Source organism: Fundulus heteroclitus, chromosome 22 (assembly GCF_011125445.2).
Source record: "Fundulus heteroclitus isolate FHET01 chromosome 22, MU-UCD_Fhet_4.1, whole genome shotgun sequence".
In the NCBI taxonomy this organism is placed as follows: domain Eukaryota; kingdom Metazoa; phylum Chordata; class Actinopteri; order Cyprinodontiformes; family Fundulidae; genus Fundulus; species Fundulus heteroclitus.
Window position 1 is genome coordinate 23,319,768 of NC_046382.1, and position 144,179 is coordinate 23,463,946.

The window sequence follows — 144,179 nt, forward strand, 5'->3', positions numbered from 1 at the left end:
GTAGATGTTGTCAAAGGTCAAATTGTCAAAGTCGATTTTGTCTACATTTTACAATTCCAACAGCTCTAGCTGCACAAAGTGCTTTACCAGTAAAACAGCTCAATGTTAAAAGAAAACATAAAATAAGAAACGTCAAACACACAAACAGAAGAAAAAACTGAAAAACTATCTAGAAAGTAACAGCTATAAAAGAAAAAAATTAAGTCATTATGTACTAAAAGCCAGTTCATAAAAACGAGTCTTCAACAATCATTTAAGATGCTCCAGAGTCTAGAACCTGCCACAGCAAAGACTCTGACCTCTGATATGCATTGATGAATGATTAAAGTTCACCGTTGTAGTTTTGAAATAAGCATGCAAAGCAGAACTTGGACTCGGTATCGTTCATTGGAGACGCATCAGAAAACAAAACCAACTCAGCCGACGCGCGCTTTATCTGCGGGTCGAAGTCGATACACAACAGGGAACCAGTTTTTCTCACTCTCAGACATTAAATCAAACTAAGCTTTTACAGACTTTTTAATAGTCTGTCTCTGAAGCCACAAGAATGGTAGCAAGGCGCCTCCGAAAGCAACAATTGAAGCACTTGATTACCAAAATTAGAGACCCTTTAACTGATAATTTGACTTATGATATTAACCAAATCCATAGAATCTTTGAAAACTATTATCAAACACTGCACACATCCCCCAAACCAGTCAATAAGAGTGTTATTACACAATATTTGTGTGGGTTAGACCTGCCTTCCCTCGGATTAATACAAAATGACGCCTTAACTGCCCCTATTACTCAAAAAGAATTGGACTCAGCTATTGGAAATCTGAAAACTAACAAATGCCCAGGTAGCAATGGGTTTTCAAAGGAGTGCAACAACATTTTTAAGGAGGAGCTTGCTCCTGTTCTGCTGGAGTCTTTTAATTGGACTCTGAGTAGAGCAGAGATACCGCCATCATGGAGAGACGCTGTAATATTCTTCTCTAAGGAAGGAATAAATATAGAATATTGTGAGTCATATCGCCCAATCTCTATACTGAATGTTGATAACAAATCTTTACCTCTATAATCTCTAGGAGAATGGAGCTTTATCTTATAGATTTGATTAATGAGGTTCAAAGCGGATGCATTAATGGCCGCCAAACTCACGACAGTTTAAGACGAGCTTTGTATGTCACCGACCGAGCCAAGAAAAACAATAATTGAGTATGGCTTTAGTCAGTCTCAAGGCAGAGAAAGCCTTTGACCAGGTCAGCTGGCTCTTTTTAAACAAGGTACTCGAGCATTGTTCTGCCCCAAATGTACATTCTTTAAAACACAGAGTGAGATTTATAAAACATTTGTGTTTTTTTTAAAAAAAAAACATTACTAAAGAGAACATTTGCTGCTCACTGAGCATCAGGACAGCCTTAGACGGACAGAGTATCTATTTATATGTAGAAGGAGGGGTTTCCACAGGGTAGCGTTGATTCAAGCACTACCACTGCAACCAAAGCCTCAAGTCACCTCTGATACTCTTCCAGCCTGAAACACAATAATGCAATAATAGTCTTTTTAGAATCGATCTGGACTATTTCAGAATTTCTTTGTAAAATAAACGGCAACACAGTTTTTTCACAAATTTATATGTTTACCCCACCTCTTACCAAGACGTGCAGGTGTAGATTAGACAGCTTTTTATCTGAAGATGAAGAAAGAAGAAGAAATCTTTATTTGTCATTGCAATGGTACATTCCAATGGAATTTGCCTTCTGCATTTTCAGCATCCTTTAGGAAGCAGTTGCTTCCTAAAGGATGCTGCTTTAACCACTAGCCCCCCCCCCCCCCCCCCCCCCCCATCCCTTTTCTGGAGAAATTAAGCCTTTTTTCAACGAGCTGTATAGGAATCAACAAATTTAGCTATATCTGTCTGTGAAAGCAAAGCAGAGATACAACTCATTGCTGAAAAGCGCCATTAAATTCAACTTTAAGTCAGTTTATAATCAAGGAAGTAGAGTGTACTCTCTTGCAGTCTAATGTAGCTTTCATACTTTGCTTTTCAAGGTCTGTTTCTCTTGTTTGACAGTTCTCTTTTCTGCTTGGTTGGGCATAAATGATGCGACCTGGAGATGAAGTTCAAGCTCAGCATGGAGTGAAACATAGTCTATGGGTTGAGAAAAACAAAAAGCTTTAAAATGTTATCAGAAAAAGAAAAAAAAAGATTTTATCTTGCATTTATGCTTTGAAGATGATATGGGAAGGATTAAAAATAAAGCATGTCGAGAATAATGTCAACTGCCAGAGTTAGAACAGCGATCTAAAATGAAGCACCTTTGTTTTCTACATGACATCTGCAACTCAGGGAAACACTTTGAGAACAGAGTGAAAATTGTTCTACTCCCAGAGTGTTTTAGATCAGTGAACAAATGTTTTCTTTAAGCTAACACGCCTTCAAAAATCCTCTGTTTTCTGCCTCTACATGTGATGTGCACACACTCTAAGTGCTAATCACAGCAGAGCAGATTTCCAAGGCAGAAGATTAAAGCTAACCCCAGTAGCTGACTCTTCTTCTGAGCCCAAACCTCTACATTCAGGATTCCCCCCCCCCCCCCCCCCCCTTTTTTTTTTTTTTAATCCAACGGCTCACTTTTCTCACTGAGCAGAAAATGGGATGCCAAAAGCAATCCTCCCTGGATTATTTAAACAGCCACTTCAAAGGGGAGCAATTTTAATCCTGCATTATTGATATGGAGGAAAAAGCAGCAAGTAAATGTCATTATAACTGGAAAGTGGCTGCCGCAGACGTATTCGGACATGCGGAAGGTGAGCAGAGCAAATGTGCTTTTAGTGGTTAAATTTATTGTGGGGGGTTTTAGAAACTGGACGGCTAACTGAGTTGAAGTAATCTCTCACTCTGTAATATGCAGCACTGCAGCTGTGCACGCACAGACACATAAGGATTCCATACATTTACATGCATAGTAAAGGTTTATTGCATTAAAGACCAAATGGGCTCTTTTTTTGTTGCAAATGTGTTGCAACACACACAGAGCATCCAGTGCGTCCTCATACTTTCATCCAGTGCAGCTTCATATAGAGTCCACAGAGTACGGTTGGGGCAGCTGCAGCCCTGAGGCTTTGTTTTTTGTTTTTTTTCCCCCACAGATCTCACACACATTGCAGGCAAGCTGAAAATAGACATCATAACCTTTTCCTACCGAGTGTTCATAAATGTCATCTGTGTCAAAAGGTCTACATTTACGGATGCGTAATTACATAAAACAATGTTTAATGAACCTGGCTGATGCATCTAATTAGAGCAAGTTTTTTTTTAATCCATAATTGTAGTGTAATAATTGTGTGTGCTCCCGAAGAAAAAAGGCCACGCATCTATGTTTGTGCTATTAAGAAGGCACAGGTGAATAATGCAGCACGTGACCTGCGCAGAGCTGAGTGCAGATGGTTATTCTGGTCAGGCGGAGGCTGCAGGCAGCTCCTTGTCATCCTCTGTTGTATATCTGGTTGCGGAAAACGCTCCTTCCCTCCAGGTCAGTGACAAGAGTGCTACACGTTTGGAGAAGTGATGAATGAGAACATTGGAGAGAAAGAGTGAAATTATGTAACGTTCATGCAAGCAATTGTTATTTCACACTCTCGAAGCCTTTGCGTTCACTGCCATCAGCAAAGTGTGTGTGTGTGAGGGGGGGGGGGCATTTTTTTGAACCTGGCAGCGGTTCCCTGATCTTTGAAATGTCCTTGTTCATCAGATTTGCACATTTTGAAGTGTTTGCTCCGGTCAGAGATATTCCCCTGGAGGAGCGTAGTTACATACTGAAGGTAAAGCAGTGATGTATTTATGATAGCTGAGTTATGCTTTGTGCTGCGCTGACAAAGTTAGCCAGCCCTTACGTCTTCAGCATCAAACCAGGCTCATTAAATTGGTTGGCAAACTTTTACAACGGCAAATAACGATGCAATACAACTTTATTTATAAACCACTTTATTATTTTTAATTTTATTTATTTATAAAGCACTTTAAAAAACAACATGCCTCGATCAACGTGCTGTACACCGATAAAAACTAATAGAATGCAGAAATACCCTTGCCAGCTCTAGCAAGCGGAATTACAACAAAACTAGGACCAATTAATAAAACATCATAATAGTAATAAAACAAATAAAATATTAAAATAAAAAATTAAGTTACATTAAGATGCATAGATTTTCCAGGTTTCCAGGTGTCATTGTGTGCAATGAGGTGAGAGGTCTGAGTTTAAAACATTAGCTTTGCAAACGTTTGGGTTGGCGGCAGGGAACCAAACAGCACGACTGCCTCCAGAAACTCTGCAGAGGAGCACATTCACACAGAGACCTCCATGTGTCTTCCCAGCTAACACTACAACTTGTCAGAGCTGTTCTCACAGGATCCTTGAACTCTGGACAACACAGCATGAGTTATGCTTATTGTTTGTCACAATAAAAGGACGCCTCTTCTTCACATGTGCTTGTGTGGAGGGAACAGGGCTATTGAAAGGGGAGCAAAGCAAGAACCATTTTACTTGACAACTGGCTGGTGCAAACTGTATATATCCATATCTTGTACGTGTTCATTTCTGTCAGTCATCCATTAGGACTCCTCAGGGCAGAGTTTATAGATATTTAGACAAAACAAATTCGCAGGAGAATCCAACTAAATCATTTTGGAGGTCTCTTGTGTGAATCAGAGCTGAGCAAGTCTTTCTTGTGTGGGGCTACCCTGGAGAGTACAAACCCGTGATGAAAAATGTATGAACAGCTTTATTACATAATGCAGATATTTTAAGAAGCACGAAGAAGGATGAAGGCCAGATGAACCAAATCTGCGGAAAATACTCCCTAAAACGACGTGGATTCAGCATCTATTGGCCAAATGGGTGAAAAAAAAAATACTATAATACAGAATGTGTTTGAGTTGTTGTAATGCCGTCTTGGACTAACGTTTCGTCATCTAGTGCAACGTAAATTGTTGGATGAAGTAGTGCAGAGCACGTCAGCACCAGAATCTAGACTAGAGCAATGGTGACGTGTTCTCTGGAGCGACGAATAAAGCCCCAAAGGACCAGACGTTGTTTGGCCGTTTGCTATGAGAACGGCACTAACTGCACAACTGCTTTGTGTCACGTGTGAAGTTCAGTGCGGAGGGAATTACGATGGGCTGTTTTTTTTTTAAGAGATGGGCTCAGCTGCTTAGTTCCAGTGAACGTAACTCTTATTGCTACAGCTAACCAAGATGTTTGGACATTTCATAATCCCATGTTTGGGCATGGTCTCCTCCGGTTCCAACATGATTACGAACCTCTGCACAAATCAAGTACCATACAAACGTGAATGAATTAGTTTTGTGTGGAAGAAGTTGACCGGTTTGCACAAAGTCCTGATCTCCACCTGGCAGAACACCTTTGGGATGAATCAGCGCGCAGGCTTGGAGCCGTGCCTTCCTGCCCAACATTAGCGTCTGACCTTAAAAATGCTCTTCTGGAACAATGGACAGTGGAGCCATCCTAGAGGAGTTGGAGTTTGTATAGCTGAAAATGGTTAGCCAGTATCATATTAAACTATATAAATGGCTTTTTGACTGCAAGTCTTCCTCAAAGACCATTTCTGGCCAGACTTCTCCCGAAAGTAGATGGGTGTAGCTGGGTTTCGCTGATTTCTACCCATTGTGAGCTGATGGCACTGCTGGGCATCTTCTGATTTTCGAAGGGAAATAAGCTTGATGTTTTTTTCATCTGCTGTACTAACTTTCCTTGCTCGGAGCAGGAGTAACTCTCCTACTCATGGTACAAGTAGTATAGAAAATAGGCCAAGTGCTTCATGTCCTGTCCCTAACATGCAGCAAAAATCCAGTCATCACAGAATGAATGATTTTGATCCCGCTTGTCTGTCAGAAGGGAAATACTCTTCCCCCTGGCTGTATAAGACTGGGCTTAGTAAGTGAATACATGATAGTTAGATAGAGAGTGAAAGATATGGTATAGCCGTATTCGTTCATTCCTTTGTATTTAGTTTCTTGGTTTATTCTTCTTTTCTGGTTATTGCACATTTGAAATGATTTTGTTAATTGTCTTTTTAGATTTTTTTCCCCCCTTGGATCGTTTCTTTGTATCTCAGCAGCTTCGTTCATGATAATCAGTCCTCCTTCCTCAGTTTCCCTGCTTTCCTTCTGCCTCAGCTGCTCCACATCCTCCTCTGACTAACACACCTGAATTTTATGTCATTCTCTTCTCTTCCCTCAGTATTTAAACTCAGTGGTTCTCATTGTTCATTGTGGGATTGTTCCATTGTCATGCCTGTTACTTCCCCATTGTACTGCCTGTTTCTTCTTAGATGTTCTGTGTGATGTTCCCCTTGTGCCTTGCTTTAAATTTTTGTTTTATTGAAACGCTTCAACTCACCATGCTGCTCCTGAGTTCCAGTCTGCACTTTGTTCCTGTTACAATCTCACCAAACATGGCATATGCTGCAATCAACAAAATATGAAATTCACACAACATAAAACTAGGGTACAAATGCTCAATTCGAACTAAGGCACAACTGATTCAGGGACAAAAAAAAAAATCTGCTTCCAATAAAATATTTAGTTAGATTTTGGAGGGATTTTCTCTTTTCTCCCTGCACATTCATGATCTAGGTGAGGGCGCAATGCTCTAAAAATACTTGGACTGAAGACAACTTGCCAGAAAAACTGAGGTAAACTTAAAGAAACGCCACTTGCAGGTCTAAGGCAGTGAGGATAAACGGGGAATCAGTCCTTACATAAGGAGCACAGATGTGAGGAAGGAGAGCAAAGCTCAGAGGAGAAGATGGACGAGGTACACCACACTAATATGGATAGACAGGATCCGACAAGGGACTGGCTGTTTTTAGAGTCTATAAACTCTGTCGCTCTCCTCTTCCTGACCCCCTTCTACTCTTTTAAACACGTCTATTGCTCTCTGAGCTGGGATATATGGTTACTCTTCTCATTAGAGATGGTGAAAGTTATTTAAATTTGTGGCTTTCTTGTCATTGATTTAGCTTTTAAGCACAGTCCATACATTTCCAGTTGTGTTGAATATGTGTCTATTCCAGGTGCCTAATATAGACACTGTTGACCATGGTATTTTATTAAAGCGTCTGGAGAGCCTGGTCGGACTCTCTGGTATGGCACTGAATCGGTTCAAATCCGACCTAAGGAACAGGGATTTCTTTGTGTCAGTAGGTAACTTCTCATCAGAGCGGATATAAGTCACATATGGGGTACCCCAAGGTTCAATCCTGGGACCCCTTTTATTCAATATCTATATGCTCCCACCAGCTGAGGTTTTAACAAGAAACAAGATTAGTTACCATAATTATGCAGATGATACACAGCTCTACATTACGATGTCACCAGATGACTCTGAACCCATCCATGCACTGAACGTATGCTTAGAACAAATCAATGCATGGATGTGCCAAAACTTTCTCCAGCTGAACAGAAACAAAACTAAAGATATTCTCTTTGGACCTAAAGAGGAAAGAACTAGAGTCAGACTGCAGCTTCAGTTATTACAACTACAAACTAGTGATCAGGCCTGAAATCTGGATGCTGTGATGGACTCAGACCTGAACCTTCAAGGACAAATAAAGACAGTCACAAAGTCAGCCTTCGATCACCTAAAAAAGATTTCCAGGATTAAAGGACTGATATCACAACAATATCTGGAGAAACTCATCCATTCATTTATCGTTAGTCGCACTGATTTCTGCAGCGGTATCTTCACAGGTCTACCCAAAAAAATCAGACAGCTGCAGCTGATCCAGAACGTTGCTGCTCACGTTCTCACAAAAACCAGGAAGATAGAGCACATCACCCCAGTTCTAAAGTCCCTACACTGGCACCCTGTAGCTCAGAGAACAGACTTTAAAATACTTCTGTTCGTTTATAAATCACTGAAAAGCTTAGCACAAAAAGACATTGAAGACCTGTTGTTGCTATATCAACCTTCCAGACAACTCAGATCTTCTGGTGCTGGTCTACTCTGCATACCCAGAACAAGAACCAAACATGGAGAAACAGCATTTATTTCCTATGCTCCACAAATCTGGAACAAACTTCCAGAAACCTGCAAAACAGCCAAAACACTGAGTTCCTTTAAGTCAAGACTTAAAAACCCACCTGTTTAGAGTTGCTTTCTGCCCATAATAACAGGAATATTGACCAATGTATTTGATGTCTATTGATGTTTTCACTTGATACAGTTTAATGTTTGTTACTGGTCTCACAAACGGTGACCATTTTGATGTGTCTATGATGTTTTTATGTTTTCATGATGTAAAGCACTTTGAACCGCCTTGCTGCTAAAATGTGCCACACAAATAAACTTAACTTGACTATACTGCGTTTTAGATTATGGGATCTTTGTTTTGTCCACGATTCAACCACATGATCCAATCTGTCTGCCCCCAATAAAATGAAATCAGTTAGGATTTTCAAGAAAAACCAAGGGATCAACAATATTCAAACCAACACTAAACTGGAGGGGCTACCAGCAGAGAAAGAAATGTCTGCTCCAAAGTCAACATTGTTGAGCTTAACTGAAATTTGAAGCTAACCAGATAGACAAGCCAAATGCCTGCTGAAGAAGTCTGATGATCAGATGGATTAAACATTGAGCTATTGAGCAAAGATGACAAGACCAAAGTTTGCAATTGACAATTACAGAAGACAGCAATCAATAAAACTAAAAATAATACAACATTTGCACCAATTAAAAGTGTATGTAGACTTCTCACTGTACATAAGAGTAGGAGTGGGTGGGTCTAAAGATAAAAATAAACCAAAAATGTGTGCATGCATTTTTGTGCTGTTGATATAAAAAGAAAGGTAATACAAATAGAAACCTTGCTTTTTGTGAGATTATATTAAAATGTCATAATTCTTAATTATCTAAACAGTTTTCTTGCTTTAAACATTCCTTTCATGGTCACTAAACATTGTATCTGTTTATTTTTACCTTGCCTATTTTTATTGTGGTTTAGATCCCACACTACAGACTTAATTTGGAGGTATAAAAAGAACATCAAAGGGAGTAAATCAGGCTGAAAATAAAAGTTTTTGAGATGTCCTAAACTGCTCTCTTTTGAGCTCTGGCTACAGTCTGACCCCCTCACTCAGACATTAAAAATTCAACCATTCTCGGTCACATTGCAAAAACAGAACTCCAGCAGGAAGGTATTGTCACTTTCCTTTTATTTATTTATAACATTTTCTAAAGTCGCTGCTTTGCATGGCAAACATAAACCTCCCAAAGCGCTAAGTGATTTAAAGGTTCGTCATAAAAATGAATGAATGACTCCTGTTCCCACTAGCCGGCTCACTAACTGCATCATTTGTGATTCAACCAGGTATTGATAATGATTGATGGAAGGGGAGTGTTGTGGGAGTTAGGGTGGGTGAGGTGGGACTAAAGATGGACTCAGTTGCTGCAATGCAGATCTCACAGGATGATGCAGCTTCTCTCTGCCTCGAGTGAAGAGAACAAGTCATTAACTGTTCCCCGTAGAGAGAACACCTGGAACCGTTCCTTCTGTTAATCAGTCAGTGGACCAGGCGTTCCTGCACTGATTCCTTCATCGTTTCAAGATGTAAATGTCCATGTTTGTGCTTCTGTGCTGCCTTGCTTGGAGAAAATCCAGGATAGGAGCCGGATTCTAAAACTCAGCCAAACATCTGTGTTTAACAGGACACACACAAACACACAAATGTTGGTTTACATACACACACACACACATATATATATATATATATATATATATATATATATATATATATATATATATATATATATATATATATATATATATATAGTTGTGAGGACATTAACTTCCATTCGTTGTCTATTGCTTTCTCTGAGGTGACAGTGAATGACCGACTGTAGTGTAACGCTCTTTGAGGTCGTTGGATTACTTAAAGCGCTATACAAGTACAAGCCATTTGCCATTTTACTATATGCCCTGAACCAAAACCTAAGGTCACGGGTACATACCTAAACCTGAACTAAAAGACCAAAAGAACCTTGCAAAATATCCTCACAATGCCAATTGTCCACACAACATTGGTCCACTGTAAATTTTTGGCCCTCATAACAATAGCTATACATGGCCACACACACCGCTACAGTTATATTCAACCGTGAACTGGAGAGTTTTCCCTGGGTACTCCTGCTACCTCCTACTGGTGATTCTAAGATGACTACAGATGCAAACTGATGCATGTTTGATTCTGTGTTGGCCCTGTGATGGACTGGTACCAAACTTCTCTTTCAGCCAATGACAGCTGAGACTGCCTCTGACCTCTGCACCACTGAAGAGGATGAAACTATCCTGGAAAATAAATAAATGAATGACTATCCTGCTTGGTCCGTTTCTGAAAAAACATTTTTACATTTTAAAGTCTTTCGAAACCTCCCTTAGAAATCTTTACTAAGGTCTTTATTTGCCATCACAGCCATCAAATGTTTTCAATTTTTGCTTGTCCTCTTTCTCCTCATCGCTCCATGCATTTTGGGTCATTTGTTGTCAGCACTGACTTTCAGACTCTAGATAGATGCTTCATGGCTGATGTACAGTTACCTTTTAGTATGTTGGAAAACCTCTTGAACCTTTTCCCATTTTGTCACAATACAAAGTATTTTATTGGGATTTTAGGGGGAAGACCAATTAAAAGTTGTGCATCATTAAGAAGTGGATGAACGACAACAAAAACAAACAAACATGTGCCATGCATTCATTTATGCAGTCTTTTGTAGTTTCTATAAAGGTTTCGTCAAGGTTTTCTTTGGCTCTCTCCATCTTCCAGTCAACTCTGAGGATTTTATCCTATCTCTACAGAATAAAAACATCCTCACAGAATGATGCCACCACTACCATGCATTACCAAAGGGAGGGTGTGTTCAGGGTCACGAGCAGCATTGGTTAAGTCCCACACATTGTATTTCGCACATAGGCCAAAAAGTTCAGCTTAGTCTTAATTCTCCTGAGCTCCTTTCCCCACATGCTTGCTGTGTTGCCTGCATGGTTTATACCAAGCTGAAGACATAACTTCTCAGAGCTTTCTTTGAAAAGTGCCTTACTTCCTGTCACTCCTCCATGAAACACAGATTTGTGGCGTGCACAACTAATAGTTGTCCCACATTTTCTCCCACATGAGCTCTGGATCCCTGCAGCTCCTCCAAGGTCACCATGGCCTTTTTTGGCTACTTCTCTGATTAATGCTGCCCCTGCTCGACCTGTTGGTTAATGTTTACACCCATATTTTGGTAAGTTTGCCAAAGTTGAGTCATATATTTGCCATTCTCAGATGACTGAACAGCGCTCCATGAGATTTACGAAGCAGTCACACTCCCTCAGGGGTTTTTATAATTTTAGTTCTAGGTCCTGTGCATATGTCAGTCTTTCACTTTTTAGTATTATTTGTAGTCTGTATATTGTGTTCCTTCCTTCTTGTGTGGTGTCATTATTTATTCTGTCATGGATTTAGTTTCTCTTGTTTCAGTTAGATCCTTGTATTCCTGCCTCTGCCTTCAGTTCTGTTAAAGTACTTTATTTTGTCATGGTCTGTTCATTCACCAGGGTTTTTGTTTGGTTCTGGGTTCTTCGTGTCTGTGTCAGATTATTGCTCTCTCTCTCTTTCTCTCTCTCTCTCTCTCTCTCTCTCTCTCTCTCTCTCTCTCTCTCTCTCCCTCAGCTTAACTACCATTACATCTTTCAACTTTGCTGATTGTGTTCACCTGCTTTCCTCTCTGTCTCCTCTCCTATTTTTTCTGCCAGTCCCTTCTCACTCATTGTCAGATCCTCTGGCATGCTACCCCTGTGTCTTGTCGGCTCCTGATTTGTTTCTGGTCATCATCTTCCCCAGCCCACCCTGTAACTTCTGTTGTTCTGGATTCAATAAACCGTCATTTACAGAACTAGCTCTTCTCTGCATTTTTGGTGCTGCTAAATCTACAGGTAACCTGACTCTGGGATAGTGTTTTATAGCCTAACTCTGCTTTAAACTTCCCCACAACTTCACCCCTGACTTTACTGCTGTGTCTCTTGGTCTTCATGATACTGTTTGATCACTAATGTTCACTGCAAAACCTCTACAGCCCTCAAACAACAGCAGCGGTTACACCGAGATTAAATTACTCATGGAGGGGACTTTATTCACCATTTCGATGACTTCTGCAGGCGGTTGCCGTTAATGGAATTTGTTAATTTTTTTTTGTTGTGTTCTTGTGTATTAAACCGTATTTTTATTTTTTTCTGATGAAAACATATCTTCTGCTTCCACTCTGACTTGACAAACGTGTATCCAGATTCTATTTTCAGAATGAAATATCATACCTTTTATTTAAATATCCTTTGAGGGTTTTAATTAACATTATAATTCTGCACACACAGTCCATTAGAAACAGATTAGTGAGACTGATAATGATCCTATCAATTTCTTAACGTTGATCTTTGACTCTTCACAATATAAAGCCGCAGCAAAACCACTTTAATGTTTTCGAGGAAATTACTTTAGTCCTGATTATTTTACCGTGGGGTGGTTTAACGCCTGTCTTGCTGGATTAATTTGTGTCTCCAGCTGCGTATTTCAATCCGCAAAGTGTGCTTGAAATGAATGATTGACGACGTCCCAATGTTAGGGATGGTGGACGCTGCATCAGTGTCGTACAAAAGCAGCGGTAACTGTCAGCAGCAGAGATTATGCCTGTGAAATAATCTGACAGTGGGATGATGCATTGACGGCACTGCCAGCGTGTGTTTTCAATAAATGGCCTGAACAAATGATGGAAAGAGAGGGAGGGGAGGAGGGGGGGTGCATACACAGAAACACACACAACCATACAGAGACACGCTGTATTTCACCACCCCTGAACAAGAATGACACAAAAATACAGACAAGTGTTTTTGCCGCTGAAGCCTGAAATTGCTTTTCCTGCCGTTGATTGCACTTCAAACTGAATGAAACAAGAGCTGGGGACCCACGTCTTATTCTGTGTACGGTGTACTCGAATTTCATTTCAATCATGTCATATATTCTCGTATCAGTTAAAAAACATTTTGTTTGTTTTTAGAACATCACTTATGCATAATTCTGTGTAGTTCATTTTGTTTCAGTAAAACCTTATAGAAAGCTCCCTGCTTCTAGTAGCTGCCTGTGAATGCATCGCTGCATACAAAGCCTTGCAGAAGTGTCGGAAATCCCTTGAGCTTCTTCACATTTTGCAATGTTACAGCCAAACTCTTTAAGGTATTTTACTGTCATTCTTTGTGATAGAGCTAAACAACTCTGGAGGGCAAATGATGAAAGATTTTTTTATTCTTTTACTTTTTTATTTTTTAAATAAATAAAAGTCCACATAGTGTGGCATGCCTTGATGCTCTGATCTTCTTGGTCAATACTTCGTATGACCATATTTTACTGCAATTACAGCCAAAAATACGGAATTGGATTACTCCATCAATCATTTTGCCCATTCTTCTTTGCAAAAAACAAACAAACAACAAAAACACTTCAGCAACCTCCGCCGCAGGCTCAGATCTGCTGCAGCCTTGAACAGATTTTCGTCCAGAATTGCCCTGCCTTTGCCTCCAGCCATCTTAAGAACTCTGTCTAGCCTCCAGGGCCTTGCTGCAGAAAAGCATCAACACAACCAGCCCCACAAACCCTGAACACACCACTCCCTGTTTTTTTTCTTTTTAGTGTTTTGCATGCAAAACAAACAGTTCAATATTGATCTCACCTGACCGGAGCATCTTGCTGCTCAAGATTGCTTTTGGAAAAATCCAACGAGGGCTTTTAAAGGCTTTCCTCTTGCCATTCTTCCAAAAAGGCCAGCTATATGGAGGGGACATCTACAATCCTGTCAACAGATTCTCCCTCCTGAGATGCTTTGAAGATTTTTATTTGTAATAGATAAATAAATCTAAGTGTAAAGGAATTTCCACCTCACAGGTATGCACTTCTTTGTGCTGGTCTGTCCAGTGAAATCCTGCTAAAATACATTAAAGTTGTGGTTGTAAGGTGAAACGTGGAGACATTTAAATGCTTGAATGCTTTTGCACGTTCGCTCTAAAGGTCTGTGGTCTGGCAAGATTTCCGTGTTTTTATTTCATTTTATTTTTGTACAGGCGAAGATCACAGTCACCAGTGGAAGTGGGCCTTTGGCGCTGCCAGGAGTTCAACCTCACACTCACACTTGTTCATTCCCCTGGTCATCAGGTTGGACGGTGGCTGACAAAAAGGACTGGCCATGCTTCCTGAGGTCAAGCTCCCGCGCTCTCCATCAGCCTTCAGCCTCATACGATTTCTCTTACAGCATACAGAGTCACATAAATGAAGGCTGAGTTGCTGTATTTGTCCTCTTCACACACTAATCTGTGCCTCTGTATTCTGGTAAAACATGAGGAAGCATTTTTCAACCAGAGTCCTCACTGCATCACACTTAATGCCTCCCAGATGTCATCCCAGGAGCAGGCAGTGTTAAACTTGTAAAAAAAAAAAAAAAAAAAAAAAAAAAAGCATGATTGAGTTACACACCCTTCAATTATTTTTTATGAACTGACATGATAACAATTAATATGCATCTCTTTAAGTTTATAGGCTATATGACAAGGATCTAAAACCGGATTCTTCTAGAAGGCTGTTTCTGACCTCAAGTGGTGAAAAACCCACAGCGCAGTTCATTTCACACGGAAGGGAAATGCCACTAGGGGGCGCTGCTTGACAGAAAATAGCATGCTTTAGGCCGTAGTCTCACAGTCCAAAGAGCAGGGCAGTTTATCGCCCTGGAGGGGAAACACAGATTACTGAAAAACTCCTGATGAACACATAACCCTCCCATGCAGTTCCAGTTCTGAACAAATAATGATTGTTCAGTTTCAAACTACAAACTACTACATCTGCTTATAGCAATTACTATTGCACTCAGTGAGCCCTGAGTTTACAGACTAGACTTTTTTTTTAATCATCATATGAGTCACTGCTTTGTGTTAATGCTCTTTGCAATTACAATAAAATGACGCAGCACAACTTTGATTCCTGAAATTGAATGAGGGGTAGAAAAAAAGAAAGAAAAAAAAAAAGGAGCCAGCGTCACATTCTGGAGCTGCTCTCAGTCATTTCACGCATCTCCAGTGAAACTGAACCTGCTGCAATGTCTTTATTGTGAAAGACTGAGGTCAGGAGCTGCTATGTGAGTGTCACGGCGTGGGTGACTTAAATCAGGTGACTAACAGGCCAGGTGACGTGCCACTTTAGGCCACAGTCACAGAGGCGTGTCAGTGTCCTACTTAGAGGCTGCAACTCTGAAAACTTCCTCCACTTGGCTTTTATTGGGCTTGTAAAACTAACCTGACGGCTTCAAATTGCAATTAGAAAAGCCAGTTGTTGTTGTTGTTTTTTCTTCTTTATCTCCAGCAGAAGCTATCAAATGCATATGCGGGTCTTCTTCTCCCTGCCTGAGCTTGGCAGGCATCTGTCTGAAGACACGGTGACAGACAGGTGGAGGGCGAGGCGGCTGGGCGGAGTGGAGGAAGCTGATAGGGAGCTGATTGACGTGCGATTGTTGACTGCGTGACATCAGAGTCGTGTGGCTGTTTTCCGGCGTCAAACCGGTCCTGGAGGAGGCCCACGGGAGGAAACAGTATCTGTTTGTTTTGAGGAAAGAAAAGTGCAGCGTGACACTCTTCTCTTTGTCACTCCGACAGACAAGCTGTTCTAAAGTGGCGACAGCCACAGCATCCCTTATTATCTGGCTGATTATGTTATCTGTACAAGAGGCCGGTTAGTGTTACGTCTGATTATGAGTGCCACCAGTGTTGTCTTTTTTAACAAACTCTAGAGAATAGCTTCTTTTTTTCTCTCTCTTTTCTCTTGTTGTTGGGGTTTTGAGACCACAGTGAGAGATGAACAGTGAAGGCTCTGTGTCTCATTGCCCCGAGCAGCATCAACTGTACTGGGCTTTACTGAGGATACAGATCTTCCTCAGTCTCCCTAGTCTGTCAAACTATAACCAACGCCGTCTCTGTATGAAATCATGGGGGTAGCGGAGTCAGGGCCCATTTGCATGAATGCGGTTGACAAAAAGGTGGAAAAGGAACCTCAAAGGGGTAGTTGAGGATTTTTAAGTGAGGTTCAGTTAAAAGGGTCCAAGCAGTTACTATACAACCTGCAGTAGGTTACTCTCTAGGTGTCTTTGTTTAGTATAAATCCAGATTAGTTGCCTGAAGCTGCTACTTCCGTGACACCATGGTATAATTGCCATGTGTTTTGTTGAAGCAGGAAGAGATGATTTGACAAGGTGTACTGGTAGGATGCCTTAACAATGTGTTTCGCCAGTGCAAGGTGCACAGATGAATCACCAACTAAGGCAGAGAGATTTCTTTTTTCTTTTTTTTTTCTTTTTTTTGGGGAGGCGTTGAAATGTTCTGCTGTATGCCGTACATAGCAAGTCAGCCGCTGTTCAATTTTCATTTTAAATGGTTTCCACACCGGCGACCGGGTTTTGATTGGTCTGACAGCGGCTGGTCCAAAGGTTTATATACAGGCGTAGCTCATAAAACAGCATTCATGTGACAGCCATTACATTTTTTTTTTTAAACTCCAGAATTTTAAGTCCGCTTTGAACTATAAGTAGCCTCCGGGACCCAAAAATCTGGGTTCATGTCAGAGACCCAAGCAGATGTATCTACTGCAGGTAATTAATTAGATATTTCTTTCTGTGCTTAAGTAATGACTGATTGTTTAAAAGCTTTGAATTGTGTTCCTGAGCTTTCTCTCCGGGACAAACTCTAAAGTGCAATCATCATGTCTAACGGAGAACGTCAAGACAACAAAACACTGCAGAAGAAGAAAAGAAGCAGAGATAACAGCCTGCAGGAACCAAAGAGGAGACCGAGTCCAGCGGGAACGATCAACCATCACAATGTGATTCCTACACTTTCTGCTCTGAAGGTTACCTTCAGCGATGATTGATGTCTGCCAGATAAAATCTATTTTTACTTATATCTGTCACCGGAAGCCCTTCCACCTCTTGCTTTCTGAAGAACTGATGTTTGTCAAGCTTCCACCGTTTGGTCGCTCGGGGAGGAACAAGGCATGTAATAAAATGATTTTCTTTGAAATGCAAATTGTTTCCAGGAGCAGAATCAATGTTTTTTTTAAACTGAGATTAAGTTACCTGACAGCTTATTACTGTGAGAAAGAATGTTTTCCAGAGATCACAGATGAATGAAAACAGCTCAACTTCACCTTCACTGTCTCACTTCTTTATATCTACATGATATGGCTTTTTTATTTCTTTTATTCAAATGCAGATTGTGCATGTTTTATTGTCTTTAATCTAGTCAGCTGGACTAACTTGAAGGATTTGACTTTGACTTTGGTTTTGGCCACCTACTTTTCTGCATTCTCACCAGGCCCCAAATCTTAAAATACATATATTTTTTTCAATCCGTCTTCTAAAACCATGATTTCTTAGTTGAAAATGTTGAAGTTGGAACCTTAAGACATCGTCAGCAAGCAAAACCAATGCGCAGACAGTATAACCTTAAAAAATAGACACTTTGCAAAGTTTGAAATAAAAGGCTGTTGATTTGCAAATGATTTAACACTAATTTCCCCAAAAAACTCCAAAGATAAAACGCTTTATTACTGCAAACACTTTTAGACTTCTACAAATTATACTTACATTGAATCTCGTCCAAGAATCGGACAGTTTTCTCTGAATGTGCAACACAAAAAGGAAACGAGGAGCTTCTCAATGCTTAGGGAGTATTTTGTGTTGTGTTTATTGTGTTATGATGCAGCGACTGTATCAGGATCTGAGTTGGCAGTACATTTTGCTGATAGATTAGCATTTTTAATCGGATGGATGCTGTCAAAAAACTTGACGGCTCATCTTACGTGTTACTCGACTGAGTGGGGGGAATCTCTGAAGGAGTCCAGGGTCCTCTGTCCGCCGGTTTTGCGTAATATGCTGTATTTCTGCACTGGATACAAGATGCAGATGGCACTAAATATGTAAACACGGACATCGCATCCACCAGATGGGACTCATTTTTTTGTGTCAGGTCATAGTTGGCCGGGTGCTGGAGTGAATGTGGATGTAAAAAAAAAAAAAAATGCTTTAGGCCTACTTGTTCACAATTTCAATAAACAGAAAAATCTGGGTTATGACATGACGAGGCATTCATCAAAAGTTCACGAGCCCCATCTGACTGGACGAATTATGTTGAAATGGTGTTTCTAAATCAAGTACGAATGGGGCGGATAGCATGAGATGGAGGAATGACGCATCCCATCATACTCATTATTTCGAGAATAAAAAGCATCGATTCAAGTGAAAAATGCATTAGACTGCAAAATTATTCCATGTACTCTCTACAAATACAGCAGTTGCTTGTAACTATGTCAGAAGAAAAAGTAAAGTTATGTGGATAATATATCCTGTTAACCTCTCCTAATAAAGGAATAAATGGCCTGATGCTGGGACAGTGGACCCCAAACACCCCCGACCCTCCACTGGGGGCCCGACCCAACTTCTGCAATAACCACGGTTCCTATTTATGGAGTTCTTTTGTTTGTCTCCCTTTCTCTCCTGCTCTTCAAAAAAAAAAATGACATCCTGCAGTACTTTCAGCAGACCTTTTTTCTCCCCCATAAATAGCGGTGGTCTTTGATGATGTGAAACTATTTGCTCTGTGGGTGATTTAAATAAATATGGGCGGGCTGCGCTCTCCCCTAAATGAATGCATGATTTCTCATTTAAATGCGGACAAACTCTGCCAGCGCAGTGAAGCTATTTTAGGAGCAGTTGCGCCCTTTCGTCTAGTTTCAGAATTAGGAGACAAACTGAGATTTTGCATGCACTCGGCATCCCGCAAATATCTTTGTAGATTTGCTGCATTGTGTATTACTTTCAACAAACAGTTTCAAATGTACTATAGAGTTCAGTTTCCAGTGTAATTTAACTTATTAAGCTGACTTCAGCTAAAACGTGATTTTGTTTTCATGCCAGCATTTATGCCAATGTACCAACATTCAACTATAATTGCTTTCCGAACATTTGGACAACAGAAGCTGCACTAAATCTCTCCTGTTATAGTTTCTCGCATGCAATAAGGCACTTGGATACCAAACCACACAGCTCATAATTAAGAGCAAATGCTTTTGATTTTTAATTGTAATTTTAGAGCAAGACGCGTAGGCAAAGTGAAATAGGCTTCTCCCCTGTAGGTTCGGGGGGAAAAACTAAGACAGCGTTATGTAAATAACCGACCAGCCATGAGAGTTTGTTAATCACATGTCAAGCTGGAGCCCCTGCAGGGAGCTGGCAGTCGTGGAGATGGCCCTGTGTGCATGACGTGTCCTTCCTATTTCTGTTTTTTTTTTTTTTTTCATTCTGCTGGGTATACAAACCGCCTGAGGTGGTACGTTAAGGTTGGGTGTTAAAGTCTCGCTCAGTACTACGAGGAAAGGTTATATGCATGATGGAAATGTCTGGGGGGGCCTTTACCCATCCACTGTGACATTTCAGACAGGAAAGTTCAAAAGGATCTGGATTGATAGTAAAAACAGAAGCACCTTCATGGAAGCTGTGTCCGGCTGATGTAACATTTTCCATTTTAATGCCGTCACAGGATCACCTACTGCATGTGTTGGCTCTGAAGCGGTTCGCCGGGACATGGAGCGCCCCGGCCAAATTTTCCGCACCAGTGTGTGCCACGCTGGGAACCTGGGCCTGCGTCCAGCTACAACGCTGACACCTTTCTGTTGTATCGTTAGGGGGGGCATCTGATCATAATTACGGGCTGAAACAGTCACTGCTGCCTCCTATTAAACAAAAAAACAAAGCGGGATTCTACTTTAAAGCTTTCATGGGGAGGGGGAAAAAAAAGGCTTGTTTCATCTGATTATTTCCACTAGACCAACACTGGCAGCGCACGCAGGCAAAAAAATGAGAAGAGGACGAGCTTTAAGTATAAATGTTTATTTCAATTTGTTGTTGCGTGAAATGTGAAGGAAAGTACTGCCCAATTATTCTTTGTGTTAGTTCAGGAAAAAATCATTCTCAGTGTGCACAGACATGGCGTAACATGCAAACAGGGATTAAAAAGACATTAGAGATAGAAAAACAACAACCCCCTTTGTAAGACATTAGGAATATAGTGAGAAATTCATAAAACGCTGTGTATTGTTCTTCTATTAATAGATAAGTATTTACGCATGCCTCAGGTTACTTTGCTTCTATTTAACACATTTTATGCAACACAGAGAATCAGATGTGTGCAATGATGCTTTTACAACAACTCTTAACAAAACATGTGCAAAACTACAAAATAAGTGTGCTTTAACTCTTAAAAAAAACAAAATTTTTTTCCTCTGGTTTTACAATAGTACAGGCTCACAAAGCACATTTAAGCCTCAACCATAGCACTTTTATTTTAGTTCAATACGAGCCACCCTTGTTCTTCTTTCACCAACAGTGCGTGAAGACAGTTCATGCTGCACGGAAGGAAAAGAAAAGTAATCGCTTTTTTGCATTTAGTCTAAAAAGTATGCGTCTAACAGAGGCAAGGAGGCACGCAGAGATCAGCAGCCTGGACAAACAGAAGGTAAAGCTCAGACTCATACGTAGTAGCCCTTACAGAGCCGTGATTCCTGACTCCATCGTCCTTTTTATAAAGGTGTTGAACATTGTTGCACTGAACATCTTTGCGTCTAGTGTCGCCATCTGACACAGTTTGGGACATAACCTTCTCCATACTCATCCCATCTACAAGTGAGACAACCTGGAAAGGCTTTCCAGGTGTTCGTCGGGTCTCTCCAAACTATGCAGTGGTTGCATTTGGCATCGGACCTGTGCAGTCTGCCAGAAGCGCCCAGAACCAGCACTGACAAACGAAACAAAGCCACACCGGTGTGTTCACCTTGAGTTTAGTGCTCTGAAATAAGGTCACTGAGCCTCTCGGTAGCTGATCAGTGCTCGAGTACTCGTCTCTTCAGGGGATGTGCTTAGCAAACATGGTTTTAATACATGGTGTATTTATAACATCAGTTTGTTTTATATATTCAATAGACACGAATGCCAAAATACAAAGAAGAGAATAAAAACTATCCAATGCAAAAAAGGGTAAAACTAAAGGTAACATAAGGATCCTGCGCCTGTCCTTAAATTAGCATTTCAAATGAGCCCTAAAAAGTGTTTACAACCAAAACTGAAGGAAAGAAAATCGTTTTTCTACCACTTACACCCGGTTGTGCGCACTTGTGCCCAGAAAAAGGCAAGACTTTAAATAAATGATATCTTCTATTGCAGCCGCACAATCTGAAAGACATTTTTAGGGAAATCCAAGTTGTAATTTTTGGTAAATCAATTCAGCAGGGAAGAAGAAAAGAAAAGCACAAATTGAATTAAATGCAACTAAAGCCTTTTAACATTTCTTTTAAAAAGAAGATTCTAGGAACCTTCAATGAGTAATCCTTTAGTTCCTGTTTCCTGGGATCCAGTTTCTGCAAGGTACTCTTCAAAACAGGAAAGACAAAAGAACATGCCATTCAAGTAAGGCAGAAGTTTATTTACCTTGTGATGTCAGGGAATTACAGATTTTATGATTATTCTCCAAGCCCTACTGTTAGACAACTTATGCAGAGTGTCATCTTGGGACCACAGAGCCTCCATAACAAAGACGGGCTGATATTTAAATGCATCCCGTTGATCGGGAGTGGAAAGTAAAAAGAAAGTGTGCGGGGTTTTAAAAAAATGCTGCTGTGGCTGTAACTGCAGTCGTGTGTTTGGATCATATGAGGTTAAAGGTGGGTCTTGTGGGCAACATCACTTCAGTTAGGTTCGACTGGAAGCACCGCATGAATGTGTGGAAAAAAGCACCTCACGCAAACTGTTAGGTACAGTGGAGGACCTGTGATGCTGGGGGAACCTTGTCTGAGTCTATGAGATTGTTATTAGTACCAGGGGTGTTTTAAATAAACAAATCTGGTGGACTCTATCGGTAGCTCACCAGACACAAAAATCCACCTTCTTCTGTGGCTTTCTCAGAGCCTTGATCTAAATCCTAAGAACCCCTTTAGGGTTAGCAGAGATCATACAAAGATTCTATTGAATTAATTTCAATAAGATGGGTCAACAATGCACGCTCCAGCCTGGTGAAGCGTCGTGGGAGAATTATTGACAGCATGGGGCGCGAATAAATGTGGAGAGCTCAGTACATTACCAACTATTTTTATCCATGGCTTATTTAGGTCCATCCAACGTCCGAAACGCAAGGATCGACTGATAAGATCTTTGTTTGCTGCATGCACATTTCCAGGGGAGTCGTGTGTGTACGTTTCTCTTTTTCGAATAATAAAAACTCCAGACTGTAAGCCCGAGGGGACGAGAAAGTAATTGGAAACTTAAGAGCGGAGCAAAGCGTAAAACATCTTGGGAGATCCTCCTGCTCTCTGGTGAGGTCGACTTGTCATAAGACGAACGCCTAATTAATGCTGCGCTCTGACAGAAGAAGACGCGGCACAAGCTGAGCGAGAGGGGTAATAAGACTGAATGAGATAATGACCGTATTTGTGTCAAACTCCACCACGTATTAATCTTTCCTTCGAGCCGCGGAGATGACAGCGCATTATCTGAGTCATAACTTAAACAAAATGTAATCTACTCCTAGAAATGAAACAGCAGTGTGTATTACCTTTTATTAGTTAGGCTGCTAGGCGGTAATTGGGTCCTTATCGACTAGGTGTTGTCATTTATCAGGCATCAGAATCCCGTAACCATTCCATGAGCTATAAACAGCTGCCCCATCATAGGGCTGTTAGCATACGAGTGGGTATAAACCCGGCGGAGAGCAAGAAACATTTTGCTCTCTGTTTGCTGGGATCTTTAATTCCTCAGCCCATATATTTAAGTGGCTGACTGGCAGAGCGCCCTGTGTAGGTAAGACAACTCAACTAGGAACCCCGGGAGCTTCTGGTGCCTCGCAGTGTGTCTCTCTGTGCTGGGTGTCCCTCAGCGGTGTGTTCAGGCTCGGTTCAGACAGGCGTTGGTTTTGCTTTAGGTTCACTGTGTCAAACGGTGCGAAAAATGGGCGTTAAAGTGCATTGACGTTTTTAAATATTATCAAATATCTAAAACGAGTTCGTTCAGAGCTTAATTTCATATCATCTCCTAGATCCAACAGCTCATTCGGTGTTATTTTTTTTTTTTTTGCATTTTAGTTGGTTTTCTTTAATAATAGTAAAACATTTTGTTATATAAGGGGGCGTAAATGATGGTAGGTTTAAAACCACATCTTTTATCGTAAGTCAAGAACTTCACATGTGACCCTAATTCATTTGACTGTGTTAGCAAATGAATCATTCAGACCCTGGGCAGATTTTGTCTCAACATATATCTTAAGTCTATCAAGAAATGTGTTTCTCGTAGGAAATGGGAAGAATCTCTTAAAAGTTTCAATTTCAATCAGTTTTGGGGGAAAAAAAGAGGCTTTCATTTCCATTTCATAAAAAAAAAAACGCCATGTTTAAAATTCTTTATACCCTCCTCAATATTGAATGGAAAAGTCTTTATTGGCATGACAGCAATCCCCCTACAATCCTCCCTCCACAGAAGCCACAGTCAGGACTCCGGTCCGGTTGTTACGTCTGGTCAGAATAAAACATGTCGGTAAAATAAAAAGATAACTGTGGACTTAAATCTGCCAGGGGTTTGAATAACTGCCCACCTATGATGACGTATTGTTGTAATTCCTTTACTCCTATTACTGATGTAAGAACTTAGACCCGGGCCGGTTATCGGTATCAAGATGAAACGATGTTTTGAAAAAAGCTTAAAACTGCAAAATTTTTCCCGTCATCCCCTGCTAGACAACGTACAGAGAAGAGAGCAACGCATCGCTGACACTTCAAGAGAGGCAGGGAATAGGACTCCAACAAACAAAATCGGCCTCACAAGTTTTACTTCTAAGATATTATAGGGAATCTATTTAACGCTTTGCAAAACTGTGCCCTTTGTGTTTATATTCAACAATGCATGCATGAGCTTTCAGGTTACCTTCCTGCTCTTCTTGTTTGGCAACCATTACAAAACTGGGGATGTACGCGACCGACTAAAACAACAGAACACGTCCCTGGCAGACGCCGCGTGTGCGTTTGCGCTAAAATCCAGGTGAAAGGCACCTCTGTCACGAAGGTAACACTGTTTCAAAACTACATTTGGCAGCCGACGTGCTGGCTGACACGCTGATTGAACCCAGAGCAGGTCCTGTTGTGCGCTTTTCTTTTAAATCTTTGTTTCATAACACCACGATACCATGAAACTGTTGTTGTTTTTTTACTCAAGGTTATCAAACCGTGATAATCTCACACCAGCCCACGCCTGTTGACGATTACTAATTTGATCTTTCACAGATAAATAATTTAAGTAAACAATAATATATCACCAACATTTTCTTTATCAAAACACAGAAGCTAAATAAAAACAGGTTATTTTTTTTGCATTAATAGCTAATTCACAATTTCTTACTAATAGTTTTTTTTTTTTTTTTTTTACTGTAAGTGATGTTAAAAAAAAACTGTTTAAATTCCTCCTGTGTTTCTCATTGTGCTTGTTGCCTCACGTTGCTGCCGTCCTCCGTGTCCAGCTAGTCTCTGGCCACAACAGGCAGACGCCACACCGGCTGCTGGTAAAATTCCCTCGCCGTGCGGGAAGGGGAAGTTTGGATACGACATAGAAGGCTGACTGGAGAAGCAGCTGAAAGACACTGAGAGCCTCTACAAAGGCAGTCTGACGGTAAAATCACCCTTTCAGTTTCCATCCATAACCAGAGTTAGTGAATGTCGAGTTTCCAAAACGTAAAGCCCATCTGTGACAAACCCTGCTAGCTGTCCTAGCGTCAAACTTCCCCCTTCAGTTGCATCTATTTTCCCGCGAGGCTCCGCGTCTCCTCCTAGATCCATAACATCTCAGCTCCGACCCTCGGAGCAGACTGCACTCTCGACAACATGTCTCTTCAGGCAGTGTTGAACTGAGGTAGATTGCACTTTTTCTTTTTTTTCCTGTTTCAGGCTCTGATCTTCACTGGGAAGTTTCATTTTCATTTATAGTCTGCTGGGGAAAGTTGGTCATTCAGAGCAACAGACATGATAATTAAATAAAAAAAAAATGGCTCGTTAGTTCGAAAGACTCAACCGTCACAAATAATCCAAAGTAAATCGTGGAAAAGAGAGTCTTTCATTGATGGGTCAGTGCGACAGGCACGGGGGTAAGAGCACGAAGTCAGCAGGAGAGCTGCACCTGTCTACACCGAGCTCTCGTCCGGCCTGGGCAGGAGCTGAGTGCGCTTCCTCTTCTCCAAGATCCTGTTGAGCTCCTCGGAGAAGGTGTGGGAGAGCGGCGACGTGTTCTCCGAGTCGCTCTGCCTCAGCAGCACGTAGCTGTTGCCGTTCATCCTCCTCAGAACGCTGGGCAGCGTGGCGGACAGCCCGTTGGGGAAGTCGCACTCCGGAGACGTCTGCTGCGGGGTGGCAGGCAGGGGAGGAGCCGGGGGAGGAGGCTCGTTGTTGGATGGAGTCTGCCCCTCGCCGGGGACGATCTGCAGGAAGCCTCCGTCCTGCACGTCTCCGTTGTGCAGCTTGGGGGCTCCGTTACAGACGCCGTTGCAGTGGCTTGAGACGGTCTTCAGCTCCATGTGGGAGGAGTTTCTGTGCTGTCTCCTGCCCCTGCCGCTCCTCCTGCTGCTCGGGTGCGCTGCGGCCGCGGCACGCAGGGAGTATTTCCCTCGCTGGCCCGCCCGCAAGCAGAAGCCCACATAGGCGAGGACAACGGTGAGGACCACACACAGCGCCCCGAGGACGGTGATGAGGGACAGGTAGATGGCTTCCATGCTCCTGGGGGACAGCAGGAGGAGCGGCCGGGCCTCGTCGGATGGGGGGCGCTCGGATGATGGAGCCGGTTCCGAGGCGAAGAGGTTGCGCGTTTGCTGTGTGGGTGGAGGAGGAGGCGGCAGGTCCAGGCTGATGGTTACGTTGTAGGTCACCACAGCGACCCTGACGTCGTTCTCGACGGCGTGGCAGGTGTAGAGGCCGCTCTGGTCCTGTCGGGCCTCGATGATCAGCAGGCCGTCCGTCCCTGTTCTGAAGCCGGAGTTGAGGTCGTAGCCCTGCACCTCGCGGCCGTCCAGCGTCCAAAAGGGGGTCGCCAGGTTGGAGGCTAGCTCGCACTGCAGGAGCACGTCGTCGCCGACCCGAACAGAGCGGCTCCGCCGGACCACATCTGGAAAACCAACATTTGTCACACAAAGCCTGGACCTTTTCCACATTTTGTCGCGTTACAGCCACAAACTTTAGTTTTTTCTTTACTGGGATTGTATGGGATGAACCAAGATGAAGTAGTGCATAAGTGTGAAGTGGAAGGAAAATAATGTACTGTATTTAAAATGTGCAAAAAGCCATAAAAATCTGAGAATTGTGGTGTGCATTTGTATCTGTAGAACCAGTCATTTGGGGGCATGTCTCCACCAGCTTTGCACGTCTACAGACTGAAATGTGTGTCCCTTCTTCTTCGCAACATACTTCTAGCTCAGTCAGATTGAATGGAAAAAGCCCGTGGGCAAAAACCTTCTGGTCTTGTTACAGATTCTCAGCTGGATTCGATCTGGACTTTAACTAGGCCATTCTAACACATTAAAATTAAAACCAATCGGTTGCAGCTCTGGCTGTATGTTCAGGGTTGTTGTTCTGCTGGAAAGGACTAACATGGAGACTTTATTTTGGGGTTCTATAATAATAGGGGGTGAATACATATCTACGTCATACTTATGAGATTCTGTTTTCCATGTCATAGTTAAGCACAGTTCTATGGTACGTTGGTCTATCACATAAAATCCATAGAGAATACTTGAATACTTGAAATACTTGAGCGAACCGCTGTAGAAAGAAAGAATCTAACCTCACAAACTAGATTTTAACTAACTCCTTGACTCATTTACTAATTATTTAACATCTACCACATTTATCAAAGAGTGTCCAGACATATCATGGCATGATGTCCAATTAGAAATAATTTAATCTCTGGTATCGTACGACCCCATAGAGACACAGGATGAGGAGCTAGAAGATGCTCCATTTCATCAGAGTGAAAATTGATAAGTGGGGAGAAGGCATTCGCCTGCTGTGAATATCAAACAGATCTCTCTCCGTAGACAGCTAAGATGTGATTAAAGAAGGGAGGAGAGGATTTTACCAACGCTGTGCATATAATCAACTTTCAAAGAGGCCTTCATGCCATCCGATGACAATTGTGCATCTTTCAAGCCTCGTATTCTCTATTTTTAGTCCTCTGTATACACGTTTAAAGCAAACTTTCTGTATGAGCATCAGATAAGGCGTCTGCGTACCATATCCTGAGTTCTCACACCCCATTCTGCCATGCTGGATGTCTTGGATTAAAGTGGATCTGTGGGAAAAGGGAGGAGAAAATAATAATAAGCACAATAGAAAGAATATAAGGCGAATATAAGGCGGCAGAGATTCTTGCCCTTTGTAGTTGAATCTATTTACAGTGCCTTGCAAAAGTATTCTCAACCCTGGATTTTTTTTTTTTTTGTTTCCACATTTTTGCCGAGTTACAACTCCATGAGGAAATCTTTAAATGTTTTCATATGATAAAAAAAACACAAAATGCGTAGTTGTCAGTTGGGAGGATACGGATATATCATTGTCAAAATGGAAAAAATAAATATGGAAAGTGGGGTGCACATTTATATACAGCTTTATATACAACTCCCACTTTGTCCAGGACCACCTATGTCTGCCTTTACAGCTGCAAGCCCTTTAGGGTTTGGCTATCAGATTTGCCCATTTGGAGATGAGGTTCTGTTGCCCTTTCTTCTTTGGGAAATAGCTTCAGTTCAGTCAGATTAGATGGAGAGTGTCAGTAAACAGAAATATGCAAGTCTCGTCAAATTTAATGTATTGTAATATGCATTCTGAATATAAATATATCTTGATCTAAACCATTCCAATGCAGCTCTGGCTATGTGTTCAATCCCGAATACCTTACCCCCAATATGCCATGTTATCAATTAATAATTGTGCAATCATTTTTTTTTTTTCCTTTCTGGTAAGTTCTCTCTCTTCTGCTTTAAAACTTAACTTTTTAAATTCATATTACTTTATCTAGTGTGTAGCTTCGGTGTATCCTGTCTATGTGATTTTGCCCAAATTTCCCCATTGTGGTACAATAAAGGTATTTCTATTCTATTCTATTCTGTTCTATTAAGTCGTAAAGTTTTAAAGTGTGACCAGTTTCCCGGTTCCTGCTTCTTCCGTTTCAGTGTTTACTTGCTACGTCTTTTCTGAGGGGAGCTGATTGCACATATGTACAGCAAATAAAAACAACTAACAACACACGCATCTTGTCAATAACCTTGTTAATAACCCATGTAAATCACAAAGAAAATATTCCAGGGGTGTGAATAATTTTTTACAAGGCACTGCATACTCCCTCCCATGCCTCGGCTCATCTTGTTTATGCTGACAACGCTTACACGTCCGCATTAGTCAGTACACTGGAAATACGCAGCTACACGATGTGTTTACAATTCCGGCCAGGGTCAAGTTTCTGCCAGCAGCCTGATTATGCAACCGTCCTGGGAGCTGACATTGTGGCAGGGCGCCGCGATACGTCAGGTTAGAAACCAGATTAACGAGCGGGTCACCTTCAGTCCCTCACCTGTTAGACCGGGTCATCACGTCCACGCACTCGGCACCGTTCCAGGCACAGTGAGGGTCCCGGGCAAAGACGCAGTCGTAGCAGGAAGTGTACTTTCCACAGTTAGAGAGCGGCAGCTGAACGACCCCTGATGGCGAGCCAATGTACACGCTCATCTGGAGGAAAATAGGACTTTAGTATCAAAGGAAAGCGATTCATTTTCAACTCTGTGTGCTTGAGAGGGTCAGACTGTGTACCTTGTCTGTAGATAGTAGCACTTTGTTGACAGGTTCTGGTTCCTCAAACAGCTGCAGCTCTTCAATAATGTGCAGTTGACCATTGATGTCTACGGCTTTGTGCAACCAGCCTTCATCTAGATGACAAGAATCAGGGAAAACAGAGTTCAAAGAGAACTCTATGTATCTACTTAGTCCATATTTTCTATTGTATATCCCTTTAAAAGTTAGCTGAGGTGATAATTTAATATTTGAAAAAATCACAAGTTGCCCTATGATCATCATTGGACTTTATGCACTATTTAAAGGAGCATAGCACACGTTCCAGAGATTTTGGAGACATGACAAAAGCATTGTGGACGTGCATGGGAGAAGTGGAGAAGCATCTACCGCTGCATCTGCACGGGTCTTTTGTTTAGAGATAAGAAAGTTATAAACGTCTAAATTAACCCGTGTTCTCTTGCTAATGCGTCAAAGCCTATCTCCAAGGACAGAAAGTTGAGCTATTGAAAAAAAAACATTTTTATTACATCTGCGATTGATGAAACAACTTAACCTCCCCCAAAGCACTTGATTTCACTATACCAGCATTTAAAGAGCAACTCTAAAATGACCCGATGCAAGACTCAGAGCAGAAACAGTGACAAACCCTCCCACCAGTCCCCATAAAAAAAATTAAAATAAAAATGAATATCCCCCATTTCCAGTTTTTTATCCAAAAAGTCAGCGTCTCTTAAAGTTTCCCACAAACCTGTGCCCATGTATAAAACGTGGTACATCTGTTGATCTAGTCCCTGGGCCGTGTGTGCTGCCATTTGTGTGTAGTCTGTTGTCCTTCTGAACAAGAGGGGACGTCTGTCTGCAGGCTGGACCTGCTGGGACATCAGAGGATGCCGTCTGACAAAATCCAGGACGTCATCAGGTAGGGACGTGGAGATGTTTATGCCCTTGGCCCTCAGATTGTCAGTAATACACTGCGGTAAAAAAAAAAAAAGGCCAAAGAGAGACATGGGTATGGATGAGGACAGAGACAGAGAGAGAGAGAAATGTTTTCCTTGTATGTAATACACCAGTCTTTAAATAGCTGCCGGCACTGGAGGGTAGAGAGGATGTCAGGAGGATTAGTGAGACGGTCCACAGGGACAATTCAGAGATCATGAGAAAACTAGAAACCTTTGGAAGACTGCGTTAAGAGAAACGGGAAATATTCATTTAGACTTCAACTAGCTCGTGTGAGCCCAGCGCACGATTCACACGGACACGAGGGCGACTCGGCACTCGCTGCACCTGAATGAGGAAGCGGCTTCCCTGTTCCCCCATCCCTGTTCTCCTCTAAAAGGCTTTCACGCTCCCATCCCGAAACCTTCGACCAATCCCCTTTTTCTGTTTAATGGAAAAGTTTAATTAAGTCGGAAGAAGTGCTGAAATTTACCCACAATAGAAAACGTCTCTTTCCCCACCGAGTAGACAGCTGGCTGCTCTCCCCTTTTTGTTAATTACCAAAAAAAAAAAAAATGGCTTTCAGCTGACTCTTACTCTTTCACTTGTTTTCCCGCCATGCTGAGCCCAATATTTCAATGTGCTGCAATCATCTTCACTTTAAAATCGTCTGCTCCCCCACTATTCCTGTTCAACGCAGCTTAAGCACGAGCCTTGTTGTAAGCGTGTAAAACTCAAAAGCCATCACTGCGTGTGTAAAAGTTTGTGGACGGGGGCTTACGGTTCCAGGCCTCGGGTCGGGGACTTTTCCAACATATTCCTTCCAGTCGGAGCCAGAGTCCTGGTTCTCCATGTAGGGTCCTCGGAAGGCTTCTTGGACTTCGGGCAGAGAGAACCGACACACTGCAGACGCCTTCACGTTTTTCCTTTGGACGGTAAGCAACACAGTGAGCAAGACCAGAGCACAAATCAAATTTTTTTTTTATAATAACAGCAGCAAAGCAGGGGTTACTATGGCGAGAGAGGCGGAGGTGCAGCGTGGCTGCAGCTCAGCTCGGTGAAGGATGGACAGAGACAAGTCGGAGGAAAGGAGGGGGGGGGAAGGGAATGAATGCTGGCAGAGATGAAGCTGATTAGAAGTCATAAAGCTCTGAGAAGAGGAATCTAGAGACAACAAAAAGGCTTAGGAGAGCTGAGAGACAGGAATGATAAAAGCAGCACCGAGCTGTACGGACTGCTGGTTGTTTATGCTGTTAAACAGTTTGCTTTGGTATAATATCCAGTTTCCCGTTGCCATAGCCTTGTAGTGAAAGGTTAATGTCTGTGCAGCTTCTTTTTTTATTTTTTTTAAAACACGAGTAATTCACACAAGAATTCTTCAAAGTCTAAAACTCAGTTCAATTCTATCTCATTGGTAACAACATCAAGGTTTTTTTTTTTTTTTTTTTTTTACACTGAGTGAAAGCTTTAGTTTATTTGCTTCCTAAGCACAGAAAACATTCCAAAACTCTGAAGAAATAGAGACAAATTATTCAGCAGGACCGATTAACTAATAGATTTGCACACCAAAAAGCCTCGCTAATGGTTCTGTTTAATCTAGAGTAAACAACAACATTTGGTCATGTAACACGTGGATAATGAAAATGTGAGGTAATTTTTTCCCACCAGTCGGTCGAGGGTTGGCTGCAGGCTTCGTGGCTCTAAGCCTCAGAGCTGCATTTCCCTGCAGCTCCTCCAGAGTTACCAGTTACCTCATCACTTCTTCTCTGATTAATGGGGACAGCCATGTCTTAGTGGCTTTCTTGTTTTGCTATGCTGTTCCAGATGATGGATTGCAGAGCGTTCTGTGAAAAGTTCAGAGTTTGGGATATTGTTTTATGACTCATGACTGCTTTAAACCTCCCCACAAACCTTCTCTCTGAGCCGTCTGCTGTGCTCCTTTGGTTTCCTGACGCTGTTTGCTCACTAATGTTCAAACCTCTGACAGCTTCACAGAACAGCTGGATTTCTGCTGAGATTACATCACACGCATGTGGACTCTGCTTCGGCAAATTAAGTGACTTCTAAAGGAAAGTTGGTTGCATTGGATTTCAATTAGAGGTCTCAAAGGAAAGGAGGATGAATTCAAACTTAGATAATATGTGCACCTGTGTGTTGGTTTATCACTACCGGTGAAAAGTTTGGACTCAACTTTGTCATTCAATGGGCTTTTCTTATTTTTATTACTTCCTACATTGTAGATACACAATGAGGACATTAAAATAAAATATAAGGCAAAAGTACATAGATTTGTGTAGCAAACAAAAAAAAATGTGAAATAACTCAAAGTATCTTTTCACATTTAAGATTCTAATAAAGATCCCTCCCTTTGTTTTGATCACAGGTTGCAAAGTGGGGCAGTGGGTAGCCTTGCAGCATGAAGGTCCTGTGTTCAGATGCCGGCCTGGGGTCTTTCTGCAAGGAGTTTGCGTGTTATCTCTGTGCATGCATGGGGTTCTCTTCGGGTACGCCAGCAGAGTCCAAGAACATGACCCTTAGGATAATTGGTTTCTCCAAATTGCCCTCAGGTAGGAGTCTGTGTGTGCATGGTTGTTTGTCCTGTGTGTCTCTGTGTGGGAACTGGCGACGTGTCCAGGATGTTGGGCCTTAAACCAATGAACGGCAATGTGTCTGAGCTTTTGGGTGTGTAATCCGTACAAAATACATTGAAGTGTGGGATCGCAACGTGACCAATCACAAAAAGGTTTTATGGCGTGTGAAAGCTTTTGAAGGCAGCGTATGCGCTATAAATGTGAAGGTTTTTCTGACAGCGAGAGCGCTTCTTCACATGCGTCCTCGCTGCGTTATAACAAAGAGACATTAATTGCAATTTTAATGATCTTAAAGGAATCAAGCAGCAGCCACAACTAGCCTCCGTATGGTAACTATTACTGTGCTAAATGTTATTACCACCGACCACATCCTGTGCAAAACGGCAGTAAGCAGAACAAACAGCATCTGTTTGCATTACTGACCAGGTAACTTGCATCGGCACCAAATAAATCTGCAGCTTCACTGAATCAACAGGTAAAATCCTGATTTCGACATTGTAAAAACCCCACCAGCATCCTTCAGCTGATCAAACCATGCGGACCTAAAGCTCTCTGGGTTTCGTTTCTCTGCTCCCTTTTGCATCTGTTCCTCTCCTGACTTCTTTGAAAGCTTCAGCGTATTGATTGCTGCGTTTCATCTTGGTCTCGCTCCTCCACTTTCACCATTTCAAAGCTGCCTCCCCCCCGTCAGCCAAAACCCAAACGACCCAAACAAAATTTCCACTCACCACCCCAGACCGAAGATGCCGTAAAAGACTGTGTCCCGTGGGGTAAGGCCCTGCATCACGAAGACGCTGCGCAGCATGTTAAAGTGGAAGTCGTACTCGGGCAGGGAGCAAGTCAGTCTGGTCTTCAGGAAGGACGTCCATCGTTTCTGAAGAGTCAGATGACCTCCTCGGTCTCCCTGAGGGAGGTGGAGGAAAAAAAAGAGAGGAAACAGAGGAGAAGAGAGAGCCGTGTGAGGGGAGCAGACGATGTGTCAGGAAGAGAGTTACAGCCGATGGAGGTCGGTGTGAGGTAGCACGTTTCATATCAGACACTATAAAATCGATAATAAATGTCGCACACACACACACACACACACACACACAGACACACACACACACACACACACACACACACACACAACTAATACAGACACAGTCATGTTAACAGACTTTAAAAATTCAGTTTTTGAGTGTAAGTTTTTCGACGTTTCACAAGAAGTCGTGGTACATTTCAACCAAAACGAACAAGATGAATGCCTACACTTCCAGGGACGGACCCAGTGGGCTCTCTCTCTTCGTTGGAGGAGAACAACAAGGTCATTAAAAGGGAACAGATGGCTGCTGCCAATCAGGGCTCCGTTGGAGAAAGAAAGATGCTAAACAGCCTGTCTCTCTCCCGCATTCAGCCACTCCAAGCCTCGGTGACTCTGCAACTAATTCATCCCAAACGCAGCCTGCCCCTGTAATTACGCCACGGTCCTTGCTCTAAATGCGTCTCCCCCGTCCTGCCCCTCATCTGTTGCATCGGCAGAAAGCGTCACGCGTTTCACACAGTAAGATCTCCGGCCACGCGCTCACCTTACAGACCCGGGCCACGCGCGCCACCCTGCTGTGGCTGTACGCTGCCGTCTGCTCCTGGCTCTTCTCTGTGAAGAAGAAGTAGATCTTATCGTCGTCTCCACTGCTGCCGCCCGGACTCTCCCTCACGAGAGCCGAACCCACGAAGTCCGCTTCTGCAAGGAAGAAGGGAAGAATTGACTCAAACTCTGCAACTTATGGGTTACAGCTGTATTCATACATTATACAGAAACAAAAAAAAGTATCTTATTGTAATTTTAGGTGACAGGCACAAAGTAGGGCATACTTCTGAAGTGGAGGGAAAAGGATGCTCCTTTAAGGAAAAAGATAGGAGGAGAGGCGTGTTTGTTTGGCGTGAGTTTCGCCGTTTGACGCAGCAAAGAAGTGGAAATGGCTGCTCTGGTCTGCTCCCTTATTCAAGGGACGCCACAGCAAGTCAATATAACTTGAACACAGACTTGGCAGAGTTGTTTTTTTTTTTTCTTGTTTGATGCCCTTCCTGGCTTCAAAGACTGAGACTTGGCCTGCAACACCACAGAGCAACTGGGAGCTCTGGTCAGAAAACACCTAAAATTGACTTCTTGGCCTGCGTGCCAAACAGTGTGAAGCATGGTGGTGGGATCATCATGCTGAGGGGATGCTTTTCTTCAGCAGGGACGGTGAAGCTGCCCAGAGTTGATGCTAAGATGAATAGAGCCTAAATGCAGGGCAAACAAAACTGTAAGTATTGGAACTATTACGTCTTGCTGTGCCTGCGTGTTATATGTGATCTGTGTGCATCCTGAGCCGATGTCCGTCCAACAGAAAGTTCACTACGGTAACACACGGTGGCAATAAAGATTACTGATTATTGATTCTTGAACATGGCAAAAAAATGAAGAAAATCCAGAGCATCATTACAGCAGAGACATATTAATGGGTTAAATCGGCTCAATCAAAGTCCAGATTTCAATCCTGTTAGGAATCTGTGGGGGAACCTGAAAACCGCTGTTCACAGATGCTCTCCGTCCAATCCGATTACACAGTTTCTCAAAGAGCAGTGGGGGAAAACTTTAGTCTGTAGATGTGAAAAACCAGCAGAGGCATTCCAGGAGTAAATGCTGCTTGTCGGGACTTTGAAGCAATCAATTGGTTCCCTTATATAGGACATTTTTGACCAATCTGTATAATATGATTGAATTTGACTTTGTAAAGTGCCTTGAGATGACATGTTTCATGAATTGGCGCTATATAAAGAAAATTGAATTGAATTGAATTCCCCCAAAGACTTGCAGATGTAACTTCAGAGAATGTGTGGTTCTACAAAGTATTCCTCTTCACAATTATGAACTACATCATGTTGATTTATTATATGAAATTCCAGTAAAATACTTTGAAGTTTGCTGTTGAAATGTGCCGAAATGGGAAAAAAAAGTTCAGGAAAACCTTTGCAAGGTTTTGCACTAACTAGAAACAGTTTTGCCTATTTTGAAGCACGGATCTGCTTACACTGTTTGCATTCATGTCCCATTTAAATCTAATAAGATAAAAGATGCCTTTAAATATTGAATTAGCTTTATCAACAAAATAATCTTCTGTCTGCGTGTTCTTTTTCATTAAATCCAGACACATGCTACACAGTTAAACAAAATACCATCCAGGACTGACATCATAATGTTAGAACCCTTCATAAGGAAAACTTCCCATCCAAATATAATCAAATGTTCCCGTTTCGGGAAATGATCTCACCGTTCAGCCAGCGTGTGGGAGCATCCTCCGTCTTCAGAGCGGGAGATGGAGAGTTTCGGCGAATATCCGGAAAGCTCCAAAAGTCATACTGGGAAGCTGTGTATATCTGCTGATCTGAAGCAAAAACAAGGTCAACATCAACCAGGTTTCAAGGAAAATTCCTTTCAAATGTCCCTTTTTCATGCGGCCTACCTATAATGAGAGCAGTGTAACCTGTCGTTGGTCCATAAGGACATTTATCTCTGCCGTCTTCAGGCTGAGAGGACATAGCAAACGTCTTTTCATTCTGTAAGAAAAACAGTGACTTTAATGCCGAAAAATCCAAAAATAAATTGTGCATATGTAAAAAAAAATGTATCAGAATACACAGTTTTCATAGCTAGGTTTATATTACAATTCATCTACCATCTACAACACACATGGTAGAAATATGGTGGATTGCTGTGTTAAGGAAATGGACGTACAATATAAGCACAGAGGGGCCTAAAGGCATGAGTCCCGCACATGTAAAGGTGAGTGGAGTTAAACCTCTGCAGGAGGCGGATGTGATTAAAACACTCCGTCTGAAAGAGGAAGAGGAAACGACACGTTATTAAAACAAAAAGGAACAAAAAAAAAAAAAAACCTATGCCTGCATTCACATATCAGATTTAACATATCAGCAAACAACATTTTACGTGCATGAAATTCAAACTATGTGCACCGGCGCATGACGTATTACACTGCCTCATTATTTATTTATTTAAAACAAAGGCAAAATGCAGAAAGAGTGAGTGGAAAAAATGATACTAACCCGAAGAGCTTGTTGGAACAACTTCTAACAATACATTGAGGTGAACATTTTCTCCACGACCTGGTGAATCTCACAGACCTTTCTCTGTTTTTTTCTTAAGGTTCTCAAGGCAACTTAGCGGCCATTCATTTATGGACAGCTCTCAGGATGGCTGACATGCTGAAATCTAAGCCAATCATCCTTTGTTTTTTTTTATTAGTATCTCTGCGGTACAACTCAGAAAAGCACAGAATCGCTCTCTGAAGCAGCAGAACTACACCTTTGTTTCCGTCTTCCCCACAAGATCTCATATCACTCAAAATGGGAGTTATAAGTGAATAAAGACAGGATGTGATTGCTACACCCTCAGGCTTGAAGCCCTTTCAGGTCAAAGACCCACAGCAGACGAGAACCGGGAACCCACTATGACGGATAACGTTGTCTTTTTCCATCATACGAACTGATCTGTCAAAATGACCGGCCTTCTGCGCTTTCAGACGTCTCAGCTCTGGGGAACCCGCACACACAGCACCGAGCTCTGTGTCACGACCCTCCTGCACGCTGTCCAAACGCATGCACTGTTGTAAATACAAGCAAACGTGTCACGCGCCACCCAGAACCAGCTTTTATCCGGATCGGATTCTCCTGATCAGCTTTTCTCACATCAGACGGGCACACTGGAGGATGATACGATGCCGCTTGCTCTGTCCACGCCACGCTCGTTCCGCGATCCCTTTCAGTTCAACCCTAACGGGTTCATGACTACTTCCCAAGCCTGATCAGGAACCTGACATTGTCAGCTTCTGCTCCCCGACCCGTGTCGGGTCCTTTCGGATGATAAACACGGTGTAGATCATGGGACTGCTACTGGTTGGGTCATGTGTCTGTCCAGGTATCAGGCCCATCTGCATTCAGAAACTCATCAAGGTGGAGCCATTACTATGAGGTGGCCTTTGATTGAGTTTTACTGTTGTAAACATCAGAAACAGAACAAGCAAAAGATAAAATAACCCCAGTGGAAGCTGCTGCGGCGGTTCTGGAGAGCAGACTGTCGGATCAGTGGTTGAGATCTTTGGCTCTTTGGATGAAGAAAAGTGTGATGGCAAAACAGAACGATTTTAACACCCATAAGTTGATTCTTAGAATACATTTTTTAAAAGTCTTGTGCAGCGATTTGCTGTGCAGGGAGCTGTCTGTGAAAAAAAAAAAAAAAAACATTTGGGCCGACTGTTGCTTCTGTGCAGCAGATGTGCCTCTGGGGGATAAAAAAAAAGTACATCTGAATCAGTAAATAGATAAATAAAGAAATAAATCTCCAAAAAAAAGGACTTCTGTTGTTCACCGCAGGGGGCAAAGAACGTGTTTTTTACGCTTGCTTCATAGCTCGTTCACAACAAATGAGAGCTTTGCTCTTTCATGCGCTGAGAGAACAGGGTTGAACTTGATGTGTATTGACGTCTCTACTCAACTTACATTTAAGTAGGTTAATGAAAAGATAAGAAGTTCTTATCTATGGTTTAGGTAAGGCAAGGCTGAAGATGGGAACAGGAGTTACCTGGGTCAATAAACTGTGTTATGACCCTGTTCAGTGGATATTATACTTTGTCCTTCATGGAATCTAATTTGCGTTGATTTAATTGTTCGTACACTAAATATAAGTTTCCTCTTTGAGACAAACGTTCAAATAAAAGACCAACCTTGTAAAACTAAGAGTGTTCTTCTCTATGAACCAGTGATTGTAACTCTTTTACTCTGCAAATAGATTTTTAGTAAGCAAAGATTTGGGTAAATCGATTGTAAGCACCAAAACAATTGGACCATTTGATTAACGTTGTTGATCAACCAGGAAACGTAAAAAGGAAGAAAAAAAATAGCATTTTGGGTTTTTTTTTAGGCTTTGTTCCACGTAATGTTTATGTTTCATTGCTTTGCTTAAGCCTCAAACTTTCCGTCTGGGTGCCTGCAGCTCAGAGAACACTGAACAGTTTGATATGCACACCGGGGTATGCTGATAAAGAGAGGTGCTTCAAACAGGCCCGCGTATAAAAGGAAGTAAAAATGGGAGAAATAGCCCTTTTTCCCCCAGAGGAATTAGGGTCTCATCAGTATTTTAACTAAGAGCGAGCGAGATCGACGCTCGACTGCAACCGCTTTTTGATATTAGGAGAATGTAGTCAGTTTTTTTAACATTACTGTAGAAGAGAATCAAACCAAAAACAATGAAAATAAATGAGTGAGGATCACGATAAGAGCTCAGTGCCTACCTTATTGTCTTTTCCCTTGAGCCGACACTGAAGCTTCTGCTCAGCGGAGGCCTCCCACTCAATCTATAGACAGACAGAAAGAGACGTGGATCACATCACTCCACAGTTCAGGATATTAGAGAAATTACCACAGATTCTCTTGGAGAATACACAATATAACTTTCCTCATTTTAAAGTCCTTCAAGTAAGATTTTTCTTTTGTCATCCTGCCATCCAAAATGACTGTTGTTTAGTAACCGAATGTGGTTTTTTTTGTTGTTGTTTTTTTTTTATGTTACGTAACAAATATTTTTCCAAGCTCACAGAGGAGACGGAGGCAGTCGAGGGCTTGTAAATGCAGTGTTTTGCACACAAATTAAAAGTTTAGACCAGGTGAAACACAAAGCACAACAGGTGGGAGATAAACCGATGGTAAAAGGTTGTAACATTCATTCGGCTCAAATCGAGAGAGAAAAAAAGAACGCTTTCTTGGAAGACCGTGAGACAAAATCATTATAAAATGACATTTAGGGGTTTTTATTCTCAGTTAGCACATAAAATTGCTCCTATTTTTTTTTTTTTTGTCAACCCAATAGAATATTAATAAACGCTACGTTTTTATTTCTCATCAGAGTTAAATCAGCCCATAAAGCCTAGGGGCTTTTCCTTGGCTTGAGATTAAAAGAACAATTTAATTTTGAAATGTTTCATGTAGCCTGATCATTTCTGAGGGCACTGGAGAGCAAAGAAGTAGCTGGGTAAAATATTCAACACGTAAACGGCAAGAAGTGCATTTCAATATTCATACAGCCATCAGTTAAGGATATAATTTAATCGCTCCTTCTAGTAAGAGTTACCATTGTAGTTATCTAAGCCTTAACATGTCCTGGAGACGTTTACATCAGCTTGACTGGGAGATTTAAGGAGTGTTTCGATCAATTCCTCCACATAAATACACCTGAGGTTAATTTCTTCTTCACGAACGCAGCCAACAAACCTGCACCCTTACCAAACACTGACTCTTCTTCTCCCGGTCTGCCTTTTTGGGGATCATCACAGCCAAAAATACAGCACATATAAATGCTCTTCATATGACTGGCACCTAAAGATGTTTTAAAAATCATCACAATAAAGGTCCCTTTAATCGCAGCAGCACAATAACACACTGAACATTTCAGAACAATCCAACTATTCATTTGGGAGAATGTGGGGAAAACTTATCCACAATAAGGAACGTCGCCTCGACCACTCATCCCAGAGCCTTTAATAGAAGGAAGAGCAGCATCCGAAAGACTGCAGGCCTCACTCGCCTCGGCTAAAGTCAGCGTTCAGGATTCAATAGCAAAAACAAAAAAAAAGGGACCGGATGAAAATTGCATCTATGGGACCTTTTCAGATGAATTTACTTCTGTTTCCCAAAAAACGCACAACCGGTGCAAGACCCGGTGACACATTTGCCAAAAACTGTACGACGATCGCCAGAACTTTGGGGAAAGAATCTGAAAACGTTATTTTGTAAACATCCAGAGGATATTTTGTCTGAAACTTTGTTTAAGGATCTGAAGACCCGATGATCTAAGAGGGTGCAAATACTTTTTTTCACAGCAATGTAGTTGCTTTGGCTTAAATAACTTGAATCAACATCGAGAACGAATAACGTTGAAAGAGACACATCTTGTGCCGGCAACTTGATGCTGATGTTAAGAACGTTTATAGTGAATGATGAAGGGAACGTAAAAGAGAATCATCACAAACCAGGACAGACTATAAACATCATTTATTGCCCAGCGTTGTCTGACCCAGGCCTGTGCTGGGAACTACAAGGAAATAAGATTTGATTCTTTAAAATTCAATAAAGATAAGAAATCCCAGGTTGGATGGGAATGTTTGAAGTAAATCATCAACTGCGGGACTAAACATTAGTAATTCTTTTTTTATCTGAAAATCAGGCAAGACTGCCTTGGAATTTATGGGCAAACTAGAATAAATATCTTTATTCGTCGGTACATGAAGAGGCTTTTATGTGAATTATGTGTCTATTTAGAGGCTACAAAATAAACCAGCTGGGTTTTTTCCGCAGTTTTTTCCACTAATCACATTAATTTATGTAGCAATTAAGGCGACTGCTGTATAATAGCGACCTATAAATTAAATGCCTATGTTTTCTCCAAGGTTTTTCCGGCACTGTGGCGCTTCAGCGAAGCCGTGGTCGGGGTAAACACGCGTGGCATGCGAGGCGCAAAACACGCAGCAGCACGGCAACAAACACACTCACAGTGAGAGCGGAGCTGGCTGAGATGTCAGAGGCATTCAGAGCGAATACGGCCCCCCGGGCCCCCACGTAGAGCCGCTCCCTGTCAGCCTCCAGCAGCAGCGCGTTGTAGTTGACTGCAGAAGACCTGAAGCGCCTGCAGCCCTGGAGACCTGGCGGGAAAAAGAAGATGAGAGAGGACGAGATTTTAATGAAGCTGATCCGGCGACACTGCTCCTGCTCGTTCTGCAAATAGAAGTAGCGACTAATAAAGACAGAGATGCCAGGTATTTTGGCCACTCTTGCTCAGACAGCAGAGAATTTACTATTGGCAGCATGGACATATTTACCATTGATGGGTTAGGTTTTGAAATTGCCAAGGTGACACATTCAAAACCTTCTGTTGTTTCTGGAATTCCTCCAATTATTTCTGTAGAAGGTTTCAATACGTTTTTACTGCGGCTACTGATTTTACAGCCTTCCTCTAAACGAGTGTAGGTTCAAAAATATGACCCAAACCAGAAGAAAAGGGAATTCTCTCTCATTAGATTGTCATCTTCACAGCTATACCATACCGGCCCCGATAAGATATTTGTTTGATTAAAATCTAAGAATGATGTAAAACGTTTAGAAGCCGACGGGTTTCTGTCCACAAACGCATCACGTAGGACATATTAAAAACCGAAGACTGAGAACTCTCTCAATCGGATCTGACAGGATGAGGATAAAAAAAGGCAGCGCAGGATTTCATCTCGGATGATGGATTTCCCACAGCAGGATCTCTGAATGTTGATGGGAAAAAAAAATCATGGATCAGGCGTTTCTGTTTCTGTCTTCCTTTGTGATGTAAATTCAGTTAAATGACTCCCCCCCCCCCCCCCCAAACCTCTCAATGTGTTTGAAACGTCTTCCATGATGATTTTGATTACGATCAGCCCAGATTTTTCTATTTAGTCTCCATCAGAACAAGATCCCCGCCTCTCCCCTTGAGCTTTCTGATCTTGTCTCCTAAGACCTGTATTAGTTGTGATCAGAAAGTGCAGTGAAAGCGGCCAAATATTGTACTGGAGAAAAGATTTTTAGTGCATGGCCCCTGAAATTATTTAACCCTCCAAATGTTGAACTTGTGTAGTTGTTTGCAAATTGCAATATGATACGCACTGTCACTGAGGAGAGTTTGAGATATTGTGCAGCTCTACGTTTTGCAATATTCACATTTATGTCCAGACAGAAACAAGAGAATAAAAAACAAATCACTATTACCTCTACAAAGCTGAACTACAATATTAGCTGACTCAAACAGGAAAAAGCATAAATGACCAAAGTTCAAATGATTAGAAAGTTATTTATTAGTTGAAAACTAATCGTAAACAGCCCTGCTTCCCTTAACAATGATTGTCTTAATATGAATTTGTTGATAAATTAACCCTGTGGGCTAGATCACAAACTGCATTTTGAGCTAAATGCACACTCTAACATAGCTGTACATATATCTATGTGCGTCACAATCATTTTGACATTATTTTTGTGTGCTTATTTATTTCAGGCTTCTCGGCTAGGGTATTTCATTAGTAAGCAGTGTTTATTATATATATATATATATATATATATATATATATATATATATATATATATATATATATATATATATATATGACGTGAAAGCTACATCTCTCTTGGGTTTCTTGACTGTGGCAGGGAGCAAGTGAGGGGACCCGAGGGCAGCACCGTGCCGTTTAATGAGCAGGTTAGGTGATTAACCAGGATAACAGGAGTACTTTGGAAACAGCAGTAGAGAGTAAACTTTACAGATGATTGCTACTAAACAAACTCTTTATGTAGAGGACTTAAATATCCCATTTTTATCCCATTTCATCCCAAGAGTGACACAGAGATAGGGGGGCACTTCTGGATGTAAAGCTAAACGCCACAAATCTTCAACTGTCGAATATGGAAGTGTTTACATTTTTCCCAACATAGTTGCAAAGTTTATGTCTGTATGCATGAAATCCAAGCTAAAGCATTCCAGTTTCCACCAAATCGAGGCAGAACTCGCTGCACGTCATCATAATCCAAACTGCATATCTCTATATGTTGATTCAGTCATTAATCAAAATTTGGAAAGCTTTACTTATGGTGTCAAATATTGTTTTTTTTAATCAAAAACTTGATTAATCATGAATAATTCATTACAAAGCATTTAAGCACACACATCAACAGTTTATATTAAGGTGAAACCCCTTGTTTGTACACAAGTTTTGTTGTTTTAATGGTATTTTCTATCAGCTGAGCCCATCGAGCCATTTAAAGGTCAAGTAACCACAGTAAACAGTAAATGTTGTTATTGGAAGTACTTTGCACTGTCCTAACTTACTGTATATGCATTAACTGCTTGGTTTAATAAGTTTTATGTTAAACAAACACTGTTTAGAAAAGTGTTTCTTCTTGTTATTGTTTGTAAATGTTTGGTTTTGTCGTTAAAATACCAGAATGTGTTCATCGTTTACATCATTACATCATTTTTAAATATTAAATCAGTGGTGATAAATATTTCCTCAGTACTTGAGTAGCCTTCTCACCAAATACTTTTTTACGCTTACTTAAATAATTTCTTAGTTGAGTGCTTTTTACTTTGACTTGAGTAAAATATGTTGAAGTAGAGCTACTCTTGCTTGAGTAAAAGTTCTGGTTACTATACCCGCCTACCCAGTAGCAGTTGCAATGATTAAAAAAAATAAAAATCATTACAATTCAATTGACCTGTCAATGATATTCCCTGTTGGGTGAGATCTAAACCTACGGGAAGGTGAGGATAATTTTGTACACGGTTAACTTAGCCATTAATCAAGATGCTGCTCTAATTACACAAACATTTGAAGGCAAAGTTCAGCTCCACTCTGCATCCAATGCCTGAAACTCTAACCCAAACCTAACAGCACCATCCAGAGAAAAGACAAGGCTGTTCATCCGTTCTACATCTGCACATCCTCACTCCCTGTTTTCTGCATTTACTTCAGTCAAGCTAAACACCTACATATCCTCTCTCACCACTGCTTTGGCCTTCATCTCTTTCTCTCACCTGACTGGCAGCTCAATCTCCAACACATTTCTCCAAATATATCCAGCACCTCCCTCTCTGTTGGCAAGCCAACTCAATTCTACCTTGTTATTTTAGCTCCCAAACTACCCATCCTGAGTGGTCCCTATGGATATAGTCCTCCTTGCTACTGTCTGGCCTCATCAATCTGAACACAAATCTTAGCATTTGTTTAACGGCCTTTTAATCAGTGGCATTTTTCATGTGAAACATAGCTTGGAAACATATCCAGCATTTATTTATTATTTTGGTTTTGATGCAAAACTGTAAAATAAACACATGCTAATTGCCCAGAATATTATTATTTTTGACTGTTTTACTCTTGTCAGGGTTTTGTTTACCGATGAACTCAGGACGCACACACGGGACTAAAAGTTTGAGTTTTTATTGAAGGAAGTATGCTGGGTGGTGAGTGATGAAGACCGGAGGTTCAGGACTGCAGAAGGTCAGGGATGAATGTGATGACAGGAGCTGACGGCCCGGAGACAGAGAGTCCACACTTGCTAGGTGCTGCTCGGCTAGCAGGCCTCATAGCACTCAGGTTAGCAGTTCATTTGGAGACACCAGGTCACAGAGCTGAGCTTCACCAGGGCGGCTAGTCAGGTTAGCAGAACTTGAGAGACACCAGGGCACAGAGCAGAACCTCTCCAGGAACAAACAGAGAACAAACAGTCTTTAGAGTGACTGACAGGACTAACCTTAACAAAAGGAGCAAAACAAAGCTTCCAAGGCAAACCGGGGACTGGCATGGAGAGGTGTGGGATGATGACGGCCCAGTGCTGAACTGAAGGCAGAGGCAGGTTTAAATAGAACACTTCACAGGTGGAAACAGGGTCTGGCTAATTGACTGGTAAATGATAACAGGTGTGACTGACTGCTGAGGAGGTGAAGTGAAAAATGACAGAAAATAACTGATGACTGAAAACTAACAATAAATAAAGTCAAACCTAACCCAAAAGAGATGAAAAAATGAAAATAACAGAAAAACAAAGCCAAACCAAAACTCAACCATGACATTACCCCCCCCTCAAGGCCGGACTCCGGACGGCCTAAAATCAAACAAAACAAACTACAAAGTGACCGAACCAGGGTGGGTGGAGGGACGGCAGGATGGCGGGCAAGAGTCATAACCAAGCTGATCTAACCTGGGTGGGTGGAGGGAAGGTAGGATGGTGGGCTAAAATCAAACCAAAACTACCCACTAGGGCGAACTAAAAAGGATGTCTAACCGACGTTGACAGGCGAACAATCGCCACAAGGCAGAACAGGCGTACGACAACGCCAGAGGGAAGAACAGGCGTACGACAACGCCAGAGGGAAGAACAGGGCGTACGACAACGCCAGAGGGAAGAACAGGGCGTACGACAACGCCAGAGGGAAGAACAGGGCGTACGACAACGCCAGAGGGAAGAACAGGGCGTACGACAACGCCAGAGGGAAGAACAGGGCGTACGACAACGCCAGAGGGAAGAACAGGGCGTACGACAACGCCAGAGGGAAGAACAGGGCGTACGACAACGCCAGAGGGAAGAAACGGGCGTACGACAACGCCAGAGGGAAGAAACGGGCGTACGACAACGCCAGAGGGAAGGAACGGGCGTACGACAACGCCAAAGGGAAGGAACGGGCGTACTTAACGCCAAAGGGAAGGAACGGGCGTACTTAACGCCAAAGAGAAGGAACGGGCGTACTTAACGCCAAAGAGAAGGAACGGGCGTACTTAACGCCAAAGGGAAGGAACGGGCGTACTTAACGCCAAAGGGAAGGAACGGGCGTACTTAACGCCAAAGGGAAGGAACGGGCGTACTTAACGCCAAAGGGAAGGAACGGGCGTACTTAACACCAAAGGGAAACCCGCCGGGGCGTGAGGAAAACGCCGGGGCTGGGGAAGAGAACGTCGGGATATGAGGGAAGCAGGAACATCTAAAACGCCTAGGAACAAGAACGGAGGGCGTCCCAACACGCCGGGGAACCGAGAACAAAGGGCGTCCTAACACGCCGGGGAACCGAAAACAGAGGGCGTCCTAACACGCCGGGGAACCGAAAACAGAGGGCGTCCTAACACGCCGGGGAACCGAAAACAGAGGGCGTCCTAACACGCCGGGGAACCGAAAACAGAGGGCGTCCTAACACGCCGGGGAACCGAAAACAGAGGGCGTCCTAACACGCCGGGGAACCGAAAACAGAGCGCGTCTAAGCACGTCGGGAACACTAAATCTAAACGCTAGAAATCTAAACACCAGGGAACCAGGAACAAAGGGCATCCTAATACGCCAGGAGACAAAGGGCGTTCTAACACGCCAGAAAAACACGAAATCTACAGGGGTCAGAGGGTGTCCTAACACGCCAGGAAACAAAAATACCAGGAACTAAGGGCGTCTAAATTCCGGAGAATGGAGAGCGTCAAACACGCCAGGGGACTAAGAGCTAGGGGGCCAAAACAAAACTAAGAAGCGCTGGGACCTAAAGAGCGCTGGGAAACTACAGATCTAAACCAAAAACTAGAAAACCAGGCATGAACTAACCTATAGAACAAAACCAGAAGAACTAGGGTAGGGATAACAAAAGAAAAACCGAAGCAAAAAACTAGAAAATCAAAATAAAACAAAAAAACTAGGAAAAAGATCAAGACATTCAAGAAAAACTATAAAACTAATGCAAAACCAAAACAAAATACTAAGCAGAACTATGAGACTAAGGCTAAACTAGAAATTAAGGCAAAACAAGAAAACTAGAACATGAATAAGTAAACTAACGAGAAAACCAGAGAACTAAGGCTATAAATGAGGAAACAAAGCAAAGCTTGGAAACTAAGGCAAAACCTAGAATCCTAAAACGGAGCAGGAAAAACAAAAGTAAAACAGAGACTAAGAACTCTAAGAAAACAAGAACCCCTAAATAACTCTAAAACCCCAAAAATCCTAAGTAAATCAAAAACTGGAATCGAGCCCAAAAAAATAACAGAAGGCACTGGCCTTAAGGGCTCAGGCAAGAACGGCTGCTAAGCAAAAAAGAAAAAGTCTTCGTGGAGGTCGTCCTGGACGAGGCAGGCGGCGGAGCAGCATCGCCCGACTAAACCCTCGAGGAGGGCGGCCCCGACGAGGCAAAGTCAAGCGGCCCGGAGACCGCAGTCGGCGGCTCCGGCCGAACAGGAAAGTCAGAGACGGGCGCCGTGGTGGACGGCCCCGACGAGGCAGAGTCGAGCAGCTCGAAGTCCGCAGTCTGCGGCTCCGGCCAAACAGAGCAGTTGGAGGCGGTGCCAAGCTACAGGTCTCGGTGGAAACCGAGGCCAGAGGCGGGTCCTCCGGGACATCCTCACGAGGCTTGGGCGGAGGCAGGTCCTCCTGGACCTCCTCACGAGGCTTGGGCGGAGGCAGGTCCTCCTGGACCTCCTCACGAGGCTTGGGCGGAGGCAGGTCCTCCTGGACCTCCTCACGAGGCTTGGGCGGAGGCAGGTCCTCCTGGACCTCCTCACGAGGCTTGGGCGGAGGCAGGTCCTCCTGGACCTCCTCACGAGGCTTGGGCGGAGGCAGGTCCTCCTGGACCTCCTCACGAGGCTTGGGCGGAGGCAGGTCCTCCTGGACCTCCTCACGAGGCTTGGGCGGAGGCAGGTCCTCCTGGACCTCCTCACGAGGCTTGGGCGGAGGCAGGTCCTCCTGGACCTCCTCACGAGGCTTGGGCGGAGGCAGGTCCTCCTGGACCTCCTCACGGGGCTTGGGCGGAGGCAGGTCCTCCTGGACCTCCTCACGGGGCTTGGGCGGAGGCAGGTCCTCCTGGACCTCCTCACGGGGCTTGGGCGGAGGCAGGTCTCCTGGACCTCCTCACGGGGCTTGGGCGGAGGCAGGACCTCCTGGACCTCCTCACGGGGCTTGGGCGGAGGCAGGTCCTCCTGGACCTCCTCACGGGGCTTGGGCGGAGGCAGGTCCTCCTGGACCTCCTCACGGGACTTGGACAGCGGCAAAGCGGCTCCCTCGGAGACCTTGGGCTCATCCTCGTCGGCCGGCGGAGCCATTTTCTTGGCGGCCAGCAGAGCGGAGCCTTCAGTGGTCGGCAGAGCGGAGTTTACTGGTGGAGGCGGAACCATCTCCTCGGCTACTTCAGGCAGTGACGGGCAACAGGCTTCGGAGGGCAGCGACGCCGGGCTACAGGCTTCAGAGAGCGGCGCCGGGCTACAGGCTTCAGAGAGCGGCGCCGGGGTTGGAGGCGGATCCTCCTCTTGAGCCTTGACAGACCCTCCGCGCCGGTGGTTCTGCTGTCTTCGCCGGGAGGGGACAGATGAGGAATCTGGGGCAATCTCAGGGGTGGCAGCTGGCCAGCAGGGCAGAAGGTCGTCTCGGTCACCGTAGTAGAACTCCCACAGCTGGCTCTCCTTGATGCGTGGGGCTCTGCTAGGTGGAACGATGAGCCTCACTCGAGGGGCCAGCTGCGAGTCATGGAGGTGATGACCGAGACGACGAGAGGCTGAGCGGCTTCTCTCCCTGGCCTCCGGGGTAGCTGCATCAACGCCCACGTGAACCACGGGGGAAGTGGAGTCGACCCGGATCGGTGGCGCAGGGTCCCGGGCAGAAGCCATCTTGGTGTACCTCTCCCTCATCTGGCGTTCGCACATCTCTACATATGCGAGGATGTCCGGGTCGTCAACTCCTGCAGGTAAGCCCCGCATGGCGCCTGAGTTCACCTTTTGACTGGGCCGTACTGTCAGGGTTTTGTTTACCGATGAACTCAGGACGCACACACGGGACTAAAAGTTTGAGTTTTTATTGAAGGAAGTATGCTGGGTGGTGAGTGATGAAGACCGGAGGTTCAGGACTGCAGAAGGTCAGGGATGAATGTGATGACAGGAGCTGACGGCCCGGAGACAGAGAGTCCACACTTGCTAGGTGCTGCTCGGCTAGCAGGCCTCATAGCACTCAGGTTAGCAGTTCATTTGGAGACACCAGGTCACAGAGCTGAGCTTCACCAGGGCGGCTAGTCAGGTTAGCAGAACTTGAGAGACACCAGGGCACAGAGCAGAACCTCTCCAGGAACAAACAGAGAACAAACAGTCTTTAGAGTGACTGACAGGACTAACCTTAACAAAAGGAGCAAAACAAAGCTTCCAAGGCAAACCGGGGACTGGCATGGAGAGGTGTGGGATGATGACGGCCCAGTGCTGAACTGAAGGCAGAGGCAGGTTTAAATAGAACACTTCACAGGTGGAAACAGGGTCTGGCTAATTGACTGGTAAATGATAACAGGTGTGACTGACTGCTGAGGAGGTGAAGTGAAAAATGACAGAAAATAACTGATGACTGAAAACTAACAATAAATAAAGTCAAACCTAACCCAAAAGAGATGAAAAAATGAAAATAACAGAAAAACAAAGCCAAACCAAAACTCAACCATGACAACTCTTTTTAGAGTAACAAAAGCATAACAAACTAATTTAAACTGGGTAATTTTCAGCTTTTGTAGCGAGTCTGCAAGTAGATGCTTGAAAAAATTCTGCTGTTTTCTTCTCAGCTACGATCTTTTTAAGAGGGATACGCGGCGCGACTTTAGTTTCCACAAAATGTCAGGCCTTGTCTGTCGCAAATGGAAATATTTCCAAACAGCCGAAGGTACTGTATTGTGTAAGAGAGAAGGAAAAAAAAACGTAGGAGCAACTAGCAGTATGTGGCAACAAATGGGGCAGGGAGAGTGAAGCAGTATGTATTGCTTTAAAAAAAAATGAAAAGAAAATTTAGCAGTTTAAAGTATTATGCAAAATTCACTTTGTACAGGGTTCTGTTTGGGTCTCTACTGCTCCTAGAAAAAGTTCAAGTACTGAAAAAACAACAACATCCAGCTGTTTTTTTGGCAAAATGTTAAGTAAATGTTTTGTTGGTTTCTGGAAAATGAGCCGTTTCGAAAACATCCCGATTAATACGTCACAATCGGCAGGCTCTTCCCCTCACCTAGCAACCAAAGCGGAGCTCCGCCCCCTTCATCAGCTGCTTTTACCACTGTGTGCGATGTACAATGGCTGCTCGGCATGAATATAATCTGTCATTTAGCAAAAGCTAGCACTAACAATAAGTCACTGGTAGCCTTGGGTCCATTTAGAAACCATTCAGACATTGTTGCTGCGTCCTTAATGGTTGTGCAGAATGCTCCGTTTCTTCTGGGTCTGACTCAGGATCAAAGATGCACGGTTGTACCATTGTACATTTGTCTGCAGCCATTTTCATGTGTATAAAGTGCAAATGTAAACATTTAGTTGCAGGGCATGGCCAGTTACAGCTTATTTACACAAAAGTGACAGAGCCGTAAAACAGCTCACCCAGAGAGGAGCTAAAAACAGGTGAAACTGGGAGAGGTAAAATCCAAAAGATCCATGTAAGCCAGCTGGGTGACAGTGTGCTCCAACAGATGGGGGAGGGGGAGGCCCTTTTTACTTTGTTTTACTCAGGCTCTTTGGCTCTTTCATTTCATTAAAAGGACTTTAATCTGTAGAAACAGTATGACAGAAAATCTCAGAGGTTTGGAAACAACAACTTATAAACTTGAAAAACTTAAAAACTTGAAAACCGTGTTATAAAGACGTACCACACACCTGCTCATGCCTAGTTACACTCTAACTTCAGTTGTTTGCTTCTTTTTGAGTCACTCTGGTTGGATATTTTGCACTGTGTGTTTACAGTTAAAAACATATATTTACATACACTGTATAAAAAGGACTATTAAAAATATATCACACTGCTTGACATTAAATCAGTGTGCGTTGCTGTTTTAGGTTAGAATTATCAAAACAATTTCTGTTTTCTAAATGCCAGCACAATGAGATTTTGATTTGCTTTTTTTTTTCAAAGCCACAATTTTACTCAAACACAATGCTTTCCTGTTGGGCATCATGAAAATAATCTAATTAAATCAGCCAAGATATCAGGAAAGGAACAACAGATCTCCACAAATGCCTGAAGGTGCTGTATTAATTATTATGTGTAAGCATAAACACCATGGGAAAGTCCAGCCACCGTACGGTTCAGGATCGATGACTGGACACCCAAATGAGCGCATCAGCCCCAGAAAACAAGCAAAGGACCATGTGAAGATGCTGGCTGAAGTTGCTAAGAGAGTGTCATTCACAGGGAAAGACGTCACATACCGACATGGGCTGAAAGGCCACTCAGAGAGGAAGAGTCCATTACTCCAGAACCAGCATAGGACCAGATAGACCGATTTCTGGAGACGTGTACTGTGGTCTGAGTAACATAAAACAAGCCGTTTGGTCATAATGACCATTGTCACATTTGGTACAAAACGCAAACTTGACAAGATTACCCTATCTTTGCTGAGTGGGGTGCACCATAACATTTGGGTGTGTTTTAGCTGCAGGGTCAACTGGTGCACTTTACAAAATAGAAAAACACAAACATTAGATGGACATTCTTGACACAAAAGCTCAAAACATCAGCCAAGAACTTAACATATGGGGTACAATTGTTACTACTCATATGTAGTGTATATAAATTCCTGGTTTCAACTGTATGTCACCATCAGGCTTTCCAAGCTATATTGGGACGGATCTGTTTGACAGTCCAAGATACTAATGAGGTCACATGGAGCCATTCAGTACAATGGCTGTTTACACGCCAACACTAAACACGCGTTACAAACTCGCTTGCAACAGAAACCTGTGCAAAGTCTAAACACACGATCTATCAAGAGCCCACTTAGCTTGAGTAAACATGACACCAGCGTCAATACACACCGACATGTCTGAGCCTATTAGAGGCAAAGCAATGTGAAAAGCCAGTGAGGTACAGCTAAGTAAGTGTCTGATTAAAATACCTGCGAGGGGCCTGATGCCATACAGCTTCTACAATCAGGTGAGATATAATTTTGGCAGCAATTAAGCCATATGAACGGAAAAACAATCTACCTTTCATCCCTGCCAGAGAGCAGCGTAGCCGAAAAAGAAATGTGTCATGACTCCGGCAGCCGCAGCCAAATCACTTCCCTCTGAATATTGCATGGTTATCAGGGAAGCTGTCATTAAGATTCCTATCAGCTGCTCTGAAACACAATGCTCTCTGTTCAGCTGAGCGGGAGAAGTCGTTTTCTAACCCGAGCTGCTCCCAGGTCTTCAGGTGTCTGCTTTTATCCTTTCTTCTCACCAGAAACAAGAGGAGTTCCCGCTCTCTGGGGTTTTGTTTCCCCGAACAAGAACTTCTCCGACGCAGTACGAGCGTCTCGTTATGGGTGAAGGCAATGCATTATGGCTGAGACAAAGCCCACTTTTCCTCTCAGCAATCCCGGCATTAAGACGCATGACGTGTTTTGTGTGAGTGAGGGCTTGACAGCGGGAGTGAGGTACCTAAAAAACATCCTCACTGGGAGTGAGGCACAGCGGAGAGATTAATCAGGGCCGCCTTGCAACGACGAGTCCCAGGAGGCCGTTTTTAGCCTCGGCCCGCGAGATCGTTCCGGAAAAGGCTGCCTGAGCCGGGTTGTGAAACAAAAAGGGTTTTAGCCAGTCACAGAGAGGAGCCCAGATGATGTTATTTACTGAGCAAACACTTGGAGGGACCTCAGCTGATCAGCACAGTACACTGTGTTCAGGGACACACACACACACACACACACACACACACACACAACATGCCCACTGAACTTCAAGGCACTGGACTGTAACGTGACAGCCCGACACACACGCTCTGACTCCGCCGTCAAACGTGTTTACTGCTCACTTTTCTGACGTCTGCAGGAATTTGTGAGGCAAATGCTCCCAAATCCTGACAGCTTTAAATTAGGGTCGGTAACACCGACGTTCTTAAAAGTTTTCTCACGTTTTTCACTATTTAACAAACTCCCCCCCCCCCCCCCCCCTCCAGATTGGTTGGCCAGCAGCAACTTTTAAAGCTGAATTTCTTTAACCTGATTATCTTGCAACACTTTCCCCTAGCATGATTTTTTATCTCCTTTTTCAAGAGAAAATGATACAGTTGCAATCTGTGCATGCATGCGTAATCTGTCTACCCACTCAGGTTTTGGAAGGCTTATTTTTAGATTGCTTAGAAAGAAACAGATATTAACTGGATTTGCACATTAAGAACTTCTCACCAGACACAAATATCTCTATTTGTAACAGAGCCCTGCCACATCTACAGATTTATTTGCATTCATTTATTGACCTTTATTTCACTCTTTTTGAGTTACTCGTTGAATTGATGCTGGTTTTTAGGAAACGTCTAGATTTTCATGGGTTCTGTTCTGTCCCCTCCCTGAGTAAAGTACCTGCTCCAGATTTGTATTGACGCTCAATGGACTGTGGCACAGTCTGACTATCTAACTCTATATTGTTCAATCACTAAGCTTATGGACTAATGGTTTGAATAATATGCATGCATGGCTGTGTAAGCAATGTGAACCGAAGCAAGGGTACATCCTTATTCAGTCAGGCTGAGTTGATACTTTACAGCAGAGGTCTTAATTTCCTGTCCTCAACGGCCAGTTTCCTGCAGCTTTCAGATTTGTACCTGAATCAAATGGCTGAATTAGCTCCTCAGTACGCAGTCAGGTTCTCCAGAGTCCTCTTAATGACCTGAATATTTGACTCAGGTGTGTTGAAGCAAAGTAGCAAATAGAAGTTGCAGGACACCGGAATTAAGGACCACTGGTCTGTCTCCACCAGTTTTGCACATGTGGGGACCATAGACAGCGTTTTTCAAGTATCGCCACACATTTTAAATTGGATCTATGTCTGGACTTTGACTAGGCCGTTCTAACACACAAATTTGCTTCCATCTTAACCATTTCATTATAGCCCCAACTGTATGTTTAAGGTGTATGAAGTTCAGCTCAAATGTCAAATATTTCCTTCTAGCCTGTTCAGGGTTATATGCAGTGCCAGTTCTCCATTACACATGGTGTCAAACCTTCTCAACTAACCAAAACATATAAAGTCCAATTTAAATGTGGGTTGGGATGTAACAAAATGCGAAAAAGTTAGAGCGATATAAATAATTTTCAAGGCCCTGTATCAATTTGGTAATGGAGTAAACATACAGAACAGGATATTTATGCTGGGTTGGAGAGATGGATAGACATGAGTAGTGGCTCAAGCAACAAACGTAAGAAAGAAAGTTTTTTAAGAGAGGCGGCATGTTGCATAAGCACAAATTATAAATATAAGCAAATAATCGTTGTCAAGATGGGTTTAAATAAAAACGACTGATTGAAGAAACATTTTTTTTAGAAACAGATAGAGTAGGAACGGATATTCAGATAGCCGACCTCTATCCGATGTCAAACCGAGAAAACGTCTATTACACCTCCACGTATCAACAAATAAGCGGCTCACGGTTCGCACGTCCTTACACGTGTCCTTAAGATCAAAGTGTATAGTCCTGTCTAGCAGTTGTCATGGTTACGGTGCGTCTCGGCTACCCTCAGGGATTTCAGACTTCCTGGACGCTCTGCAAGGATCCAAGTGAAAGCAATTCACGCTTCTGCTCCTGCCTTCGCAGCACCTCAGGCTGCATGCCATCGCTCACAAGGTGAGTAAATAATAATCACAGCTCAGCAATAAAAAAAGAGAGAAAAAAAAAAAACATGATCGTCAAAGAAGGAGATACGATGTGTGTTCACATGACTGTATAACTGAGGATTAAAGGAATAAGAAATACATAAGAATGGAGCCGTGTTAAGGTGGGAAGGAGTACCAAGGGAATCTTTAAGGATGCAAGGTCAAAATATCTGCCGCTATGAATAATTAAAAGATTAACTAAGTGTCATTTGGTATAAAGTGTTTTTATTATTATTTAACTGAGCCTGAAGTTTCATTCAACATTATTTAAAAAATAAATTAGTTTGACAAAAGAAAAAAATAATTAGGACAGCTAAAGAAATCAAAGCACACTGATATATTCCTTTTAAAAGAACCAAGGTTTAGATGTTTGAATTGTTATCATTTGCTTACACTCACTTAGGCAGGAAGGAAATTGCTGCAGACTTAGAAATATTTGTCCCAGTAATAATAATAAGAAGAAGAAGAAAATGGATGGATGGATGGATGGATGGATGAATGGATAATAATAATAATAATAATAATAATAATAATAATAATAATAATAATAATAATAATAATAATAATAATAATAATAATAATAATAAATAATAATAATAATATCATTCCATGCGTCTCTGCGGACGCATGGAACTATAAAAGTTAAATTAGAGTTTGAAAGCAGACATTTTCTGTTTTTTCTTTAATAGAAATATCAGCTGACATTAATAGTGTAGGTGCATTTGAGGTCAGGAAGAAGAAAACCTGCTTAGCAAAGTCCTTGAGGGACTACTTCTTTGGCAAATAAAAAGCCCTCATCGGCAGCTTTGGGGATATCCAGAAGACTACTAAGTGGTGAGCGTCTGCAAATCTGAGAAGGTGCAGACATTTGCTGCATCTTGACCACAAAATTCAGTATAAAAACACTGCAGAGGAAATAACAAAAACATTTCCAATGTAAGGTGGAATCTAGTTAAAATACAATGTAAAACTGAAATGTTTTGTTTTAAATCACAACATCACAACTTTGCATTACAGCAAAATAGATTGCAGTATTTATTTTAACATTGCAAGTTGAGGACTTTGCCTAAACCGAGATTAATGGATGACTGAAAACCTGCCGCTTTCCTATCAAGCAAAGAACATTTCTTTGTCCAGGTCAGTAAATGTTACATCATGCTTGCAAATGAAACGTTTTCTCTCTACTTCCCTTCTGGTTACCTGATCCAGCTTGTCTTTTTATTTTTATTTTTATTTAATCCTGTGTTTATTTCTAGTTTAGATTCAACAGGCTGATCGAACTGATGTAAAAATGGCAACTTTTAAAAACTGAAGGTACTTTGAATACTTTTCAATTTGGCTCATACTAAACATGGTTACCAGTAAAGAAGGGGCGTCCCATCCCACTACTCCAGAGCTACTATCCTCCCATATTAGCTGCATACCTTTCCCAACACAACTGAATAAAAATGGCTTCATTCCCTCCTTAGTATGTCCCACAGCTCTGAGAGGCTAATGAGCCTCTCATTGGATTCAGGCGTGTTGGAGAAGGGATGCAGCTAAACGTTGCAGGACGTCAGCTCTCCAGACCGGACGTGAGCAACCTGCTATAAACATCTCCAAATCAATAATTTATTCTCTTTTTTTTTTTTTGTAAACTCTGAAAATTTGTCAGTGCCTTCATTATGCCAGCTGACCTGAGGTCTGCAGCAACAGGTGGGTAAAGGGCAGCACTGTGTTACCCTTTCATCCATACAGAACCCAGAAAATGCAGCTCCCTATAGTACTTCCTTTGTCATCCAATAAAAAGTACTTTTGACCGTAGGGACAGAAGTACAAATAATTTTTACTAAGCGTAAACCATTAATTTTAAAATCCTTGGTTTACCTTAATACCAGTAACTGGTCCATGCCTAATGACAATGTATGAATGTAACAGAAAATATATTATATTAACAGCAATAATTTAAGCTGTTTAAACAAAAGCAAACAGATGCTGTTATCTATTATTGTTTAAAATATTGTGCTTGTTATTGTTGTTCTTTCATCCTGGTTATCGTACAAAGAAACTTTCGAACTGGTCCAAGCCAGTTTGCGAGGTGTGACACATCTTGAAAGATGAAGAAACTACGGCAAAAATAATAATCACAGGATGTTCCCAAACTTTCTCGTAGATCTGAAGAGAGTGGAGATTATTTTTAGATTAGACAAAGAGATACAAAAAAAAAAAAAAAGCAGCCACGCTTACCGCTCCTCAGCACGGTGACCCGTGGAGTCACGTCCAGATCCAGAGGCGTTTTGAACGGGAAACCCACCGCCACTGGACAGAAAAAAGTCAGCAACAGCAGCATCGCTGCCATGGAGTGAACCCCCCGGATCGCCGCCGGGCGTCTGTTAGGGTAGAAACTCTGCTCTAACTCTGCAGACATTCACCTCTTCAGACAAATGCTCACGGGCTGCTGCTCGTTTCTCTCAGCGAGGGGTCCTTTAAATGTGCAGCAGAGAGGAGGGAAGACGCCTGAAATAGTAAAACACACACAAAGCCCCCAGAGTTAACGGTCTGTGATTGAGGATAGCAAAAAAAAGAAAAGAAAACCAAGTTGGTGCAGCGGGGCTCAGTCCCAATAAATGAGCTGATGCAGACAGTGTCACCAGGATTTCAACAGGGGGGAGTGTAATAGACACACTGCAAAAATGGATCTAAGAATAAGTAAAATATTCTTAAAGTTAGTGTATTTGTCCTTTATTTGAGTAGGTAAATAAGATTTTCTGCCAATAGAATGAGTATTTCAACCCCTAAAAAAAGATAATTAGACATCATGCACTTGAAATAAGATGATGGAGATGAGTTGTTCCTATTTTAAGGGCAAAAATCTCATTCCATTGGCAAATCATCTTATTTACCTGCTCAAATCCAGGACAAATACACTCATTTTAAGAACATTTTACTTATTTTTAGTTCAGTTTTTGCAGTGCATACAGAGTGTATTTGCTCAATAAAACATCTCATCACGTGTGGCAAACTCTCAGAGCATGAATTAAGAGAGCGCCACTTTCATTCAAAACACAACTGAAATCAGAGCCACATCCGCGCATCTGAGCTAAGTAACACAGTGGACAAATATTTAACTCTGTCCACTTATCAAGTAAGGTGAAACCCAAATCAGCAAAAGTGAGGAAATATGACAACAATTATATCGAGTCTGGCTTTATCGAGAACGAGGTCTAATCTCTGCCGAATCGCTAATCTTAGGTGTATTTCTATATATATATAAAAAAAACATACAATATAAACATACATATAAATTTTGCACTGTTATTGTGTTTAATAGTACAAAAGGCTGTTTAAAACATACTATCAGCATGAGGAATCTAAAGGGGTCCTTGGAAAAAAGTTTTACCGCGGCTAAGGGGTCCCTGGCCATGAAAAGTTTGAGAAGCCTTGATCTAGATCCATACGGTGTGACACCGGTTCAAACGCACACGTACCTGAGAGGAGCCGGACCCCCGAGTGGATAGATGGTGAATTATGATCACCTCCGTGTGTGTTGTATTGTGTTGTGTTGTGTTGTGTGTGTGTTGTGTTGTGTTGTGTTGTGTTGTGTTGTGTGTGTGTTGTATTGTGTTGTGTTGTGAATGCCAATGCTGCTCCTGCCGAGTAAGACCCTCTTCGGGAGCAGTGGAAGAAGTGATGTTTAAAGGCGCAAAGGGACGGATTGTTTGTGTGGATCCCATGCACCACTGCCCTCACCGACCAACGGAGACAAAACACTGACACACTCTTGTAGAGCAGCACAAGCCTCGTCCGGCCTTATGTGCAGTAACGAGAATATCTCTCTTTCGTTTACTGGCTCTCTTCACCAGACGCACACTTTCTAACAGCTTCCAGATCCTAATGTAAACAGCCGCACTCTTCGGCACTTTCCACCAAACAAATCAAGCCTCCGAGCTGAGAGTCTTTGCTTAATACGCCACAGCGATGTGAACGCGTGCCTTGCACACATCTTTCGAACCGCAACCAGAAAGATGAAAAGGAGGGGGGGGGGGGGGAGACCAGGTTGAAAAGTGAAGCTATTAGCAGCAGAGGCAGCGGCTGCACCTTTGCAGAAAGTCGCTGTGGTTCTCCAAGGCTAACACCATGACAACCGGCTTTAACGTTGCATAATGCAGCAGCAAGACCGATGCGCTGTATCTGTGACGGTGACAGCGGCAGAGAAACAGAGGCCTGTGTTTGATTTTCCAGCATATTGTCACAGAGAGAAAATACGGGCTCCGTCAGACTTTGTGTTTGGGTGGAAAAAAAGTTTCCTAATCACCGACCTAAACAAGGAAAGTCGCTTTCAGAGGTAGAAAACAACAGAACATTGTTTTAAAATGGTAGTGCGTTTGAGTTGCTGGTTGCTAAAAAAAAAAAAAAAACAATTCTGGTAAAGTATTGTACTTCTTTCACGAAAGGTCAAACTAAAACCTACACCAAAGTAAATTTAGACTAGTTACCGGCCACATGATGATGCAAGAGCGATCTGTGAGTTCTAGAGGAAAACCTTATGCTTTGTGGAAAAGCGGCGATTGGCGGATTATCGAGATCCCTTAACAGTGAGTGGCCTTCCTTTACACTGCAAAAACGGATCTAAAAATAAGTAAAATGTTCTTAAAGTTAATGTATTTATCCTTGATTTGAGCAGGTAAATAAGATTATCTGCCAATGGAATGAATATTTTGATCCCTAAAATAAGATAATTAGACATCCTGCACTTGAAATAAGATGATGGAGATGAATTGTTCCTATTTTAAGTGCAAAAACCTTATTCTATTGGCAAATCATCTTATTTACCTGCTCAAATCAAGGACAAATACACTAATTTTAAGAACATTTAACCTATTTTTAGTTATGTTTTTGCAGTGTACCCTCCAACCCTGGTGTAGCAATCCAAATTATAAGGGAGTTAACTTGCATAACAGCTTCTAAATCAGTCCCTGAATCACTTCCATGCTTTTTGCATAAATAAGCTTTATCATATTTTGGTTTTTCCTCCTTGTGAAAATCGACTCAGAAGAAAAAGCTCAGCAAGCTCAGTATATTAAACTCAACAAGTTAAGGTTCTATGCTAAGAGTTACGCTAAAGCTTTCCACCATTAGACCGAGAGACACCGTGTTGGAGTGAACATACTTTTGTAACATACTGCTGCACACTGCTGGTTAGTTGGCTGAAAGAAGGCTCCTAGACCTTGGTCAAATCTTACGAGAAAGACAAATTCAGCCCCTTAGAAATACTTCTTCTGGTTGTGAGAGAGAGAGAGAGAAATGGCTAATGAAGTGCCAACCCGGTCAGTCTTAATAGGGTACCGCCGTTTTAAAACTAGAGCTGGGACGCTGTTACACACCAAACTGTAGGGTGTCGAGCCGAACACAAAACCTAACACAATTACCGAGCTATTAGACGCTTATTACATTTGAGATGGTCTTTAAAGAGCAGAATGACATCTAAGTAAAATATCCTGTGCAATCTGCATGTTTATTTGAAAGCTAGAAGTGAGGCGATGCCTGTGAGCTTGTTCTGGCAGTCGGCAGGAGCTGCGCTGAACTGTGCCCTACCAGTCTAGTTAGGCTGCACAGCCCGCTGCAGCAGCCAGCGTCCGCTCGGTCCTCTCCAGTCCCTCCACCAGCCCATCCCCTCCCTCAGGCTCCGACGTCAGATTCCCTCACATCCTGACATGCAGACGGCGGCACGCTCGGGCGTCAGCGCCTGGACGCCAGACTCAGATCTATGCTATAAAGGCAAATTAAATATGTATTTAAATATTTACACAGGAGCTGTCTGACTGAAGTCAATTTAGCACGTTTTAGTTTTAGCTTCATGTTAGGCGTCCAGAAAAGATACTTGTGGGAAACATTAAAACTGTTGTCGGCATTGGGTTTTTGTGCTGTAATAAGAATGACCGTCTTTTTTCTGTTTTAAAGAAAAGCAACCACATCCCATTATCTATGTTTGTTTGAAGTGTTTGTTACGATACCAAGATACTTAGAAAAGGCAACAGTTAACAACAAGTAGTTATGCTAAAGGCGGTAAGAGTCTCAAAGCAAACCATACCTACACTCTCAACATTAAGCACTTCTGATGCTAAATTTGCAACCAGGGCTGCATGACATCAGGAAAACAACGACAGACACATAGAAAACATCTACAGTAATATAAGGATTAGTTGCTCGAGTCATTAGCATCACAAAGATGCATTCGCACCAGCTGACTCTTAGGTTTTAGGTGTGTTAATTTCCAAAACTACACGAAAAAGGAAGCTTAATAAACACAGAAAACCTGAGATAAAAGTAAAATTAACTGAGGGTTTATAGTGAAGGCTTATTGCGCTCCGCAAATAGATTTTTTATTTACAACCCAAGAGGAATTAAATTGTGGCTGACTTTTTAGATTTCTTATGTTCCTCTATGAGCTGAGAAGAAAAAGTGGAACGTCAAACTCCATCCACCAAAGCTGCCTTTGATGAGTTTCTGCATTTGGGAACTATTTCCATTTCTCTGACGTTACAAATTTACTCTGTGGAGGTTCAGTTACTCCAGCCGTGGACTCCCTCAAATGCTCTTCAATGAAAAGGACTGTTTTTGTTTTTTTTACAGAGGAGCAAATGTATGGAATTGTCTTCTATTACATATCGGACACAGAGAATAAACTACCTTATGAAAGAAAAATCAAAGGTCACATCAAAGGCCACAGGTCTTTTCCATCACCAGAACTTCTCTAACCAGTTCAGTGCGGGACACCCTCGAACTTTGCTGCTTTGTCAGGACGACCAAAACCCATTTCCACCAATTTTGGATACCAAACATACCAATGCTATGCATCTGTAGAAATGTATTTTTTTTTTATTTTATTTTAACATTATAGGCACTGGTAAACATCATGAGAAAGCGAAGAACTGGCGCTTTTGGGGGGGGCTAAAGAGTCGATGGAGGCGTCAACTGAAAAGAAATGACTGCAGCCTGGACCTGGATCATTTTGTTGGTTATAACCATAACCAACAAAATGGTTATGGTTATAAATAATGACTATGCTTTATCAATTAAAACTAATTAAATTAAACTAATTAAAACCAATGTCAATCCATACTGGCTGACCAGAAAAAGGAAGAAATTTTAGAAGAGTCTGTGTTGCAAGGATAATATTTTAATAAATATACAGCCCCTTGTCCTGTTCTGTTTCTACATTAATATCTACATTTTTTTACCAGCTCAAGAAAAATACAAATAAGTTCAGTAATTCACTTGTGTTTGGGTGTTTAGCACTCTCTTTATGTTGTTGTTTTTTTATACCGTATTTGTGTTCTGACAGTCATGGTTCCAAAGAAGAACCAGCTATATGTTGCCCAAGTCGACCCACTGTTGGTGGTCTGGTGGAAACACACAACCGCGGTTCTAAAACAGGTGCTGGAACCAGAATGGGCTCCGAATCATGTCGGTGGAAAAGGCCTGTTAGTGGGGTTATTGTAAATCATCACTCCTGTATTTGAATGTGTTTTTTTTTCTAATGTAATTGTTTCTAATGTTTTTCACTTTGATATATATATGTTTTATACTTTCCCCGCCTCTCACCCATTGACAGCTGGAGATAGGCACCAGCACCCCTCGCAACCCCAACATGGATAAGCGTATAGGAAGATGGATGGATGGATGGATGGATGGATGGATGGATGGATGGATGGATGGATGGATGGATGGATGGATGGATGGATGGATGGATGGATGGATGGATGGATGGATGGATGGATGGATGGATGGATTTTATCCTTTTCGAGGACCCCAGGAAGACTAGTAAACACTGTGTAAGAGCTAATGAGGATCCGAATAAAGAACAATCTGTGAGCTTTCTAATTTTTTTGTGAGCTCCATCAAAGAAAAACGACAACAAAGCAGAAGAGTTGTGTTCAGGGGCACTTTCATTAGTCATTCATTAGACTTATAAGATAATAAGACTGTCTGGGTCTGATACTGTTCAGGCAACCAGGAGTCTACAGTGGTCCTGATCAGGAAGAGCGGAGAGCGATTACAACATTTTATTTCTAAGATCAAACATTCCTGATTTTATTTTTGTGGCCTGAAACGCCAGAATCCTGGAGACCTACTGAGCAAGACGTCAACAACTGTGAGAAAACAGGGCGCCAGATGTTGGGAATAATCTGAGTCGAGCCCAGGGGAAATCAGAACACTCGCAACCTGACCTTTCTAATGCGCCTACCTGCTGACCCCGTGACATTCATTCACAGAAAGGGCTTCATCGAAACAATCACCAAGTGTCTATGGACCTGAACAGTGGAGCGCAGTGGTGACGGCTCCATTAACAGACACCACTTATCCCTGAAGGACACAAAAAAAAAGCCAAAGTTTTCAGCGTGCACGGATGTGTCTGAGCAACAAAGCAAAGAAAAGATTACAGTCAAAGCCACAGAGCTGTGCTTCCACCAGCAGATAGACGGCTTTAAAAGCAGCAGAACTGAACTGTAATTGTTCACAACGCTGCAGCTTTGCATGTTTTACAGCCGCGTTGGTGAATAAAACACGGAGGTCTGTGCAGCCAACCCCAACACCAGAGTTGTTCTGATGGTAAAACAGAGAAGGCACAAAGATCTCTCGCTGAGATGCTGTTTGCCATCATTTGGCAAAGATTATTTCTGCTTTATACGACAGGAATAATCCCCACTTTCTATTTCAGTCGGGATATCAGCCTCAAATCCGTCAAGAGTCACTGGCCTTAAATTCATAATCTCATACATACAGGGTCTTTTATGAACAAAATGATCTTATAGTCAGGTACAATAGTTACGGTTTATACCTTAACTGCCAAAGCAGTACAGGAGTGCATTGGTGATCCTAATTTATGTTAAAATACTATTGATAATACAGACTTGGGTGTTTTTGATTATTTCAGCACGATGCTCTCCATCCTTCCATCTCACATGTGACAACAGCTCGGGTCACTGGTAAAACAGACCATTTCACACCCATTTGCTTGTTTATACGTCTATCTTTTTGTTGTTGAGTAAGTTTGATCAATTATGAAGCTGAAGAGTCATAGGATTGTTAAAAATCCTAGACCCAATTTACCAGGGGAGCCAGGGTGTGGTCGCTGTTTTTTTTTCCTGGGGGCACCGAACAAAAGAATGAAACAAAAATAGGGTAATATTTTATCATTTAATGTATTAAGGAGCCACAAAGCCAATGAGCCACTTGTGGTCCTGGAACTGGAGGTTGCACACGGTTGATCTACCAGATGAAAACTATGATCCTACCGCAAAACAGCTGGAACTAAAGGTAAAAGCAGCTTCATTTTTAAGTCATAGTTAGAGTAAAACTGTAGGTAAATAATAAATTTGGTTCAAGGGACCAATCAGTTATTTATTTTATTTTTTGCCAGCACATATGTATTTAATATTATGTCTCTAGTACAGAGGCCCTAACAGGGGCCATGGCCGGTTCTACAGGGGCACTGGCCCCTGTTGGCCCCTGTCTAGAACCGCCCCTGCTCCTTAGAGCACTTTAGAGAAGTCAATAAACCTAACAATAATGTTTTTGGACTGTGGGAGGAAGCCGGAGTACCCGAAGAGAACCCACATCTGCTGGTGGAGAGCATGCAGCCTCCATGCAGAATGAGCCCAGGACTGCTGCAAGGCAACAGCGCTTTGCAGCTGGATGCTCAAATCACAAATATAAACTTAAATCTATTCTCTTCTCAGAAAATGTTATCTTGCATCCTATCCCATCGATTAGGTTTCTGATCCCAGACTGGGCCCTTTGACTATTGTGAAATGAAGTATTATGACCTCCTGCTAGTACAGATTTTTTATTATAGTAACATATTTACATTCCTACGCATAAGACTGATGAATCTGATTGTCCAACGGGTACAAAACGTCCCATACAAAGCCTAACAAACACTCAAGAACTCTCTCTCCCAGGGCTGCTAGAACAAAATTGCATCATCTAGTTCTTGCAGCTCTGAATGGGAGAGGACTATGCTTTACCTTATTTACATATAGACTAAACCCTACCAAAAACTAGATTTGTTTCCCTACACTGAGATTTTATTTTATAGGCTTCCCGCTTTGATCCATGTTTTTCACGATTGCCACTTTGGACTCCTAAAAGGAAGCTGCTGCAGGATATTGACTCACTCAGAGTTTCACAGATCAAATACTTTCTGTGAGAGACTCCAAAGCCACATCTAGATAGCAAACGAGTTGGAGACGAGCTCCTTAGATGTCCCCATACAGATCCATCAAGTCAAGAATCCTCCTTAAAGGACAGATAATGGGATTTATTTGGCTTCCATGTGTTTCTCTGGGAGCTTAATGATTAACTGACGTGTAAAAAAAAAAACACTGATGACTGGGAAGCCTCCCTTTAAAAGGATCCTCCAGCACCTTGTGTGGATTTCCTGTGCTCTCTCTCTCTCTCTCGCTTGTCTTCATCAAGTCTGATTCCTGCATAGATAGCAGGTCATTTCAACATCTCTGTAAAAGGAGCAAAACTCACTCTTCAAAAAAAAAAAAGAAAAAAAAACACTCACAGATTACTCAATACCGCAGTCATGCAGAGAGAGAGAGAAAGAGAGAGAGAGAGTCACAGAGGGTCAATGGACGTTTTCACCTATGGACACTTTCACGCACTGTGGACAGTATGATGATGCCTAGTGGGGGTTTGCCCTCGTTCATCCTATAGATAAAATGTTTATTCCACATCTCTTTCAGGCCTTGTTTGTAAAAAAAAAAAAATTAAATAAATAAAAAATAAATAAAAAACATTTGTGACAATAATGTATCTAGAATCTGACGATGTGGGTTGAATGATCGGAGCAACAATTTAAAGTACCACAACACAGCGTCAAAGCCCACACAACCAGAGGATTGTCATTCCTTGTTTCCTACCTGGATGCGTGTCTTGGTTCTCAGTGGGGGAAAAAGGATCCACGCGTTTCCAGCTCGTCATGATCCAAGTGGACTTTAGCCGCTTACTCTCAAACAGAAACACGGCAGCTCCTCGGCTCGGGTCCCCGTCATCATCAGGTGGCCCCGCCCTCTTCTCCACCTCTGTCCACCGACCCCCCTGAAGCCCTTTAATTTCTCCTCTTCTCCACGGTGCAATGCTAACGTGATCGTGGGAAATCTCATAGACTACTGTCCCGCTGTCCAGGGTAGAAGCGCCAGGTCCAGGAGGCGCAGGGAGTTGCGGTAAAAGTGATAAAAGGTGGACGCCGTCAGTCTCTCCCTGACGATGGAGGCACACTGACCCCTAGCGTCCGCATCGCGAGTTACACCTGGTGATGTGATCTTATGTTTAAGAACCGTCAATAATCCAGACATTAATTTATTTATTGTTCAGTATCTGAATTATTGTATAGAGGCGAGAGGCAACACCTATGAGACCCACAATGAGCCTTTGTCTGTGACACAAAATACAGCTGTGAGAATTGTATATAAATATACAAATAAATTGCTTATTCAATCAAATATTCTGAAACTATGAGACTGTTTAAAGCTGGAAATAGGTCATTACCGATTAATTTACAAATGTTAAGCTTAAGTGATAGATATAGCAGAAGGAAGTAAGATTTCAAAAGTAAAACTGTGCGCACTACTTTAAAACAAATGTGCGTTTCGGTGCGAGTAAAAACATTTTGGATGAGGAGTTGAAAAAAAATGCTCTACTATAAATCAATTCAAAACACTTTATAAGAAAAGAAAAATTTAAATCCTGACTGTACACTTTTGAGTTGACAATGTGGAGAATGTTGTTTGCAACTAATATCATTAATTTAATGTTATCCCTGAACATTTATCATGTAATTATTGAGAAAGGGAGAGGTTTATTCAAGATCTCTTCCTCCTGCTCCCGTTTCACTCATATAGAGTAAGTGTTGTAGGATACCATGTTTGTGAATTACCGATGCAATTTGTTAAATTGATTGATTGATTGATTGGTTGATTGATTGATTGATTGATTGATTGATTGATAACACGTCACACACCTGAACCAACCATCTTCAACTACTCTTATTTGGATCTACTTCAGTGACGGCTCTTCCATAAGTTGCTCTCCCCCCGGATTCATGAGAGAGACACTGATTTTTGATAAAGCAAACAATAGTTTTTAAAAGTAGTTTAATGAAAAATTCAGAGATCACAATCCAGACCAGGGTGGCCTAGTCCATATGTGTAATTGTCCTTCTCATCTCAACGTGAGATGAAACAAACAAGAAAGAAAGAAAGAAAGAAAGAAAGAAAGAAAGAAAGAAAGAAAGAAAGAAAGAAAGAAAGAAAGAAAGAAAGAAGAACACAAAAATAAATCTTTATAGTTTCACAAACAGAAGTTTCATTTCCGGAAAAAATCTTCCACACTCTCTTCAACATCTCATACTTTTGAGTAAATTCACACTCACGTAGAAGAAAATAAAAATAATACATTTTGCTGTAGAGAATTTATGGGGGTAGACGCTGCCCTCTCTGGCCACCCATAGGAGGCGCCGCTAATAGGGGCTGATCATGTGCAGGCCAGACTTTTTCAAGCAGACGCTAGCTAAAAGTGATATTATCCAGCCAGACAGTTGTCCGCCATCTTTTCCTACATTTTAAGCTTACACTGTGCACAACACAAGGGGCACCACTCCATGCTGAGAGGACTTGCGAATAAATAATTATATAACATAATTGTCCCACCTTCCTGGGGAATGGCACCCTGGGTGGTGAGCCTTATCGCTCAAATCCTTAAACCGCCACTGTCATACTTAATCAGAAGGTTTAGGAGACATTTCTAATAAATATTGAAAGGTTCTGCTTATCCTGCTTGAATACTTTGGGTTTTTTTTCTTTGGGTTGTCACAATGTTACTGTACACATAAATACATTTAAAGACTGCAAAAAATGGCTCATGTGTCCTGTATTTCCCACACACTAAATATGCAGTGAAATTATCAGTTAAAAAGGCACATACATTGTTTTATTATCCAAATATGCAAAAAGGAAAACGGTTTAACACGTTAAGAAGAGTTCCCTATAAAGGTTTCATTTAATATAGTGCATTTTCCCCCATTGTCTAATATGGAAAAAATACATTTAGGCAGCTGACGTATGAGACAATTTTCCTACTGATTCTAAATGGAGAACAAATTGTTTTGATGAATAGCTACACACAGCACAGCATTTTGTGGCTCGCTGAGATTTCAGCAAACAGGTACAGAAAATACAAAAGTTTTAACAGAAAATGATTCTAATCTTTCTTTTAGCTGACCACAGATTAAAGGTCAACCACCTTTTTCAGGGTTTGAGGGACTAATGAGTGCTTAAAAGATTAGTCAAAGTTCACTCTTGCCGTTCCAGGGTTTGGTTGTCTATGTATAACTCATTCATCTAAAGCCACGCAGATTAAAAAATAAATAAATAAATAAAATGAAATAAACCCACCTGCGGCTCCTCATCTGCTGCATCCCTCGGGGTAAAAACATGATCGTCTCATCTTTTTGATCTCCTGAATCAGTGAGATTAATGTAATGGATCTCACAGCTAGAAAAAACAAATGGGCCTTAGATATACAATGTTTCTTTGAAGATGCATGACTGAACCAGATAACTGGATAAATGTGGCCGGGAGGAAGATTTCTCCCGGTATTAAAACTAGTCCCACTTTTGCTTGTGTGCTTGTGTTCTAAAAATATTATTCTGAACTCACTGTGGCCTCACGCCACTCGGACATAGGAGGCCAGGAAACATGATGTCTGTGTATGAAATCCACTGTTTGCTGAGTTCAAGGCCAAATGCTGCGTAGATGCTGTGCAGGATGATGATTGTCTAGGATAGACTGTCTTTGTTTTGTCTCATGCCAAGGCCACTGTGCAGTATTAGGGGAAGCCTAAAGCGAGACAGGACAGACGCAGAGGGACCGTGGGGTGCGATTACTTTCCACCTCTGTGATCTCTGCCCTGTTTCTCAATAAAAGTGCTGGAACTTCATCACCATTGTCTCCTTATTCAGTAACAATGGGAATTCAGTGATTATTGTTCAGAATTCCATACACAGCTTGCAAACCCTGCAGCTCCTCAAATCCCTCATGAAAACCTAAAGTGGTCCTGTTGCTGCGCTTCAGAGGCCGACAGAGACTCTGATCATTAGAGCTCACAAGGGCAGCTGTCTTGAAGCGCGCCCGTTCCTTCTTCTCTCACTCATACAGAACTTTTCATCCATTATGAATGTATACATTAATAATGGAGCTCGTGGCATTCCTCGGCCTGCAGTGAGTTTTTTTTTTTTTTTTTTATCTCAGCTCCTTATTCCAATTCAGAGAAGTATTCGTGCAGGTTCTGGGATGGTGTCTGCGGCGTTCGGCTCCATTAACCCAGTGGAGCTGACCCAAACAGGACCCCGCTGAGCTCGCAGAGGAGAAAGGAGCATCGCTGGCCGTTGCTGGCTGCCAAGGCAACAGCTGCCCTCAAAGAAGTAATGCTGAGCGGCTTTATGTGCTACAGATGTACGGTATTGGATGCGAGGCAGGGTGCAGTGCTTTTTGCTTTGTATTGTTTTTTTATTAACTCGGATCCAAACACACGAAAAAGAAATGTGTTGAGTTATTGGCAGTCGGAGCACTGTTACCTCAGCAAAATGGCTTCTGCGCTTGCTGTGCATGACTCTCTCTGTAGAGTTTGCCAGGTTCTTGAACAGGCTTTGTTTGAGCTCCTTTTAAAGGTGGCTCATATTAGGTAGATAATGATTTAGTTGATCTAAGAAGCAGGGTTTAGAAAATTTGGTTTAGAAAACGTAATAATGTGTTGTCCGTGAAGCAGCTCCGTGCTGCCGCCCACCAAGAGCGGCTGAACAGTCTGTAAAACTGTGTTTTACAGAAGACTGTAAACACAACACGGGTGTGATGAAGACCCCGGGGGGTAATTCTCTGTACAGCTGGATAAACACTAATGCACTTTGTAAGAACTCTGTGGATTGCTGGACTTTTAATTCTGCCCCAAAATATCCTTTTTGTGAGATTACTTTTATTTTGATGAAGAATCCTTTACACTGTCTCTTGGATGCTGATGCCCATTTTAACATGTTTTAGCTTCTCTGGGAGTGTTTGTACAATCATGCGTATTGCACAGTTTCCTTATGTCATTCTGTAAATCTGCCGCTGTTATTCCTCTATTTTAACTTGAATATTGTGTTTATACTTAAATATGCCTTATTATCTTTTGCAATGTAATTTTTATCCCTTTCTTTCTCTTCTGCTTTACATGTTCTAGTGTGCAAGTCTGGTGTCTTCTATGTTTATTCCCTTTGGCTGAACAAAAATATGTTTCTTTGCAACATTCAGACAAACCAATACTTTTAACAATGGTAAAGTCGAAGGAACTCAGGCAAGATCTAAGCACCAGAACTGAGGATCCTTTGGGACCTTTTTATATACAAAGCAGATTGTAAGATCACCAGCTCAAACAATTGCATCCAGGTACAAGCTTAGAGGTTTGTGGTCTGATAGATGTTAGACAGTCGCACTACTGGTAATGCATATTTGCACTCTAATTTCTCAGGGAATGTCTGATTGCAAAGTTCTGTAAATGGAGGCTTAAAATTACTGCACAGTATTTACTGCAGGCATGGGTGCATCATCAAGTGATTCATTCATGCAATAGCAGTTATCTGTATCGCTCCCAAAGGGACTGATAGACTTTTTAGACTCGGATACAAATCCCATCAGTCCCTAAAAGGACTATTTACATGCTTTGAGAGAGAATAATGATAATGTGGGACTACCTTCAAATTATTTAACTTCACTTCAAATTAAAAGGCAGATGGTTTTACATTTGGACAACTGGACTATATCCCCCCAACACACGCATAAAACAGGCTAAAAGTAGACTTCTGGAATTGCTTTCATGATCCTCTACTCTACTAGAAGTAATAATAAACAGAACGATGCTAAAGCAGGGTTTGTGGCAGAGAAGCAGCTGAATAAGGTTTATGATTGATGATAGAGGAAATGGTCAAATACTCGGCCAGAGTGACGGGAAAAAAAAAGGAGAAAAGCTTGCTGATGGCCACAAAACTGCATCATTGTCACTCAGGTACAAGTTCCTGGTACTTTTCACCAAATATCAGTGGAGGTCCGCATATCCCTGTGAGGACGAGAAAGAATCCACAGTAGATTCAAACATATTTCCTTTGATGAAATATAAAAGTTATTCAAGTTGTTTAACATTTTAACATGAAAAAATGAATGGTTAAAACAAAATCGACATCAACGCTAATGACGAGTCCACAAATTTAGTTCCTAAAGTCATGCTTTCTCCACTGTTAAGAAAGTCCATATAATGTGGGTTTGAGTGTAATGTATGACGAGGCTCTCGATTAAATGCTCGGTATAATTGAAATTAAAAGCCAAAATAAATCAGAGCAAAAATTGTTTTCTTCTTATGAACAAGCTCAGCAACAACACAATGAGTCTGTGCAGTTAAACAGAAATTGTTTTAACTCATATGGATAGTTTTTATTCATCTAAATTACAAATGACATATACTCCTACAGCTGATGGAGTCCTACTGCAAAACCGGTAGCAGCTTTATAAACAAGGATACCTGTTAAATCTCCCACAAATTATTCATTCAGAGAAGGGATCTGCTACCTGTGGCTCTTTAGGCTCACCACAGCAACAAAAACAGCAATACTATAAAACAGAGCAGGTTTTAAAATGTAGCACAGCCGGATAACATTCACAGCTTTTTGCTTTTTCCACATCTTGGAAAAAAGTCACAGGCTTATTCCTAATTGAATGAAATGCATCTCCCATGATTAGTTTAGTTAGAATTTTTGTTTAGGTTTTTAAGTTTTGTAAATATACAAAAAAAAGTTTGTCATCTAAAAAAAATCCATTTACAAGAATGTGCAGCCAGTCTCAGTATTGTTTTGTTATTCTTTAGAAATGTAATTAGCAACCTCTCTCCTGATAACTGCTTGTAAATTACAGATTAAACAGCCATAGAAGCTGAAAAAGGGTGGGTGGGGATAAAGGGCAGATGCCTGGCACCTTGGGTTGTAAAGTTTGCAGATTCCCGGACTTCCACATATAGGAAGAAATTCCCCCTCTTTTCCAGCAGAGGGCAGCATTTACCTCTAAGCCTGATGGCTTGGCTCCAACCTGCATGACGTCCAAACACGTCTAACCATCTTTTCTTCCACATAAAAGCAGAGGACACGAACACAATGCCACTAGACAACCTTAGTATAAAGTATTTTATTGTAAATGTTTAAAATACTACAGTACAGTTGTGTTTATAGTTCAGACGAAAAGGCTAATGAAAATAGTAACAAAAATAAATACATCTGCTCCGACAGATACGTGATGAGCTACCTTTGTGGATGTTACAGGTTGTCATTTTTAAGATGTTTTTTTTTTTATTTTTTTATTTAATTAATTACGGCCTGTTTGATTCACATTCTAACTTTATACATGTTTCCTCTTAGTGATTGCAGGACGTTTTAAGGCTTAACGTTCTATCCTTATTGTCCAGCATTACTATAATATAATGGAATGGCTGTAATAAAAATATACATTTACTCCAGGACATTTCTTTTAGTTTAAAAAAAACAAAACAACAAAAAAAAAACGTTAAGTTTGAAAATCAGTTTTCACAATAACTCCATTTCCTACAGCTGGATTTGTATGCAATGAAAATACACAAAGATACGACATCTATGGCTACTCAACCACATGCCAGTGCAGATAAGCTGACTGGACCTCTAGGCATCATCGACCACAGAATAACCTGCAAGGGGACAGTCACAGCTCGCCTCTTCTTCCTCCTCTGGTCCAACTTTCCATGACGTCAGCCAGAGCGATGATGCTGCAGCTGATATTCAGGGCAGGTTTTATAGAAAGTCAGCCAACAACCTGCCAAAGAACATCTTGCTAACCGAATGTTTCAATACCACCATCATCATCATCAGTTCTTTGACATCATGCAGTGTCAAAACCAAAATGTGTCAGAAAATAACCTGCGTACAAGGAACTATTTTAAAAAAAGACTTTCAGAGAATCCTTTTAGGACAAAAACAGCACTGACGCCCTCAATATTTGGGATTCTGTTCATGTCAATGGAGTTTTAGATAACGATTATAAAAGAAATACAAAGAGAGAAGACAGGAGCAGGAACATAGGGTCTTAGGTATGTGACAAGTCCTAGAGAGAGTAAGGGAGGGAGATTTCCTCTCCCTCAGCAAAAAAACAAAGTGCCAGAAACAGTTGATCCTTCATATTAATTGGTCCGTCCTTGTTTCTTCATCACGGCGGGGTCCTTTTCTCCTCCCGCGGTCTTAACGCCTCGGCGTGCGTCGGTACGTTCATCCACAGTTTCCGCCCGTCTGGAAATGTGCGGCGATGCACGCGGCTCAGGCCAGGGTTCTTTGTCTCGGTTTGATTCTGGGATAGAGCTGTTTGACAAAAACACACACACAGGCACGTCAATAACGCGGAGGCGCACACAGACCCTCGTGTGCAGCGGCCGGGCTGCGGCGGCTCCTAACTCACCCCCAGCAGGTTACGGGGAATGTAACCCTCGTCGTCGCCCAGGCGGGCCCACCACCAGTCGATCTCGTCCTCGTCTTCTCTGCGCACGATGGTCATGCAGTCTCCCTCGCGGAAAGACAGCTCGTCGGGGTTTTCGGCCGCGTAGTCCCACAAAGCATAGACCACGCCCCTGTTCATTATTCCCATCTTCTCTTGCACACCTGAGAAGAAAGATGGACATCAAATAATCACGTCGAGCAGCCCTTTTCGTCTACACTGCAAAAAGGGAACTAAAAAGGAAGTAAAACTAACTAACAGTGTTATTTGTCCTTGATTTGAGCAGGCAAGTTTAAATGATCTCCCAATGGAACAAGATTTTTGCACTTAAAATAGGAACAACTCATCTCCATCATCTTATTTCAAGATCAGCACATCTGAAATATATTTTATTTTAGGGGTACCAATACTCATCCCATTGGCAGACGATCTTATTTACCAGCTCAGATGAAGCGTAAATACACTCATTTTAAGACATGTACTTACTTTTTGCAGTGTAAAGTGCAAAAACTACCTTAAACATAATGTAAAAAAGCAGAAAGAGCCAATATTAGGTAAAGGGCTTGAACCCACCATAAAGGAACTGCGAGCACTGGGTATAACCCTCCTCCATCTCTTCACATTTATCTGCTGCGGTTTGCATGTCGCTGTAGGTCATAGCAAAGACCGCTGCACCCGACTCCACCAGAAACTTGCACACTTGTACGTTGTTGCAGGACGCAGCACAGTGAAGAGGTGTCCTGCAGGGAGGGAGAGGCAAAATGATTGAACAACAACAAAAAAAAAGGGTTTATGCAAGTACGCAGAGCAACAGTAAGAGCCGTGGCCGTTTCTACATCAGCGTCGGCGAACCCACCAGCCGTCGCTGTCTGCGGCGTTAACGTTGACGCCAAACTGGACCAAAAACTTGACGATCTCGGTGTGTCCAGCGCACACGGCGTTGTGCAAAGCTGTGATGCCTTCGTCGTTGGCCTGACTGGGATCCTCCACCTGAGTTGGACGAATGAAAGAGAATCCCTTATTAAATGGTTTCATTTGAAACAGCGATGCACTGCAGAAATCCGAAAAGAGGATAAAAATAAGCAGCAAAGTTCGTTTTCGTTTTATCCTTGAGAAGATCCTAATTCTGTGTCGTGGAACTTTCTGAATTAGGAAATGTTGGCAATCTTCTGGCCCTCTGTTAAGCTGAGGCTCGACTAACTTTACAGGAAAGACAGACTGGTGTTTACAGTTGGGATTAACACAATCAGCATATTAGCATTACTAAGGTAAGATGCTGCTAAAGTCCACCTAAAATGTCAACTCTGTTTATTCCTTACTCTAAATTAATAGTGACGATTGTTTACATGCAGTGACAGAGCCTCTGCTCCATATTTAAAAGATCAGTCACTGTTTATAGAAGAAAGGCATATTAAGCCAACTCTATAGTTTGAGTTAGTGAATGTCTAATGATCTCACGTAACTTTGGTATACCAAGTAGGACAGTCATTTATTTTGAATATATGTTGCAGAAAAAAATGAAGAATCTTATGATGATATGGCACACTTTCAGATTCTCAGATGTGCAAATAATAAAAAAAAAACTAAAATAACTCAGCTATAATGTGCCTCTTAAGAGAGTAACTTTAACATGCATTAACTATTTTTAATCAGGCTCATTTGTAGACACCTACGTCCCACAACCGAGAGGATTCTCTACCATTTGTAACTTTGGGCTGCTTTTTAAAATCCAAAAATTAATGTATAAATAAATAAACTCTCTTGAGCCTTACAATTTTAATTTATGTAGAGAGTATAAAAATATATATATATATATATATATATTTCTAGTTCTTAAAGAGAAATCAGAACCAGCTAAAATCGGTCAACAGGTCAGGTGATCAGAAATAGGACCAAATCTGATCAATGTGTCGCTATTTTACAACGAAAGGATGTTTTAATGTATTAACATTTATTTGAGAAATCCAGGCTCATGAAAGATTACAACCATAAGGAAAAATAATAATAAAGAAAAGTAGGGAAAACCAAAAACTGCAGCAAACGTTTCACAAGGTGAAAAAAGGGTCTTACGTCGTAGATGATTCTCTGGACCAGGTCGTACTCTCCCTCCAGAGAGGAGTCCAGCAGCAGAGCCAGCGGGTTGAACTTCACCCTCATGCTGTGATCGATGCGTTCAGAACCAGGTTTACGCAGATTAGTCCTCTTGCCCTAAAAAGGCAGGTGGAAATTTTCATCACTTTGAATAATTTCAACAAGCGACCGTGAGTCCAGCTTGCTCTGCTGGAGCGTGTAGTCGCCCCGGTCCGATGGTGGAGCAGGGAAGCAAGGCGTTATTCCAGCTCTGCGTTAATCCAGGTTAGAAGTGACGGTGCAGTAAAAACCTAGTGTGTCCGTCTCAACCATCGTTATGCAACCCGACTAAGAACAAAAGTCCTTTAATTTTCATGCAGGTTTTAAAGGGAGGTGAGAAAAGTTGAACCAGAGGGAGGGGATCGGAAAATGGGTCATAACACTCGGACCCTATTGGTCCGTTCCATCAAAACCGCTTAACTGGTTTCTGTAAGAGCTTAGCAACAAGAAAACAAAAAAAAATTGTGTGTATTTGTGAAACTAAATATATCCTCTTAGCGTGAGAACGGGCCCCATTTTTCCTGAAACACAATAGCGGCGCTTTATAAGGGGTTCTTGTTATACAACTGATCAGTTTATCTCCGAGCAGCGGATCGTGAAAGCAGAACTCGCAGAAAGATTTGGAGGAATTTCTAAATAGAGCGACCTAAGCCGTCGGGTTGATAGGAATAGTTTAGAAAACAGACAACGACACATGACACAGTCGTTGAGGATGATCGGCGTTCGTACCGGAGGCAGCGTGACCTGTCCGGTGACCTCGGGCGCCTTCAGGTTGAAGGTGTCCTCTCCCAGGCTGTCCTGCTCCGCCCCACTGGGGTAGGGGGGTGGGGGATAGGGCGGGAACTCTTCCACGAAGCTTTCGAGCGGCGGGGGAGGCAGGTTGGCCGTCGGGTCGTCCAGGCCGGCGGGGGGCGGAGGAGGGAAGAGCGTGTCGTCGGGTCTGGGAGCCGGGTGGGACGGCGGAGGAGGCGGGATGATGAGCTCGCTGTCTGGGAAGGCTGAAGGAGGTTGGTTCTGCTCGGCGGGGGCCGGTGGCGGGACGCCGGCACCCGCGGTGTGAGATGGGAGCGCTCCTCTCTCCCCGGTCTGACCCGTGTCCGATCGGCCGGGTTCTGGGCCGCTTTGTGAGCTCTGAGCGTGCGGCGCCGCAGACCCGTCGCCCGCCTTCTCTGCTTCGCTGGTGAAAGCCGGACCGGCTGGAGCGGTAGCGCCGGGGTCCATGGCTTTAAAGAGGGTCTTCTGATAGAGCAGCTTCTGGATGTTGGGCCCTGCCGGACCCTCGGGCTCCGTGATGGAGCTGCGTTTCTTTAGGGGCCTCGGGGCGTTATAGAGCTTCTTTCTGAGGGCCTCCAGGTCCCCGTCGCTCTGGTGCCTGTAGGGGTTGGAAATGAAGGGGAGCAGCTTGGTGGGGCTGAGGGGACGGGGGATGCGCTCGGTTTCTGGCTGGGGGCCATCGGAGGCGCTGGGGGGTCCGGTACTATCGGCCTCATTGTCGAGGGCCGGGGAGCGGCGCTCCAGGTACGGATTCTCCAGATGTTGGGAGCCTCCACTTGGAATCACCGGTTTACCATAAACTACAGAAGAAAAAAAAAACACAGGAAGCAAAGAGTAAGTTTGGACATCAAGAGAAACCCCCCCCCCCCCCCCCCCCAGTGCTGTGGCTGATTCAAAGTAGAGCCACATTATTAAAGCCTTAAGTCCTGGATTTGGCATTGGCTGCTGCCACTTCACCAAACATGCCTATAAAAACAAAAACATGAATCCAACTTGCAACATTTTATGTACAACTATATTTATGTATAACTTACAACTCTTAGGAACAACTATGTTCACCAAAAATACATTACAGATAAAGTGTTTGTCTTGCTCCATTTTAAGGAGAGGGGATCCGAGCTATTACAATAATTTTCTCTACAGACTCGGTTCTAGAGAAGCCGTTGATCGTTTGGGGGGGAAAAAAACTAACAGGAGATGAAAAAGCTCCTCTAACCAGATGAGCAGATATTTACTGCAAACAATCTGTTTACAGGATTCACAGGTCAACTAACAGAAGGTGATATTTTTTACTCCTATGTTTAAAACGTTATGAGTTGAGGAACACCTACAATAATTCATATTTACTTGTAAATCCACAGTTTTTAGATCCTGTTAATTCTAGGTAACAATCTAAGAAGAATTTCTATGTGGATTTCATGATCAGGACACTCAGACACTCCTGAGTTCAGATCTTTTCCTGAAGCGGTTTTAATGACAGCATGTCATCCTTTCACTATGCAGCTGAGCTGTGAACACACGAGCCTTCCAAAGACAACACATCATTATTACATAAGATCATGCGTTTCACTTCAAAATGAATTGAAGAAAAAAGGGTTTAAAAGACGACTGCTATAGTATCTACCACACAAATGAACGGGCGCCTTCAACAACAAGTTGGATGCTACACAGGGAATCTCAAATTAGAACATCATCAGTTTACATTAAGGATACGGCTCCCTGAACAGCATTGGGTCATAGTTCTCTCGAGTCTACGGTTATCCCTGTTGCTTGGTCACTTTATTCTGAGACACTTTTTTCCTCCACCAAACTTTCCATTAACAGGCTTAAAAATAGCCCCCTGTGGACAGAAAGCTTTGTGGTTTACCCTCCTTCATGGAGATGACTGCCTGCTGGACAGCCTTCAACTCTTCCACACGATTTTGGAAGGCATACCATAAGATTTCTGCTTTAAGAATCGCATCCGAAAAATGTATTTTTATGCGATTTTCAGAGAAGGGGAATTGTACGTTTCCGATTTATTATCTAAATTAACATTTGCAACATCCTTCATTATGTCATAAATCTAATATTCTTCCTTTTTGAATTGAATCACTGAAATACACAACATGTTTTATTACATTCTCGTCTTTCATGTACCTGTGATTAAATAACTTACCGCTGAAAAAGGCGTTGTTGCGGGGTTGAGCCCTGTTGAGGACTCCCTGGATGCTGGGCTGCTGGGTGTACATAGAATAAATGGAGCTGGCTGCTGCGGTGGAGGGCTTCGTCAGGCTGGCCTCTTTGGAGGACGGAAGCTCTGGAGTGAACGGCCGGACGGTGGCCGCGGGCGGCGCGTCCTGCTTGGAAGGCAGCGGGAGCGTCTGGCTTTGGGAGGGCTGAAGGGGGCCGCGGCCCGGGGCGGGCGGGGGCTGCTGGCTGTAGGGCTTGGTCTTGGGGAAGGTGCCCGTGTTCAGGCCTGGTTTGATGTAAGGGACGACGCTGGGACCTTTTGGTTTGCTGGGAACGGGAGGGGGCACCTTGGCGGCAGCCTTCGGGGCAGACTAGAGAGTAGCAGAAGAGAGGGATTACTTTTTAGACGTGAGGGAGCGTTTCTTTTCTTCCCCTGTCAGCATGTTTTCTTTCTCTCACCTGTGCATCCCTGACCAGGTCCTCGCTGCTCTGGTTTTTGCGAAGGGAGCCGGCGGGAGCTTCCGTCGGCTCAAACATGGACAAGGGCCGCGCCTTCCTGTCTCTCTTCAGCTCAGATTCATCTGGTTGGAGAGTGAATGTAGAAGTTTATAATCAAAAGGAGCTCTTTGTTTAAAGATCCTTCTGGAAACCAAAGTATTAGAGTAGTTGAGATGCTGTGTGCCTTCATTTTACCTTGATCTATGCTGGAGTGGGAGCTCATCCGTGGCAGCGTTGAAGCTGGGCCGAGCCCGTTGGCCTTTGAATCTTGACCTGAAGAGTTCCAGTCGGCCACTTTTCCAGGCTGAGGACCTGAGGGACCGGCAGAGGAGGGCAAGGAGGTGAGCGGTTGTGCAAACAGAAAACCAAACCGTCAACACGCAAAGAAGAAATGAGGATCACTCGTATGACAAAAACACTAAGTTGAGAGAACGTCGCTCTGCTCATGGCTCGCTTTCGGATGACTGGCTAAGACGGAGCCAGTGGCCAAGGATGTCTGCAGCCAGATGAGCCGTGTAGCGCAGAGCGCTCGCTTCTAGCAAGATTAGCATCTCAGCGACGACAAAATGAACATATTTCCATAAGACTCGCAGAAAACCAGACGCAGAAGAGTCGTACGTCAATGCACATTGTGCAGGCGTGATCGGGCTGAGTCCGGACTGACTGTCAGCTCAAGTGAAGGTTATGCATTTGCTGTTGTGCATTTCTGACCCATTTAGAGATGCGGAGGGAAAGAACGCACCCCAAACTCAACAAGCTGGATTCAAACAGCGGAATACGAGTAAAAGGGAGCAAACAAATACAGAGCTAACGAAACGATGAATACCATCTAGTCAGAAGGGATCCAAAATCTGCAGGTGCAGTAAAAAACTCCTGAAAAGAACACACACACACACACACACACAAACACATGAGTGTGTACCTTTTCTTTTAGCCCGCAGCTCTTTCAGAGGCTTAAGCAAGAACATGGCTTCTGAGGGAGATGCATTCAAAAGACAAAAAAAGAGGAAAGCAGTCTTAAACCTTCAGGTTTCCTTTGCTCTAGACATGATGTCTGAGCCCAGGCACCGTGCCCCCCCACCCCCACAGGGGCCACGCAGTCATCGGCACAGCATCCCGGACTCAGCATTGTACTTTGCTCTACACTTCGGACGCTAGAGAGGAACTGGGAATGTTTATCAAGAGCAGCATCTTCTGCGTCTCCGCCCCAACCCGCTTTCTCTCTCTCTCTCTCTCTTCTTTCCATGCTGCACATCAACCCACCATGCAGAAGTAATCGCATGCAACAGGACAGGCTGGAGAAAAAAAGAAAAAAAAAAAACAAAAACACGGTAGTTTTCACTGCCTCCATGCTGTTCTGCTTTAAATGGACAAAAGTAGGTTGATGAGGACGACGGGGAACGTGAGAGCGTGATGACGTTCTGTAGCGAGAATCTTTGGTGTCTGATGAGAACTGTTTCTAACACTGTGATGCCCACAGATGGTCCATTATCCACAGACCGATGGATAAGAGAGTGACTCAAGTGAATCTCATTAGATAGTGCAATAGAAATGTTTGATGTTGCACTGGTCCAATGGATTTCCCCCCGGCTGTGAAACCTCGCTGGAACCGGATGCATGACACAGCAATCTACAGACAGAAGCAGTAACACACTGTGGGATCAATGTAAAACAAAAAAAAACAAAAAAGGAAGATACTAATTTGAGCAAACACCAGGTCATTTATAGGTTGAAAATCGTTTTTAGATTTGCCCGATGGAGTTGGTATTCCTTATTCCATAACCAAACACTGAGCATAGAGATGGAATCGCTACAAGCTTTAATGGCCGTCGACCACGCCACGCCAGTAAAGAGGAGGTACAGGAGAAGAAGGAAGAGCGGGGCCAAAACGACAACAGGAGAGAGACAAGAGGACTTTGTGAGGACCGACAGTAAGGTGGTCCACACAAACGCAGTAGAGGAGCCAAATGTTTTAGTTTAAAATCCACAATAAATTGAATAATGTCTAAAACAACCGCAGCTCTGAAGACCGCTGTTGTTGTGTTAGTGCATGTGTGTTAAGGGAAAGGCGAGGTCTTCGTTGGCCTACGGCTACTAAACACATCGTTTAGTAGCCGTATATGCAGCACCACGGGGAGCGGAGTCAAACTTTCACACCTCGAGAGAGAGTTTCACATGTTGTTGGTTTCGCGGTCGCTTCGCCTGGACGGGATCTCCTATCCGACCAACAAGTTTGCCAGATACAGCCAAACCTGCCTTTGTGTGGACAGGGCCATAGGCATCGGTCCCACAACCAATGTTTATATGCAGTAGGGCTGAACGATTTTGGAAAATAATCTAATTGCAATTTCTTTATCTTAATATTGCGATTATTTTTTCATTTTAATTTATCATGTCTTTTTAAACATATACAAACAACAAATCAATCTGTTTCATCGCTGTGCAGATTAGGTGCTAAAAGAGCCGCTGCGTCTCAACTCAGAACATAAAGGACTCTAAGTCACTGCAAATCTTATCTGCCTTTAGAAATTTTCAGTGAGGAGAAACAAGGGACAGGTCACAACAGACAGCGGACGACCGCTGAAACGAGCTACCTTCTGAGCTCAAACCGACGTCCCAATCAGCAGGAGCAGCAGCCCGCTTTGCTCCTGCAGGATGCCGGACATGCGCCCCAGACACAAAAGAAAAGGCAAAATAGGTTTTAACATCTTAGTAGTTAAGGACTCCATTATTCTAATGGGAAATACCCAGCTAACACTGCTGCCAAGTCGGCCCCCGTAGAGATCCAATCTACAGCTTCTCACCTGTGCCGGCCTTGCTCTGAGAGTCGCCGCCCGGTAGAGTGGCGGTGCCGTCTGGGTACGCCGGTTTCACGAGCAGATCGTGCCTCGCTTGACCCCGGGGCATGGTGGACGACTGGATGTAAGGGCCCACCGCCGCCACACGAGACGGTCCCGACTGGGGCCCGGCTTGGCCGTCGGAGGGCAGCTGTGGGGGGAGAGCAGGGGAGGGGGGAAAACAGAGCGAGATGGCGTTTGGTCCAAGCAGTGCAGCCAAGTACGGTGATCACAGATCAACAGATTAGACAATTATACATGAAAACTTGAAATAAAAAAAAATGGTGTCTGAAGAGAAACTAGTGATAGAAATGAGTATAAGACGGCATGCCTGCATTACTGTGTTTAAGCAACAACAAAAGGCAAGGCAGTGCTTTAGCTTTTATACAGGACAGTGTTGAGACATCCAACTGAAACAAACTAGGGACCCTGACCGTTTTCTGGCTAAAGTATGTTGATGCTGCTAATAATCTGGTTAAACAAGAACAGCCTCAAAAAACAGTTTTTCATTATCCTACATTGACAACGAGTGTCTCATTTAATAGTACCTCTAATAATGATAATAATTATAGCCATTTATGAATTCATGGTGGTCATTTGGCGACGTTCCCACCTACAGTGGTAAAGTACTGTAGAAAGTTGTAGAAAGTTGCGTAAAAAAACATAAAACTTAAGAATAGAAAGTGGCAGACGGCCACTTGATCTATTGTTTCTCATTAAGTTGTGAAAATATTTGTGAAAAGAACTGTTCATCCTGTGAGAACATCAAACCCTGAAAGCTGTAAAAGTTGGGATTGAAACTATTTAACCACGTGCAGTTTGGCAACGCAGAACCGCTCATTGTAACTTTTGCAGGGCAGCAGGCCGTCCCATAATGGCCACGCTTGATTTTTTTGTGAGCCTTTTACCACAAGCAGTGACAGACTTACGGCCAAAAAGATTGATACATTTTTGAAATTCTATCCTTGCTGAAACAGAAACCAACCCCATCGCCCGTCCCCGGATACAAACGTTTCATTTTCTGAGCTGGTTACTGGTAGCCCGCCTAATACAAGCTTTAAATAGTTACAATCCCTCACGTCTCAGAGGGACTAGAGTTTTCTGCTTGCAGCAAACAATGCAGCAGCACCACTCCCTCACCAGTTGCTGCCAACTGCTGCTCAGCTGCCTTAAAGGAGGCTCCTACACTGTTCCCTCCTTTACAAGTGGAACGTATTTGGCTGTTTGCAAGTATTTCCAATCACAAAAAACACGAAACAATCGTATGGAAACTACAGCAGCACGCGCCCCCCCACCTTCTTATATTAACGTCTTAAAACTCCAGCTTGCTACGAGAGTCACGTCAGAGAACCAAGTGACTTCATGCTGCCTATATGAGCAGATAAGCCAAACTAATTAACCAGCTAACATAAATTTATTATACAGCAAAGGCTACTATATAATATTCTGTGCAGATTGAAATCTATGTTTTTACTTTAGTCTATGCAGCAAAAGAAAAGTGAACATAAATACCTGTAATACTCAGTGTTCTATTATTTTAGCAGAAGTCACACCATAGGTTTCTGTTTAAATAGAAGTAGTTGGATCATGTTGACTTTTTTGTTTAAAAGTGTTTAAGTAGATGCTATATATAATAAGACCACAGTATTTTTACTTATGTTTATAATGAGAGACTCTCCTGCTGGCTCATGGCTACTGCTCAGTAATGCAATAAAGAAATAAAATTCTGATGCTTTTACAGTTTTCTGACCCAGTAGACTACCTGAAACTTCAATACGGTCATAAATAAATGATTTTTATGCAGCGTTAGCCAAAAGTGACCCCATTAATGAAAGTGAACATGCTCCAAAAGGTCATGCTATTAAGTAAACTGTAATAAGGAGATGATTGAAACCTCCGGTGCAAAGTCATGCTGCTTCGTTGTGATTGGATAGCAGATAGATGCATAATGTACAGCTGCAATACTAATTCAGTTACCTGACGGTGAGCGTCTTTTGAAGCCCTCTCTTTAGCAGGATAGCCATTCTTGAGAAAACAAAAAGCACAGACATGCAAAAGCAGTTCAAAACACCAAACAATCCTTCCTCTAGTCAGCGTAACATTAGCCTCCCTGTGTTAGACATAGACAAATAAATAATAGCAGGCGTGACCAGGGACGACCCCCCGGCTGGCAGCCCAGAGTATCCCTCCTCGGGTCAATGTGCTTTTGAGGATTGGTGACGTCTGCTGGTCGGTTGGAGGAAAGCGTGGCTTTGGGTGGCTTGTGTTTTTGTGCTGGTATGAAAAGGGATCGCTCATTGTGATTCAAGGCAGGGTGTGGGTAAATCACCTTCTCCCTCTGGCCTATTCTGGTTTTCATCTCTAAAAAACGCACGTGCGGACGCTTCTGTACACTGACCCTGCTTCATCAGGTTTGTCAGGGCAGTTAAAAAAAAACTAGCCGGGACGCTTTAATGCAGGCTCTATGCTGCTGATTAAAAGCTTCCAGCCAAAGCTCAGAAGGAGCTGGGACATACCCGCCATGTTATTTATTATTCATACTCTAACTTATAGGCCACTCTACACGTCCTACTGCGTTTACTTCACATACACTTCAGGCGGAGCCTAGCCAGGGGTTTTATTTCTACAACACAAAGTTACACATCAGCACGATTAAGTAGATTTGTGTGCATTCATTAAGTTATTGATTGAATCTTTATTTGATTGGCAGAAAAAGTGAGCGTGAGAGCCGATAAAAGAACATATGCTCAAAGGGGGTTTAGATCCAATTATAGGAACATAAGAAAACTCAGAAGAAGAGACAACCCCCCCCCCCCCCCCCCTCCATATTCTGTTTTATAAACGAGTCTGTTGACTCCCGTTTACAGTCCCATGGCAACGTGTGTACAAAACAACTCCTGGAACAGGGAAGAGTGGAGGAGCAGGGGAGACTAGACAGAACACTCCGTACGTGAACGTTTATCTACCAACGAGGCGTCGCCAAACAATGCCACAGGCAGCCGGCCACATTTTAACGCCCGCTACACGCTTTAGCTTTTACTTCACTAAATAAAGCTTAAAAACCTAAAATATTTGTAAAAAAAAAAAAAAAAAAAAAAAAATGGTCATGTTGCTTTAAGAGAACCGGTCGTCCCTTCCTTTTTCTTTTTCTTTTTTTTTGGAGAGTGAAGCCAAAAAAGATAGCATCTACAGAGACATTCCTGCCGGCCTGCCTTGATGACAGACGGCACTCATTTCAGCTCCCCTGCCGTCAGGACTTGTTTCTGCCAAAACGGGAATGTAGAGCGGGAGGGGCGAGGGAGTAAGAATGCAAAACGCAACACCGTCATATGATCATAGGGAGGGTTTTAGTCCCACGTGTAGACAAATCAGAGAGACAAATCAAAAGACTGAGGGAGTTAAATTCTCTCCCCCCCCCCAAACAGGACAATAAGGTCGAGTGGCCTTACATCAGCGCGGCTGATCCCTGAATACTGTGGCATCTGAGGCCCGAGCTGAACAGAGACAGAAACAGATTCACTTTACGGCCGCTAGGGGGCGCGTCATCAGCAGCAGCAGCAGCAGCGGCTCCAGCAGGAAGCCAGGAGGAGTTCTGGTAAACATGACGAGCAGAGACAGCAAACTTACCGGCAGGTTCTCCTTCTGCTGAAGCGCCGCCTTCTTCTTCCACAGCCTGTCTCTGAGCTCGCTGATGCGCTTGTCCATGGCAGCCACCTCCAGGTTGCGCTTGTTCAGGTTCTCCCGCTGTTGCTGCAGCTTCGAGTTTTGATCTTGATTGAGTTTGTTCCTCAGCTGACCACAGAGAGAGACAGACGGGAACCAAAATGAGAGTCAACGCATCCACATAGGCGAGTCTGACCGCCCTGGTCGGCGGTTTGCGTTATTTCGCTCACCTGCAGCTCTTTGTAGAGGCGGTCCAGTTCTGCCACCGAGCTCTGATTGTCGTGCATGTTCTCCTTCTTGCCGTTTTTAAGCGTCTCTAGCTGCCGGCTGAGCTCCTCCACCTTGGACGCGGCCATCACAAGTTCTCTCTGCTTCTGCTGGAAAAGGTTATTCATCTGCTCGATTTCTTCCACTGCAGAAATGGAGTGAGAAAAAAAAAAAAAAAAAAAGAGATGCAAACAGAAACATCAGGACGGGAGGTTCTAGTCTGAGCTGCCCTTCCGAAGCGAGAAGTCACCGAGGCTCACCTAATTTGCCGTTGCTGACGCGTTTCTGCTCCACCTGGCCCTTGAGAGCCCGGACCTTCTTCAGCCGCACCTCCTGGTTCTCTATGTTCTCCCGCAGGCGCTGGAGCTTCTCCTGCTCGGATGCCTGCTGCTGCTGACGCTGCTCCTGCTGCTTCAGGTAGCGCAGCCGCTGCTCCTGCAGAGGGCAGACAGTGGAAGCTAAGAGTTAGATCTTTGTGAGAAATCGGCATGTCTGCGTTTTGAAGCGGTACGGGACCAACGGCGCGCCGTGTACTCCTGGTTAACGTCACACGCATTTTCTGTTGGACGGCAGCGGGATAAGTCAACATGTTTCCCCAACCCCCCCCTCAATTCCACAGCTCTGTGGTAAAGAGCGCCGACATCCTGCAGCACAACGCGCTGAAGTTAGTAGGACTTCATAAAACTTCTTATACGTTTCATCTGTGCTGGATTTGGACTGCTTCGGTTTAATCTATTTGAGAATCTTTTTACACCGTTTGTTTCAGTCATCCAAGAAAAACAGAATCTCGCCGCGTGCTTTAGAGTTAAATCATGGCTTGATCTGATTTGACGTTATTAAATTACCAAGATGAAAAGTGTTTAACCTTTTAAAAAAAAGAGCCAATTCTAATGACAGCACTACAAGGCAAGCGTGTCACTGAGCTGTTCTGGAAATCTTCAGGCCATGTGTGCTGAAACTAACCCGTTTGCTGCCTGCTCGGCAGCCACATTCCTGGGCTTCCTATATTGTCCTCAGGCACGCGCGTACGGACAGAGGTCACATACTTCCAGACAGTCAGAGAGCGTTTTACACTTTAAAAAAAAAATGTTACATTACGGCTCTGTCAAACGTGCCCCACAGGTAAATCCAAACCAGAGTGTGAATCGGCTCCTTAAGAACAGAAGGGAGATGTATTCAGTTACCAGCAGGAAGTCAGCTAGATTTCTTAAGATACTAGAAACTAATCCCGCAGCTATTAACAATTCAGCTGACTCTGAGACCGCAGCGTACGTTCTTACTGCATCTGACCTTTTAACCCCAGCTTTTTGGGGCGCCCACGCCCCATTTCAAAACAACACCTCCCACCATTTGTGCCTTTTACTTTCATCTCGGCCACTTAACCCCCCCCTCATCTACTGAACCTTCTCTCCTCCTCTTCCCTGCACATCTGTAAGCACCTTGGAAGCCAGCAGTTGCTGTTGAGCTTCGATCTGCTGCTGCTGCCTGGCGGCCATCTCCTGCAGCTCGCCCAACGTCATGTCCATCCGAGGAGTCGCCACCTGGAGAGGGAAAAAACAGAAGAATTTGAGTCGCAATAGACATGGAGGAAAATGGAGCACCCTGCTCTCATTTGGTGCAGATCTCCATTCTGTGAGATCTGAACTGAATCACCAACCTCTTATTACGGTAAAAATACATCATTCACATTTAACAATAAATAAAAAATAATAATAAATAAAAAATAATAAAAAAGTCATATCTTGGTAGTGATATTAAAATCAACAGCTAAACTGAGCCACTGACAGACTTTTAGCTTCCTAAAATAAAACGTGTTTGTTTCATATTAAACTGTTGATTAACTCTTTGTTGCCTGGTTAACATGTTTTCTATCCTAAATAGTCTTAGACAGAAGGCTGCAAAGAGTTGCCCAAAGACAGGAAAGAACGTACCCCATTCTCCATCCTTCTTTCTGGGGGGGCCCTCACTCCATTCCTCTTTGCATCCGAGCCTCTTGACCCTCCTGTGTGATAAAAAAAATGATGAAAAAGAACCAAGATTTCAAGCATTACAATCTCCCGCAGTGCTTCATTAGAAGAATCACCTTTTCCCCCTAATTTAGAGACTCAAAAGGCAGCAAACTGTTTAAAGCAGTGGCCTTTTGCAGGCGGCTGTGAAAAATGATTGGAACTCTCCCTCCTGGCTGCGCAGGAGGACGCGCTCCAGTCCGGACAGACGAGCCGGGCTGCTTCTCTGGACGACCCGTGGGATAAGGACACTTTGTGACTTGCAATAATCTCGGGATTTAAACTAATACATAAGCTTCTGAGTCTGGGACCAAAACCGTGTCTGCGCTTTTTGACTGCTTGAAAACGAGTCGGGAAAAACTAGTATTTGAGAGAAACGTGTTATGCTGTCCAAGCCCTTTAGAGCCGAAACCTGTTTAAGTTAACCTTTGCCGACACGCTGCAACAACAAGCTGGATGGAAAAACAAGATGTGTTAAATATATATCTAAGTACAAAAGACACAGAACTGCGTTTCTCCATCGTATTCATACCCTTTTGGCCACGCACATTAATAAACACAGACACACAAAAAAAAGGTAATCCGGGGCTTTATTGGAAGGACAGAGAAAGGCTTAACTAACAGTGTGGGAAACAAGAGCAGCAGAAGATAACAAGAAGGGAAAACAACCACCTAATCCCATGGCTAGACTCAAGCTGTGAGGGGTAAAAGGGCTTAGTTACACAACCTGGAGCCGAGAAGGCAGCGAACGGCCAATAAAAAAAAAAAAACAACTCCAAAAAATAATAATAATCTGGCGCAAGGACAATGATTAGGATGCTCTGCTTTGATCTGGCTTCTAACAATAGGCTAAAAAAAGCTTGCTCAAGGATTTATAGTTGCTTATATTAAAAGGAGATATTTTTAGGTGAGCTTCTGCCAAGTTCTCCAACAGTTTCCTTATCTTAAGTAGAAAGATGTCATTTCACAGTGACTTTGTAGAAAAGTGAAACAACAACAGAGCAGTGGAAGGCTAAGAGCTAGTCAGACAGGCTTCCCCCGTGTTAGCTGATTTTAGTCATTCACTGCAAAGACGCAACTGGAAATAAGCAAAATTTCCTTAAAATAAGTGTATTTGTCGTTGATTTGAGCAGGTAAAAAATTGAAAGATTAAATGCTACAAAGATGTATTCTATTTGCCAATGGAATAAGATTTTTGCACTTAAAATAAGAACAACTCATCTCCATCATCTTATTTCAAGTGCTAAATGTCTAATTATCTTATTTTAGGGGTCAAAAAACTCATTCCATTGGCAGATAATCTTATTTACCTGCCCAAATCAAGGATACATACACTAACTTTAAGAAAATTTTACTTATTTTAAGTTCCGTTTTTGCAGTGTTTAAACTAATAAGGAAAATGTTCATATGGAGAGAATAAGTTAGTAGTAGATTTTAACACTCTTCTATCATCATGAAACGGCAGCTCAGATGGAAAATTCCTGTCCTGCTCAAGGCTTTAGAAACTATCCTAGCAGATTCAGTCTGTTGATCAGCAGAGCGTTTCTCTACTTTTCTACAAAGCCACCAGGTTATATACGACACCTGTCTACTTACTGCAACGGAACCATCAATACAAACCTCACAGAAACTCACTTAAATATTTTGTCCCTTTCATGTAAGCCGCTCTGGAACAATCTTTGGTTTGAAAACGTTGCTTTTTTAAATAATAAAATAAAAAAAAAAGCCCCAGAACGAGGCCTTGAAACGTACCAGATTCTCTGCCGGGGGCTCGGTTGTGGCGCAGAAAGAAGCGCACCTCTCCTCTGTGCGGCCCCCATCTTTGGAGCACATCCAGCATCCTCTCACCGTCACCTACAGGCCTCTCTGCAGACGGAGGGTGGCACAAAATTATACACAAGCTCTGAGACTGTGGAGGTTAAACCTGACAGGAGCAAGGTTATTCGAATCAGAACGCGGTGTTTGCTTTGAGAACGTAGTTTAACCCAGACCGGATGGGGCATCCTAATGAGGCCTCAGAGCACAGACTTGATGACAAACAAAAAAAAAAAAAAAAAACAGCGTGCCATTTGTGTGTACTCCGTTTGGCTGACATGGCACCAAAGGGCTCATCAGCGATTCTTGTGACATTTTCATCAGTGGATCTAAGCTCAGTGCATTCAGAGGACTGCAGTCAAGTAGAGGTCAAGGGAATGACCCGGTATAATGGCAGGACATACACACAAATAAACATGTAGCTTCTTAATATTCCATCTAAACATCACAGGTGTTTCAGGGAGGCTAAAGGAGCCTCTATCATTATCTTCAGATTTCGTTTCAGACTCCTTGTGGAGGCACTCCACACACAATAACCACCACTTGGCTCACTCTTATACAAGCCTCGCCATGGCAACGGCTTAGAAACCTTGCTGCTTGAATACTTATTACATCTCAGATAAGGGGGGGTAAAAAGAAAAAATAAAATGAGACAGACACAGAACCACACCATCTCCCATTCCCGACTGAGAGCTTTGGGTCGGCACTCACCGGAGCCGCGCCACATCTCGGACAGGTGGCAGTCCGTTTCCCCTGCCTCCTTGCACAGCTCCACCACATCCCGGCACAGCGTCTCCGGGGTAACGGGGACCTCAGTAAAATGCTGGTCATTGTTACTGAGGTACACGGTCAAGAACATCTGCGCACAGACGGAAGAGAAAGAGGAGAAGTTAGCCGGGCACGGCTGATGTCAGGATCCTGGTCGAGGGCGGAGCCGACGGTGGCAAAGTAAACTGCTGCGTGATTCCCCTACGGGTCACAAGTCAGTGGCGCGTGTGTGCACAAACATGTTTTACTTCCTCAACAGCAGCGGGCCTTTTCTAAACTTTGTTTATCTATATCAATGGAGGGGGGAGAAAAAAGCACCAAGAAACCTCCCAGAACGCCACTGAACACCAGGGAAGTGTTCAGCTCCAGCTATTTCCACCGAGACGGCTCCCTCTAACTCAACAAAAAGAAGCGGATTCTGCAGAAGTTTGATTTATTTAAATTCTGAAGCACAGCGGTCTGCTTAAATCAATTTATTTAGAGGTGCCTTCAAATATTAACGTTGAAGTTTGTAGTCCCACTTGTCTTGTACTGTATCTGACCTGCTGCTACTATTCCAGTGCAGTGTGCTTCCCTCTCTGCTTTTATTTCCTCTCTTATTTATTTATTTTTTGTTCTGTTCTGTTCATGTACGGCACTTTGAATCGTCGTTACTGAAGAGGGCTTTTTAAATAAATTTGCCTTGGCTTACTGGCACGGATAGAGAAATACTTATCCTGTCACCAGAAAGAAATCTAATCCAGGATTCATATTTACACAGCAAATATAAAGCGTTAACTTAATCCTAACCCCCAACAGGAAAAAAAAAAAAAAAAAAAAAAGAAAAAAAAAAGAGAAAGCCAAGTCATCAAAGTCTTCATAGTGAAACAACAACAATCTGCTTAGAAATATGAAGTTAAAATCTATGCAAACAGAATTAATAAAAATAAATAAATCGTGGAGTCACTGGCTTTAAGGCTGAGCTGGAACAAGTCATGACGACCATAATCTGATCCCGCAGTGAGCGAGTTTGGAGAACGCCCTGATAAAAGCCCACCGGTAAGAAGGCGGCCCCGAGGCCACGGCAGAAACGGGATTTAGCGAACCACAGGCTGCAGCGCAGAGACATGCCATGGCAGCAGCTTCCAGATCAGCAAGACGGAAACCCAGGAAGAGCGGCGGCATAACCCATGATGCCCAGATTACTTTATTTTCTGTTTTCAGAACTTTCAAACCACAGTTTAGCTTTAAAGTTTTTGGGCGTGAGAAGAGGACTGCCTGGGTGCCGTGCGTGTGTACGCGCTCGTGTTTGCCGCCATTCACCCGTCGGCTATGGCTCAAAACAAACATGGTGGACAAAAAGCACCTGATGAAGTTATTCACAGTTAACCAAGCCTCAAGTTGCCTAAAGCGCTAGAATGCTTTTAGTTACAAGACGATTAATCGGGTTGATTGTGCGCCGGAGTGCGTTACTAATCAAATTTTACGTCATCCCTTTTTATTTACCTTTACCTGCGAAGAGAAAAATCTAAATGAATCAGATAAATATAAAAATTTATTATACCAGACTTAAACCAGATAAATATAAAAATCATGAACTATTGGTGAAGCAAATAAACACAGAGGCCTTTTTTATTATTTCTAGTTCAGTTTTTAACACTAACCCTTCATTTTATATTTGTAGCAATGAAAGTGGCCCTTCAGGCAAATGACCAGAGATAATTTGAAAAAAAAAAAAAAAAAAAACGTGTTGATAGTAGGGCTGGGAGATATGGACCAAGAATAAGATCTCGATATTTTTTAGGCTGAATGCTGGTGTGCGATAGTTGTCTCGGTGTGTTTTTATTTTCACACAGGAATTTTAAAAAGGCGTCTTTGAATAAAAGCTTTATTCCAAAGGCACAGCTGTAGAGAAATATGAGAAACAGCTGAAAAATAACCAAATCATATTGTCTCATCTTATCTCTCTTTTTTGTTAAATCACCATAATTCTTTAAATCTTAATAAACTGCCCATCCCTAGTTGATCGGTGATAAAAAAATAAACAGCAGCTAGATTAAATGAATCAATTACAGGAAGACATTCACCTATAACCTCTATCAGGGAGATAGGACTTCTATATTCTCCCAACATTTCAAACTTCCAGATCCCTTTTACAAGGTTTTTTTTTCTTATTCTGTTTCCAGTCTTGCGTACAGCGTGGAAACAACAGGGCCGACCAGGTTCACAGACGCACAGCGCTGCAGGAGAGACCATGCAGGCCGTTTGCACCACGGAGAAGCAGAAGTACCCCAGCTTCTCTGTGAACTTCAGGCCCTGGGTGATAAAACAATGGGTCTGCTCGAAGGATGCGGAAATGCAGCACACAATCGCACGTTAAAACCCGAGGCTCTTGGTTGAATGAGGCGATGCTACTTTCTGATAGCATACTGATTGTTTCTATTGTGATAGTGCAAGAAAGAAGTAGTTTGCTGACTCAGACCTCGGTGAAAGACCTCCATTGACAGAGATGGTGAGTCACCGCTGTCGGCAGAGAAAGCCGGCGCTGTACGCTGCAGACTGCCGTAACCAGCTCTGAACCTTTTATTCCTTCTCAGGGACAGCGGCGTGAGCTTAGGGCTGCAGTCCATCGCCATACGGGTGGTAAAACCTCGTCGACGTACAGTAGTTGGCTCAAAGGCGAACCAGAGTGGCCCTTAATTGGCTGTGACCCAACTCAGCTTCAAATAAAAACAAATAAAAAAAAAGCAATCCAAAGATCAGCACCAGGTGCTTTACGACATGTGACCTGCCTGTGTAAACATGTGGAGGGCTGAAAGAGTGAGACAGAGGAGGAATCGACGGGGGGGAAATGGTCCCTTCAGCGCTGAAGTTAATGACCCGGGATTGGCCATCTCCTCCACCCTGCGCACGAGGCCACCGCAGTGAAACGCTTAAACGGCAGCTAAGGATGTGTTGGGGGAGAGATGGGAATTAAACATAAGCACAGCACTTTAGTGTGTATGATTTAGGGGTGTAGGGGGGGTTTGGCTGGACCCTCCGTTCTGACCGAGCTGGACAAACCGAGTGCATTAAATATTCATAGAAACAACTCCAAGCAAAATTAAACAGCTCAATAACAGCCTGCGGCTCCCACTGTGGGGCGGATTACAAGCGGCTCTGCGGACAACCGGCGAGCATCGATTCATTTCGTTCTGAAAGAACTGAGGGGGGGGGGGGGGGGGAGAAGAGAGTCTAACGCAGGCTGGAAACCAGGGCCGTCCGGCAGAGATTTGCGACGGCTGCCTTTAATTACACATGAAGCAAAGGATCAAAAGCTGAGTTGTGCTTCCTTCCCGTCAGAGGTTGGCCAGGAATGCATCCGCCGCCGTTTCCTGCCAGTTCGATCGCGCCATCAGCAGCGGAGTGAGGGTAAAGAACCACAACATGAAAACGATTACACGTTTCTTTAGATTGGCAGCCTGTCCTCTAGCCGTCTACAATTTAAGCAGCTATAAGGCAAGGTCATTGTGGGGGGGGGATGTATCGCAGGGATTATGTTAATCCGCTACATGAAAATATAGCCTTTTAACAGCTCGCTGGCTCAGAGGGACAACGGCCAGCTTATTTTCAGAAGCACGCACAAGAGCAAAAAGCCACCGTACCTTATCTAAAACAATCTGGCCGGCCATTGTCCTTATCTGGGTCCCGCCTCTGTACCTGGACCAAAGAGAAAGTTGTAACAACTCGGGCAGAACAAAAGCCCGCGGGTCTTGAGGGTCAGTTTTAGGAGCCCTCTCTGCGGGGGAGTGTTTCAGAGAGATGAAAGGCAGCGACATCAGAAAGGCAGAGACAAAAGGTGGAGTAATAAGAACACATCTAAGAGGAGGACTGCAGCTGGCGGGGCTTAGGCTCCGTAGCAAGGAGCTCAAAGGCTCACAAGACGGAAAATCAAAACGTACGTCATCACGACCAGCCGAGTTGGGCCGTTTTTGTTTTTTTTGCCAGCGATTATGTCCAGAACACAGTTATACGGGCTCAAATGGCCTTGCAGACGTTTAGGCATCCAGCTCTAACACGAGTTTAATTTCAATATTAGGACAGCAGTAGGTGGAAGGGATATAGGCATTTTTGACACACTCCTACATGATCAAAGACATTAAAAGGTTGTTTTCCAACGCCGAAGAAAGGCTGATCTGCAGGGTTCTACGTTCAACAGTCCTAAAAGTCTATTGGCCCTTCTGCTCGTAATTTCTTCGCCCTTGCTTTCAAGATCATTGTCCATTTGGTCACATATTGAATTAGAGGGATCAAACCAGCCAGCCATTGCAGCTTCAGCAGGTCCAGGAATAGACCAAAGACAAACTGATAAAATTAACCTACGATAAGAAAACCAGCGAGCCGATAGTCCTTCTTAGACATAAGGGGGGGAATGGTTTATTTACCCGCATTAAATTAAACTACAGCTTCACCTGGTTTAAAAGCTACAGAAAGATTTACATCACCAGGATCACATGGTTTACGGTCCTTTCGGTACGATGTCAGAGAAAATGCTGAAGTTAGTTTTAGCAGTAATGAAAAATAGGGGGAAACGAACATCAACCACCTTTTTAGTCACCAGAAAGGTGGCAACGGCATTCAAAACACAGATTAACTACCAATTTTACACGAGGCGTTATCCAATGCCATAAATACGGCAGTGAAAGATAACTGGGCTCATAATTGAACGTCTCTCCACCCACAGACTACTGTGCCCCTTTGACCAAGTTCAGGATTTCAATTACTGCAGAGCCAATGAATCTACTGCACGCCGTTGATGAAGTCACCTCTAAATCCAATTTCTGGGTTTCTAAAACAGTGCAGCGGCGTCTGTGCGCGCGCTCAGCAGCTCCGACGGCGGACGCGGTTCCAGCAGAGCGGTCCTTCAGAAAGGCGAGGCAACAGAAACCTAACCTAAACGGCTCTGTGCGTTACTTCTCATCTCATTCAGCCGCTCGCTGGACCGCTGGGCCGCTCCGCAGGATGAGGCGACGAGGGAGAAAAGGTCAGGAGCAGCGGACGGGGCGCATAAGGCTGCGTGTGGAATCCAAACAGGAAGGGGCTTCACAACACGAACACAAACTGCACCGCCGCGGTCAGGGCGATCCCCGTCCGTTCTCTGCACTGCAGCACTCAGACCGGCACTTGATGAGCTGCGCTCCCGGAGCATGCGCTGCGTTTGTGGTCCGCGCGATCAGACGGCTCCCGTTTAGAGCCAGTCATAGAGATAAAGGGAAATTGAGTCGAAATTAAGCAGACGAGAATAGTCACTTTGTTTTGTGAGGCTGCCCTGACTACTGAACGAAACGCCAAGGTCACAGGAGGGCGGCCATTACTGGAAACAAATGACAATTGTTCATGGATACATATATTACGAGAAATGGATATACCTTCAGGATTTAGAAAATATAAAAAGAACAGTTCTCCTGATACATCCAGTCTCGTGTGTATTTAAATATGATAAGCTGGGGGAAATGTGGGAGAAGCTCTGGCTATCACTTTTCCCTGAAAACTCACTGAATGGCATCTTTGTAGCATTTAATCTTTCACATGCAAAAACGCAGGCAAGCAGGCAAACTGCTGACTGGAGGACGAGTCGGCCTTCTCGACAAACAGGAATCTCTCCACGGCTGTAAAACGCCTTCAGGGACGACAGGACGAGTCCCGACCAAACTCGTAGGAGACGGACGCCCCGTAGCCACTGGAACCGAGCAAACCTCCAAACAGCGAGAACTGAAACACGGTTCTAAGCTTTAATTCAGAGCGGTATTTAAACAGATCTCTGAACGGAACCCGTAAAGAACCATGTCTTCGGGATCAACTCGGCGACTCTTGCTTTTTATGTGGCTTCTTAACGGAGAGTTGCGTCACACTGCAGAGTGAAGAGTAAACATTTGCACAGTTCTAACAACTCCTTCTAAACAACCGGCTGACTCAGCATTTTAAAGAAAACATTCTGCTAAAGAGCGTTCCTACAGCGACAATGTGACCCAGTTCGTTGAGAATTCGGCCCGTAACCTGTTTTTCCTGATGGGTCCAGTTAAGTGTTTGCGGACAAAGCTGACATAAAAAAAAAAAAAAAACATAAAAAAAAAAGTGTTTGTCTTGAACTCTATAATAGGTTAACGTTATAGCCGCGTGCAGCGCTGCGTTCAGGTGCACCCAACACGCTTGTTGAAACGTTGAAAGGTCTTCTGCTGCTAATCCCTTTGCCCATGAGTCCATTTAACGTCCTTGTTTATCACATCGTGTGGCTATGAAAGCGCCGCAGCTCTCGCAGAGCTGACAGAGGAATGTGGAAGCCAGACAGAAACCCTACTCTGGTTTTTATTGACACAAGCAGCAAAAAAACTGCTTTCTGTAACACAGCTCCCCTTTCCCACCATCTACTGCAACATACATTTGGCTCTGTGTCAATTGAGACATGGTAAAAAAAAAATGTGCGATGAAATAACGATAACCGAAACGTGTACACAAACATGTCGGCTATCGACTTAAAAAATCTACTCACAAAGCAGCCTTTATCACGGGAGAGAAAGAAGAAACTGAAGGGGATTGCTGTCAGCGTAACACTAGAGAAACAAAGCGAGAGTTTCCCACAGCGCCTCGTCTCCGTTGAGGCGGTTCTCCCACCGGTGTCCGTTCGATTTGTCTTTGTCAAAAAGGAAATCGGCTGACAAACAGGAAGCGAATTGGAGGCCAAATGTGAGAATATTAAGTGGCAGCTGGATGGAGCTGTTTAAGCAGAGATAAGCGTATGGCAGGTGTAAATGAGTTACACGACGCCGGGGCTCTATAAAGGACGAGCGGCCCTTATCGGAGCGCAGCGCCCGCGCAGACAATGCGGTCTCCACAACACAACGCTAAAGAGCCCCTTACGGTTCATTGTGCTCCAGAAACGGAGAGCCCCTAGTTACCGTCGCAGACAACAATTGTGACGCTTACATTCCCAGCCCCCCCCGGTCCTGGCCAACCCAGGTCACCGTGATTTAAAAAGACAAACCTCACATCAGAAGAGGCTCTAGACGGGACGTTCTTCTTCTAATCAGGCAAACGCAGGGAGCTGCGTCCCGTCGAAACGCGGCCGGCGTCCGTTTATACCAGGGCTCTGAAACCTTTACAGTCTAAAGAGCCGTTTTGCCTACGGTCCACTTGAATTAAACTCGTTCAGAGCCGCAAATGTTGCGTGGGTTTTGAAAAAAAAAAAAGACAAGTTATAATTTGTGATAAAGATCTACTGTAGGAAATATGTTGTCATCGTTAAAAAAACAACATTTTATGTCTATTTTGAGGTTTGAAAAATTAGGATGGATGGGATGTTGATATTTGTGGATGATGATGTAAAAAAAAAAAAAAAGATAGTTTCCAACATAACGAAAAAGTATTGATTTAAAATTAAATATTACTGGCACTTTTAGCATCATTCTGTTGTGAAAACCTGTATTTATTATCATTACTACATTTTAATACCATAATAAAAATATAATTTTTATTATGGTAAGTTATTAAGAGCCACTGTGGAAGGTCCAGAGAGCCACTTGCGGCTCCAGAGCCACAGGTTGCAGACCCCTGGTTTATACGGTCGGTGACAGAATGGGGGTAGGGGGGCGGAGATAAACCCGGCGATAACATGTTGAACGCGTGCCAACTACAGGCTGGGGTCATAAACCGCGCAGGCGTTACACAAAATCCAACAACCATAAACCAATCAAGATCGGCACTTACGTAAGATGCGTCACTAGTTTATACCGTCAACATTAAAAATGTCACTCTGTCCTGTGCAGCCTGTTGCCCAACAGTAATCCTCATTCAACGCGCAACAAAATTTAATAAAAAAAAAACTCCACTGACAGCTTATTGCAAGCTCCAAACTTCTGGAAGTACTTTAGACTGAGACGGGTATTTGTTCTGCAACGAGCTCGTAATCAAGGCACCAACAACACGCAGCTTCTAGCACGGCGGTCTGCTGACAGACGCCTCCCGTTTACGCACCACGGGGGATTGCTGCAAAGTTAATAAGTCAACGCATTCGGTCGGTCTTCTCCGAGCTGGAATCTATGTCATTTAATTTAAATATCCGTTTGTCTGATGGGATCCTATTCAACTAAACTATCGCATTTTCCTCAATACAAGTCGGGACGCGATTAACTTGCAAAAGAGCCCCGAGACAGCACATGAATTGGCACGATATAAATAAACAGAATTAAGATGTTGCCACCATATCCAGCTGTGGGTGAACGAAAGGTAAATACAAGATAAACTAGCGACAAGGCTACGGTTGGTGTATTTACTCCGATTAACTTAAAGTGATTTTGCTACTGACAGCGCTAAAAGTAGAAAACTTCATATCCTCCCAGCCATGGATTATTTCATTTTAAACTACATATATACACTAAATGTGCACTGATTTGACATATAAGCATGGGTAGCGCCCATTTACCCTCAAAACTAAAAAAAAAATACGTATAGATTAAGTTAGGCTATAACTTGCTTATAATGTTGACATTAAGAAAAGGATTTGCTTTTTGTTTTTCAATGCCGAAAGGATAATCAAAAGTTACAAATGCGACCCTTTGGCTGAGAAAGGGTTATTACAAGCCAGTTATCATCAAATAAACTAGTAAAAGCCCAACACTCAGACACAGCATGCTTGAACATCCCACAGAAGTATCAAAAACATATTTTTGAAAGAAATTTCCTGTGATTTCAGGCCTCCAATGTAAAAAAAAAAAAAAAAGGGGGGGGGGTCATCGATTAAGTCACGATTTCTGTGTAAAAACATTTTTTTCAACCCTCACTCATGATCTTTACATCATTCCCACGTTTATTTTTAATTGCACTTAGAAAATAGCTTGTTCTGGAGTAAATATCAGGTAAAATGTATTTTTTATGGGTATTTTTTAAAGTCAACATGCAATTATATTGGGATAATTTCAGGCGAAAAATCCCACGTTGGGATTTTCGTCTGGTTTTAATGACACAGAACACTGACAGTTGATCTGCTGACTGATTCTAGCCCACACTGCAGCAAAAGCAATGGGTGACTGATGATGAAGATGATGATGATAGTGATGACAAGGCAAGAGGCCAGAGCTGAGCTGGGGCATTGCCAGCAACACTTGGCATATGCAGCCCCCCCTGCTCGGTGCCTGCTCCAATAACAATTTGTATCCAAATACTGACTACGCAAATTAATAAAAGCTCCTGTGGCTGGCCTCTTCTGCAGATCACTCTCACCCAGTGAGCGTCCCGAGGGAATAAATGGATACGGCTTTTGTACATCATACATCCCAGGCAGCCGGTCACGTCCTCCAGGACACTCAGGAGCACCGATCACCGCAAACACACACACACTCGCAACAACAACAGGGAAGCTCCGGGATCAGTCCGCCGAGTCGACCGAAACGTCCCGGCGAAAAAAAAAAAAAATGCCGATCACAGTGTCGGGGGGGAACTGACTATGTGTTGCAGGAGAGCATTAAAAGTCGAATAAAGAAATAAAATCTTACCGGCATCATTTTAGCTTCGTACCGCATTTAGCTAACCGAGCCAGCGTGAATCCCCACAGGCAGTTTCGACGAAAGCGTCGAGGACCGGAGGAGCTCCTTATAATCCCGGAGCCCGAACCTGACAACAGGCGAGGCTACTTTCTCCGGCTCGAAGCTCCGCTCCTTCGCTGGAGAGAGAGAGAGGGAGAGAGAGAGAGATAGGACGTTACCTGAGAAGCACTTCGACTAAAATATGTCAGTCCGAAGCAGGGTGGTGTTAATGGGAACCCAGCGTCGTGGACCTGTTGCTACACATAACACGGCCTTCAGGACAAAAGTTTCCGTTGCGGAGCGAGCATCGCTTCGGAACTTTGAACCGGTTTGTAACGGCCCGAACAAAAAAAAAAAAAAGTGTACAAAATGGAGAACATAACACGACTAAATGCGGAGAAATATATTGGAACTAAATGGCAATGTTTTTTTTTTTTTTTTTGTACTTACTGGTAGATGCGAACGTAGCAATCCCGAAACCCCACTGACTGTCTGCGTTGCTCAACAGCCTGCAGCCGATCCCAAAGTGACGTAGCCACAGGAAGTTCATTCCACTTTGGAATTCAGGCCCCGCCTCCTCATCCGGTCTGGCGCGGAAGACACGCCCACTGTTTATGTAGGGCAGAGGAGCTCGTTCCTCCTTTAGCGCGGGGTAAGAGGAGATGTGTGGCATAACCAGAGGACGCTGGCAGCAGGTTAAAGTTGCACTGGACTGATAAATTGATTATATTTTAAAGAAGAAAATAGCGAGAGGTTTTGGTCTTTTTAAATGACCAATATAGAATTTTGAATTAGAAGTGGGTGGCAACCTGGCATTAAAAAAAAAAAAAAAAACATAATGCAATGTTCCACTACTTGATAATTTCAATGGAACAAGAAATGAATACAAAATAATACATAAAATCATAATTATGTTATTACACAACGCTAATCGTTAATTATATATCTATATTATATATGATACTTTTTACTGTTCATATTTAAATTAATCAATGTAAAAATGACAGCTTTCCTGTCATTAGCGATGAAATTCTAAAAACTTTGATTCGAAAATGTGCTTAAATATTTCATAGTTACTGTCCACTATGAGATAATTTAAACTTTCTCTATGGCTCCAAAGAAGCAAGCATTTGATTGATAAATCTTCAGACTCACTGACACAATCTGTAGGAGTGATAAATCAAATTCTAAATTACTAAATAAATTATAAAACAATTACCCAAATGTCTCTAAAATAAGTAAAATTTGAGATGGTAAATGATTACATTTTCTACCATTACTACTAAGAGAATAGAAATGTCCCGGATAAACTCATTAGGAGGGCCAGTTCTGTCCTGGGATGCCCCTTGGACCCAGTGCAGGTGGTGGGAGACAAAAGGACCGTTAGAAAAATAACATAACTGATCAACAATGTCTCCCACACAATGCATGGAGCTGTCGCAGAGCTGCAGAGCCCTCTTAGTGAATTGTAGGGTGCATGTTTTGAACATGCACTCTACATGTTCAAAACAGTGCTTCCACAGGTCCTTCGTCCCAGCTGCTGCGAGACTTTATAACCTTTGGCATTACAACAGACTCAATTAGTGTTTAGAAACATGCTAATGGTTGCAGAGGTCCTGATCTGATCAAGAATGATTCAAGGTATCCCCAATGTTAATGTCCATTTGCACACGCTTTAGTTGCTCTGAGGTGTTTCCTGGTATAAACATTATACCAGCAAATGTATAGTTTTCTCACATCGTTCTGTAAATTGGCTGTTGTTCTTCTCTGTATTTAATTTTAATCTTTTTTAGTATATTTATGCATGCTTTTTTACCTGAATATGACATATTATCAGTTAAGAACTGCACCGTTTTTCTTCCCCCCCTTTCTGATAAGTTAATTTTCAAGAACATAACTTTAAATTCACTTTTTTTAATGAAATTACTTAATCTTCTGTAACTATGTCATTTTTTTTGACTATCATGCCCGAATACAGATACAGATATTTCTATTCTATTCTGTTCTTTTCTATATATTCTCACAGTTGTGTACCAGCAGCAATTGAAAGGAAATGGAGCAGGCAGATACACCAAAAGGGTAAAAGAAAAATTTAAAAACAGAAAATTAGAGTGTATGGTAAGGACAAATTTACTCTACAAGAAAGAATACTGTGCAGCTATGAAAACTAGCATACTCTGATTAAAGAACTGTCAATTGAGTAGGGTGATTTAAAAAATTCACGAAATCTCCATGTATATAATACATAAATAACAACAACAGACTATTTACAACAAAGAAAAAAATGGAAAAACAATAGGGATGGCAATAACTACTGAGTTTGTTAGGAGCAATTATGGTCATAAAGTCTAACAGCAGCTCTTTTGTGTACATAGGATTTAGGACTCTGTATGAAGTAATTACATGTTTAAATCATACATCAAGAGCAAGTCCTCAGGGACCACCCTCTGAGACTTTATAGAAATGTGTCATGAAAAGACACAATGTTTGCATTGTGCATTTAACATTACTGCTGTTTTATTGAATAAGGTATTATTAGAAGAAAACGATCATTAATTAGTGGCATTAATAACTACACTACACATTAATCTAAATGTGTTTTTGTCCACGTTTCCGCTTTTATTTGTTGACGAATAAGCAAATACTATCAATGAGTAACTGAACGTGAGCGAAAGAAAGAAAGAAAGAAAGAAAGAAAGAAAGAAAGAAAGAAAGAAAGAAAGAAAGAAAGAAAGAAAGAAAGAAAGAAAGAAAGAAAGAAAGAAAGAACCACAAAGTCCAGGATTCCATTTTAACGGCAAGCCACGAGGCTCAAGAGGCTCAGCAGCAGCTTCGCATCATTTTCCGCACGTTGGCCGACGTCGGTGTCTCCCTGTCTGCACGTTACTCATTGTAGGCGCTTTGCATAAGGGAGTTGCTTGCTTTCGTCCTAACGGTGTGACCGACACTACCTGAAGTCATGGCTGAGCAGGTGGCTGCCACGTGTGATCAGCTTATGAAAGCCGTGATGGTGATAATGGACGCAGAAACGAGCCAGATTTACCGGCTGGAGGCCCTGAAGGTAGCACCGTTACCGACCGCTAGCTAGCCTTTAGCTAGCTTGACTTGTCATTTACCGCGGCCGTTGCGAGAGCTCAGAGTGACGTGATTATGAATGGGAATAAACTGCCGACATCGTCCAGTAGTGTCTTTGTAACAGCTGCTCGGGAACATTTGTTCAGTCTTCCAGGATTGGATGTTTAAAAAGTAAGACTATTGGGGAGCTAGCCTAGTGCGATCACAGTTGACTCATGCTCACACATTCGCTCAGATGACACATTAAAGCTCGGAACAAAGAGATAAAAACGTAATTTATTCAAAACAACTATCCCGGTGTTGTCAACGTCTACTTAATAAAAAGCTCGGAATCGATTGTTTTGTTTACACGATTGCGAGCTGTTGGTATTACAACACGTGTACCACCTGACAGTGAGTTCATTCAAGCGGGATCGTATTGCACTTTTAACGTGTAGCTGTGTGAAATGACCCGATACATCTCTCCGAACAGTTCTGCGAGGAATTTAAAGAGACAAGCACCCTCTGTGTCCCATGTGGCCTGCAATTAGCAGACACGAGTCGCCCGGCGGTAGTGAGACACTTTGGCTTGCAAATACTGGAGCACGTCATCAAGTAAGTGCGCCCCATGTGATGCTTGAGAAGCGCAAGCCGATTTTTACAGAGAAACGAAGCTGTGCAGTTTGACGATTATCCCTCATTGTTTTCAACCAGGTTCCGATGGAACAACATGCAGCAGCAAGAGAAAGTCCAGTTGAAGGAGTGTGCCATGCAGCTGCTGACAAATGTAGGTAAAAAAAAAAAAAAAAAAAAAAAACCTCCTGACTCTTCCCAGCTTGTGTTTGACATCTGCCGCTGGGTTTTACTAGGGTACCCTTTCTATTCTGGAGGAAGAGAGCCACGTCAAAGATGCCCTATCCCGGATAGTAGTGGAAATGATCAAAAGGGAATGGCCCCAGCATTGGCCTGATATGCTGAAGGAGATGGAGACGCTCTCCAGCCAAGGGGTGAGTAACGTACACAGTGCGCTAAGTGTGGCGTGCTTCCTTGACCAGTCTCGTTTGAATACGGGTTACGTAATGGCTGGCAAGCAAATATTATTCCAGTGGATGATTGGTCATACTCACGCTCCTTCTCTATACAAACATGCCTGCTGTCCAAACAATTAAAGCAAGTTCAGGATTATTCATTCGAAATAGTTAGGTATAGGTATTGTGATGTAGCCGCAACAAGTTTTAGTGTTTCGCATGTTTTTTTTTGTTAGTCGAGATTTTGTGAGATTGACCAACACCGTCATAGACGGTAACGACGAAGTGAAGAGAGAGGACACTTTTATTGTGGACTTTATGTAACCAGGTTAAAAAAAAGGTGTAGCGTGTGTTTATCCCAGTGAAAGGATGTCATCCGACAGATGTTTATCCCATGAAAGTTTAGTTGAAGTTAAAAGTTTTTAAAGCAAGTTTTTATTCAGATAAATAACTAGGGGCTGGGTATCACCTAGGCTGAGCCAATTCAATACGATTCTCGATACATAGCTCACGATACAATATGATTCTCGATATAGCTCAGCATGATTTGATTTGTCTCCAATGTCGATATTTATTACTTCCAAATTAATGCTCAGTCATTCAATGAACAAAACCAGCCAAAAATAATATTTATGTTAAATTAATTGAACACTGATATAATAACAGGAAAATAAAGTGCATTTGGTTCAATGCATTTATGTATCACACAACCAAAAATGTGCACAAATGTCTGATTTTAGGGACGAAGGCGTTTCTAAAATCCTGTCGGCCGTTCCGCAAATTCGTCTCACTTGCACTTCCTCGCTGTGAACAGTAATGCTGCGCTGTTATAATGCCCCCTAGGGGTTGGGAGTTATATCGATATTGAAAGCCAGAATATCGATATTAAATTGTTTTTAAAAACATCAATATTAATCTTTGTATCGATTTTTAAGCACAACCCTATAAATAACCTATTTTTCTACTTTTTGATTAAATTTGCTGTTTGTTTTTTTCCTGCTAAATGTTTGCCAATGACATAAAATGGGTTTCTGTGACAGGAGGCACAGACAGAGCTGGTCATGCTAATCCTTCTGAGGCTGGCGGAGGATGTGATCACCTTCCAGACGCTGCCCTCACAGCGCCGTAGAGACATCCAGCAGACGCTCACCCAGAACATGGACAGCATCTTCACTTTCATGTTGGCCATTTTGCGCGTCAATGTCGAGGCCTACCGCAAATTGGTAAGCGATGTCTCAACTTGGTTACTTTGGTCTCTAAAAGTAACAGTCCTAAATATGATTAAACAGCGGAGTTAATTCATTCTTTTCCAGAAAGAGGAACCAGGGTGTGAACTGCAGGTATTTACTCAAAAAAAAAAACAAAAACCTCTTTATGCATCAAGATTTGGTTCTTTTCCACAAATGTTTTTTTTTTTAAAACATTTTATCCACATACAGGCCAAAGCTCACTGTCGAGTTGCCATCGCCACGCTGAATACGCTCGCAGGCTACATAGATTGGGTGACGCTGGTGCACATCACTTCTAGAAATTGCCAACTGCTGGAGATGCTGTGTCTGTTGCTGAGTGAACCCGAGCTGCAGCTGGAGGCTTCAGAGTGCCTGCTCATTGCTTTGAGCCGCAAGGTGAGCTGCAGGAAAACTGCCTGAGGATTCATCGGTTTCATGAGTCATCGTCTGGATTTTCCTATACGTCAAAATCCTAATTTAATGTTTGATCAGAGATCAGCAGTGATTTTTTTTGTTTTTGTTTTGTTTGTTTTTTAGTGATCTTTATCTTAGTGTTAAAACATAAAGCAGTTTGTGTGTTTGATAGTAACTGAAGTATTTATTCTTTTAAATAGGCCTGTCACCATAATCAGTAATTCAATTAATCGCATGTTAAATTTAATCACATGATTGATTAAAAAAAAGGCTTGACACTTTCTGTATGTATCCTTGCTTTAAGTAATACTAGGCACTAAATCAATTAGTAGGGTATCATTTCATGATGGCAATATTCCTATTTTACTTCATCAAATAATAATTTCATAGCCACGGACTGGGATGAACCGTGAGGAGTTGTGTAAAGTAGTGTTTGTGTGTGTGTGTATATATGTATGTATGTATATATATATATATATATATATATATATATATATATATATATATATATATATATATATCTCACAATGTTGAATTGAATTACACTGTAAAATAAACAGTTAAACTTAAAACAATTACAATTTAAAAGTGGTGGTTTTATGATTTAAAGAAGGTTGCGGTTTATTTTGTTATGTTTTACTGCAGTTTTTGTTCAACTGTCGTAAAGATTGGTTGGAGGGAGGCGCAAAAACATTATTTTAAATCACAGCAGGGCCCACCAGGAAAAGTTTGGTTAGTTTGCACAGGAAAAGCGGGACAGTCATCTGAAAGCTCCAGTTCTTTTCTTTTCACCAGGTTTAACTACAGTTCACTGGAAGATCCACAGAGAATCCTCACTTTCACAATTTCCTGCGTCAGCAAATAATCGTGTATGGAACAGTGAAAGAGGGCACTTGTATTTAAAACACTTAAAATAATTTGTGAGCCTGTCTATTTGACTGCATGCTGCAGTTCAGCCCTGCGGCGTGGTATAAAACACTTTAAAGGACCAGGCTTGATTTGTTCTCTTTTGAAGAACTGTCTTAGCCTCATTTGGTAAACTGTAAAGATAATTATGTCACTACTTACATTAAGTCACTAAGAAAAAAATGATGTATGGTCCTGCTGGTGTTCTGGCGCAGGGAAAACTGGAGGAGAGGAAGCCCTTCATGCTGCTGTTCAATGACGTGGCCATCCAGTACATCCTCTCTGCAGCACAGTGAGTCAAACCGCTTCTCCCATTAGACCGAAGGCATCATTTTACCCATGCTTAATATTCTGCCTCTGTGTCCAGATCAGCGGACGGTTTGGCAATCTGTCAAAACTCCTCAAATTCACAGTAAGTTTTGTCACACGTCTGGCTTTGTGATAAACTGTGTTTATTTTTCCCCGACATGAAGCTGCGGCTCGTCTCATGGCGCTTTGTTTGTCCTTAGAGCGATGGATGCAGTGGATGTGGTGGAGCGGCGCTACGTGTTCCTGAAGAGACTCTGTCAGGTGCTGTGCGCTCTCGGATTCCAGCTCTGCTCATTAGTGGTGAGGTTTTTTTTTTTTTTTCTCCCTTGTGTGTTCACACATGGATCAGCATGTTTGCTCTAGTGTTTAATGCGCTTTGATCACACCGACATCTGGGATTATGTCCGCCACAGAGTTCGTGTCCAGAGGTGGAAGTTCCTGCGAATCTCAGCAAGTACACCGAAGCCTTATTAGCCTTCACCACACATTCCAGTCAGGTGAGCTGCTGCTAATCAGTGGCTTGAATTTTGCTTCAATTTTCGCCTAAAGCTTCCAGTTGAGCTGTGATTATTAGCTGATGTCGTTTTTTTTTTTTTTGTCTTCTTTTTTTCTCTGTTCCACAGTTTTTAAAATCATGCACTGTGTCAACGTGGGCCAGTTTGTTCAGACACGAGACTCTGTCAAAAGTCCCTGTCGTGGTGGAGGTGGCCATCAGGTACCTCAAAGTATCAACAACCAACCTTGTTAAGGTGAGCTACTCCGTTTGGATCTCACCGGCTCAGTGCGTGGACGGGAAAACAACAAAATGTGGTTGTATCGTATGGAAATGTCCAATGGGTGGGACTCCTGTTTCACATCATGGTACATGGGTTTTATCTTTCTTTCTTTCTTTTTCCCAGACTGGCTTTCCCTCTAGAGAAGACAGCCCAAGCTGTGTGTACTCTCGAATGGACTTTGACAGCGACGAGGACTTCAACTCTTTCTTTTCCAGTAGGTTTTGTTACTTCGTTCAGTTTCAGGTATCTCGATTTCAGTGTTTGAGTTTTATTATGGTGTTTTCTTTTTGTGTGTGTGCTTTGCTTCAAAGCTTATCGATCGCAGAACGGGGAGGTTTTGCGGACTCTAAGTCGTATTGTTCCAGTAGAAGCGTTCCAGACGGCATCAGAATGGCTACGGTTTCAGATCGCCAGTCCAGTTGATCCTGTAGACGCCGCATGTAAGGCTTGGGGAGATGTTTGACTGCTTTCCATTGTTGTTGTTTTTTTTCTCAGAGAAACATTGACTCAATGTAATATTTTATAGTAACGTAGAAAACGTTTACGTTTGTTTGTATTTGTAGCTAGAGATGCACGATATATCGACATTAACATCAGTATCGGCCAGTGTCAGTCATTTTATTTAACATATCGGTCTCGACCTGATAAGTAAAACTGGGCCCATATTAACAACCAATGTTTATTTCCATCTAGTTGCGCTTTGTGGGGGGATGGGAGTGGCTTGTGATGCATCGCAGCCAGGATGGTGTGTTTGCATATATCTTTGTACATTAATATAATGTACAAAAGTTTTATATATATATATATATATATATATATATATATATATATATCAGTCAATGATTACAGGATTTGCCGCTGACTGATGTTCTGGGTTTTATGTAAATTTTATGTATTTTTTTTTTTTTTAAGCAAATATTTCTAAAATGTTGTATTGGAGTTTTAAAAAAACATAGTAAAGTAATTGTTATAAGTTTGTACAGGCATCTGTTGTGGGCATTCTTTGCCGCCTTTCAGCTGCTTTTTATTTTGTTTACATCGATATCATCCAAAATCAAGAAATATATTGCCATATAAGTTTTGGCCATATCGTCCAGCCCTAACAGAAACATAAATGTGTGTACACACACACACACACACGCATATTAGTTAAAGGACATAACGGCAATATTAATATCAAATATCTATTGGCCCAAATTTCCATATCCCTATTTGTAATAGTTATATAGACTCATTTGAAGTAAGTCAAAACATAAATCAACATCCTTATTTTCTTTCCAGTAGTAGTTGATGTTTCTGTGCCTCAAACTGTTGTTTCTCCCCAGCTAAGAGTGCAGAGGGTCTGTGTTCCTTGATGTCTCCGTCTGTCCTTCAGTGGGATGCGGTCACAGTCTTCATTGAGTGTGTGATGCATCAGATCTTCAAAAGTCTGGATGAGGAGGTGACGAAACATTCATCAAAGTACAGAAAACAACAACGAGCAAGTAGTGTCTGAAAGGCAAATGTGACGTATTCTCCTCTCGCTGCTTCAAACCGTGCAGAAGTTGCCAATAGATCAGAGCATGGAGCTCCTCCAGGCCGTCCTGAACTACGAAACCAGGAACCCGCTCATCCTGTCCTGTGTGCTGAGCAACATCTCTGCCCTCTTTCCTTTCGCCACCCACAGGCCGCAGTTCCTGCCACAGGTTCTCTACAAGGTTAGATGAAAAAGGATCTATTTGACAGGCTGATGCTAAGATGAGAGAAAGACATGTCATGTCCGCAGGGCATTTGAATTGATTCGCTCATACTGTCGGGATAAATTTTCAGAATACTTGGCACTTTGTGTTTTCTGGCTGCCACTTATGCAGTTTTTCAGTGGTTTACGTGCAAAGATATCTATCTATATATATCTACATCCACACCTGACAGCAGATTTTACAACAATCCTCAAAGCCAGCTCTCTTTATTGTCTGTGTTTTGCCTTCACAGCTATTCAAAGCAGTCACCTTTCATACCGATTTAGAAAACAAGGTAAGTTGTTTTCACGGAGCCAGCATCATGTTTCACCGTCTCTGTGGTCTAAAATGGAAATAAACCCTCTTCCGACGATGTCTTAAGGCGCCTCGGAGTCGAGCTGTGAAGAATGTTCGGAGACACGCCTGCTCGGCCATCATTAAAATCTGTCGGGATTACCCACAGTTCATCTTGGTAATATAGGTCTTTATCCCAGTACACAAACCGAATCAACCTGGGTCTGTTTTTCTAAGTTGTGTAATTACTTTCTTTTGTTTTCCCCTTTCACAGCCCTGCTTCGACATGTTCTACAGCCACGTGAAAGAGTTGTTTTCGAACGAAGCCACGCTGACTTACTTGGAGAAATGCTCCCAGATGGAAGCGCTGGTGCTCATCAGTAACCAGTTTAAAGACTTTGAAAAGCAAAAAGCTTTTCTAGATGAGCTCATGGCCTCAATAATCACCCAGTGGACCTCTGAGGAGATGACCAGGTTAATGTGACTTTTATTTGTCTTGTTTGAAACTTGGCATCATGTTTTGAGATGTATTGAAACCCGTTTGTCTTGTACCTTTTTTTTTTTTTCTTTTTTTTTTTTCAGTTTGCTTGCAGATCCGGTCAAGTTCCTGTCATTTGTTGGAGCAGATAAAGTGGTCGCGGAGCAAAGAGAAGAGGGAGATGCAGCAGGACCTAACAGGGGTCAAGTAAGTGGGATAAAAAAAATACAGCGAAGCCCTACATTTTTATGTGTTAGGGAGTTCACTGCGTGCCTTTGGTGGTCAAAGGGCCCAGTGGCGCCGATGTATGGCAGCCTCACTTCCTTCAGTCTGTGGCTACAGTGTAGCTACAATCATCTTCAGAATGAATGTAGTTCAGCCATTCACTCACACCTTCACTGTCGGGCTGTGAATGAACGGGTTTGAATATCAAATTAATAACCTCAGTATACTTAGGTTTATAGTTTACAATTTATGTGCATAACTGTTGCACAATCAATTTCTGTTTTTTTTATTTATTTTTTATTAATTAATTAAACAATTAATTAAATCATTTGGCTATTTGGCAGTAGTGGGTAAATCTGGCTTCAGAAAGAGTTTTCCCTTTCATCCTGTTCGCCTAACCTGGTGATTAGGCATTAGTCCCTATCTATGCTGTGGAGCTGGAAATGCAAACGCTTTGAACTAATCTCTGTTCAGGCCGTTTACTTTCTGAACCTGGATTACCCACCTGTTTTTTTTTTTTTTTTAAATGAACATAAACTTCATTTAACCATAAGGAAGCTTTAACACACTATGGTTATGCCCTATGGTTACATCTCATAAAGCAGGAGGGAACCGCATTTTTCTTTTTTACCTTTTTGTTTACTTCAGGCATTTAATATCAACAACAAATAGCAGTTTTAAAAAGATCCTCAGTGGTCATTTCAAATCTATAAACTTTTCCTGCTGAACTGCTGCATCATCGGCTGTTTCTGCCTGAAGTGGTCGTCAAGCAGAACAAATCGAAGTGATATCGGTTGAATTAATCATAATATCCATTGCACCTGTGGTCCCGCCTACTACGCTCACGCTATCATACCCGTCACCATCAGAGGGAAGAAGTTAAGGTAAAAAAAACTTGGAAGCCAGAAAGTTAAGATAAGTTAAGGCTGCATGCAGTGCCACTGTAATGAGAAATAACGTCACAATTTCATGTAATGCAAGTAGAAATGGCTTTTAATTATTTTATGAGGGGTAAACATGCAGCGAATCAATCAATCAGATGGAGAAATGGGTTCCCAAGGTCAGCCACTGGCACAGTCTGCCTCGCTTTTGAAATCCACAGTAATAGCCGTCGTACTTTGGGGTCCTCTGTTTCAAACTCTGGTGCAAACAGATAAGGTTGAACCGCTTTCAACTTGATTTCAGCAAGAAGGTTATTTGTCCAGTTTTTAAGAATTATACATTTGCATTTAATGTCTTTGTACTGTACTTGAGTTTTTGCTATTATTGTGTTTTCTGTTTGTTTTTCTGTGAAGCACTTTGAATTATCCTGAGCGGGAATTAAACTTGCCTTGCCATCTGATCTTCTCATTTATCGTGCCTTATGTGATGTCATTCGCCCAAAATTCAAACAAGGCAGAATTAGCTTCCATATTTCAGATCTGTTGGGTTTTACTGTGATACATTTGGTTGGGGGAGGAGTAAACACACCACTGGGTGTTATCTTTACTATAATAGTGGCACAGAATCTACAAAAAAACTCAAATCATTTGCTTTACCAGTTCTGGTTGTGTAACAATGTCTGTAAGAATAATTTATTTACTTTTATCCCCATCGACCTCTTCGGGTGAGCTAAAGTGCACGTTTGTGTGTCCCTCCTAGTTGAGCTTCTGTTTGTATGCGATGCTTGCGGTGGTGAAGCGCGCGCGCTGGCCTGCAGACCTGGAAGAAGCAAGAGCCGGTGGCTTCGTGGTGGGCTACACCCCTGCTGGAGCCCCTATCTACAGAAACCCCTGTGCAGCTCAGTTTCTGGCCTTCCTGCCCAACCTGCTGGCTTTAATAAGGTATACAAGCTGTTTCTTAGCTCACTTTCACTTTGTATTTTTAAGTAAACGAAATGGAAGTTTAATACGGTATTTTATTTCTTCAGCTATTTTATATTTTGTGCTGGACAACTGACAAATTTTGTGTTAAAGGTTAAAGTTGTTAATGTACAGAAGCAAAACAAAAAAAGGTCACAATTTATCATTACTGAGTTTTATCAGTAACACAAGTAGAAGATAATCCCATTATTTATTTGTTACTCGTAATCTTTGTCTATCTTTTTGTTCTTGCAGAACTCAGAACAGTTTATTTATGCCGGAGAATGTCGCTCGTCTTAGTGAGACCTTCTCCAGAGCCTATGATGTGATCGATGGAGATAAACTCATAATCCTTGGTAAGAAGAGCCGCCTCCATCGGTTTGTAGTTTTAGACCCACAGTAAAGAATCTCATGAAAATATGAAACCTGAACGCATTTCTTCAGGTCTCCCACAGCCTCCTCTGGATATTTACGACGCTCCTGCCTATAAAAGCGCCCTAGATCGCATGCAGGGATTTTTCAACTCGTTATTTGAAAACTGGTATGTGTTGTCGCCGCATCATTGCCATATGTCGTCTGCCGATTGCTGCATAGTTGGTGCTTGGTCTCGGCACCGCCTCAGTTGTGTTCTGCCTTTCCCTGCAGCTTCCACATCCTGGGCAACGCAGGTCCGGCGCTGCTGCAGGACTTCTACACCGTTGAGAGGCTCGCCGAAGGAATCATTGGCTCTGCCTTCGCGTCCCTCGACCACGTGCCGGACCACAGACTTCGCTCAATGATTCATATCCTTTTTTTTTGATTTGCCAGTGTTTCTTTATGATGTCTGCAAGCAGTTTTTTTGTGCATAAAGCAAAGCTCGGTAACACTTTATTTGAAGGGGTTAGATAAGACTGACATTACACTGTCATAAACATGACATAACACCTGTTATGAACATAAATGACTCTTTATGAATGTTTAGGACTGTTGTCATTAATTGTCATTTGGTAAATTATGACACTATTAAAGCAAAGTTGACATTGTTTAAAATGTCTTTGTTATGACAACTTGACATTAACAGAGACAAGGTTAAGTTTAGGGCTTGGTTTGGGATTAGGTTAAATGTAGGGCTTGATTTGGGATTAGGTTAAATTTAGGGCTTGATTTGGGATTAGGTTAAATTTAGGGCTTGATTTGGGACTAAGCTAAATTAAGGTCTTGATTTGGGATTAGGTTAAATTTAGGGCTTGATTTGGGATTAGGTTAAATTTAGGGCTTGATTTGGGATTAGGTTAAATTTAGGCCTTGATTTGGGATTAGGTTAAATTTAGGGCTTGATTTGGGATTAGGTTAAATTTAGGGCTTGATTTGGGATTAGGTTAAATTTAGGGCTTGATTTGGGATTAGGTTAAATTTAGGGCTTGATTTGGGATTATGTTAAGTTTAGGGCTTGATTTGGGATTAGGTTAAATTAAGGCCTTGACTTGGGGTTTTGTTAAGTTATGGGCTTGTCATAACAAAGACACCCCTTCAAATAAAGTGTTACCGCAAAGCTCTGACTTAACGTGACCGCTGATTTGCCTTGACAAACGTATACGGCTGTTCCTGAAGCAGCTGGTGCTCTACTGTCCTCCAGAGTATCACGACAGCCTGCTGCGCCCTCTGCTGGGGCCTTTGTTCACCTACATGTTGCAGGTCAGAATGCGGTTTGTGAACTTTCCTTTTGGTTCAAATAGCCCCATTTTAGCTTTAACCACGCTCCTGCTTCATATTGCAGAGACTGAACATAAAGTGGCAGGTCATCAACCAGAGGACCTCCGTGAAGTAAGTTGTAAAATGATTAATTAAAGGCTTTGGACAATAAGGTGTTTTACCTGAAATACAAGCTTTTGTTTGTTCAAATTAAGAGTAGCTGATGATTATGTGTGAATTTGGTACCAATTCATTTCAACAAAGCTCCTCATTTAAGCCTTAAAGAAGTTAAGATCGGCGTTTAATGTGCAAAACAACCTTTCTGTGCTGTCAGTGAGGAGGAGGAGGAGGAGCAGGTGGTCTACGAAGACAACGCCGTGACGCAGGAGATGTTGGAAGAGCAGCTGGTCCGCCTGCTCACCAGGGAGGTTCTGGATCTTCTCAGTGAGTCTCTCTAGTTTTCACTTGAGGGCGATTCAGCAACACTATCCTACCTCTGTTGTTTTGTTTCTCTTGTAGTAGCCTTTCACATGAAGTAAAGACAAAAACATCTTTGCACAGTGATAAACCCAAAAGGCAGCCACGTTCAACACTTGGTTTTCTTTGGAGGTTGAAACGAACCAACTTTAGCTGCGCTGCCTTCTGCTTCTATATGAGTCGCAAAGTTTAATGGAGAATCAAATAAATAACAGAACTGGTTCTTTTCTTCTTAATGTGCATTTCTAAAGAAACCTATCAAGATATTTTGATGACAGAGACAGACAGTGAGTTATTAGACTGTAGATCACAGCTGCTGGATCAGCGTTTCCTCCAACTTGGTGCCCTGTGAGTTATGATGGCTTCATAATACCAGTCTTCTGTCCTCTCTTTCAGATGTGAGCTGTATTTCCAGAAAAATGCCTGAACCAGCGGCAGCTAAAGAGGAAATCGATGGTAAACCTAGAATTAAATTGTTTATTTTTTTTAATCTTGAGTGGGAAAGCGGTGATTGTTTTGCTGAAAATGTGCTCTCGCAGAGGAAGATGTGGTGATGGATTCAGTCCAAGTGGCGTCGTCTCCTCAGCCCATGGAGGAGCTGACTGAGCTGGGAAAATGCTTGATGAAACATGAGGTCAGTCTTGGACAAAGTCTCATTCAAAAGCACTCTACCTTTTTTAAATAAAGCTTCCAAACGTGATGTGTTTTTGCTTTTTTTTCTGTCCCAGAATGTGTACATGTCCCTGTTGACCCTCTCGTTCACCTCGCTGTCCTGGAAAGACACCACAAATTGCCACCGCACTGCTTCTATGGTCTGCTGGAACCTCCTGCGGCAGGTAGCGCCCATACGGCAGCGTCTTTCTGCTTTAATAGCAGTGTTGTTTTATTATTTTAACTCTACTGGTTATTTCTAACATTTTCAACTTGAAGCAATGTGGTGCTGCTCACAGTCCAAATCTCAAACAGCCCTGCTGAAAAGTAGCTTTTAAAAAAAGTTACAGGTAAGAGGGAAAAGAGAGTTTACAGTCTACACAGCTTCCCTATAAACATTGAACGTTTTTGCACCTCCACCATCACTTTATTAGCAGATTAGGGTACAGGTGAAAGGATATCTTTATTTTTTTCCCCTCCTGCCCAGTAATTTTAACTGGGTGCTGCATTCTTTGCATGCTCTGTGCAACCATTCACGCAAAACCAGTTTTTTATAAATCACTCTGAGCTGATCATAACGAGAATCTAAAGGCTGAACTTTTTCTTTATTTTTTTTCTTTATGATTTGCACTGCAACTATTGTATAATTATAATAAAAGCTCATTTACCTGCAGGTTGCTAAATGCAGTATGACTTAATGTAAGATAAATTGTGCATTTGAGCTATAGCCTGAACAACGTGTAACTTCCTGTAGTGGAATTACCCAGAATCCTTTTTGCATTTTATAATATTTAAAATACCTTATATAACAACTGTTTCTAACAACATGAATTTTTCAACTCTGCCACATTTTACAAACTACATAATATTAACAACAATATAAAAGGTATTTAGCCTGATGCATCCCTGCCAACAAAACAAGAGAAGAAACTAAACGCAGCACGTTCTCCCTCTGGAGGGACGGCACATGTTACTCCCAGATGGGTGTCGAAACCTTTTCAGAAATGCTGAGTAAAAGCCCAGTTGCCTCTGACTTAAGCCGGTTTGATGTTGCAATGACTCAGATAACAGAATTTGCACAGACATACGTTACTTTTAACCAGATATGAACCTCATCATCAATGAAATACAAAGGTATAAATATATAGATGAGCCGAAATTTTGGCAAAAATATCAACCTAGGACAAACTACAGCTACGTCAAGTTTTATACTCTTTCATGAGTTTAATATTTGTACTCAAGACATTCAGAGCTACGTTCCCTCAGTGCAGTGAAGCCGTTGCTCTGAGGAGGACAGAGTATCCCTTGCTCTTCATACCACCGTCCGCAGGTACAGACCAAACAGCAGGGGGTGCTGTTGTCACATTTAGCAGCATTTATCGATGGTGTCTCCACTGACCTTTTTACACCTGCGCTGTATTTTCTGGACAAAAGGGTGCCCTCCCTGTCATACCTTCACCGCCACAGTGTTTGAGAACCACTGCTTTAGTCAAACAGCCTTTGTGCAATCCGGAGGTGTGCCCGCTTCTGATCAGCACAAGCTAATTTCCATTTTTTTGAAGACCAGACTGTAGTGCTGTATTGTATTTATCTGAGTGAAGATCATGGGTTGTTCAGAAGAAATCCCATTGGAAGCAGCCATAGCAGCCACAGTGCCAAAACCATCATCTCAAAGGAAGTTGGAGCACTGCCACTTTGATTAGGTTGTAGTCTAGGCGTTCTGATAACAAATCCACGCAGATGTGCATGGGCTGCAACACATGGATAACCTTCCATCGCTACAGCCAGACTCCTTTACATCACACCCAGGACCCAGATATGCCCCCGACTCAAAGATGAACAACAATGATCTCGCTATGGATGTTTTCTAAATGTAGTCGGTTTCTTGTCAGTTTGCCATCTGTGTCTTGCAAAAACGTACGCAAGTGGTAACCTTTACTAAGCACCTCTAACCGTCTCTACCCAGGTCGTGGCAGGTAACCTCCTACCTGAGGCAGTCACGTGGTTCTACACCAGCGTTCTCAGAGCCCTTCAGGTTCACGGGCAGCACGAAGCCTGCAACACTCCCCTCTGTAACCTGGCCATGCTCATCTATGAAAACCTGGTGAGCCTAATGTCGCCTCTCTCCTCCGTCATATCGGCTTATTTAGGATTCCTTTATTTTCTGCTTGTTTAAGGAGATAATATTTTCTTTACTGTTTCATCTTCACAAAAGCAGAAACTTAGAATAATCCCGAACCGGGTTAGATTTAAAAGTTAGAATAACCTTTTTCTGTAAGGAATATGACATTAAAGCATGACATTACTGGGTTCTTTTATTTTCATTTAGCTTTAGTTTAAGGACACGATAAATAGTTTTGTTTTCCAGTTTCTCTGCTGAGAATGCCTCTCTGCTGTCTGTTTCTGTGTGTTAGCGGCCTCGCTACGTTGAGCTGAGGACAGTGATGACCCAGATTCCAAACATCAGCATCGAAGCTCTGGACCACTATGATCAAAGGCTCGTGGACCCCAATGCCCAGAAAGCTGGAGAGAAGAAGAGACGAGACCAGTTTAAGAAGCTCATTGCAGGAACCGTTGGGGTAATGTCACATTTAACCACTAGAGGGCAGCACTTCGCTTTCGTAGTCGTTGGCCAGGAGTGTCCAAACTTTTTGGCACGTGGGCCGAAATTCTCAAGTCAAAAGTACTCGAAGGCCAAAAAACAACAACAATGAAAAATAATTGTTTTTTTTACTTGCTTTATAAAATATGCTAATTTTTATTAAACAAATTATTCAGATTTTCTGAGGGAAAATAATGTTACATCACTGTAGAGCCATAGCTGAAAATGGGTTTTGCACATTTGTTTTATTAAAAGATGCTCACCCAGTTTGCAAATTATATTAGACTCAATTAATAAAAAAAAAAAACTGAATTATTTTTTGTCTAGTAATATGAGAACAGGATTTAGGCCAGTATTTCTTTGAAAAATGTTGCTAATTTTATTAAATGATTTGGAGAAAAACAAAAGTTTGTATCCGAGTCCTCAGACAGAAGCGTTCGTATTTACTATGAAATTAAATAGAATGTAAAAAGTGTGGTTATTAAAAGATGAATACATTGTGTTGTACCCAACGTTTTCAGTTGTAAGATCGTAACCTGTCTGTATTAATTTTACCCTAATAAAAATGAAACGTTTCCATCTCCATCAGACAAATCTTTCCAATAGACTAAATCTTTCTTGAAAAGCAGTTAGGGGGGGGCCAAACAAAATCAGTCCAGGGGCCACAAATGGTCCCCCGGGCCGCACTTCGGGCATGCCTGGTGTTTTAGGCGCTTCTCAGAAGTGATGGGACTGTGGCCACAGTGCAGATCAGCAGCGGGATTCTGGCTGCGCCCTAAATCTTCTGTGCTCAGCAGCAGCAGCAAATGTTCCCCCAGCTCGACGCTGCTGAACAATCTAATGAAAACTCCTCTTGTTTAACCTTTTCTCCCCCCCCCCACAGAAAGCCCTCTGCCAGCAGTTCAGGAAGGAGGTTCACATCCGCAACCTCCCATCCCTCTTTAAGAACCCGAAGCCAGACAAGGATTTGGTGGAGACGGAAAACCTGGGCCTCGCGGCTCTCTTCAGCCCGGAGAATACTGCGCTATAGTTGCAGAGGACTTCCCACTGGCTGGAAGCTTAGTTCTGTGTTCAAGTTGCTCCTCGACGCCCAGCTGCAGCCGCGTGGCGCTGCCCAACATGTCTGTCAACTCTCAGCACATGTCCAGAGCCACAGCAGGACTCACACCAATGCACGTTAACCTGTTTTTGTTTTTTTTTTACATTACAGGAGCAAACACTATTTAACTTTGAGAATCAAGCAACTCAAACTTTTCGGTTACATTTTTCAAAGCAGAGTAACTATTTTTTAAAGAACAAAATATATAACTTCTAGAAGTCCGCTCTGCTTTCTGTATTGTCACTTTTTTGGTCCATTTTTTAATAATAATAATAAGAATTATTATTATTATTATTATTATAAGGTAAAAGCTCCAGAAACACTAAGCATATCATAGATTTGCAGAGGTTAATTGTGATTATTTTTGTTTTTTTTGTTTTTATGTATTCAGAAAAACAATTGTAATCCTACAATGGTCAGATAAGTGAAATCTGAAGTAGTTTGCTGCAGCGGGAGCCTGTTCAGCGGCCCGGCGAGGGAAACATATCAGTATTATGTGGCTTCCACAGAGCTGGGCCCAGTTGGTGTTTAAAAACCTTAAGCGTTAGGTTACGTATAGAGTTGGCAGATATGTTGTTTAAGCAGATTCAGTCTGGGATGAAACAACCGAGATCAAACCCTGGTTGATGGTACGAGCGTCTTCCCGGATTCTGATGGCGTCGGTGGCGGTACTTCGGGCTTCAGCGGGTTTTTTATGACGTGAAGAAAATATTTTTAGGAACCTTGAATGAACTGTAAGATTTTGTTGTTTTGCAAAAGGCTAAAGTAGAATCGCATATGAGAATCAGCTGTTTTATTTAACACACATTACCAGACGGTGAAGCTAACCTTGGGTATTCTCTCTACAACTTGAGCGACCCAGAAACTCTTTGGATTTGCTAAAAAAAAACATGCATTTATATTTCCACAAATTACAGACATATGTGCCAAAACACTGGTATATGAGCAGACAGTGCAAGCTGCAGGCTGCATATAATTTAAAAACTATTTAATGATGTGCTCGTCAGTAAATGTGTAGCTTATTCCAAGTGTGTATGTGTGTATATATGTGTGTATATATACATACCTGATGAGTCGACGTTTGTTTTTTTTTCCCTCGTTCTGGTTTTTGAGAACAGGCACTACATTCCTTTGTTGGTCAAAGGATTGTCCTTAACAGTTTCTTGAGTCACTGTTTCTTTTTTATTTTGTTTTTTGGTGTTACCGCAGATCACAATTCCCTTGTTTTCTCTTATTGTTTTATATATGCAGACCAAAATACATGGCAGCTCTTCTGGCTTGATCTTCTAAGATGCGTGTCAACTGTTCAACATATCAGATGTTGTTTGACTGAAAAAATATTTCTGACCCAGAAAAGAAATGTTTTAAACTTTTGATTTTTATGAATTTTTTTTTTTTTTGTGGTCTATAAATAAATGGCCTTTTCTTTTTCTTTTTTTTTTATGTCTGTAGAACACTAAGATTTTCTGTACAAAGAAAAGCAAATTAGGGATTTTGAAAGTGTTATGTGGTTTATATTTTTGCTATAGATGGGAAGTGTTTTGTAATGACAAATGTTTCTGTTGGTTTCTTTTTAATAGAGCACAGTGACGAGCCGGTGTGCTTCGTCATATTAAATGAAATGATTTGCCTCCAACTGTTTGTTGTACCTAATTTGAAAAAGGAAAAAAAAAAAAACTTGCATCTGGCATTTAGACAAAGAACTGAGATTTTCTCTTAGAAATGTTAAACCCCTCACAGATATGCAAGTCTATTCATTTAGTAAGTTAAATCAGGGATGTGCGGTCTCAGAAAATCTTGCGATTGCAAAAATATTCGTTATTGTGACAACGATACCAGTTACGATGCGGGTTTTGCGTCTTTCCTTTTCATCTGTGCTTCCATCACTCTGACCTTTAGCATTTTGGACCACATCATCAGTGTCTGGTGTGAGGAGGACGTGCTGCCGTAGGACTGTCCCGCTGCCAAATATTACATTAGCATGAAAAATGCAACACTTGCCAACAGTTATTGCACTCAGAACGGTGCTTTGCGCTGTGAATGTTGCACAAGCTGATATTGCAATGATATATTTGCGATGTATTGTGCAGCCCTAACTTAAATGTAGTATTTAAAAAATCTTTATAATGCAAGTTATCATTGGTTATCATTGTTACTGTTGGCTATTTGGCTTTAGAAACCTAAAATAATATAAACAGCCTTAAACTTATGAGTTTGTTCAACCTCTATAGCAATTTTTCCATTTGAGTCTTAACTTTAGGCATCAAAAGGTTTATTGTAAACTGCCCTACTCTTGTGATGTAAATGTGGGATGTTTAGATGCAAGTAAAAGCTTCCTGAGGGGCAAAGAAGAACGTTGTTCTGGTTCATCGTAAAGAAGTGTGGAAATGGAGAAGGCCTTTGGAAATCCCTCGGTTTCAGATGTACAGCAGTTAAACGGCCAGGCCTGTGGAGGGGTTGTGATGCAGGACGAGCTTCTTGTATAGATAAACAAATTATCCATGCGAGCAAGAAGTTGATATGTTACCACTGGTAACGAGTTACATCCAGTTACATCCGGTTACATCAGCATGACTGGAGTGTCCTCTGACCGTGTGGGGCACAGGTTGATGTAGGTGTAACCCTCCTTAAAGCCCGTTGCTGCACACAACCAGTCAGCTGGCTGAAATAAGGCTCACGCACTGTCCATTCGCTTCCAGCAAAGACGCGTAGGGCTGCCTTTACCTGAAGCACCGTCATCACTACTTCGGGAGCTCCTTCTAAAACTACAGCTGGTAAGCTTCAAGTGAAGCTTCTGTTCAGCAGCTGAAACTCATTCTTCCTGCACCGGTAGCGTGTTTTTCTTGTTTCTCTGTCATAATGAGAGAAGTCACCAAAAGGGGTCTGTACCTATAGAAAATGTTTAGACTTAACAGATGTTCATTTTTGCTATCAAAATCTATATAAATACTAAATATTGTATTAGTAACAGCAGCATGAAAACTTGTTGGTTTTCTCTTAAATAAATGTAACTGGATCATTTTAGTCAGATGGATGTTGGGTTAGACATAGCCGGGCCAGCTTGAGGTATAAGCAAACTTTGTTACTGCCTACATGGCTCCAAGAGGACACGACTTCACTCAGAACATCTGCAATACACTCTAGGGACAAACCTTGACTAAAGTTGATTTAACAGCCTTTTTTTTCAATGCTCATTTAATACTTTTGCTTCTGTCTGAACTGGGGGCTTGTTTTATGCACACAGTTACAGGTTTTAAAGGTAGACAAAGGTCGTTTCCTCCAGGTTGCTTTTAAACGTAAGAACAAAACAAAAACAAACGTTCCCCCTCCTGCTCGCCTCGGAGTTTATAAGAATTTCAATGGGAATAAAATTCTGCTCAGGGCCTGATGAGACCTTTGGCCTGCTCTGTTTTTTCTCTCTTTTTTTATAATTTATCTCCCAAACCTTAATGTGGTGTAAAGACGAATTTCCATCTTCAGCTTTGCCACTTTTCCAGTGATTTTAAACTCTTCAAAATATTCAAATAAAAGGTTGGATTTTTTTTTTTTAAGTCTATTGTGTGCATTCTACATCTTTCTTGTGAGTAAATCTGTTTTGGATCTGTGACAACCTGTGAAGATTGAATAATTCACTCCTGTAATGTAAATCAGGATTTAAGGAGTAAAAAAATATATATATATTTCTCTTAAAAAGCTAAATTATACAAGGAATCAGTGACAAAACTGCAGATCCAGACTACCTTATAGTCTCTCTCTATAGTTTTATATTACCTTAAAATCTTATAAATGAAAACACCCTGCAGTGCTAAAAAAAAAACTTCTTTGTAACATATTGCTGGGCCACCTTTATGTTAGATTATGCCAAACATCACTTTATCTGCTACCTTTTTATTCCCTGCTAAGTAAATCAGTGCGACAGCATGACGTATTTTTTTTTTTTTTTTTTTTTCCTCGCTCCTAATCAGATGCTCCAAATACTTTGGGTTCTTTGTGCTCCCCAGCAAACTGCAGCTCTTTTAGCCTCAGTACCGAGAAGTTCCCCAAAGGCTGCACAGCTGTTTCCAAAGGTTCGAGGGTGTGGAAATTCTCCATTTCCTGCTGAACGCGGCTGTAAGTTGTTCCTTTGAAAGGACTTCACTTTGATTCAACTGTTTAAATGATCCCACAGCCATTAGTTCTTGGCTGTTTTGTTTGGTTGATGCAAGTAAATAATTATGACGCTATGATTTCTAAAATCGTCTTCACACCCACAGGATGTGTGTTATAACATGGTTGCATGATGAAAGAGAAACCACTCTGTAATCTCTCTAATCTGTAATAATTGGCACACTTATGAAGGCTCTATAATATTTGCTTGGTTAAACCATTTGGTATTTTTGTTTTTAAATCTAGTACTTTTTGGTTCTGTAAAGTTTAGTTTTCATCCACTTTGCTGAACCTCTTTGATGAACCCTTTTTACTGCTGTTAAGTTTTAAAATTTCTGAATTCTAAATGAATACAGTAACACGTGAGTCCTGTCGATTAGCTGCACTTGTATCACGGGGTCAGGAGTGAGTGACCGTTAGAAAAAAAGAGTAGGTTTTTAAAAATGATTTGCGTATTTTCATCCTTGAGACATTTTGCTTCAATTGCCTAAAATATAGGGCATCTTCAAAAGCCTGTATACCATGCTGTGCAGCACTTTGCAGCAGTCTTAAATACTAATTTAAGGCCTTGGTTAAAAAAAACCAACCATATATATATAAAAACCCTTCAAATAAATTTCTTTTTGGTTGCAGTAACATCATCTCCCAATTAAAATTGGCTGCAGCTCTCCTACCTGCTGTGTGTGGTGGTAATATAAACTCTGGAGCTGTCCAGCCTTATTCCACAAAGTTCCTGTTACTTTACTTCGTTTGAAATCATTATTTTCACTCAACATGTGGGCAAATTTAGATGACTTGCTAATTTATTTCCACCATTTCCTGAATCATGAGGCTCAGGTAGGCTTGCTGAGCATTTTGCTGCATTTCCAAAACACTCCAATAAAGCCCAAGTGGACTTGTGTTCTCGTGTCTGGACGATATGCCATCTCTCGTCATACAAAGTCTTCTTTGCTTCATTTACTGTTTTTGACCCATCTTCCCTCACCAGGCTGTGAGTTTTGCTGCGGGAGTTACTGCCCGGCTGCAAGTTGTGCTTCAATCAACTTCAAATAAAGAGCCTGAAACCATTTAAAGTTTCTTCATAAACTACGCAGCTGCGTGTACTTTATTTTCCCAACATGTAGGCTACTCTTATGTTTAGAGGAGCTACGCTTCTAATGGAGCGTCCCTTTTTTAGTGGCTTTGCCAGATGTTGGTTTTGAATATGCGTTTGGGGTATTAGAAAGTAATTCTTAAAATTATTTGAAAACAGCAGATGATGCTGACTATGATGCAGTGTCTACAGTCTATTGGAACGACGTGTTCATACTTTACGTTTTGATCCTTTTCTTAATGCGTATGTGACTGTGAGTTGTAAGAATCTGAATGCAACAACAAAATAAAACCATACGAAGGAGAGAGACATTAAAATAAAACACTAAATACAATTTATAAAAAAAATCATGATAATAAGAATCAGAAAATAAAGTAATAATATTGTGCAATGCTCAATGATTTTGCACTAATTGAAGTGTAAAGCCACCAAAAGCATGTAAAGAAAACCAAAAGCCATTGCTAACTATAGCATTAAAATTTGTCTTAAGGTTTGAGGTGATATATACTGTTAAGACCAACATGATTAATATCCCTGGCAGATTTATATTTTAAAGGATTTTCAATGAACTGATTAGTTTGTTTACAGGAAATGACACAAGCATCTCCCAAAAGATGGCAAATTGTACAGCACGCCACATCTTACCCTGGCGATACGCACCTACTCTGCCTTGCAAAAGGCCTTCAGCCCTATCAGAGTATCTCAAGCCCTCAGCAGAACCCGCAGGTTTTCTGTCAGATTAAGTTCTGGACTTTGTCTTGGTCATTTCAAACGTTCATTTTCTTCAAGTGTAGCCAACTTATCGATGGCTCGGATCTAGGCTTCAACTTTCTGGCGGACAACTGAGAGTTTTGGGTCAAGACTGACTTATTTCATACGGTTCATTATTTTGTAAATGATAAATAGCTTGTGCTTGTATAGCGCTTTAAGTATTCTGACGACCTCCAAAGCGCTTCACACTACAGTCGACAACCCACTAATTGCAGGACGAACTCCCTAACATCTGCGCCACCGTCGCCCCTAATTTTATCCACTTTGACAAGAAAAGCTTAGTTTATCTTGTACCAAAGCAACCCCAGATCATGATGCTGCCTCCACCATGTTTTGTAGTAGTTATAATCCTCTTTTGCTGATGTGCAATGTTGTTTTTATAAGATATTGAGGCCCTAAAATGTTATGGCTTCATCAGACCACAAGATCTTATGATATTTTTGCTTAGCCTTAATGAAAACATGCTTCTGTCTTACTACCCTGATTCTTAGTCAAGACAAATGGAGAATATATGACATTGTTGTCACACGTAGAACACAAACAGTACTTGGCTCTTGGTAGCCTCCCTGAACGCTTTCTGTCTTGGTTTTTCCCCGGTTTTGGAGAAATCCCCAGAAAACTCTGGCTTTAGCAGAAGGATGCAAATGAGTAAATGTTAGGAAAGACCCGCTAGGAAAGCTGAACTTTATTTCTGCTTCATCGGATTCAGTATAACTGACGGCAGGTGTGAGCCCAAGAAGAATAAATGTTGAACCAGGACACAAAGGTGCATAAAAACAAGGTTGTGTTTAATATTTTTTAATCAAACATGTTGGTCTGTTTTTCCTTTGAATTGAACAGGGTGTGTCAATTTAAACGTAGAAAGAAGAATAAATGATTTGCCCTGATCTGACTTGTGTGTGCCATGAAAAAATGTCTTTTCAACAGTGGTGTGTATACTTTTTGAGATCTCACTAGTTTGTTATGGCCATCGTCTGGTGTGTTCTTGCTCCTGCCAGTGCATTAAAATGGGACTTTCTGTTCCTTCTAAACTGCCACCATTTGGCAAAAAAAAAAAAAAAAAAAAGTGTTATTTGAATATTTTTTAACCAGTACAGCAAAATGTTAAAACTATTGCAGCTTAGTCACACATTTGCTGACAAAAAATAACAACTAATATCAAGGATATCTACGCTTATACAGCAACGACTCGCCGTATATTGGTGTTACGTTTGACCGTGACTATGATTTTAAGGGACATACACATACGTTATTGTTATCCTGTTGTATTGCTGCTGATGTTTAAATTGAATGAATATTGAGGAACGTTAATCAAATTCCCCCCAAAAACATTTGTTAGAATGACTCCCATTTGAGTGCTCTCCCTTTATAGCACTCATCTTGCTGAGATAAACAACTCTCTGGACTCTGCATTGTAACAATAACAGGGGGGAGAAAAAAAAAAGTTCTATTCATCCCTGGGAGTGATCGAAGAAGCTTTACTGGGCTTCGTGTCCCAGTGTGTGTCCTGGCAGCTGCGGAGCTCTGCTCGCGTGTCAACCTTAGCTGCTAAACTGCGACGAGGTTGCACCTCTCACCGCCACAACCACGCTCTCCAGAAGGGCTCTGTACGGAGGATTACAGGCATTTTCAGATTACTGTTAAGCGAGACTGAACTGTCTGCGGCTCTGACCCCCTTTATTTTAAACAGGGGCAGCATGAGCTGTTCCCTGACGGGGCCGAACAGGGACAGAGGCGAACCCAAAACACGGGAAGTCGCCGAGGATCGTGAACCCACGCGTCGGTAGGCGCGATGAACTTGGGACGCCGGTCGGTTGGCCTCCAATAATGAGATAGAAATTTCACCTGCGAAATGTCTGTAAAGTGGCGTGGGGGCAACAGAGGCCGTGTCCGCTTGGCTTTGATTGCAGAGAGCTGCCCCCCTACCCCACCCACCCACCCCGGTTAAACGGTTTACACACCCTCTCACCCGTTGAGAAATGTCTCTAATTGTAGATGTCTTCATCAAAGTGAGCAAAACATAAAGCATTGGCTCACACTGTGTTTTAGCAAGCAGGGGTTAAGAATGTTGGAGGTGGGGTGGGGTGGGGTGTGGGGGGGTTCTTGTTGACGCGGGATGGCCAACATGGAGGCTACAGTGCCAGGAGTTTGCCCTGTCCATCTGCCATTCCACTCACCCAGCCACCCACTGACATACTAACAGGTGCGTGCGCGCAGATACACGTGTGTCTCCCGCGCACACGCTCTCATACTCCACCCTGCTCCGCGCTCGGGCCCTGCCCCTGTCCTCACTTAGCCCGGGCAGCAGATGGTGAGGGGTAAGGCTTCTAGCCCCCTCCGTCCTCCCAACTCCAAGCCACCAGCCCTATCTCCCCTTAGTATTTTTCCCCCCCCTGCGAACATCACCCCACCCTTCTTTGTGTTGTTGCAGAGCCTGAGTGCTGAAAGGCGAGCCCCAGCGTGTCTTCCCCCCCTCCCCACCCCACTCCCCCCCTCCCCACCCCTACGAATCCTTGGCTGGCTGCCATTGGCGGGACTCAGTCAGGTGTCCTAATGCTTCGGTTAGGGGAGGAAACGCTGGTTAATCTGCCCATCGCGTGCCACTGGCCATAGCCTGGCCTCTTTGTGTCTGGCACCCCTCTGATCAGTCCCTCCACCCCTTCATCTGTCCCCCCCCCCCCCACCCTCCCCAAATCTTTTCCAACCCAGTTTCTCCTCCTCAAGACAGTGTCATCCTTTCCAAAAGACCAACTCCACTGTCGCTTCACTTCAGACACTCTTCAACTGCATTTCTTGACATCGTCCTACAGTTCGTTATGCTACTGCCAGTGATTGTCAAGGTTTTAGACTTGGAGCCTTTCGTTTAAAACATTCAAAGGTTTTGCTCACTCACCACAGGAATCCTGCGCACGCGCAAATGTGCCTTTACAGGAAGGAAGCTGCTACTGTTTCTTGCTCGCCGAGCATTTTGAGTTAAAACACATATTTCCAGCCTTTAGCAAGTGCTGCTTTTTGAACTGATGTAGAAAAGTCAGTCAGAACCAATGCTCCCTAAACCCAAGATGACGCCCTAATGTAGGCCAGTCAAACTAATGTCATTTGTAAAGAGAACTACCAAAGTAAAAAAAAACAACAACAACAACAACACAGCAACCGTTGAAAAAAGGCCATAATGAGCCATATTTGCAATTTGCCACATGGTTTACCACGCAGGTGACACAGGGAACACGTGGAAGAACTGGTCAGATGAGAAATGAACCTTTTTGGTCAACATGTAAAACAATCTGTGTGAAGGAAAACTAACACTGGACATTATTTTTAGCAACACAACGAAACACCGTGGCTCCGTCCAATCATTGGTCGCAGTTGGAAGGTTGCAGGTGTGGTTCCCCCTCACTTACTTGACCCTCTCTCCCCCTCTGTCATTTTTCTCCCAGATGAAGTTGTTCTGACCTGCCTATTTCATAGCCTTAAAAAATGTTGTGAGGTATACAACAGAGGGGGCGCCATTCTGGAGCAAATCTAGCCTGACGCTGTAAAGGCAACCAGACCCACTTTGGGTCTGTTTGCCTTCCTGTTTAACATGGTTTGATTACAATGATCTTCTGTATGCGAGCACCACGACTATTTGTCCTCAGTGTCTGAATAAAGTATATCAGTGACATCTATAGTTTTTGCTACCCAAGCCAAGCTTCTTAACTAGAAAGTATTCATGGACATGAAGGGAACACCATTTTTTTCTCCTACAAACACAAAAAGAAATTCACTGTTTATTTGAATTGTACATGCTCAATTACAAGTTATGCAGGGTAATTAAAGAAAAAAGTAGATCTGGAAAATAAAAAAGGGGGTGAACGCTTACCAATTTCCTACATCTTTGGCTTGATTCTGTTCTGTTTTCTTGGTCTAGCTACAAGAACGGGTCACTATCGTTGGGAATGTATTAAGCCCATAGATGGATGTACCCATGTCTGGTTTTAAATGAAAGCTGCTGGATGTTTGTAGTCAATATAAAAGCAAAATCTCAATATTTTTGGTTATACCTGACATTTTTCATCCTTAGAAGATTTCCATTAACTTGGATCTTTTTTCCTGCCTTTGCTGATGGATTAAATCTGTACCTTTCTTGAATTATGCAGATAAAATCTGTACCTTTCTTGAATTATGTGGATTAAATCTGTACCTTTCTTGAATTATGCTTGCCACAAATGACCCCAGGGCCTCACTCTGCACATCACCGTGTCATGCTTTGTGGTCGTGGAGGAACCAAAGGAGGACTCAGGAACTGACAACATAATTTATTACAAAAGGGCCGAGAACTTACAGGGAGGCACAAGGGAAAGAGGATGAGAAACATGAGCAGAGTCACAGGCAGCACAACAGGAAGTGTAGCAGAAGTATCCAGCAGAGGACAATGTGTGTAAAACAGCTTATATACTGAGGGGGGCATGGAGAATCACATTGGCTGCAGGTGTATCGCAGTCAGAGGATATGTGGAGCAGCTGAGATAAAGAGAAAGCAAGTAGCTGAGGGACGGAGACTAATTAACACAGGAGCTGAACAGAGATAGAAAGAGATAGGTACAAAAAAACACAAGAATGAGCTTTGAAACTAACACCCAAAAGACTGAACTAAAACGGAAACACATAAACATGGAAATGAGAAAAGGAGACACAAAAGGAACCCAAACATCTGGGGGTCGTAACACCCTGCTGTATATCTCAGTGCTTAATTTTTATCACATGCTGCGGTCGCCTCACTCATCGTCGTGGCTAAGGAACCATTTTATAGGCCTTTTCTCGACTTGGTTCCTCCTTATTTGTGCTGTTCTGTTTAACGAGCCGCTGGCCTTCATGAAATTCTTTCGTGTTGCAATTGAACCTTGATTCTTCCTGGAGTTTCGACTGAATCAGGGAAACAAAACTAGCCTGAAAATTAAATGTCTGAATTAATCAGACTTGAATTGGATTTTTTTTCCATCTTAAATGAGAGGCGATGTCAGTCCATCGAGCAGTGCCGGTGCAGTTTTTAAAAGTTACTCTTTTCTTAATGACTGCATCTTATAACCTCTCTAGTGTTTTCTTAATGGAACTATATGGTTAGATAAAGAGTAAAACAGCTGTGTAGGCTAAGTCCATGTGGTAGTGGCAGCATTATGCTGTAGGGTTGTCCGAGTCAGAGGAAAGTGGTAAGACTTGATGCAAAGCAGGATGGAGGATGCAAAACACCTGAGAGGCAGCGGAGAGGTTCAAAATCCAGCGGTACAGCCGTCCAGAACAACACTGAAACAATCTATTATTTTTTAGAATGGCCCAGTCAAAGTCTGGCCCCAAATCCAGCTGCTATAAAACTTAAAGCTGATGTTCATAGACACTCTCCATCCCATCTGACTAAGCTATTTTGCAAAGGAGAATTGCAGACATTTCAGTCTCTTGATGTGGCAGATACATACGTCAGAAGACTTGCAGCTAGATAAGCAGATAAAGTTGGTTCTATAATGCAGTGACTGAGTGGTGCTGAACACAAATACACTGCAAACCTTTCTAAATAATCTCTGACACCACGCATCAGTGTCCCTCTACCTCACAATTATGCCATCCTTCACATTGGCCTAATACATTAAATCCTGATAAAATACACAATGTGGCGAAAATGTGGGCAAGTTGAAAGCGTGTGAAGACTTTTGTAGGGCGCCATACGTCATGATGAAGGGCACCTTGAAAGGTGCTCTGCTCTGATTAGGACAAATAATGCTCAGATGCTATTTGAAGGAGGCCGATAAGGCAGCGTTGCATAATCATAGAGAGGTCGTTACCATTTGACCCCCGCTGACCCTCTTTTTGACGGACCCTCGCTTTGGTCACCGCTTCAGAGCCGAGGCTGAGGTACAGGGTCAGGGATCAGAGTGTCCTCAGCTGTGCTGCCTTGGAAACCGCAGCTTTTGCTCATTTGATGTTCAGTCTTCATTTAGCAAGAAAAAAACAACACTAATAAAAAAAAAAAAAACAGGTTAATCTAAATACAGGAGTTCAGGTGCTTTTTATTAAGCCTCAGTAAAGAGTTTATGCCATGCTTTTACACGACGGAGAAACAAAAACGAAAAAAACGTACCTGTGATGCTTTGTCAGCAACACAAGTTTTTTTTTCTTCTTTTTTTTTTTTACCTAAAGTTTTTCAAATGCATGCGCCACACATCAGCATTGCTACTAATAATACAAGGTGTCTGCTATTGTGGTCCACTTCCTGTTTTTGATCGGTGTGCAGGGTTTTCTTGCCATCAGTGCTGCAGCAGGCTGGGTGGGTGGTGGTGGTGGGGGGGGGGGGGATTGAGAGAGGGAGAGAGAGGGAGAAAATCAATACTTTGGATATAATGTGTGGCCAGTGGAATAGGAGGATGATTTACGTAGGGATGGCTCCTCTCTGCATCAGATGGGACATGTGTTTGGTGCTTACACGAATGAATGAATGAAATGAGGCGAAGGAGGATGAGTGGCTCAGCGTCGAAGCGTGCTTCTGCTGCTGTCGGCCGTGCCACCACCCCTCCTCTCCTCTCCTCTTCTCTCCTCTTCTCTCATCCCTCCATCACACCATGTTCTATGACCATCCCGCTTAATCTTATAGCTCTGCCGTGGTATTATGTGACCAAAGACCAACATGCACCCCGAGTTTGTGGACCATCAGCCCCTCCCAAAAAAAAACAAAAACAAAAAAAAATCAACCCAAAAAGTAAGCAGCATATGTCCCCAGCAGATTAATGAGAGCATGGTACTACGATGACCCAGTGAACGAGGAGGCGGGGGTTTAGAGGGGCGAGGGATGAAAAGGTGGACGGAGAGTGGAAGAGTCCAGATACAAAAATGCAAAAAAAAAAAAAAAAAAGGGAGAGGGGGGGAAGTCATGAAAAGAGACGGAGCGATGGAAGTGTGGAGGCGGGAAAGAGTGAGAGAAGCGAGGACATAACGAGCGTAGAAAAATGTGTGTGTGTGTGTTTGCTTATTGCAGTGGCCCCACCTACCCCTCCATCCTGTTAAGAAGGCATAGTCCCGAGGAGGAGGAAGAGGAGGAGGAGGAGGAGGATGGTGGGATCCCCTCCCTCCCTCAGCCAGCCACACACACATCCTCTCCCCGTCTCTCTCTCTCTCTCTCTCTCTCTCTCTCTCTCTCTCTCTCTCTCTCTCTCTCTCTCTCTCTTACACACACACACACACAAACACACACACACTCTGCTCCATGAGGCAGCAGTCGCTGAGCAGAGTGGATAGACCACGCGAGGTTCTGCAGGTGTCCCACCCATCTCTGGAGGCAAGGGATGCTCCACAAGGTACCCACTCCTTTCTGCCGCTGTTTTAGTTTTATTTTTTATTTTTTTCAAAACGGCTTGTTCTGAGTGAGGATGCTGCACAATTGGCTCTTTCTTCTGTTGATGGCAGGTTTTTTTTCTGGAAGTGAACCTTTTCACGCTTACGTGGGGCTGAACGTGCAGCAGCGTGAGGCTCTCTCGGTTGTTTACAAGCCCCGCTGTGGCAACTTCAGCAGAGTGGGCTGCTGTCGGTGCGACTCCCTTACTATTCCCATTTTGACTACTTTCTGCCGCATGTTCAAACTCCTCTTTTTTTCTGGCTGCTTGTTGCACTGTTTAGCCTTGAGTTTCCTTTTTTTATTGGCTGGAGGAAACAAAGCGCGTTATGTGCGCCCCGCACGTGCATTTTTTATTAGGTTTGAACGACGGCTTTCAATCAAGTTAAATCCAATAAAGAAATCCATCATCCCGTTTCTGCAGGAATAATGGGATTCCTGTTAAATATTCTGTTTTGTTTAAAAAAAGTAATATTTAATGAACGCAGAGTAGCTTCTTATTCTTGTTTTTGTTTAAGTTGCATGATTTTTTTTGTTGTTGTTTTTTTTTTGGGGAGGGGAAAGAGCGAAGCTGGTAAATAATCCTGTGCGTGTGTGTAGGCAGAGCACATGTCTGCTATGTAACGTGGTGTCCTGGCAGACACCCAGTACGACCATTTCTGCTTAGGATGGAGTCTCAGGAAGAGGCAATGCTGGTCTAAAATCGCGACCTCAACACTTTCTGAATCAGGTTGAATCTCCAGTTGTGAATTTGTGGGGAAAAAAGCAACATTTTTACACATTTTACAGGCCTTTTTTTAATGGGATGAGAGCCACATGGATTAAGTGGGATATCAAAGATGGAACCCCTTCAATTATTTTCTAGCCGCTGTTTTGCTTTGCACACATTTAGAACCAGATACGTGATTATTTTTTGAACAAAATTTAAGGTAGTGTATGTTTAAAGTTGATACTGTTTAAAAAAAAGAAAAACGTGTCGTTGTTTGCAGGCCTTTATATCATAGCAACATTTTGTGCTCTTCTTTTCAAAATGTATATCTTTTTTTATGGGTAGCATTGACCTATTAATGGTATTGTTCGCAAAGCGTGTGGAGGGGGGGCCGGGGTCACATCCCACAAGGTTTGGGATGGTCAGACCCCCCCCCCTCCTCTGGCCGCAGCATGGTCAGAGAGTGGCCAATCGTACCCGAGCTGTGGTCATCCTTCCATCTAGCTCCTTTCAAACTAGAGGTCACACGAGTCAGAGGGTAATAAGTTTAACCCCCTCGAGGGGCGAGAAGTCAGAGGTCACAAACAAGGCTGTAGGAAGAAGGTTTGAATCATCAATCAGTGGCACTCCTGGTAATATCTGTGCATATCGATAACGTGCTCCGCTCTGCCAATCTCATTTGCATTGTTCGGTAAGCACCGGCAGAAGCCACCGATATCATAAAATGTGGACAAAACAGCATGGGAATATCAAATGGTCCAGTTTATAATGCAACTATATAGCAAAATGATACATTTTCACATTTCTGTAAAAGCATTTTGCCTAGTTATGGTGCTGGATATGATATGCCTACCGTATATACGTAAGATAGCGTGAATATAACTCAGGGATTGAAGTATTAGTTTAATGAGTCCAAAATGGACCTTGTTGTTTTATGGATCTAACTTGGAACAATATGCATTGTTCCCTTTTCTCTTTGTGGCCAAAATACTGTTTAACTAAGCTAAACTGATCTCTCAGAGTGAGGAGTATATCATTATTTTTGGCGTACCTTCTATTTTAGAAAACCAGTTACGTGTCCGTGCTTTTCGATGAGTGCAGGCTTCTGTAAAGGGGTGTGGCTTTTTGTGTATTTCCAAATTTCCTCCCTGCAAACCACTGCTACAAGCTTTTTTTTTTTTTTAGTATATCAAAATCTGATGCTGCTTTTAAAAAAAAACGACAGTTAAGTAGAATTGTGACAGTTTCTGAAATTTTGCCAATTTGTGACCAAAGTGTAACCTTCCCTGCCTTTCTGAAATGTTGGCCTGCTGACGTTTCAGCATCTTCCAGTGGTCTCTCCCCCCGCTGGTTGATGTTAGCGATGTGTCAGCATTAAGCTTGTCCTGCCTGCTAGGCTGCTGGGGCCTTGGTGGCGACCAGCCCAGTCCGGCCCGGCCCGGCCTGGCCGAGGGACAGATCAGACATGCGTTGGCACCGGCGTGACAGGATCAAGGATTGCCAGAAAAGTGCTCCTGCAGTATGCACTGTGTGTTTGAATATGGATCTGCAAAGTATAATGGTACATTTGACGCTTTTGTTTTATTTATTTAATCTCTTCGACAGCGATGGAAGAAAGCGGGTGTCTGAGGAAGCACGGGATGCAAAGCGAAATTCAACAAAGACTCCAGGTCATGCTCTGCACCAAGATGTCGCTGCTGCATGGTATGTGCCTCGGCCAAATTAGCCAACACTAACCCTGATCTAGTCAGTCCTCCACATGCACATCGCGTTCCACGGGTTTAGGTGCATATATTTGAGGAAAAGCACCGTATATAGGATGTGGGTGAGCCATTAACTGTGTGAATAAGAGAAGTGTACATGTTGCTCAGTCAGCTATTGCACAGACAGAGACCATCAATCACTAATGTAAGCTGCCTTGCTCTTTTTGCTGGTCCCACCGGTCTTCTCCCAGATCTGGGATTAGGCAGCACTTTGCCTGCAACACTATGTTTATTTGAGGTGGACTTCTGCGGTAAACCTTCACCACAAATCAGACAAACAGACTTTTGCAGTTTATCGTGCATGTATAATAAATATCATAGCTTGCATTTCCTTTTTTTTTTTTTTTTTTATTGTGCGCGTTCCCTGATTTCGCTACAAGATAATGGTCTGTGGCTTTAGTACCATTTTAGAATAACAGAAAGTATATCACGTAAAACGCGCAGGGTGTCTATCCACTGTATATATATATATATCTTTTCAACTCAGCATTTTGTTCCCCTAAACGTACCAATCTTTACAGTTTACATCAATATGAACATCCTGCTTTATTTAGGAAAGATTCATTTCATCCCTTAAAGTTGTGTTTTAATATTTTACACATACACACAAAAAATAAAAAAATAAAAAACAAAATCCAGGTTTGTTGACTCAGTTACCCCTCCATGTCGAGCAGAGCCGTAGCCAGCGGTGTTTGTTGCGAGCACAGAGACCAATGCATTTTGGGTAAGAGTTGAGCTGCTGCACGTCCTACAGCTAAGCCTTAAATTAGTCAGAACCCAATCAGATTTAAAGATAGCTTTTAATTTTACCAACCAGCGTCTTCTGACTGGAAATAAAGTCAACGTTTCAGTCCCGATCGGAAGCTGGTGGAGAGATCTGCAGAGAGCAGCTAGAGATTAGGGTGATGGCGAGGAGTTCTTCCAACTCCCCCAAAGCTCAGTACCAACGATAAATCGGCCAAATATCGGAGGATACATGCAAAAGGCTGGTGAGAAATTATAGAAGGGGTTTAACTGCTGTAAGGTCAATATAAACTTTTCCAGTGATTATTGAGAAAGTTATAAATCATTTTCAACAAACCATTTTTTTTAAAATAAATTATCAATAGAAATAGAAAAATAGATATTTTTAACCGTTGTTTTCTGAATCCCTCTCAGAAGCAAGCTTCTTGGTTGAATGAAAAATAATCTGAAAGCTGCCAAGGGTGGGAATAATTTCAGGCACACCTGAATGCCGTTTGCAGAAGAGGCGAGCAGTTTGGAAGAGCGCAGGTGATAAGCAGCTGGTGGAGCGCTTGTCGTGTCTAGATTGAGCAATCAGTCATTCGGTCAAGGTCTTGGTTATCGAATATAGTTTGACCAGCTGAAAGGTTCACGTTACCCTTATCTAAAAAAAAAAAAAGAAAAAAGAAAAAGGAAAAAGTAGCTGCTGCCCATATACGTGTGTGGAAGAAAACACGCTGCAAAGCTTTCCATTAATTGTATAATAAAAAAAGGTGGATTATATTAGAACATATTTCCACTACATGGAGCACACAAACAAGTGTTGGTCGACACATCTAGTTGTTGTTTCAGATTGATGAATGAAACCTGTCTTCTGATGGGCTTTCATCAGGGTCCTGCTTAGAAAGGCTCTTTGTAAAGGTCACTGCTTGTTGTGATGTGGACAATGAAGCAGCCAATAACTGCCTTTGAAACATGAACCTAATTGGGATTTTCTGTCAATAATTTTATACCCTGACATGAAAACAGACAACGGGAGAAAAGCAAAAAAACACCGCTCACACACTTCGTGAACATATTAGATTACAACCTGAGAACAGTGACTCTGCCAGCCCATAACGAAGCGGCTCCCATAAATAAAGGGAACGGCTGAACGAGATACAAGTCTTGGTTGGGAAATTTCCTCTCAGGTGTGTTTCTGGATCGCCGTTCATTCTGAATTAAAACACATTCATGTTCTCTAACAGAACAAACGTTAATACGTTAACAATCAAAATAATATTAGTGATTCTATTTCCGGATATATTACTAATGGATATAATATTGCACACTGTGGGTCACATCAGATGATCTGTTCAGCTCTTCATTCCAGCTAAAATGAACATTTCTGTCAATCAGATTTCTGCAGCAGTTAGTTCTAAACTTTTTACGTCTACCTTTTTTATTTTGGTTTGTTTGGGCTGAAACTGTAATATGAAATGAAAGCTACAATATGAACAAATATATTAATTTAACAAACAGCATTTTTTCATTTTGTTTGCTTCTGTAGATATCTCTACTCTGAATTTATCTGCTCACAACAGCGTTGTGAGAAACTCTCACTGAAACATTCGTACGAAGCGTACAAGAGCGCTAAAACAGATCACAACATTTCAGAAAACCCACAAGTAACCGAAGAACAGTTGGCCATAAGAGCCACGATGGTTCAGCTGGCAGAGCCAGCCCAAGTAATAAGCAAACTAAGTAGCTTTGGGCCCACAAATCAACAAGGGGTCTCACAGAGTATAAGCAAATATGACACACATGATTTTTTTTTTTTATCCCACACCAGGAAGGTTTACAGATGTAAATACCATTTCATGTATGAATGAAGCATCCGCTGGTACTCACGCGAAATGCAGCATGTCATACTTGATGTTTAAAATGCTGAATGTACATCGGCAGAATTTTTGCCAGCATTTTTTGTTGATTAATATTTTACCTCTTGAGACTTTGGTAGGCAAACTAAAAGCTGCTGGGGCGGGGTCGGTCCAGGTGCTGCACCACGCAGGTTAAAAAAAGATTCACTGAGATCCAAAAAAAGGAGTCTTTATTAATGAAAACTGAAGAACTAATAAAGCATTTTTAGTAAAAATGAATCACAGCAGTGCAGAATAAGTGGCGGTTAACAAAAAATTTGGCAACCTGCTCCCCCACATTTTAAGCCGTTGCTACTGGAGATGGTGAGTTATATTAATCATGTTGAAATACACGATAAGCACAAGTATCACAAAAAAGAAAGAAAAAAAAAACAGACGAGAACTTGATTAACTTTCAAAAACTGTGTTAAATAACTTTTTTTAAACACAATATCTCCCACGTTAAGGTCTTAGAAGCTATTTTTACACTCCACCTTACTAGATGGTACAGATGACCTGAAGAAGTATAGATAAATAACCTAAAAGTCTGTCAGAATCATGAAAAAGTGTTGGCTGTGCACAAAAAAAGCAACACACATTTGGTAGGTCAATGTATAAACTGTTAAACACAAAAAAAGGGATATAAGGCTGAGCTTTTGTGATTGATGGTGGTTGGAAAACAGCTGCATCAGATTTTGGTCAGGGCCCCAAACAGCCTTGGAGCATCTCTGGAGGTTGGCATGACTGAGGGGCGTCGTTCAGCGCCTGCATCACAACAAGTCAGGTTAAGGTGATGGACAGAGGCTGAATGGGAGCGGGACAGTCCTCAGATGCTCTTAAATCTACTCTCCGGTCATTTAAATGAGACATAAATTCTCATTTAAATGGCAGAGAATTGCTCGGGTTGGCTGATACACTGGGGCTTATAAAAATATAATTGTTGTCAGGCGTGTGTGTGTGTGTGTGTGTGTGTGCCTGCACAGGGATACTATAAGATTGAAGAGCTGTATTGAGGAATTACTGTATGCATCCAATAACTAAGATGGGATGTTAACTTGATGTGGACGGTGAGTAGGCTGGTTTGTCTTTGGCCCGCTCCATGTGAGACTGCAGTGCAGAGGCTAAATGGCAGTCAGACTCATATCCAGTGACTGGCTGCACTGTACACACTGCAGAACTTAGGGTCCACTGGATAGCTGTCTTTTTTTTTGTTGTTTGTGTTTTGTTTGTTTTGCTTTTTTGCAAATTACTTTACAAATTAACTTGCTGGAACAAACAAAAAATATCTTAGCGATGCGCCAATCAAACAGCCAGTAATTGGAATCGGCCAATTTTTCCTCGATCCACTCGTCAGTCACTGATGAATGTTGTGTCATTTCCCCCGGTCATCAAATGTGTCAAAACCAACGGTTCACACCGTTTTCAGCCGATTAACTTACCAACGGACAACTTGTGTGCCCTTGAGTTTAATTAATATCAGACGATGGTTAGTGACGTATGTTTATTTCTCTATCGGATGCAATTTTTCTACCCCCGCCAAAGAACTAGCAGCACATTGATTGTTTGAACCTTAGCATCGACCAGGAAAAGCCAACGCTGTGCATCTCACATTGTTTTTCATGTTGAAAGAGATTCTCCTAAAAGTTCCCAGATTTTCTGTGGAAGTTGGTTTGTTAGGACTCTGAAACTGGTGTTTCTGACAAAGTTTAAGCAAAAAAAATCAGGCATTGTCCCCTCTTGGAATACTTGTGTCCTAATGTAATCTCAATTTTGTTGTTTAATTTTCATGTAAATCCCTTTTCAGATTCAGTTGTGAAGCTCAAACCGATGCTGAAAAACAGCTTTCCCCACCTCTGATTTTATTATACCTCCTCCTCCTCCTCCTCCTCGTCATCTTTCCCTCCTATTATCCTATGCATTTCTCTCCATGTCTACAGATGGGCTCCCAACGGAAAGACGGGGGCTAATACACATGTCACATCAGCTCACGTAGATCCCAATTGTTTTTAGCCACTGTGCAGATCTGCAAGGTCTGCTCGTTGCGTGTCCTTCCCAGCATGCATTCTTGTATGTTAAAGCCACGTACATACTCTCACACAGCTCCTGCGCTCCGGCCCACCTTCTTCCAGCTCGCATTGTGGACGTACAGCGACATTTTCTCCATTATTTTCTGTCTGAATTCAACCACATGTCACTGAATCCACAGTGGACCGTCAACAACCAGTACAATATGGCTCCCCGGGAGGCCTCCTTACAGACGTGTTTCATAATTTGAGCCGTTCTATCTATTGTATCAGCCTCCTTTGAAAAATTTACTTCCAACTGATACAATGCGTCAGTCTTTTTGTTAGCGGAGGACAATTGCTTGTACAGTGAATTGTCCAGGACTCTAATGAAGTGCTGAGGCAAACGCTTACAGGGCTACAGGGCACGGAGGGCGTTTGCTCTGCTCCACCTTAACTGTCGATGACAGCTAATGGGCCAAAGGAAAGAAAAAGACATGCATTTAGTTATTTATTTATAGTCTATTGTCCAGTATCGTTTGTGGTAATCAGTGAAACTTAAAACGCTGATTCAGAAGGACTTCGGATGAGTGATAGTTTGAGAAAAAGAGAGAATGCAACACAACGTGTTCCACCAAAACGGACAAAAGCACAAACACAAATGTACAAATTTGGACCCACCTTTATAAAGGCAGCGCTTGCTTAGTGTGGTCTTATGTGTAGTGATCATAGACAAAAAAAATAAAATAAGAGGAGCCTCCCTTCCTGGGATATCACTATCCATTCAGATGTGTCCATGTATTGAATTTTTTTTTTCCCCTGGACTGTCTCTTTTCTCAGTGCTCAGGCTTTTGAGCTCCTTTTATTCAAAGTGAAGCCCACAGCAGAGCTAACAAATGCCTTTGAGCTGAGCTGCAGGTGCATCCAGAGAGGAAAAGAGAGCATCTCAGTGCACAAAAGTTGGGGACAATTTGAAATTAAATGTTTATGGCAATTTTAGTTGAATTCCTCAAATACAGATGTTTTGTTGTCGACCTTTAATGTATGTTTTTTTTCCTTTATAAAACACAATTAACATGCATGAACGAACATAGTTTCCACTTTTTACAGATTTTTTAACCTTGACACCCTTTAGCATTTAGTTAAAGCACAACAATACAGGTCTAATATTTTTTATTAGTTTTAATATGTTTGCCCTAAACTGTTGGGGGACAGGTTGGGGTGTGTGTGTGTGTGTGGGTTGGGGAGGGGGGGGGGGGGGGGCTCATGATGTTGGGACAGATGGTATTTAGCTCTAGCTGTGCCGAGCTCAGTGGGACCCGAAGCTTAAGAGGTTAGGCCTGTCAAAACCACTCTGCTCATTCACTGCCTAACAAAGTGTGGACTGTCAGCCTGTTCCGTTTAATAAACTTAAGATTTTTCTTTTGTCAATGCCCGAGCAACACTTTTTGCAACTCGATGACCTGAATATCCCGGCATTCTTCCAGCTCAGTAGCGGAGAATGCACCTTTTAGGAAGAGGATTTGCCCAGAAATGTAGAAACACGGCGGTTAAACGTCGTAAAAAGCCGATGGTGTTTGGTTAACGATACACAAAACTTGGGTCAGAGTTGCATTGTTTGGAGAGGGATATCTCCCAGCAGCAAAGCAAGTTACTGATAGATTAAATGAGCACTAGAAAGGGTCGAAAAGCTTTAGACGTCAGTTAATCCGCCCACGATCGGCTAATCATTTGCCGTTGTTCTTGTATTTTATTTTTGTTGTTGCTTAACTTTGTGTTTCATCTCCCTTAAAAACCACGAAGTTCAGCCAAAATGGTTATACTTCACCACAAGAGGGAGACATACAGTAATGTGCGGGGGTAATTTTTCAACACATACAGCTTCACTGCAGTGCCTAAACTCAGCAAGCAGTCATTTCTTAATAGTGCCTGTGCTCCCTAATTGTTGAGTAAATAATGAGGATAATAATAATAATAATAATAATAATAATAATAATAATAATAATAATAATAATAATAATAATAATAATAATAATAAGCGTTTGTTATTTTTCTCAATCTCCCAATTTGTTGCAGAGCTTGTTAAGGTCAGAGGCTGAAAGCTGGTCAGTGGGTGACCTGAGCGGGACGCCCGGACGACATCTGACCTCTGACCGGGTGTGCGGGTTGACCCCCGGAGGACAAGGCCCGACAAAGCGAGGCACGTGCCTCGGCCTAATCTCCATGGTAACGTAAGACCTTTGGTGGAACGGTGGGGACCAGGGTCAGGGCCTGTCTTTATGCCGATTGTTGTAAGACATCTGCTGTCGATTGACTTGCTGCACGTATGAGGCGCCCGGCGCAGAGCAGCTTGCACATGACAGACAGGGCACGGGCGAGGAAGCTAAAGGCTAACTGGGTAATCTCTGCAGGCAACTGTGATGATGCATTTTGTTCTCACAATCACCTGGAGAGATTCTGCAGTTTGCCTTGCACTCTGTTCTCCACTTTGATTCTTGTTGATAAGAGGAGGCAAATGCGTCGTCCGCTAAAACTCACTCACTATGTGAATGTGTGATCAGAGAGGGTTTCGCTCTCTAGCTTAAATAGAGGAGAACTTCAGAAACGCCACTGACTTTAACCCTCTGCATGCCTGTTTCCTAAAAGCCAAAATGTTCATTGAAAAGACCAAAAGTGATGATCTTAACATTACGGTGCAGAATGAGGGACAACAGGTGCAGCCCACCTGCAGAAAAATGTGCTTTACACGCCTTGATTCTATACACGACGCAGCTTTTATGCACAAAAATATAATTCCTCGGCTTCTTTTCTAATCATCACCATTATGCAAGTTTTTTTTTTTTTTACTTTATAGCTTTTATCATCACGGTCTGACCCCATACCCAGCCCTCATTTTTTCCCCCCACTGTCTCATCTCGTTCTCCACCGTGTTCTGCTGTGTTTTGGTGAAATCTCAGCTGGCAACTGTGAGTCGTTCACTAGCTGCTCTCACAATGGCCTCTGGGATTATGCTAAACGCAGCGCCTCGGCTGCTCCCCCGCATCGACCGGCATCGACGACGCCCTTTGGAGCGCGCAGGAAAAGAGATGGAGCCTCTCAATGAAGATGTCACTGCAATTACACAAGCGTGTTTCATAGACACCCTCTGTGTCTGCTCCTCTTCCTCCTCGCAAACACCCCCACCTCGCCGCTTCTCCTCTTTTTTAGAGACATTTTTCTTTTCCACGTTCTTTTGAAGTGGAGCCTCGTCTCTCGCAGGTCTTTCATAGTGCAGGCCCATTTTGCATTTGCATGAATTCACCATCCAGATGCTTCTGCTGCCACGTTGCCTTACAATGATGTGCACTGTACAGGATCAGCTATTGTATTATTGCAGCATCAAAAGAATTACCATGCCTTGATTGTCTACGGTGTTAATTTTTGTTCCTATTGTTCCAGTTTTATGATGTTGTCACGAAGGAGGAGCTTTCTGATGTGGACGGTACTGCATCAGGAACTGATTGGCTGATACTACACTACCAACAGTACCTGATGCATTGCCTTCAGCATCGAAAGAAACATCGTATAACGCCGCCCTGCTGTGACGCAAACTATCGTTTGATGACATTCTGTTCGCCTCTGGTTTGCAAACAGATACCTGTGTGGACATTAGTTAAACTTGTAACCTCTGACGTCAGGTCAAAATGATCATAAAACGATCATGAACGTGAGACTTAACATGGGTTAATGTTTTATGCAAAAATCTGGAAAGTGTTCGCATAAAGTTGTATTCAACCCAAGAATCAATAAACTGTGTGTAGCCCTACATTTTGCATGTCTGGAAACCACAATGTTTTGTTCATTTTCCTTATTCCAAGAAGCTCAATCACAGTCCGACTGAATGGAGACCATCGCCGAAGAACCATTTTCAAGTCTTGCCACAGATTCTCAAACGGATTCAGGTCTGGACTTTGACTGGACCATTCTAGGTAATTGTTAAAGCTGCCGCACCCTGTTGGCGGTGAAACACCTTTGGTTGCCCCAGATCTTTCCTCTAGGGCGACCCCACTTGGATTAGAGTGTTCAATATACGACGCAGGAAACAGACATTTATACTTTAACTTGTTTATTCCAAAACGTCAGAAAAATGTCTACAGACACATCAGCGCTGACGGGCTCTTGATCGAACACGACGCACGGGAAATTAATGTGACAAGAGCCCCGACTGATCCTTCACTAAACATAAAGAAGTCTAGGTACGCGCCCATGCAAGGCTGGTACACCTCCTCACATGTCATCAGTAAAATAATGTGTCACCTCTGATAGGTTGTGCCATGGCCTTGTGTCCCAGCCTGTCTGAGAGAGCATGCAGCTCCCATATCCAGCATAATGAACGTGCTTTGATCTAAACCCATCCAGTTGTAGCTTTGGCTGAGTACAGGGTCACTTTCCTGCCAGACGGTCAAACTCTGCCCTACTCTCAAGTTTTCTGGAGCGCTCAACGGGTTTTCTGTCAGGACTGCCCTTTATTTAGTTCTATTCAAATTCCCACCGTCTCTTACTAGCTCCCCACTCAAAAATTCCCACAACATGATGCTGCCGCCACCATGCTTCACCGTGGGGATGGTGTATTCAGGGTGATGTGCACCAGTGCGCGTTCTTCCGCACTTGCTGTGTCCCACCTCATTGCTTTTTGGTAACTTTCTTTCAAAAATGGCTTCCTCCTTGCCACTTGTGGAGCGCACCACAAATAGATTCATTGCCCTCAGGTTCTCCCGCCTGAGCTGCAGATGCCTGCATCTCTTCCAGAGTTACCGTCGGTCCCCTTGCTGCTTCGCTGGTTAAAGCCCTGACGGACTGAACAAACCGCATGTCACTTTCCTTCCACTTGAGATTCATCCACTACTTTTTGTCAGTCGATCGCATGAAATTTTAAAGAAACGAAGTGAAGTTTGTTGTAACGTTACAAAACGTGGAGAAGTTCTGGCTGTATGAGCCCTTTTGCATAATTACTCCCTTGAATATACATGTATCCCACCGCTATCTGAGTAATCATGTTCCCCTTCGGTTCAGATGAGACACCTGGATGCCTTCAGGCCGGACCTCAATACTTTTTGCTCACATGCTATTTCCCTGCCCCTCAGATTAACCTTTAATAATTTAACATTGACGGTGAGATACACAAGGAGACTTT

The 144,179-nt window shown here is 42.5% G+C and overlaps 4 protein-coding genes across 9 annotated transcripts in view; 2 read left to right on the plus strand and 2 right to left on the minus strand.

Moving 5' to 3' along the window:
* Positions 1–20,002: 20,002 nt before the first annotated feature.
* On the minus strand, positions 20,003–65,937 carry LOC105938646 (semaphorin-4G). Of its 2 annotated transcripts, XM_036126653.1 has the most exons (16): positions 65,636–65,937; positions 62,950–63,068; positions 56,949–57,218; positions 41,101–41,249; positions 38,847–38,909; positions 36,275–36,373; positions 36,003–36,096; positions 35,811–35,924; positions 34,083–34,237; positions 33,246–33,421; positions 30,708–30,852; positions 29,739–29,961; positions 29,009–29,124; positions 28,773–28,927; positions 27,436–27,494; positions 20,003–26,312 (listed from the first exon to the last, which is right to left on the minus strand). In XM_036126653.1, exons 3-16 carry the CDS (start codon positions 57,127–57,129, stop codon positions 25,339–25,341), a joined length of 2,703 nt encoding a protein of 900 aa, XP_035982546.1. In that variant the 5' UTR covers positions 57,130–57,218; positions 62,950–63,068; positions 65,636–65,937; the 3' UTR covers positions 20,003–25,338. The 2 variants fall into 2 exon arrangements, with proteins under 2 accessions (XP_035982546.1, XP_035982545.1); XM_036126652.1 differs by lacking the exon at positions 62,950–63,068 and having other exon boundaries at positions 65,636–65,936.
* Positions 65,938–72,141: 6,204 nt separating this feature from the next.
* tp53bp2a (tumor protein p53 binding protein, 2a) lies at positions 72,142–100,321 on the minus strand. Of its 5 annotated transcripts, XM_036126646.1 has the most exons (22): positions 100,223–100,321; positions 99,743–99,909; positions 90,180–90,327; positions 89,406–89,519; positions 87,579–87,649; positions 87,087–87,188; positions 85,908–86,082; positions 85,611–85,792; positions 85,345–85,509; positions 85,167–85,211; positions 83,695–83,742; positions 81,685–81,868; positions 79,803–79,853; positions 79,076–79,192; positions 78,842–78,963; positions 78,369–78,753; positions 76,166–77,010; positions 75,377–75,514; positions 74,163–74,296; positions 73,880–74,046; positions 73,271–73,470; positions 72,142–73,173 (listed from the first exon to the last, which is right to left on the minus strand). In XM_036126646.1, the coding sequence occupies exons 2-22, from the start codon at positions 99,767–99,769 to the stop codon at positions 73,132–73,134; spliced, it is 3,462 nt and encodes a 1,153-aa protein (XP_035982539.1). In that variant the 5' UTR covers positions 99,770–99,909; positions 100,223–100,321; the 3' UTR covers positions 72,142–73,131. The 5 variants fall into 5 exon arrangements, with proteins under 5 accessions (XP_035982539.1, XP_035982540.1, XP_035982541.1 ...); XM_036126647.1 differs by lacking the exon at positions 85,167–85,211; XM_036126648.1 differs by lacking the exon at positions 79,803–79,853.
* Positions 100,322–102,605: 2,284 nt separating this feature from the next.
* Positions 102,606–120,180, plus strand: LOC105938740 (exportin-5). Its single transcript, XM_012880612.3, has 33 exons — positions 102,606–102,833; positions 103,320–103,441; positions 103,541–103,613; positions 103,696–103,833; positions 104,895–105,077; positions 105,168–105,194; positions 105,294–105,479; positions 106,619–106,695; positions 106,771–106,815; positions 106,913–107,012; positions 107,126–107,209; positions 107,336–107,461; positions 107,612–107,702; positions 107,800–107,928; positions 108,814–108,929; positions 109,030–109,185; positions 109,460–109,501; positions 109,589–109,678; positions 109,775–109,974; positions 110,083–110,185; positions 111,845–112,026; positions 112,300–112,400; positions 112,489–112,585; positions 112,690–112,826; positions 113,621–113,718; positions 113,801–113,847; positions 114,050–114,159; positions 114,589–114,648; positions 114,732–114,826; positions 114,921–115,028; positions 116,810–116,947; positions 117,258–117,422; positions 118,329–120,180. The coding sequence occupies exons 1-33, from the start codon at positions 102,732–102,734 to the stop codon at positions 118,473–118,475; spliced, it is 3,675 nt and encodes a 1,224-aa protein (XP_012736066.2). The 5' UTR covers positions 102,606–102,731; the 3' UTR covers positions 118,476–120,180.
* An 11,605-nt stretch (positions 120,181–131,785) lies between these two features.
* The window catches only part of si:ch73-173h19.3 (calcium-binding EGF-like domain-containing protein), a 69,089-nt gene continuing 56,695 nt past the window's right edge, over positions 131,786–144,179 (plus strand). Inside the window, exons 1-2 of the mRNA XM_036126656.1 lie at positions 131,786–131,875; positions 134,225–134,323. The gene's annotated coding sequence lies outside the window, so the exon portion shown is untranslated. The remainder of the gene's footprint in view (positions 131,876–134,224; positions 134,324–144,179) is intronic.

Excerpts from the sequence above, each read along its gene's own strand:
- LOC105938740 (XM_012880612.3), top strand. The coding sequence starts at position 102,732 with ATGGCTGAGCAGGTGGCTGCCACGTGTGATCAGCTTATGAAAGCCGTG. Across the intron at positions 112,401-112,488 it reads AGATAAACTCATAATCCTTG|GTCTCCCACAGCCTCCTCTG; the intron begins GTAAGAAGAGCC and ends GCATTTCTTCAG. Across the intron at positions 114,649-114,731 it reads AGCTAAAGAGGAAATCGATG|AGGAAGATGTGGTGATGGAT; the intron begins GTAAACCTAGAA and ends GTGCTCTCGCAG.
- LOC105938646 (XM_036126653.1), bottom strand. The coding sequence starts at position 57,129 with ATGTCTGCAGAGTTAGAGCAGAGTTTCTACCCTAACAGACGCCCGGCG. Across the intron at positions 36,374-38,846 it reads TCAAGGGAAAAGACAATAAG|ACGGAGTGTTTTAATCACAT; the intron begins GTAGGCACTGAG and ends TTCCTCTTTCAG. Across the intron at positions 33,422-34,082 it reads GCGTGGCCCGGGTCTGTAAG|GGAGACCGAGGAGGTCATCT; the intron begins GTGAGCGCGTGG and ends CACCTCCCTCAG.
- tp53bp2a (XM_036126646.1), bottom strand. The coding sequence starts at position 99,769 with ATGCGGTACGAAGCTAAAATGATGCCG. Across the intron at positions 89,520-90,179 it reads CGAGATGTGGCGCGGCTCCG|AGAGGCCTGTAGGTGACGGT; the intron begins GTGAGTGCCGAC and ends CTCCGTCTGCAG. Across the intron at positions 79,854-81,684 it reads TCAGAGCAAGGCCGGCACAG|AAGCCATGTTCTTGCTTAAG; the intron begins GTGAGAAGCTGT and ends CATCTCCCTCAG.